The sequence below is a fragment of the Lonchura striata genome, chromosome 9, assembly GCF_046129695.1.
Source record: "Lonchura striata isolate bLonStr1 chromosome 9, bLonStr1.mat, whole genome shotgun sequence".
Classification (NCBI taxonomy): Eukaryota; Metazoa; Chordata; class Aves; order Passeriformes; family Estrildidae; genus Lonchura; species Lonchura striata.
In genome coordinates, this window is record NC_134611.1 from 17951638 (window position 1) to 18095816 (window position 144179).

Below are 144179 nucleotides of genomic sequence, written 5' to 3' on the forward strand. Positions count from 1 at the left end.
TGGCTAATAGCTATAAATAGTGTGTTTTCTTCTGTTTGCATAGCACTCATCTTAGAATATATTTACTAAGTAGATAATTACACTTTTCTAAACAGGAACATTTTCCCACTTGCTATAAAGCTATGTCCAAACATTAATCTATGCTGTCATAAACCATCCATTTCCTAGTGTCAGCCAAAAAAACATTACCAATGAAGAAACAAGGTTCAGCTCAACTTCCATCCCTATATTTTATATTCCCTTAGGATTCTTGCTACAATACTTCTCAGGCCATACATAATTTTTGCTTCAAAAAGCAACACCCATTTCTTTTATAAGCCATCTGCTCAGTGTGTTAGCAAAATCCATGCAACAGCTTCCCAGCAGCTCCAACACCTGCTAACAGGGGATGGTGTTTCAAGCAGATATTGCCAGCCTGTCACAGCTTCTTATCTCCTCTCTCTCTAATCTTCAGAGTACTGTCTGGGATTATCTCTTGGAAATCAAATGCCCAGCAAGATGGCTTGTTACTTTTTTATGTATCAGCAAACATGCACTTCATTGAGTTCATTAGTGCTGTAAACATCTTTTATTAGACAGATCAATGTGAATTTACAAGCTGTAACAGTATGATATTGACATAATGTAGCATTTCATATACAATAACTTTTTATAGTTCTCAACACTCCAAACACACACTCTGGATGAAACTCAGTACTGATGTAAGCAGATACCATAACACTGAGGCTATCCACAGACTACAGGCAATTATCCTCAAGCTTGATGAGTTTCCTTTGGTTCAGGCATGATTTTGAACAGCTTTAAGATAGGAACACTTCTATTTTTAACCACACAAAATATTATTTTGGAGCATCTGTATCTGTTTAGTAATCAAAGCTTGGAGGTTCTTCTTCAAATATCTTCAAGTTTCCATCTGCTGTCTGCCTCTGTGTAAGAAAGGAAGTCCCAGAATTTCAGCAGTTCTGAGAAACATTTGCTTTTGTCGAGCAGCCATGAAGAAAAAATATTATTCTACTGCATAAAGGCTTAGGATAAAATGAGGCATAAGTTGAAGGAAAGTGGAAACATATATTCGTTGGTCAACTAAGTTACTATGTTCATCCAAGAAATAAAACCAGTCTTTGTAAATATTCACAAAGTGGGGCAAGTTCATATAATGTTACTAAATACTTATGCTATTGCTGGCATGCAGGCCCAAGTAGAAAGAGGGGTATGAGCTGCTCCTTCTTTGCAGTTGGACATACTAATGAAATCATTATTTTAAGCAATGTGGTCAAATATGAGAAAAGTGGGCGTGAGACTTCCACCCCAGCAAAGCTGTGCTTTTTCCTATGCATGTCCCTTCACAGTGTAAAAGTTCTCAGTGTCTGTTCAACCCTTACCTTACCAGGTATAAGTGGAAATTCATCCATACAGGTTTGTTGAAATCAGTCTGAAGTGATTGGTCATTACTTTGATGTATTGTAATGTGACAGCTACTGGGTGTTATATTGCTATCACCATAACCATTTTTAAGGTAATTGGTGTCTAAACTTTACAATTTAAAGAAGCTCTACATCTTTTGAAGATGTTTATTCAATTGACAGAAAAGTCTGTGTTTATTTGCATTATTATGGTCTCCTTATGCTTTTTTAATTTAAATTTTGCCTGGGAGGAAAAGAAATCATTTTACATAAGATGCTAGAATTAAAAATACCCTGACATAGGTAACATTTTCTATAGACAGAATAATATCTGTTTGCTCTTGTTTTGTGATATTTAGAGATTGAAAATTTGTCTCTATTGTGTAGCACTCACCAACAGGAGCTATTAACAAAGATTTTAAAATAAACTGTGTTCAGTGAGGACTTCTGGAAGCACACTATGAACTCATCTCACTGAGAGAATGCAAATTTCCATGCACAAAATAACTCATATGTCAAAACCTGTTTTATCCCTCTTTAAGATAATGAGTGGGATGCAAATGTAGAACAAATATCCCAATATTGACCTTCTGTCTTTAAAGCATAGTGCTTCTGTTAAAAATAAGAATTTTACCAGAAATGATCCAGAGCAGATAGTGCCAGATTATGGGTTTGCTACAATCCAAATCCCATCCTACTCCTATGTCAGACTAAAAGTCTGCTGCAATCCAGCGAGTAGAAGAGAAAGAACATGTCACATTTTATAAAAAGTGAAGTGGACTCAGCAGCTCCATGAAAATTTGATAAGATTTTGCCACTTAAAGGTCCAACCACAGTAACAGAGGGTTAAAATTGTCATTCAATATAATTATTCTGCAATTTACCCTGTTTTGACTCAGGTATATTTTCTGATTACTTTGTTCTCATTTTAAAGACTATGTAGGACTTAAGATTGTGTGAATTTGGATTACATAAACAAGAATTCCTTTATATTCCTTTTCCTCTTTCAGCAAAATGAAGGCAAGGATGACTTTCACAAGATTCAACCAAAAGTTCTAAATAACTTAATATTTTTGCGATCCAGGTAGCCTAATAAAGCTACTACTTCAGACTTTTTCATCATTTAATTGCAAACTCAAAGATTTTACATATGAAATTATATAAGTTTTTCATTGCTAAAGTTTAAAAGGAGTATTTTTATATTGAGTACAAGTTATAGGTCTATCATGTTAACACAAACTGAATGGAGATTTTAATCTTAAACATTAGAGATATAAAATGGAATTAAAAGTTAATTACTTGTTCATCTATGACCAAGTTCCCCTGTCTATATATCTCCCATGGACAGCAATTGTTTTATGGACAGCAGGAGGGATATATAGGAATACTATAGTATTTTAAATCTGGAAAAGATGTAGTAATAACTTCATGTTACTATTTTCAACAATAACATACAGCAGTAATAATAATAATAATTTTCTGAAGCAACTTGTATTGAAACACTACCAGGAGAGGACACATTTTAAAACATTAACTGGGGAAAAAAATGGGTTCTGAATTATCAGAGACACTGAACTACCAAATTGTTTTCGTTTTGGGGGTTTTTTTTGGATTTTTTTCCTAATTATTATTTATTCAGAAATCTGTGTAAGGTAGAACCTGCTGTTTCATATCAGTAAGAAAAACTTTGAAATATTTATCAGCTAACAAATATTTGACCCCTCTATTTATCATGTTTAATGGCAAAACATATTGGAAATTGTAAATTTTTCACCATTATTTGATTTTCACTAGTACTTTTAATTGCTTTCTAAAATTAATTTTTTTTAAATGAAAAACAATTCATATTACCAAAAACTCATTCTATCAAAAAAGGTAAGTGGAGTTGTCACTTTTGTATAGTCAAAGTATTCTTTCTTAAATTCTTCTTTCATTACGGATAAATATTTAATCAGTAATTGTTATGACTGATTATGACAATAATAATCTTAAGACAAATTATTTGTCACAACAGAAAGCAATATAGAAAATAAGAAAAAACCTGCTGCCAGAGAACATATTTATTTTTTCCATATTTCACAAATTAAAACAGACTATAAGAGCATGAAGCATTCAAAAAGAAACGTGCAAAACAAGTCTGTGCAAAAATCTATGTCTGCTCATATAGGTAAAGCTACACTGCATCAGTCTGTCCCCAAATGACCTCGTTTTTCCTCAAGGCCCCAGCTTTCTGAAGACCACACATTGTTCCACTGATGTTTACAGGGCTTGTCTAGGCAACCAGATAAAACAGAGATGTAAAGGGGCCTGCCCTGTCTGTTCTCTGGGATCCAATCTCACATCAAGGAAAGGAGCCCTGCCTGTGGGGAAACACAGCCTGGGGCAGGAGAATCCTCCAAATTGTAGCCAATCCTTTCCTACAAATCCTTTCCTTTGCTTGTTGTAGCAAAGAAACAAAAGACTACTACAATTAGACTTTACATAGACATAGTGAGTTAGTTTTGATTCAGACTATGGATTGTAATTTTTTTACTATAATAGCTAATATTAACATAATTTGCATTTCCTTATGATTTCATTGGATTTTTATGTCCAAGCAGTAATAGTGACAATATTATTGAGTGACTATGATTAATTATTTCAATTATGGTAGAAAACAGACCCCATTCAAAATTCGTCCCCCATTGTGATGCAGCTCTACAAACATATATTAAAAGAGTGTGTCTGGACCAGAAGTCCGCAAATTACTCCTCCCAGAGTCATCAGGGAAAAGACAGCAGCACACATGGAGCACACACAGGCAGGGATGAACCTGGACAGTGCATGTATTGCCAAGATTGTAACAAAATCACAGTTTCTCCTAATTAAAGCAACACTTTTTCTCTCCAAATGAGATAGGTTACCATTCCTGTTATCTTTCTTTAAAGACTATATTGCATATTTTCCTGTTGCATGAAGCAAGTTCTACAATTCTTCCATAGTTAATTTGTTCTCCTCTCTCCTGCACATATATGTGCTCTGATTCTCCTGGCTTCCTTTTCTTCTCTCTATCATTTTCAAATATTCTCTTCTGTCCTGCAGCCCAGCCTTTCTCTTCCCTCCTTCCTTGAAATCCCAGCTGCCATGGAAATCCTGCTCTCCCACACCACTGAAACTTTCAGAAGCCTTTTACTTCTAACTGTATAACCCTCAAAGTTGTGGATGAAAAAGCCCTCTATAAATGGTAAGTATTGGTATTGCTTGTGTTATTAATATTTTCATGTTAAAGGATTCATATATAAACCATTTAGTTCCCCCTTCAAGCAGACAATAAATTGAAAAAAATATTCCTTCTTTGTCATCCAGAGGAAGAATGAATTTTAACTGAAGGAGAGCAATTGCAACCAGGATTTAGCATTTTTAAGAAATTATAGGAATCAGTTATTTACCCAAGAATCATTTCTAACATGTCTTTTGTGCCTATTTAATATATTATCCCATGCTAACTTTGAGGAACAAAAATGGCCAATTATTCTCTTGTCTCTTCAATAAATTGATGCAATGTTGTTGCAGAAATGTAAAAGAGGATGAAAGAGAAGTATATCCTTGAGATAGCTTATGAAGAGTAACAGGCACAAAACTAGAAAACACACCCAGGTCCACTGTTGCAGGTAACATCCTGAAGTCACTGATGGCAACATTTATTTTGAGTATGAAGAAATCAAGATTTCATTTGAGACTTCAGAAGAATAGTTTCTCATCAGCAATGGCTTTTATGGCCTTTGCCACTGTTGCTGTGTGCTCAGGGAATCAGAAATCTGGTTTGTCTTTCCAGTAATGATGAGGAAAGGCCCCTGACTGATTTAAACATGCCTTCATTTTTGTTCAACACTATCAGTGAAAATTAATATCTAATGTACCAAATATTTGGAGGAGGCAAGGGATGCCAAACACCACCAAACTATGCAGCTGAATTCCATTGGTTTTGTGAACTTTTACAAAATAACAGTTCTGGTAGTAAATCTGCAGTATAGTGAAGGGAAAGACCAAGTAAATGAAATAGGGTGGCAAACAAAACAAATGGAGGCCAAAAGTGATAGGAAAGAGGGAAAAGCAAAGTGTGAAACTAAAGGCATATAAAGCCTTTGGAGGATAGAAAAGAACATTGTTTGGGGAGGAATGGAAATATAATTTATTTTAGCAGTATAAAAAATTAAAACTAGGAGGGACAAAAAATATCTGATTAAATCACAGAATAACTTTTACTATGATAAAGCAGATGGAAGGAAAGATTTCTGAGGAGAAATATCAAAGGATAAGCTTTGATATCTAGCTACTTCAAGTGATCTACACATATAATGCCATCACCTCTGAGTTAAAATGTTGCACCTGAGCATAAGAAATAAATGCAGATGTTATCCTCAAGACAATCAAATTTCTATGCATCCTCTGTTAGAGACCTTGATTGATTCATTTAACTGAAATTATTTGAAAGGAATTACAGCATTGGAAATAAGAAATGCTTGAGGATAATTTTTATATGTAGACACTTATTGGCTAATATATTAATTGGGGATGCATCTGCTTTTTGCACAAATCTTCTTGTAAATGCGATGGTTAAAATCATAATATTTAATACCAATTTAAAAGCCCTGTCTGTCGCATTCATGTGCAAGAACTGTACTGCACATGGTTGTCATCTTTTTAAATGGATTTAAAAAATAAAAGCTTTACTGGAAGCATTACATTTATTTCAGATATTATTAGAAAATTACCTCTATATTTCAGTTGTGAAACTGAGTTTAGAGAAATCTGGCTTGGACTAAATGCAAATAGAAGTCAAAGTTCTCTGTTTTGTGAGATTAAAACAATGCTTGAAAACACTCCTCTTTCTTGGTGAATCAGCCATACGTCTACTAAATATAGAGAACATCTACTGATATCAAAGTATAGTCTGACAATGGCTTCTCAGGCTCTGGAGTTGAGGGGAAAAAACTTTTACATTGACATTTGCATTACAGCTACTTGAAATAAGCACTTCTTCTTTGTGCTAACAAGAATTAATAAATTCTTCTTGGAATGCACTGTAGATATTTCTCCTTTTAGCTTTGTGAGTCAAAGACAAGCAAAAAGAAATTCAAAAATAGTAAATAAACTTTTAATCTGGTTTTTGGCTGCTTTTTTTTTTTTTCATATGGAAAGTGGCTTTTACTCTTTTTTTCTTGCATGGATATTTTTTAATAAATTCACCCCTATGAATATGATACTATTATTGGTGTTGCTTATTATTTTTTCTAGTGAAAGGCTACTGATCTAATATTCTTTTAACAGTTCAACTTCTTTGCTTCTAAATGTAAGGAAAAAGCACTGCAGACACCTGACTGAAGAACATCTGCTCTAACCCTCCGAGCCTGGAATGACCACTCATTCATGGCACTAGCAATATAAAAAAAAATTAAAAATAAAGACACTGAGAAGAAATTAAAGCATTTAAAGGCTCAAACTCTGGAAGTAGCAGAAACTACTGGAAAAGAAGGCAAGAACACTTCAGTGTACATCTGGAAACAGTAAGTGTTATTTAAAAGCAAGTCTATCAGAAGGAGGTTTTCCTTCTGAAAATAGCAAGTGCTGATGCATTTGGCATATTTAACACTCCTCAGCAATCCAAGAAAAGGAGGATATTCATGAAGCTGGTACAAAAAATGAGGAGTATTACATTCTAAATAAAAATGAAGCATATTAAAGTTATATGCTTTGGTCCTGAATGTTTAAAAGTGTATTTTACTTTATAAGATTGTGATGACAAGGTTCTAAGATTATATTTACTATATAAGATTGGGGCTCTAGAAGTGTACAATAAAGTGTGGCCTTAACCAGCCATAGGGTAAGATCTATTGAAGATTTGTAGATTAAAAAAATTTTTAAAACTCATCCAACTTTAAAAAGCCACTGGTTTTCAACAGAAAGTGGAGCAAATATTACAGAAATAGACTCATGGGAGAAGCAGATTCCAGATGAGGCAATTTAGAATCTGCCAAAAACTAGTACTTGAATAAGTGTTGGACTGGATTGTACTTGTTGGACTGAGCAGTTTGGAACCAAGAGCTGAAAATACCATAAGACAAATATGTCAGAGGCAGAAAAACACACAGAGCTGGAATTCCTGAGCAAGGAAAAATAACACAAAGAAAGCAGATGGAAGACTCTGAACATTAAGCAAAACCTTGTATTTATTTGTCTTCAGGTGCCAGGGGTCTGAACCATAAGAAACTGCATGTTGCTGCCTTGGATGGTTGTTTTCTGTAGAATAAAAACACAGCAAAAGATGACATGTGTAGAAGAAATAATAAACATAAAAACAATTGGGACATACTACATTAGGCCTATATGCACAGCTGCTAGTATTTCTAGGAACTGTGCTGTAACTCTGCAGGTTGTAGAAATGTAAAGGGGTAAAAATACAGGTTTATGAAAGTGATTTTTTTTCTATTTAAAAAATGTACTTCTAGAAATTTAAAAAAAAAAAAACTATCTTAGACTTCCTTATTTTCATCTTTCTTATTTTCATCTTTTTTATTTTAGATGGCACAACTAAAGATATTACAGCAGAAGAGCTGATTATGCATTAAGAACTTTTTTAGCTAGACTTCTTTAACCAATACAGTAATATGTGACAGAGGGACACAATTTACAGGACATACATCTGAGCAGAATACAGTGAAGCCTAGAATTTGATGTGAGACTACCCTCATCATTCCTCACTTACTGGGTGCAGAGTATGTAGGAAAGCTTGCTGAACTCTTTGAACTTTCCCAGCTAGAATTAAAATGTCCTTCAGATTACCTAGCATATTTCACTTCCAAAGTGAGTTAGGCTAAACTGAATTAAGGTCATTTTTAATTCTGAGGATAAATAGATACTGAGGCATTTAATATAGCTTAGTCTACTTTAAATTAACAGTTGTAATTAACTTGAAGATCTCTGTAGTAAAGACCTAAAAAGATAAATTTAAAACACCACTGTTTTTGTTTTTGTTTTTAATCTTCTTTATTCTGTAGAAGGTGATTCAGAGTCTTAATACACAGTAAGAACAAACAGTATATTGATCACCACTCAATTATGGTAAACATGCAAGTAACTAATTAAGCTACCCTGAAAGTTGCTTACTATATAGTTTTTTAAACAGCTATGCATTTTTTAATAACTTTGACTATACAAGTAGTATTTCTATTCAAATCTGTGGGAGTAAACTAGAATCAAATATCAGACAAATATACCATCAACTCTGACTTATGTTTCATTCCTGCTGTAGTTCATGTGCAGCAGTACAAATATGTTGCTACAGTACTACAAATACAAGAAAAAAAAAGTGATTTTTTTCCTTTGCTTTCCTTACTCAATATGTACCAAATCAATTTATACAGAATAATCTGCATAACAATTATAAGCAACTGAAAAAAGTGTTGCTTGGCTGATAGCAAGAGACTACACCCACTGCCAAATGATCATAAGAGATAAAGGCCAAGAACTGTGCAGCTGGACTTGCCCATTTAGGCAGTCTGTAGCTTATCTCTGAAAAAACATGTCTGTTCTACAGGACATTGACCTCAACACAGAACCTGTCACCCCCTGTGATGAATTAATATGTAGCCACTATCCATAAAAAATTTGATCAAATGCTCTCTTGTAGGGGGTAATACTGACAGCCAAAGCATAGAACCTGTTTAGTTAAATTAGGTCTAAAACATCAGGAAAAAACCCCACCTTGCAGCTTTATGGCTTTTGAGAGGCTTGTGGTGAACTGTAGTTAAAAATCAATAAGGGAATATATAAACTCTTTTCTTCTATGTTTACATGGGGGTTTTTTGACCAGTGGCTATTTTAGGAAATATTTGGGGAACATCTAATGCCAAGAAAGAAATGGTGGCAGTGGTGGTGTAAACTTGTGTATTGGCTGCTGGTGTAAACTTCCTTTGGAGCTTTTTGCTTTAAGTCTGCCTAGTCACACTGAAGGGAGCCCAAGTTGCCCTTAGTTAAGACTCCTTCCAAACAAAAATGGCCCTCAAAATTGTAACATCCATGGTGCGCCAAACACTTCCCTGAAGCTCCAGATTCCTTTTGGATTCACAATTGAAGAGCAGCAAAGAACATTTTTCAGGACATCTGGCAGAGCAAGTTCTCAGCCAATTGCTTTAGTTTCATCGTGGATTCAGGGGCTGGCAATCTCAGATATTGTAGAAACATGATGTAAGTCCTTTCACTTCTCTCTGAGGGGGTGGGTCCTCAACTGGAATGAATTTGGCATCAGTGGATTAAGCCTTCCCTGCAGAAGGATGTAGTTTATTGCTGTCTGTATAGCTAGTATAGGGAGCAGGGGAAATTGCTGTACTCCTGCTTTCATCCTTTCCCTTAGCACATCTACATGACATAATTGATATATTCTTGGCAGGTCTGAAATTATGCTGCAGTGATGAATATTCCTGTTTCTGGGTCAGAAGCTGTAAAATTTGGAAAATATCTTCCATATTCACAAAGAAATACATATGCTTCTTGGCACGTTAGCAACCTGCTAGAAAAACATCCCACACTGGCAGAACAGGGGTTAGCTGAGAGCAGGAAATGTGCCAGTAGCCTGGAACAACCCAAAAGGAAACAAGGAGTTAAATGCCAAATATATCACTCTGTTTAGGAGAGAGAAGGAGGCTGCCAGGGGTATTCAAAGATGCAGGAATGTGGGATTTTGGGAAGAGCAGTCTAATTTGGTATTCAAACCCTGCTGTTTACAGGCACTGCTGCAATAGTAAGGCAGGCTGGCCACAGAAAGAGAGCCCCAACTAAGGCAGGTACATGCTCATAAGGCAAGCCTACACCCTCAGGCTAAGGATGATCAGTATGGATGGGCTGAACCATCAATCTGTGTATGCCAACCCCTTGCAATGCAGGCACACCTCAAATTCGAGAGAAGAAAATAAAATGAAGATGTGTAATGATTTAAATTTAGTGACTTGTTTCAAATGTGGATTGAAAACAACTGCTGTGGTTGCTTCAGAAATGCCATTATCTCATCTAGAAATCAGAATGATTATGAAGTGAAAGGATATGTGGCTCCAGGAGTAATTACTATATGAACAGGTGATTTCTACTAAAATCACTTGGGAGTCTTTAATCTAGAAGAAATTTATGGGGTTTTGTCCTGAAATGACCCTCTCATTTTTAGTTCTATGTAGGATAGAATATGTGACTTTCATGAGGGAACTATACATCTGATACAGAGCTTTAGGCTTTATCAGAGTGAAGGATTGGTCTTGCTAGGATATTCCTAACTGATAGTTCCCAACAAATATTTTAAAAAATAGATGAAAACCTGCTGAGAGTCATTGAAACAACATCATCAAATCGATACAGTTCTAAATCTGCTGAGTTGACTTTCTTAGAGTATATTTTTTAAACTCTTGTATAGATCAGCAAAACAAATTTTAATTTTCAGATTGGGCCTTTAGTGAAATATATTAACATACACAAACAGAACATTTTTCATATTTGCATTACTTTATTTTTTAACCAATTGTGTTGAAAGAAAGAAGGCAAACTACTTGTAAATAAGCAGTTGATATGAGGCATTTCAGCACAGAAGGATTTTATATAAAAAAATTAAGGAAACTAAAGATTAGGGCTGGAATAAGAGTTGACAGTCTGAATACTAAGTGATTGTACACAAATAATATCTAAAATCATTGGTATGTTTTGCAATTAATCAATGACTATTAACTTGTTAATGTAGCATAATATGTGTGAGCAGTGAGAATGTGAATACAAACGTCCACGCCTAACTCCTTATTTCTGTTATCTTTGCCTACATGTGTAATGCTAGAACCATGGATATGGTTAATTTAATATTTCACAGCACTGCTGAATTATATTTATTAGGTTTCTGATAAAGAGAGTGTTTGGGTAAAAACATTTAAGCAAATCCATCAGTGCTGCAGGTGCATTAAGAGCATGTGGTTATTTGAGAACCAGTGTCATTGCATTGGGGCACACACACACACACACATATATATATATATATATGGTCTGGACATGTATATGTAGGATTTTGCTGCAGAACATGCAATGACCAGCTGGTCCTTGTCCACCAAGACCCAAAGGGCAGTAATGTCTATTGGACCTTGGTGGATTTCCACATATGCAGCCTTTGCAGCATAATTTGCTAGCAAAGGGATGAGCTGTAACGCCAGGCTTATGCTAAAGATGCTGCAGCAAATCTCATTTGTTAGCGATGCCACTGCTGTCTTCTCAAGGATATCAAAATGCCTGTCAGCACCTGGATGAAAATCAGCTGACTCAGACTCAATCTGGCCAAAATGAAAATTATGATGGCTGGAAAAGGGAAAACATTTAAAACTGGGATAAGATCTTTACCCGAGACATAATTTTCAGGTATTTATTTAAATACTACAGCACCTCAGAGTTCTATTGTTTGTCATTGTTTGAATGGTAGAGATGACAGATAGCAAAAGTACCTTCCCCTCTTCCCATGCTTAAGTTCTCCTGGTGCAGATCTGGTCATTGCAGTCTACACACCATTCCTCAGCAGAGTGAATTACTGTTAACTCGCTGAACCTCTTTTTTAGTGCATAAAGAATGTATATATTCCAGCTTTGGCAAAATGAAACAGCTCTCTTCAATAGTAGCTGCTTCACTGCCCTCAATGTTTTGGGGAAATAACCTCATGATGTTCGAGTTTTGTTTCTGTCTTCAAAACAATAGAGACCTGGCTTCTTCAGAGACAGCTTCTTTAATCATAGAAACATAGGTACTCCCCTGAAGTAAGCAGTATCCCACACATCAGGATAATGCAAGGATAATGCAAGTCCCTTAAAAGAAAAGTTAATTGATCAAACCACAACCTACAAAACATCAAGATAATTCAGGTAGGTGCTCCCAAAACTTTGCAGCCATATAATCCAGGCAATTTGTACAACTGTCAAGGTAGACCACACACTGGCTAGATCTGGCCAGTGTTCCCATACACTGCACTCCACTGCACAGGGTGAGAAAACTGGAAATTTCCTAGAAGTATCTACTTTAGTGTGCATTAGTGTATGTGTATAAAATCCTGAATTGTAATAAGGTAGTTCAGTATTAGGCTGTGACAGCATGTGCTTCACCAGCAAGCAGCCCATGGTGCTGGGAGAGGATTTTGATAACCCCAGTGAAGGATGGTAGCCAGAAAAATTCCTGCAGCCTTGGAGAAAGAATGCTGCTATGGGTATCACATACATTGTCCTGGCAGTATATATGCAGTTTGTGCTCCATAAGATTAGCACTTCAGCTCTCCACTCTCTCCACTTTAAAGCACATAAAATAGAGCCTTTTTTTGATAAGCATTTCCTTCCAGAGCTAAAACACTTGAAGCATTTCACATGATAAATATATAAAGAGAGCTATCATCAACTTGAAAGTCACAATACCGCTTGAAAATGTGTAGCTGTAGCTATTTATGATGGGTGGCAGCAAAAGGGGGGGGAGGAAAAAAAAAATCCTCTTTCCTGGCAGCCCGCTTACTTTCAATGTTTTTTTTTTTTTTTCCCCTAGTCTGGTGAGCCGTGTAAAAACAGTCACTGAACAGGCGGCAAGTGCGAGTTTCCTGCCGCCGGCCGCCGGGGTGCAGGCCCGGGCGCGTGTCCTCGGGGATGCTCAGGGGCGCGGGCGGGCGCAGCCGCAGGGCCGCGGCCGCGCGGCCTCCGGGGTCACCTTGGGCAGAGCGGCCTCGCCCCCGCTCCGGCCGCGGCCCCGCGGGCGGGCGGGCCGGGCCTGCCCTGCGGCGGCGGGGGCGCTCCGGGGCCGCCGCCCGCCAGGCCGGGAATGCGGAGGATGCCGAGACCCCGCGGGCGACGGCCTCGGGCACCCGCCGCCCCGAGCCGCTGCCGGGCGCGGGGCACCGCCCGGGGCTCCCGCAGCCCTTGCCCCGGGCCAGCCCCCGCCCGAGGCGGCGGCAGCGGCCCGGCCGTGGTCGGCTGCGCCCCCGCGGGCGGCGCAGCGGGAGGAGGCGCCGCCCCGGCCGTCATTTCCGCCGAGTGCGGGGCGGGGGAGGGGGCAGAGCGCTCGCCTCCTCCTCCGCGGCGGCCGGAGACACAGAGACCCAGAGCGGGGCCAGGGCAGCTCCGCCGCCGCTGCCGCCGCCGCGCCCGCGGGCCGCGCCGCCCCGCCAGCCGAGCCCGGCCCGGCCCCCGCCCGGCATCCCTCCCGCCCCCCGCCCCGGCCCGGCCATGGGGAACGCAGCCACCGCCAAGAAGGGCAACGAGATCGAGAGCGGTGAGTGAGGGGGACGCTCCGCCGCCGCCTCCGCCCGACTCCGCTCCCGGAGGAGGGCTCGGGGCCGGGCCTGGCGCGCCCGCCCCGCGTCGCCGCCGCCGCAGGCCCCGCGGCCTCGGGCCGAGCCCCCCGCCCCTACAGGCCCGGCCGCGGCCTGCGCGGCGCCGCGGGGACTCGGCCCGACCCCGGCCCCGCCGCGGGGCTCGGCGGCTCTCGAGAGGCAGCGGGACAAACCCGCCCGCCGCCGCCGGGCCGAGGCCGCCGCCGGGCCGCGCGTGCGGCTGTCCCGCAGCAGGTGTCCGTCCCCGGTGGAGGAGGAGCCGGCGGCGGGGCCGCGGTGTCGGCGGGCAGGTGTCGGCGCCTTCGCCAGCCTTCATCCTCGCCCCGGCCCGCTCGCTTTCCCCACCCCCGAACACACCCTGCCGGCGGGGGAGGCCGCCCGCCCGCCGCGCTCTGTCTGCGGCGGGAGGGTTTTCATCCCGCTGCGGGGAATGTAGGTCAGAAACTCCTGTGCTCGCCCGGATCGTGCAGCCCCGGTGACCCCGCGGCCGTGCCTGCGCCCCGCGGCGCGGCCCCGGCCCCGCGGCGTGTTTACATCGCTCGGGAGCGCGCTGGCAGAGCCCTCGGCACGGCACGGCGGTGCTCTCTGAGCCCTGAGTAAAATGGAAGACAAAAGCATTGATCTGAGCTCGTCATGGCAGGGAGCTTTCTGCTGGTGTTTCTGTTCGTTTGTCTGCGTTGTTTTTGTTGTTTTGTTGGCGGCTTTTCCCCCTCTGAGTATTTCAGCACAACTTTAAACAATATAAAGCCGATTCATTTGTTGGGAAGAAAACCCTAGACTTTATTTTTTTGTATGTTGACTTACTTTCTTTCTAGTGAAAAACTTTGGGTATGTTTGTGATGCATAAGAGTAAAGACAAGATGTATTGAGCAGGCAGTTGTGCAAGCTCCGTGTTGTGACAACAATACCCTTTGTTACTGGAAAATCCTAGGGCATTAAAATGGAAATAACTTTAAACGTTGAAGCTGGGGGATTGTGGGCTTGGTTTTGGGTTTTTTTGTTGTTGTGGTGGGGTTTTTTGGAGTTTTTTTGGTTTTTTGTTTGTTTGTTTGTTGGCGGTTTTGGTTTGGGTTTTGTTTTGTTTTTTGTTTTTTTTTTTTATATTTGCTATTGAGGTCTGGGGTAGAACTAGGTAACCCGATTTGCATAGGCCGGGTCCTGCCCACACAGCATTCCTCTGGCTTCCCAGGGATCTGCAGTGGTGCTCCCAACTGTGGGAGCAGGGACCGACCTGCTCCGGTAGGTCTCTGGCTGACCTACCCAGTTCTGATTGTTGGTTTCACCTTTCAGTTCTTATGACTTAGCTCACTATTATTTTAGACTTCACAATCCATATCTGTTATGAGTATTGACCGTTATTGTTTAGTGGTTTTATTTTTTTCATTAATTTTGATGGGAAGTATTTTAGCCTAACTATAAAGATAAACATGAAGAGAGTGGATTGTTTGAAGTACTTCAGATGACAAAACACTGCATTTTGTACTTCATAGTAACTGTACTGCTATTAGTTTGTGCAATTAAATAGCACTACAACACATAGTGTTTGCTTTCATTTTAGTAAATTCTCATATTACAAAATACAGTAATTTTTTTACGTTACAGGAGGAGTTTCCTGCAGAACCTCTCTCTCCCTTTGTTAGTGTTTAAAAATGAAATGCTGCTAGAGTTATCAAGCTCAGATGTTTAATTACTCAGTATATTTAGCAGCAAAATTCTGTAATGTTACAACTCTTGTAAATAGGAGAAAAAATTGGTCATCATTGACATACAGCTGGGAACGACCAGGATTCACCTTCTATGGAAGACTGATAATATATGGATACTAAACAACATTTGGTTTACTGTCAGTGAATGTTGATTGTCATCTGTTCATATGATACATGGCAACCAAAAACTAAAGAAATATAAAATGAGATGTAGCTTTAACATTTCTGAACTATTTATTTGCATTGTTGAACAAGTTTTCTAGTTTTGCATGTTAAGTGTCCTCAGTAGCATGTATTCCACACTACAGGACACTGAAAATGAAGTTGTTTGAAGGGGTAACAGAAGAATATCCAGCTTTGAATCATAAAGGTGATATTGTGCCTTGATTCATGAATGGAACTTATGGAATTGTGTGGATCAAGGGCATGCTAAGGTCCCTGGAAGAACAATGAAGGGTAACACGGCTTCCCCTGATAACTATACTTACTAGTTCATGAAGTGTAATTTGAGACCTCTTGCACTGTCTATGGTCAGCACAGTAAATGCTGTTCACCCAACTATGGCCCTTATATCCTTCTCATTTATTGTAGCTTTCCATTTATAGTGAAATATCTTTAGTACTTGTTGCTTCACTTAGACAATGAAATGGAATAAAACCGTGAGTATGTGAACACCAGTAGAAGATTAGAGGAAATTAGAGGCATTTCTGGGCTGAAGTTGCAGGTGAATGGAATCTCAGTGGTGATGGTTTCTTAAGTTTGGTCACCACAGAGTGAATTGGGCTCGTGTAGCAGGGAGGGGAAGATACATTATGTATGCAGAAGATGGAAAGGAAAACTTCCGTGTAACCTGTTAGGGGTTTATTTCTGTGGCCTTCTGTTCCACATTCTCCTAATGTGCGTTAGGTTTTGACTTGGAGGACCAAAACTAAAAGTTGTCCTTTGGTAACAAGAAGCTTCTGGCTCCATTTTAAACCTTGTTTTAAATTCTTTCATGTTTTTCCACAGCAACCTACAAATTCTGAGGGCCTTTTAAAATAGTAATATAAGTATCTTTCATTTGAAATCTGGAGAGACACAATTACCAATTGCCATAAAATTAACTCTGATTCTTCACCCTAATATTCATTTAATTATTCTCTTTGTTATTTGTTGTTTTTTTCAGCTGTTACAGTAGTTGAGAACTTTTGCAACCTAGAAGTTAAAAAATCAACATGTAGTAAATTTCATTTTTTAAAAAAGGCCACAGGAAGTCCTCCTTAACTTGTTGCAATTAATGTAGGAAAATGTTAGCTTTATTATAATTCATTATCTTGGAATAATTTGTGAAAGTAGCATGAAACATAACTACAACACACCTGAGGTTTAAAAAAGGTCACATAACTTTTTAATTCAGCAAGTGAATCTGTTGCTTTCAAAATCATTAATTTTACACAAAACAGGAATGTTTTAACTTTACTAGAACTGCTTTCTAAACTAGAGTGAATGTGAGCCCTGCAAAACTGTATACTTTGTAGAAAGTTTTGTGTGTGTTTTACTTCAAATAACACACTAATACAGATTTTTAATGTAATTATTATGTATGGCTCTGATTATTTGCCCTATTAGATATGCAAAGAAGTGTCATACATGACAGCAAGAGTTTTGGCTATAAGTTAATAGTAATCCCACTTGTGGTTTTGTGGTTTTTATTGGGATATTGTTTCCCCCATTGTCCATTCCCCTTTCCCCCCATCAGATTCCAGAGTACTTAGGCCTGATGTTGTCTCTTTGTAACCACCAAACTGGATGAGAGACCAGGTGATTAGAATACACTCTTCAGGGTCTGGAAGATTTGTAAACTTTCTCTTCTTCCAATAGATCTTGATGATGTGGGCTTGGCGTCTGAATTTTATTTGCTGGGATTCAGATGGTCTTTGCTGCTTTTTCTGTGGCAGTATGTGGTAGAAAATTGCTCTTAAAATGTATCTTAAAAGGAAAATATACATTATTTTCAAAGCATAATTCTGTACATGTATCTTCTTACCTGGTAGTCAGATCTCTGGTTCTAGTAATTCAGCATGATTTCACCAACTTCGACTTCTGTGGTCTTTAAATAGCTAAGTACAGCATGTGTGATGTGTATTCTGCATGTGAGTTTTGTGTTCATTCACTCCCACTTTTCCTCAAAGTGTTCCCTACAGTATTTCAACATGACAGAGTTCCTATTATACTCAGTTCTTTGCTTTTTAACTCTTATAATTTGTAGAAAGTTTAAGTAGTGCTCCTTTGAAGTGTGCTTGACAGGAAGATGCAGCCTTCTACTTTTTCTTTTTCCAGTAGCTTTTAACTTCCTCTGGGTGAGTTTCTTAAAAACTGAGGATTTATCTTTTTTACATATTTTTCATGTGTATTCACTGCTGGGTCATTCTGTTGCATTTTCTTGCTGAAGACCAAAAGAGACCACAAGTGTATTTCTTGTTAAGACAAGATGAGGCAAGGCTCTATCACTTCTGGCCTGGGTTAGATTAAAATTGGTAAAGTAGAGGTGAAAAGCTCTGTATCCATTTCTATCCCAAGGTAGCTGATTCCCTGTCACTTTTCCAGAGACTCTTGCTTGAGTGTTTTTGATCAGAGTGTAGTTTTATTCAACAGAGAGTGTCTTTTTTCTTTTGCTCATTATGTTTAGTGCTCCAGTTTTGAAATGGGTAGCTTTTGGAGCCTTGTTCTTGGATCAGAACATCAGCTAAAATATGTATTGTATAAAGAGTAATTAAAAATATATATTGGAGTGATGCTGGAATGGCCTGCATGAATAGCATCTCTAAACAATAGATGTGAAGCTTCTTTCTCACTGTGTTGGGGTTGTATCATCTATTAATCCAGTAGATTTCAGCAATAAGAAAATAAGAAATAGTTGCTTACTAAAGGCATATCTGAAAATCCCTCTGCTGTAATCACCAATGCCAGACTACCAGTATGCATCGTGTGAAGAGAGGCACCATCTGAAAATTCTGCTTTAATTAAAAACAAAATGCTTATTCACAGCTTGAACTAGCAAAGAGAGAGGTTATCACTCATTAAATATAGCTACATGGTAGCATAACAAAAGGTCAGAAGGGCCTCCAAGTGATAAATTGATTTGTATTTAGCTGTTGTGGTTAGGCCTTTATTAGAGGCTCAGACTACTTTAGAGACAGAGTATTTTAAATTGCTTGGCATTCCCTCCTTGCTGGGTTTGTTTAGTGTTTGTTCATCTACCCATCCACGTTTGTAGAAGTGACATAATTAAAAGTATTATCTTGAATAATGCTGGGATTTCTCATATTCTTTCAAGTCACTTGGTTCCTTAGCCTAATTGAGGCTATGCTGGGCTGCAAAAATGAAGCCTCTCACTGGTACAGAGAGCAGAATGTGAGGGTGTAGCAGTGCAGGTTATGGTGTTGAAGTGGAGGGCTCTGCTCTGTTCCACGCCAGGCTGGCAGAGAGTCTTCTCCAGAGGGTGAAAGTTCTTCTGGAGCTGGCACATCCCTCCTTTGGACAGAGCTTCTTTGGAAAGGCTTTTGGACAACTGTCAGATTTTGTGTTTTGCCTGCATCCTTTCTAGATATCATAAAGGACTTGTTTGTCCAGATTCTTTTTTTTCCTAAACTACAGCAATTGGTTTAATAAAGAATATTGTTTCTGCTATACAGCAGGTGAGTTCCAGATCAGATCTGATCTGGAATCTGATCTAGACAGGTTTGTTTTGTTTTATTTAATCAGTACTTCTAGCATTTAAGCTTGCAAAGTTTTCAGTGTTAGGAACCTTGAGTCAGTGGGGATTTTTTCTTATAAACTTGTGAAATTTAGGGCTAGAAATTGATAAATAGTCTACCCTGCAGTGCTGCTCTCAAACTTTGTTTCAGGTGCAAGGTGCTATTTCATAAGCATTTCTTTTATTTGCAGTTCTGCTTTTCTGTCCCCTGCTACTTGTTTTCCTGCGTCTGTGCCCTCAAGTGTGCTGGAGTAACTATGAGGCAACAAGGTGAATTGAATTTGAGGTTGATCTAAGTTAAAAATAACTCTACAGAAAAGGGAAAGCAGACGGGACTGTAGTTAACCTGTGTTTGGCTTCCTGATCCAGTTCACAGCAGCCACACAAGCAGTTGGACCAGTGCAGGTGGGGTATGGCACAGAGAGTGGCTAGCAGGCACTAAAGAGGAGCTGCCTGACCTAGTGCTACTGCCAAGAGCAGAGCTGTGGTTTCAGGCTGTTCTGCAAGTATTTTCCTACCATAAGCAATTTCTCTGCTGGGAGGTAGAAGTGCTTCCTGGGAAATGGGAAAGAGAACAAAGTAGCAGTGGAGCTCTGAGGAGGTAATGGAACTGAGTAGTATGTTGTCTTAGAGTTGGAAAACTAGAAGATAAAATCACTTTGTTTCCTTTTTTTGTTTGTTTTTGCTTTTTTTTAACCTTCCCCTTCAATGGTTGGAAAAGGATTTAGGCACATTTCTTTTTGTTATCCTGGTGTTCAGGAGGGCGAGTCATAAGCTAGGACCCCATTTTGTTTGTACAAACCTCATTTCTTCACTGAAACGGTTTCGGAAAATGAGGTAAATACTGACAAGAAATGAAGGTGAGACTGCTAGTTTGTGTAGCAGGAGAATTAGGATGCAGCAGTTTAGAGGGTGTGCTGTGCAAGGAGCAAAAGGGAACTACTGGCCTGCCTGTGGTGTTGGGTGAACAGGAGTCTCTTCTGGGCTCGTTTGAGCCTCTTTGGCACCTCCCTTGCTCTTTCTTCCACATCTCAGCAGAATCACATCCGCTAAGAGTAAGGTTTCACAAAACAGCTGAGCCCATCTGGTGACTTGCTCTGTTGAAAAATCAGGTTTTATTTCTAGATCCTTCATAGGTCATGATTCAAGTGTTTCTCCAATCCATTGTTAAGATATTTTAATAGGCAGGAAACAATGCAGATTTTATCTCTTTGGGTTATTAATAATTATTTTTGCACATCACATCAATCCACTGAGGTGTCAGATGGCAGAAGACAGATTCAAAGGAAGCATTGAAAGCACCATTGGCAATGAAATGCTCAGGTGGCAAGAAAAGAGACTATAGTTTTTAGCATTGAGCTCTTTAAGATCTCACTTTGCAAACTTCTTGAAAAAAATATTACTCCAAACTACCACTTTCTCATCTGCATTTGTTTATACAAGAAACTCAAGACTTCAAGTTTTTGGTGAGAGATGTTAGCACCTAGCAGTTGGACATCTAGAGCTATATGAAGGTAGAGAAAAATAGAGCAAAACATTGCTTGCTTCTATCTCTACACTTGCCATATGGATCTTTAAGATAATAGTATTTTAGAAGAGGAATTTTTTTTTTCTGTTTAAGATTTTAATTTTGTATCTGTTTCATTTTTTTATTTATTTTTTCCAATTTGCTCTTCAGAGGAAGAAATGTAACAAAGTTTTTATTTCTTCCATTAAATTACCTTCTGCTTTTCCCTGCCCAGAAGGAAAAGGTGTTTGCTGGCTTCTGGTAGAATGAGTTCTGGTATGTGTTCCTTGTTATACGTGTAGTAAGGGTTAGGCTAACTTCTTAGCATTATGCTATGTAGTAAAGGTGTGGAAACACCTTGGTGTTTTTGTGTGGGTTTTTAAAGCCACAGTTTTTGTGCCTTCTGAATAAAAAAACAGTTTCTCTATGCTGGGATGTCATCTGTCTGTAGTTTTGAGCAATAGTTTTGGTTTTAGAAATACTTTTCAGTAAATCAAGGAGGCATATAAATATGCTCTGCATGTAAGAGCTAATGGGTGTCCAGATTCTGAGAAAGCAAAAATCTTTTCTATGGCATAGCTGATCTTTACCAGAGAAAGCCTGATGAGCATTTTGAGCCAAATCCTCCCTTTAGGAAGGGCTTAGAGAGGTGCTGTTCTACTTGCACTGACCTTTTTCTTTGGGGAGATACAGTAATTCTGTGGTAGACTAACCATAAAGTAGCAAGGTACCTTACCTTTAAAATGTTGCTAGCTGAGTGACTAGTTAAACTGTTTGGTGCTTTGTAAATGTAATTGTTACTTTGTTATTCTTCTGCCTCTTGTTAACTTGTATCCTTTTGCTAAAATACTATAATCTTTAAACAGACAACATCGGGAACTTTTTGTTTCTTTTGTTTCATTCAGGTTAAGCTGCTTCCAGGAAGTATGGGCTCATTAACATACTGCACTTGCTGCTAGCACTTGTCTGTAAACCCACAGACATCCACAGCTGCCATGTGGCTCAAGAAATTAAAACAAAGGAAAGTGCTTTTTTGGCAAGAAGATAGAAACTTGAAAGATAAAAAAGACTGTTACTTTGCTTGTGCCCAGAATCAGTTTGCTTTTCCCTCTCACAGAATGACATAATTAAGGGTGTATGTACTCTGCTATTTCAGTAGCTGCATTGTTATAGTGATTAAGGTTAGTTTTGATTACTATAACATTAGGTAGTTTGAAATTCTTTGTCTTGTAGCAAGCAGCAGTAACAGCTTTATTGTGTATGTAAATTCTGATTGTTAAGCATATGATAATCTAGCATTACTTTGCACAAGGCGAAATTGTGATTTAACTGCATCAAAGTCTATCATTAATATAAAGTTTTTAATGCAAATTACCTATATTCAAGCATTTTATTAACTGATCCATAGATTATTGTGGAGGATGGAGGTTTTGATCATGGTTTCTCATTGAAAAACAGGGTAGGTGTTGAGAGAGAGAAAAAGAACATTACATAGCTAAAATAATGCCAAGCCCATTTAAATGATCATGGTATATCCCTCTAACAACCACGATGAAAGAAGATATGTTTTCATTAATTTGCTGAGGAGTATTTTATATTGGGCAGTTTTGAAAATTCAGTGCCTCAGTTGTATGTTTGTTTTTTGTGAAGACTTGTGTAGTGAGAAGCACACCCTGCAACTCCCAGAACTGGTCCTCTGCTTTGGAAACTATGGGTTAAGCATTCTAAAGCTGTAGAGTGTGACAGTGCATTGTGTGTTCAAGCTGGATTCTCTCCATTGGCTGAAAACTCTACATTGCAATGGTATGTGTGTAGTAAACTGAACTTCAGAGAGAAATTAGGTGGTAGATCTTTTAGCTTAATATAATGATGTGTATGAATAACAAATTGCAAAGCAAGCAAGTTTTGAAATTTGTTTAATTGTGTACAGCAGTTTCAAGGGATGTGGAATTGCCTGGGAGATTGAGGGTGTGTAGTGCTTTGTAGTGATTCTTGGGGTGTTTCCTGGTTCTTCTGCAAATTAGCAATTTTTTTTCCCTTGAATTTCATGAGGATGAATGATCAGATGCAAAACTGACACTAGAAAAATCAGCCTTTTTTTCACACAGATTGCACTAATATCTAATAAAGCTCAGTTTCTATCTAAATTTGGTCTACTGTTATGACATGCTTTCTTCCAAAAATATTGCTCTTTTGATACTACCTACATCATAATCCAACTGTTCATTTAATATTCAAATGCAGAATTTATTTCATTTGCATATTAACTTAGGTTTTGTTATTGTTCTCCAAGGTAGGACATTCTTGAACTTTAAAGAATGTGTAGAGTTTGGGGTTCTTCAATTTCAATTAACAATTTATGGTTTTAAGCAGTGCTTACTACCATGTATTGATGATGAGCATCAAACACCTTGCATCTCAGGTAAGCACTCAGGAAAAGGTTGGCAAGGATGGAATGATGTCCATGTGAAGAATTACTATGTAATTGCTATGTAAGTGGCATCTCTTATCTAGAATAGCTAGAGGGCATGATCTGTAAAACTATGTGGCATGGGGAGTGAGGAATGTCCTATGCTTGCTTTTTTCTCACTTTTTTTACATAGCTGCTTTGAGTCATTGCTTCTATTGGCTTTTTCCTTAGGAACAGATGATATCAATTTATTCCTAATAAAACATTAGAGCTCTCCTTGAGAATCAGAAACTACAGAAAATGAGGATGGAGAAAAAAAACAGGCAACAGCTGGTAAAAGAAGGAACATGAGTTGAGAAATGTAAAAACACAGGGAGCTCTGAGCAGGATATGGTTTGGGTCTTGTCCACATACTCCCATCCCAGAAAAGGGAGCTGATGAATGCTGGCCAGAGATGCTCTGCCTGAGGAGGTCAAAATGCAACAGGTGTCCAGACATCCTTCTTCCACCTGGTTGCAGGTTGGTCAGAGCAGTAGAGTCTCTGATGAAGAGATCCTGCATCATGTGGAGACCTAGAGATGAAATGTATAGATGTAAAGATGAACCAAGAGCATCTTAAAAAGAAGTTTTGGAGAAGCTGAAGTCGAGGTTGCCATTAATCCCACTTGGGCTATGGCATGAATGCATTCCAGCTTATCCCAGAGGGAGCTAGCTTTCAGGACCCCAGGCAGAGCATTATGGATGTGCTCATATCTTTAATGTATTTTTCTTGACTGAGCTCTGGATTTAGCCCAAAGTACAAGCTGATCCACCTGGCATCGTGCCTCTCCTGATGGTAGGAGATCCCATCCCCTGCTGTCTAGGCAGGGCAAATGGTGAGAAAGTGATGTATGAGGGCATAATGGAATTTTCCAAGATGAGGTGTGAAGATGAACAGGATGCCATGAAGCCTACCAAAATGCTGCATGGGAAAGACATATATCTCACAGGACAAGTCTTCTGCTGGGGTCACTCCTGCCTCAATCTTGTAGTTTAGTTCAGCTCTTGCTACAGAAACAGGGAGGACACTCCTGACTGCCTTCATGCCAGATGCCCAAAGATACATTGTGGGGTTTTGTTCTGCCAGAGGTGCCAGTTATACCTGGCACATTGTATATCTTCAGCCAGTTCTTGTGGGGTTTTTGGAGGCTGTTGATTTTTTAGTTTGGTTTTGGTGAGTTTTATTTGGTTGGGGTTTTGTTTGGTTGGTTAGATTTTTGTGAGGGGTTTTTTTGGGTTTTTTTTGGTTGGTTGTTTTTTTTAATGGAAAGTGTCTCTAAGAAGCTTGGTACTTTCAGGAGCTAAAATGGTATTAGTTATTTACTTCAGAAGAGTTGGAATTTTGGAATTTTTTTGGTAGTGGTGGTTTTTGGGTTTTGTTTTGTGTTTTCTGTTTTCAGGCAGATGCTTGAAACTATGCAGTTTATTAACAAAAGGCATCTGCTAAGTAATTGACAGCAGAAATATAGAACATAATTCGGCCAAATAACTTGTTCTTTTCAAATATAAGACAGTGATGTATGATGATTTGGTTGAATTTTCAAGCCAGTTGTAGCCTCCATTACTTGTCACTGTTACTTTAGAGTGTTTTTTTCAGGACCTATTTTAGAAGCAATTTTATAGTGTCTTCTGGGCAAGAGTCTTCAGAGTAGAACCTGATTTTTGTTGGTATGATTTTTTTTTTTAAAAACCCAAAACATGTTTATACTGTCTCCAGCTTGAGGTTTGAGGCTATAATTATGAACTATTCTTCAACTTGCTGCTTATGCAGTACTTACATGACCAATTTTCCTTGGCACTAAAGCTGACTTGAAAAATGCCTGCCCTTATCACCCCTGCTGCTCTGCTCATAGCTACAATTCACTGCTCCTCCTGTGCTGATACAGCTGTTCAAGGACTGCTCTGTGTCTCACCACAGTGGTTAAGACCCTTGCTCCCACCTGGTGCTGCTGTTTTAACCCTTTATTTCATGAACCAGTCTTAAAACACCATCCCACCTTGTGTTAGGCTGATACAAAGGAGGGATCAAAATGGGGAAATGGTGTTGCAAGTGGCTTTTGCCATTGAAGAAAACAGACACATTTCACTGAAGGGGAGAAGAAAATGCTACTGTTGCATGGTGTCGATATCACCTTTTGGATACGTTAAGGTGAGATGGTTTTTACTTTGAGGGACTGTTCAGTGCCTGCCCTTGATCCAGAGGTGCTGCTGACTGACTTTGTAGTGCTATGCATCACCATGCCATTCTCAAATACTATCTGCAAGAGTTGCCCCAGTTTTTGTTTACAACTGAGACTAAAATAGTATTTGTATCATTTTAGTTCTGTTAAATGTGATTATTCCATGGTTGTCAGCATGACTTATTTTGTCAAAGGTATCAAAAAGATCACCAGCCTTCCTCTTCATATTTAATTGCTCCAGAATGTACTCAAGTATTTGTTAGGACAAATAAAACTGGAAAATGACTAAAACATGCATATTCCTTTTAGATAATAGCATGTGAGTAGGGAGTATCAGGAGGAAGAAGAGATGCAGCAGCACAAGGAGAGATGTGAAGGAATCTAATACCAAAGTTAGCCTAAATGGCATGGTAAAGCTAGAGGTGCAAGCATGGAAAATTTAGTGTGACTGTTGGCAAAAAAAAATGAAGGCATCTCTTGCATTTATCTTTTCTGCAGTTGAACTGAATTCTTGCTTCGTGGTGAAGATACTGATTTTCTGCGGGATGTATTTTTCATTTAAAGTAAAAATAAAGTTCATAGCCTTACTGTCCCTTCTTTCAAAAATAACTTGTGGTAGTTCTGCCTTTCTTTGTGTGAAAATAATTCCAAACAGAAAATAGTAGTTGGCTGGTTTTACACAGTTCTATTCACAACACTATAATTTTCTCCACCAACTAAATTGACTCATTCATTTCCACTAATACATACAAACTTTACTTGTTCTGCTGCCAGTCTAGTTGTTAAGGCGACTAGCCCAAGACACAGTGGCTGAGAAAACAGAGCAGTAGATGTTCAGTATGGAAAGCATGAAAGTGCAGTCCTTTCACATGCAGTCTCTTCAAACCTGGACACAAATTTTTCATCAGGAACTGTCAGCCACTAGAATGATGTCCCCAGGAAAGTGGTGGACTGACCAACAGCAGGACACTGAAGGTTCAGCTGGACAGGGTGCTGGGCCATCTTGTCTAGGGCATGCTTTTGTCAAGAAAGGTTGGATCAGGTGAGCCTTGAGGTCCCTTCCAGCTGGATGTTGTGTGATTCTCTGACGTTACAGAGAAGCTGAGTAGCAGAGCACGTTTGTTGATCTTGAGATTGTTTGATACTTGTGCAGCGCTAGAGAGGGGTTTGTAGAAAGTGACTGGAAGCTGGGAAGGAGACGATAGAAATAAAGCTAGGTGTGAATTTTGATTCCTCTCAAATGGTGTGAATGCAGTTGGATAGTCTCAAGAAGGCAAGAGTTATATGAAAAACACCTTTGATTTCTTGTTGAATGCACATTTAATACTGAAAAGGAGACATTTAGTGAGGGAAATACATTTGGGAAAATGTATGTTTCAGCTGCAAAAGATGGACTATATTCAGTATATGGGTGTAAGCCACAATATTGGCAACTTTCTGAGTCAAAGTAATAGTAAATAGTGAAGAGGGAAGATAAGAGAAAATTAAGAAATGGTATTATTAGTCCCTATTAAGTATTTGATAATGATACAGGTATCAGCTATAGCATTGTAGCATGAGAAGAGTATTTTTCCTTTTCCAAAATACAGAAGTATATTAGTATTGTGTGTTAGAAAAAAAAAAAAAAAAAATTGTTGACATGTCTGTTGATGTTACTCCTCTTTGGGACACTTCTTTCCCTGCTGAAAAGAGCCTGATGGGCTTTTATTATGCTCCAAGGATATAATGAAACACTAGATCTCCCAAGAACTATTCAATGAAAGGTAGCATTAAATTTTTTTTGGTGTTTCATCACATGGCAGAGTGTATTCTCTCTTGAGCGATTAAACTGCAGATGCTGCTGACATCTGTTATTGTTTGGGAGGTTCTCATTTCTTTGTGTAGTTGCAGGAGGGTTATCTGAATCAGAATTACTTTTCCTACTGCAGCAGCATCAACCTTACAGTATTTTATGACACAATATGTAATCACAACAAAACCAGTATTTCATTTTTAGAGATGTACTTATTGGGGTGGTTTTGTGGTGCAAATACAGAGTAATTGTTGCAGATTGGATAATTTTGAACCGAAGTTAAAGGACTGTAATGTGAAGTACCAAAATACTGTGCTTAGACATCATTGCTGTTTAAAAAGTACTTCCAGCTAATTGTTCTGATCAAGTACTTCTTCACTGGTGATAGTATTTAAGAAGGGACAGCAAAATTAGAACAGTTTTGAAAGATGACCTACAAGTAGATGTAAATCTGGTCCTTGAAATTTTTACAATTTAAGAAGGCAAAAATGTTGTCCTAATAGTTATAGATGCTCTATACTGAAGTATGCATACTTAATGTATAGATGGAATTCCTTTAACTGAAGGAAGGAAAGCTCTGAACAAGGGCAAGAAGAAATTTTCCTACCAGCACCACTTAATGATTTTTCACATTGGAGAAAGTGAGGAGAAGAATAACAGTTTTAATACAATGACTATAATTATGCTTTAGGCAAGATCATTGTTTGTAAGCATTTTACTGTATTTTGACAATGATGATGTTGATGAGAGATGCATTGGAATTGAACTTAGGAAAATGGGAAGAAATGGTAATTAATATATCGACAGTTGCATTCATGTGTTAGTAGTTTAAAATTCTGTAATATATATTAACATTTTGTGGACATTGTGTGTGACATACTACAGGAAAGCAGGTATCAGTTCATCTTTTTACTGGTAAAGGCAAAAAAGAGTGGAGATGATGGCCAGCTCTTGTTGCATTCCCATCTCAGTCACCAAGTTTGATGAAGTGGCCAAAATAAGAGGCCTGTTTCAAGAGAAGGTCTTTTTATATATTGTGGTGAGCTTTTTTAAAGCAAATGTATTTGATTAATTTAAATAAAAGGAAATAAAGTATATCTGAAATATTTATTCTCTTAGAATTTTTTTTCCATTTAAATCTCAGAATGTGTGGGTCATACTGCTGTTCCAAGTAGCATTAATTTTGATCTGAAGATAATGGTATGTATTTAAGCCCCCTGAAATAGGCCATAATCATTTGCAGTCTATGGTGATGGTGTGGTAGTAATATTTTGAATTTGGGTGTCTGGTAAAGGGTAAAAGAATTTGGGCATTTATGTTCAAAGTTGATTTTTTAAAAGCTATTAATAGGTAAGGGGTCTGCTTTTCTTTTGTTGTTCTATTGGCACATACTAGCCATTGCCATAGCAATGGTGCAATTAGCATTTTTTTACATTAATGAATGCTTTAACCTCTTAAGAGCATTTTTAAGAAGACTTCCACTTAAAGAAACTGAAAATCATTTTCAAGTGAAATCTTATATTCTGGTCCTGTGTTACACAATGCAAGTATAGCATTTTCATTAATTCAAGCTACATGTTGCAGTTTTACTTATTGATTTATTAACAAAGAGAATCTATCTTAAGAACAAATTAATTTCTGAGGATCAAGACCGTTTGTTTTAATTCAGTGTTTCTATTTTAGTACATGTAGCAACATAAAAGATGTATCTTCTCTAAAGTATTTTCTTCATATTCTTTTCATTGAGTGATTTTAATGACAAACACTGTTAGGATTCTCACTAAAAGAAAATATTTTCTTGCCAACCAGTGTTTATACACCATGCATCTGACTTGTGTTTTGTCTTTTGTTTTCTAAAGTCTGGTATAAAAAGTATTGTGGGCTAGTGAGATTGTCATTGTCATTGTTAATGAACTTTACCCCTCAAATAATGCACCTGTTCAGGTAATATTTTAAAAGGAGAAAGGACATGTTCACTTTGTCAAAACAAGGTACCATGGAGTTTTTTTTTAACCCCTTGAGTATGTTTTAATCTCATATTACAGGATAATTAATAGTGTTGTTTTAAATAGTAGACAGTGATGACTATTGCAGATTACAAACTATGCATTTTAGTATTTTTAGCTACTTAATATTAGTTTAATTCTGCCTTGCTTAGAAGTAAAGGTTACTGAAAATTTATATTCTGAAATAATGTATCAGTATGTTCAGGTTGTTCTCAGTATCTTACTTTGCTTGGTAAGAGTAGAATTATTCAAACACTTCTTATGCTGCCCTTTCCTATCACATTTGTGATATTATGGGCTGGGTAGATTTCTAGTGAAAATGAAGCCTGGAAATGCAACTTTCCTATTCTTAGTAAATAAACTGAAAAGTCCACCAAAACTCAAACCAGCCAAATGGATGTTTTCAAAATAAAAAACCAGGCAGCTGACCAGTGAAATATTTCAGGAAGGAGAATCTGTGTACCTGTATATCATTTGGGAAAGATGAGTGTGTGTTGTTTCTTAGGGGAGTCAAAGACAGCAAGAATACCCCACAGAGTTTGAGCAAACAGTGGAATTTGCCCTGTGAAAAACACAGCAAGCCATTTTTTGACTGAGCATGACTAGAGAAAGCTTGTTATGGACTTCTCATCTTCATTTCTTTGTACAGGTAGAATTTTATACATTCTTTATAAGTACCCAGGGTTGAATCAAAGTAATCTTCAGAGCAGCATTTCACTTATTTCTGTTCAAGTGTTGAGTGAATGATAGAAACAGGTAACCTGCTCAGGTCAAGTAGGTAGCAATGTGCATTTGTGTGAGGAGCATGGGTTTGCTTGATTTTCTTGACTAGCAGAGCTGTAATGATATGTACTGTCCAAAGGTTCTTTTGCTGTATTACCTAGTTCTTTGCCTTTGTTTTATGGTTTAGTGTTTCTATCAACAGGCCAAGATGTGACTTTTCAGGTGATACATAATTTTCCTTTCCTGGGCAGTTAAAGATCAGTATATGCTTTCTCTATAGAAACAGTTTCTCAGAGTTTGTGATCACACACACCACCAGACATAAAGCGTGCCACTTTATTTTGCAAAACTGGTACTTTCTTGCTGTTAAGAAAGTTTGTAATTCTTTTGTAAATTTATAAGCTGTAAAAAAACTGGTGAAACTTTTCCGGTTCTGTCAGGCCTCTATTGTCCATAATAGAGTAATCTTAAAATGAATTTTTATGGCTATATAGCTCTTATAACAATTCAAGGATTCCTTGCTCAGGCAAATTAAAATCAGTCGCATGATGGGGGAGGGAGGAAGGGTTTTATTAAGGAATTGAACTTAATTCCTTCATTTCTATGTATACTTCTTATCAGTCCTATTGAACTTCTTTCAGATGTAATTAACATACACACAGAGCCCCTCTCTGTTTTTTCATTACACCTCTTTCCCAAGCTGTCTTTCCACATAGATCTGTTTCAGACAGATTAGTTTCATGTCTCCATTATGGTTTTGTTCAAATTGGAGTTTTTACAATATTGCATGTACACATTGCTATGAACTATTTTCTGTTGAAGGTCTATGTGAAAGTTTTTTGATTTGTTACTAAAACTTAACCAATGCAGTGGGTAGAGAATAAAATTAAGTCTCATTTTGCTCCCTGCTTGTTTTCTTCCTCTTCTGATAGTTTTTATTTCTTCTTTGTGAAATAGGCACCCAAGTAGCATTTCATCATCCTGGGGATAAAAAAGCAGCAGTACCTGCAGCTGAAAATCATATGGTTTAAGTAACTTGTCACAGAACAAGGATAGTGTCTACTCTTCAAGGATGGTATTTAGTACTTAGCAACTTTTCCTATTGCTGCTAAAGGCTACTTCATCCTTCTTCCAGAGTTCTATAGGCCTTTCCAAAGGAGCTCAATTGATATATTTCCTTCACTGCCTGATCCTGAATGAGTGCCAAGATAGTTCTATGCATTGTTCTGCAGGAAGTACCAGTCTGTGAAAAATAGAATACATGCCTGTATCTGTTGCTACAAAGAATGTGTAAACAAGGGCCATGCAGAGGTTATGAAAAGAATACTAATTCTGATTTTTTTAATGCCTTTGAATGCTAAAATGTGAAATATAGATCATGTCTTTAGAATATAGTTTTCTCTTTGAATTAAGTTTTGTAGACAAGTACTTGTTTATATGGTTTGATTTGTAAATGTCTTCCTGTGAAAAGGCAGTAAATTTTACTAGTCAGTTATTGTATTTATTCATAAATATTCATAATTAGTATGACAATAGGTTGATAGCATTGATTTTATCCAGTATCACTTGAATTCCTGGTTATTATTTTTGGAATATATACTAAAGTGAAGAGATAATACAGTAGCTTTTTCAGTGACATAGTTTGTAGTTTGCATATTTTTATGTTCAAGTCATAGAAATTTGTTAAGCATTTTGAGAAGAAATCAATCTGTATAAATATTATATCAAGTTTAAGAAAGACAACTTGGGATCATAAGAAGAGAATAGGTATTGTGATAAGCCTTTGCTCTCTGGAACTCTTAGGGAGTTCTTTTTCTGAGCTCAGAAGTACTTCTAAAATTCTCATTAGAAGCTCACCCATCAGTGTTTTGTAGGAATAGCAGAAATGTGTCATGCTGTGGTATCATGGTATGAAAATTGTTTGTAGTTACTATTCAGCTCTTATCCGAGGTCAAACTGCTCTATTTTGTTGACCTTCCTACTTAGGCTTGATGCACTGAAAATCTGGGCTGTTAAACTTGGGAGTCATATGATTGTCTAAATCCTCACTTCTTATTCGCGATGTTCCAGAAAAACAAGGCAGAGGCAATGCAATCAGGCTTAACAGTCCTATTGCTTTTAACCATTTCTGAATTTCTGCTAGGGAAAGTATGGGGAAAAAATAGGAAGATTATTTTGGGAAAATAATTAGCTTTTAAAAGTAGTTGGCACTATTAAGCACCTTTCATCTGTAAACTGGCAAATAACTGCAAATATTAATTTAACATTTAACTCTTTAGAAGACCTAGGCTTACAGTAGTACAGTGAAGTGACTTCTTATAATTACCCTAGGTTTGTAGTAACACTTCTAGTAACTTAAAATAATGTGTATCTTCATTTTTTGCCAGTCATACATCTAAATTGGCAGTCTGTTACAGAGAGAAAACTATACCTTATTTTATGGCAATTAGTATATCAATTTACTTCGCATTCTCAAAGTGCTTATTAATTTTAGCTCAAAATAGATCAAATGTACCACATGTGACTGCTGTATCATAATACTACGTTTCTATTTTTAAACCTAAATGGACTCTGGGAAAGTACTTTGCAAACTTTTGGCTGCTGTTGCAGAGCAGGTTTCCCATGTGTTCCTGGGTAAAGTGCCTCCTAATGGGATCCTGGAGTAGCCGTTCATCATTCTGGCCATGTTTCAAGCTTTTATGTTTGTTAATTAAAAAACCCTGAAATAAAGTCATGTGAATTGTGTAAATTCTTCTTCAAAATAAGCAAGCTGGGGAAGCTTCATCTTCTTCATTTCAGTTCTGAAAATGTTCAGATACTGCAAGGGAAAATGAAATTTATGCTGAAAGTCATGAGTTCAGAATCATATTAATAGTATTTTGTTTTGAAATTGTTTTCTCTGTCAACTTAAATTCAACACCAAATAAAAAAATGTTTGTTTCCCTATAAGTGACAGGCTTTTCAAAATTCGTTAATCTCTTACTAAAAATAAGCCTCATACTAAAAATATGGCAACTATTGGAAAGCAGTCTTTACCTTTCTTACTTTGCAGTCATGGAGTCATGGCTCAGAAGTTATGTTTAGGTTAATATTTATTTTGTAATGGCCAATTGGGATCTCTTTATCCCTACTGCACATGGTCCAACTTACATGTTAGATCTCACCTATGGGAAAAGTATGATTTTTTTTTTTATCAAATCATCACAGTCATGAAAGTGGATAAAGAAAGAGTTGCCAAGACAGTAAATAATTTTGGTCATTTCTAGGTTGAAGGCAGCTGTAGAATGCAACAGATGAGTCTTAGGAGAGCAGGTGAAATGTTACTAAACTGTTGATTGCATGGCTCTCTCAGAGCATGCAGTGCTGTTTTACACTGATTGTAGCTGGGCTATTGAGCATAAATGTGTGTAATTGCCACTTGTAGTAATTCAGTCTGAAAGTTACAAAGACAAAAATACCAATGACAAGCAGCACCATAGTTACCAGTATTTAACAACACATCATAAAGGAATATTAATTATTTTTGTAGTCTGAGCTGCATCAAAATTTGGGGTCCAGGGGAGTACCCTTAGGTGATCCATACAATCCATGATAAACTTTGGATGTTTTGATTGCTTAGCCTGTGAGCCAAGGAGCAGAAGTGCTTTTATGAAGTTTTCATGCTGCAGTCTTGGCTCTGGCTGAAGAGATCACACCCCAAGGTCAGATTTTTTTTTTTTTTTTTTTTTTTTTTTTGTTTTGTTTTTTTTTTGTTATTTCATATGAAGACATCAACATGTTACTGATGCTGCAGCCAGTAAGTTTACAGCTTAGACGTCTCAATCAGTATCTGTAGCAACATCAGATGAAAATGAAGGATAGCAAAACAAAATCTAGCAAACATAAGTGTTTGAGGAGTTCATTTTCTTAGCATGCCCAAAGTGTATCTGTAGTTTGGTATTCATTTCCTAAGTCAGTTATAGCCAAGTCCTAAGTTGCTAAAATACTGAAGAATATTAAAGAAGTGTATGTTTCATCTTTTCTTTATGCCCAGTTGGCACTCGGTAACTAAATTAAGCTTCCATTTCAGTTTGAGAACTGAAAAGATTTGAGATAATAAGATTGTGTTAAATCAGTCTTTGGCCTTTCACCTTCTAAAATGAATGTCTAAGAGAGAATTAAGGGTGAAGTTGTATAGAGACATGGAGTATTGTCTTTTAAATTTAAATGGCTGAAGAATTGGGGCAGCAAGGGGTTAGGCTATTTTCTCCTCCATGTACAGTGACAGGCCAGACCTTTTTATCTAGGAAGAATTTCACCTACACTACACTCTAGGAGCTTTGCATTGTACAGCTTTATTTTTTAATAACGTGAGAGAATTAAACTATTCTAATTGTTTGAGACTACTGGTGAAGATGCCTTTTCCTGCTCTTTAACTTACCATCAAGCTCAGGTTTTGTCTTCACTCACCATCATGGTTTCAGATGCAAAGCCCTCACTCTGTCCTTCTTCAGCTCCTTGTTTTCAGTTTTACCTTTGCCTTGTTCCAGCTCCCTAATGCAGTCTTGCATCAGTTCTCAATTATTTGCCTGTTAGCCCTTCCTCTACTTTTTTTTTTTTTTTTTGCCTTTCCTCCCCCCAGTTCTGTTGTGAAATTCTAATTTTTTACTGAGTGTTGGTGACATTATGGTATATTCTAATATTGTTATGTTCCCCATGTTTGTGTCATAGTTATTCCTCAAGTGGACACTTACTGGCAGAGAAAAGAAAATTTTAAAACTGTGTTTTAATGGCTCACTAATTACTTGTAAGCAAAGAAGCAAGTGTAATTTCTTTTATCTTTCATATTTTAACCTGCTTTAACAATAATTAAAGTTGCTGGTGTAAATATGGTTTGAAAATACCTATTTCACTCAATATGTTTTCTCAGGAGGCCTCAATTTGGGGTTTATTTGACTTAGGAGAAAAATATGACTTTATTAAATATGTATTTTTAATGTGTACTTATAATCTTCTTAATTTTTAATATATCAGCCAATTTATGTTGTTTACTGTCAAAAGTGTGATATTAATCCATCTTCTTGTCTGATGCAAAAAAAAAATTAACAACAGTGCTTGAACTTGAGGATGCCAATTTAAGCATGAAAATGTAAAAAGAAGTCGTAATTTCAACAAAAAACAGTCAATTTTATTTGAAATTGTTTCCGTGTGTCTGGCTGAGTTTTCTGTTGAATTTCAGGCTACCAATTATTTTTAGACTACATAAATTAATGAGAACAGATGGAATGTATGATTAGAAATTTTGGCATATTGAGCAGTCAGGCTGAACTGAAAAATACTTGAATGTATAATATGTGGAACAGAATTATATCAAAGAGGTATTTGCAAGACCAGAGGTGCAAACAAATTCTATGGAGAAAGGCAGAGAGAACATCTGAGCTCAGCCTCCACAGCACACTGGCCAGGACATGAGTTAGAGGCCTCTTGTCTTGCCAGTGGCTGTGTCCAGTCCTGTGTGTTCTCCCCTTTAAGGGAGTGAAACAAATAATTACAACGAAAACTGTCCAAGTGGGAGGAGGGAAGAGGGGAAGGTTTTCAAAATACTGTGTAATGTGTAATGATATTTCTATATGATATTCAGAATTAAAATATTTACCTAGAGACATGAATTGCATTTTTTAATAATATTGTGAAGAATTTGTCTTCGTAGAAAAGAAGAGTTAAAGGTTCATGCTGAGTTGGCTGTCCTGCTATTTTTATTCCTATTCTAGGTGACTGCAAGCATTTTGTTATTAAGGTTGTTAGTTATGATTCTGTTTGCAGCTCTTCTGAGAGTATGCTTTTATTATCTATATTCCTTGAACTGGATGCTTTAAGTAGAACAAAATTTGTACCCAGAATATCAGCCTTTCTTTCCTGTTTCTTAGTGTGAGTATATATGTACCAGTTTTTCTTTAGAGCAAGGAAGGAAGATAAACTTGGTGTTTCAACATAAATGGCAATGAGGCTGCAAGTTTTCCAGCAATGCATAAATGCATTGTTAGCCTTGCACAACTTTACAGAAAAATCATGTATCAGCAGTGTTTTCAAAAATTGCAGTAATACTTTGCCTTATTTGGCTGATAAATGAAGCTGGTGTTTTCTTCTGAAAGTGTCAACTTCACAGAGACAAAGGAATGTAAATGTCATATGTTACCTATTAATAATATGTAAGCACTCATTTTCACTTCAGGTAAGTACTAATTTAGGCTTTTATTTCTTGTAGTTTAAGTGATGGGCTTTTTTTTTTTTTTTTATTATTGTATTAGAAAGGTGAGGAGAGGGCTCAGTTACTGCAATTACTAAGTTCATTATTTTGATACTTCACTTAAATGGGATGCCATGTGTTTCCTTCCACCCACCCTCTCTAGAGTGGAGGAAGGTGGATCTTATAGTGGAAATAAGTTTAGAAAAATTGCCCAATGTAGTGCAAATGTTACCTCATTTTGGCAGTTGGCAGCTTTCTTGGGTAGATTTTAACTTGAGAGGAATTGGAAGAAAACCAGAACCTTCCCACATGCCATGTGACTCCCAGAAATAACAATTCTGTATTGAGCTTGTTAGGAAGAGCTATGAGCATCTGAGACTGGCTCCCAGTGAAACATGTTTGTTCTTCCAGGAGGAAGAAATCAAGCCTCTGGCTAGTTACAAAATTTTAAACATTTATTCTCAAAATGGTTCAAGTAAATTAAGATAAAAATTAAGAGATGGCTTCCAGGTCTGCTAAATTAGAGAGGATTTTTATTTCCCAGAAATAAGAAGGTCCTGTACGATGCTATCATGAGATAGACTTCAAAGTCAAAACATTGTTTTTATTTTGGAGTGGTCATGATTAGGATGGCCTATCCTATGATGTGACCACTGCCAGATGAAGGATGACATTCCCAGTTATTAGCAGGAAGGCCTTAGATGGTGAAGCCTGTTTGGCAAAGGATCTGCTCTCCCTGTGTGCAGTCTGCAGTGGAGGTGTGTGCTGAAGCACACGGTGGTACACAAGAATCACAGTATCCTTGTTCAGGAGGGTATGGGGTTGATTGTCACTGCTTTGAGAAGATGCTTTTAGTGGCAATTCACAGTATGTAATACAGTGATTTTCAGAATGCATTTTTAATTACTCTTTGCTCTTATTTCTCTTTAGAGAAAATTAAAGGTAAATACAATTTCAACTAATGGATGTTCTTGTGTCTAATTAAAAAGTAGCTTCAAGGTGATTTACTCTGGTTAACCTGTCAGTTAAAAGTGTATATTACACTTAATTTTAAATTATTTCTTTATTTTATTTCAATAGTGTTACTGTGGAAGAGTTTATTCTTTGTGAAATCTAGTGGAGTGAGCTGTATTACAAGTAACCTGCATAACAAAAACCTTTTTCTTAGGAAAAAAAAATATTTGCTTTTTAAAAAAAATGCAGAACTGCTAAACTTCTCAGAATAAAAATGTTAGGTATTATCAAGCACTCATTTTTCACTAAAAATAAGTAAAAATGTTATGTTCAGCACAGCTTGTAGTTTATTCTCTATAAGCTGGTGAAGGAATCACTAGTTTCTTTTGATATTTAAAAAAAAATCTTTGATCATGCTGCTTTGAAAGCATTTGCTTACAATTGAAAGGTTGAGGATAGAGTATTAAGGAATTACATCTTTGCTGACATTCATATTGCATATAGAGCTGGCATGCCATGAGAATTGCTTGACTTTGTTCAAACAATTGTTCAGAGAATTACAAAGATTGGTGTGTTTTATCCACAAAAAAGAAAAGAAACACTATGGATTTAATCATGTAGTGTTTCTTTCCTGGAAAGTGCTTTCCGCTTTCCTGTGTTTTAAACAAACATAAAACCAAATTAAATATAGTAGTTTAATACAATCAGTAGCCATGTATTTATCTCATTCTTTGTAAATAGAAGAGTGATACTCTTGTAGTAGAAGATCTAGTAGAAGAGTATTTTGACCATTCTACCTGTCCAAGCTTTAGTTGTTTTGGCATTTGTTGTAAAGTAAAACTTGGGAATGCCACAAGGTAATGTGGACTGAGAAACAAAGATCTGTTGCTTACTGGTAATGACATTTCATAAGTAGCTAAAGGCAAATGCTTAATTTTTAGAATTTTTTTTTTAACTTGGTAAGTTATTTCTGTTACTTAAATACTATTTAAGAATATATTCAGACTAATAATAAATAAATTTACCTTATGTGAAATAAATTCAATATAAATTAGAATTTTTAAATTAAAACCCATCACAAATAGGGAAAAAAGTACGATCTGTGAACTTCATTGCTGCTTCACTAAGAAAAATAGCCAGTAATTAGAAGATTAGTGTGTGAATTATTTCCCCTCTAAAAAATCTGAGCTATTCAGTTGTGTTTATGCAACACATTACAGATGAATGATTCAGTACTTCTAACATTTTCTGTTCAGTATTGTAGTTTTTGTACCTCATGCTTTGTTTGGTCTTAAAACCAGCAGATGGCATTTGTTACTCTGTTTAAGTGCAGACTAACCTATATTTTGTAAACATGGTGTAATTAACCTAATATATAGACAAATCTTTTTTTCTGAGCTGTGCTTCTGATGCCTCTGCAGTCATGCAAGTTCCTGGAGTTGAGATTCCACTCACTTAGCACAAGGTGTGTTTGGTGAACTCTGAAATGCCCTCTTACACCTTCTGCAGCCTCTCGTCCTGTGGCCAGCAGCGTCCTCTACTTTTCAGGATTTAATGCCTGTGTTCCACTCTAGCTGCTGTGGGGGACAGTGAGTGCTTCACTTGTTCCTCTGCTTTGTGGGGTTTCTGAGCTGAGCAGGCTGGTGGGAGAGGAGGGACCAGGACCCTCTAGGGCAGCATGCAGACTGGTGAGGCACTGGAATACAGGGGCTGTGTAGCAGTGAGTGCATGTCTGCAGCACTTGGCCAAATGTTTTTTACCTCAGACTGTACTTTATGATAATTTGCACTCTCTACTCCTTCAGTCTATGAAAAAGCACTATCCCTTTTAATATAGTTACTTTGGGTTTGCTTTCTTTCTTATTTGGATATCTTTCTAATTGAACCTAAATGTTATATAATCAGGGAATGCTCCAGTCTTGGAGGAAAACAAAGGTAGGAATTTAAAATACTTAGCTCAAGGTGGAGTCATTTGGGTTATTTTTTTTCCCCTAGGAAGTGTGCTGGTGATTTAAAATGCAGATTGGCTTCCTGAAAGTGTTACTAAAATGTCTCTAGTTACTCTAATATTTAGCATTCTGGTCTTTTAATGTACAGTACAGATCTGATAGTAAAGTGTAGCTGCTAATATAGGAAATAATTTTTGCCTACAAGAGTTCAGTTTAGGTAAACATTTTGCTGCTGTCCTTTCTCTTTCTTCCTCCCATTATCCTGCATCAAAAACTATCTGTAAATATGACTCCAGATCTCTCAGGGTTAATAATAATTTGTTTTGTGTGCCACTCTGGTTCAGGACACATAATGCTTAATGGGTCCTTGGAAGAGGTTTTCAAAACTAAATGTGCCTCATATAGAGCAATTCCTTAGAAGTTCCTTTAGCTAAGTAGCTAAACCAAGGAAGGATAGACCAAACCTGTAGTTTTTGGAAAAAGGAGACCTCCTCTACCCAAAGTTTCCTGTAGCCAAGGTCCTCTCCACAGCAGCTTCGCACCTGCAGGAGCCTTTACGGTTCCTGCGAGAGCCAGGTCTTCAGCATCCTTGTTCTGATGGAGAATGGTCAGAATCAAAGCAGGGAGCTTCTCCTTGAGCCCAGTCAGATACTGAGCAAAATGTCTGCATGGTTCTTCTAATTCAGGAACTTAATCTTCTTATTTTGGATCAATAACCCATTAATGCTTAATATTAATCAACAGTAGTAATTAATTTGATGTAAATTAAGTGGACCAAAACCTTTATTTGCTGTTAGGTTTTTCAGAGAGGCAGAGCAACTGAGTTCATGCTAAATTGCTTCACAATTTAACCTTGGATTTTAATTTTAAAAGTCCATATACTTATATGTTTTTTCTAGACCTCATTGTTTCAAAAGCAAAAACAGCTTACTCCTGGCAGACTACTATTTTGTGTAAATACAACAAAAACTACTTACATAGGTACTTCCTCTTTTGCTGCAAAGTAACAGTACAAAACTTCTGACTGGCTGTCAAGCTATTGTAAATTGTGATAGGAAGTAACTACAGAAGGTTATCTGAGCAGTGTGTGATTTGGAAGGGCATAGATACCAAGCAAATTTCACCAGTACTTTCAGATCTCCTGTACTTACGTGGAAGCAGCTGTTTCAAAGATGGTTCTTGGCTAACCTTGGCTTTACTGTGGTGCAACTGTGTAATTTTTATTCAAAATCTGCCAATGTCGCTCTTGCAGTCCGAGCTGTCCTATTGGCCAGTGTCAGTGAGCACAGAGCCTTGAAGGAAGCTGGGAGACAAGCATGGAGCAAGGTGATGTCTTAGGAGAGAAATCCAGTTGTCTATGGCAAATTGGACAGTTTTGTTGAAGATTTGCCATTTGTACTGGGAGACTTCTTTGTCCCCTTCTTGTCAGTGCTAGATTTGGAACTGTGACTACAAGGTATTTGATTTCAAAAAGACCAGATAATGTGTTGGTAGAAATTAAGAAACTTGATCTGCTGCCATGATATGTGTCCACAACACATACATGAATCACAACAACTTAGATGATGAATTTGTCAAATTATGACAAGAAAACTGATGGGAAGATTTAGAACTTCTAGCTGACATATGAAAAATCAGATGCTGAATTTGATGGTTTTATTTCTTTTTTTACTCCGAGTTCTCATTTATTTTTTTATTCATTTTGTATCATCATGGCTAACAAGCAAATTATGCTGTTTGACGATATGAGCTTAAATTAACGCTTCCCGATGAGAAGGTATTAAATGTGTGCTGCAGTTAAACTGGTGTACAGTAGATGCCAGTAGAGACCTATGGAGTCAAAATAGAAATATGACTGGTGTTTCCATAGCAACAACTTCCTCCTGGCGGTCCTATTTATAGCAGTGCTGCAGTCCCCGCCTCGGTGCAGCTCTCGGAGGGACTCTCTAGGAAGGGTTAACCTTGTCAGAAAAAATGTAGGCATAGAAGCACACTGAAACTGTATGGGTTTGCCTTCTTGTGTTTTATTAAACAATGAGGTTACTGATTGTGTTTAATTTCTTTATGTGTGTTTTGAAAAATCTTTGTTTCAAAATGGAGAGCCATTAAAGCTGTAAGCTGTGAGCAAATACTGCTCCTCCTTCCGTGTGTTTAAGAAGAAATGCAACCCAGTGGAATAGTGCTGGTTGTACAGTGAAAATCAAAACACATCTGCTTTTTCAAGAGCCTTTTTTTGTCTCTCTACCCATAATTCCTTCAGAAATATGCATGCCTGGCAAGACTCAAAATGGATTGTGTTCAATTACATAATTTCAGATGAAAATGTAGGGGGGGTTTAAGTTACAAAGGGCTATCTGTATACTTTGTTTTACATCCTTTTCTTTCAAGGTTCATATAACAACTAGAAAAATACCACACATATTGCCTAAGGCTTATAGCACAGACACTCTAGGTTTTTTTGTATATATAGTGTAAAAAATTGAGAGTCATTCAATGCTTAGAAACTTTTATTTTCAAATTCAAAATTAGACACTTAAATTCTTTTCATTGTATGAAATGTGTTGGCTGCATCTTTCAACTTACAAATACCTTATTGGTCAGTAAGAGACCAGGAAAATTTGGCAAGATCCCCAAGCTCTTAAAAATGGAGGATCCTTCACTAATACTTTGTTTCAAGTAATTACTCATTCTTTTTGTAATAAATAATAAATGCTTAGTTGGATTGTCATCTTTCATTCTTGAAATAACTGATGCATAAGGAGAAAATATGTTTCACCAAGTCATCAATTTTTAAAGCAAATAAATAAACTTTCTTTAACCTCTAGGAAAAAATAAGTTCTTTATTAGACATTTATAAGGTTTAAGTTATTTTTTCCATTGATTACAAAAAAAAAAAAAAAAAGGCAGAAAATGTTGCAGTATGTCTCTTTAATACATAGATAGAGGCCTGTGGAAAAAAAATAATAGAGGCCTGTGAAAAAGAAAAATTCAATTTAAAATGACATGTTTCATGTTTAAAAGAAGATAGAAAATAGTGTTTTTGTTTAGAGAAATAGAACATAAAACCAGAAAAATACCATTTCACGATATGGAATTAAAACCTAAATTTTATTTACCTATAGGTGATCTGAAATTTCGTTTATATTGTAAACCCATTTTTCTAGGTCCTGTCAAGGAATAGATTTAATTGTCTTAAAAACTATTGTTCTTGATTGCAAGATTCTCAGGGTTAATGTTCATTAAACACTAGAGAATGGTGTTATTTGTGCAGTCCTGCTTTGCTTGAATATAGAAAAATGCACACATTATCCTTTAAAAATATTTCAAACTATTTCCAAGTAAAGTTACAACACATGGTAACATGCTGTTACTCAACCATCTGGGTCCTTTGAGGAGAGGGGTGTTCTCTCATTCTTAATCCTTCATTTTTAAGGCTTCACTGGTACAGGAGAGTTTCTTCTTAGAAATTGAGAAATACTGTTTTAGCAGAGATTATTAAAAATAAATTGTCCATGTAGTTACCCGGTAGATCCTTTTTCAGCAAGGAGCTGGAAGATCTGTGGCTGGTTTATAGTGTGGTGTGTTGTAATATGCCACAGGGCATCAGCCCCTGGGAAATCTGCCCAACCAGTAGGCTGGCCATCAGGGAAAGTATAAATGGCTTTGTTGCCTTTATCTGCTTAGAGAATCACTGTGTTAGCCGTTGTCTTTGGCTATCATTATGATGTTGCTTTTTATAAAATTGTAGGATAGCTTTTGCCGAAATACTGTTTATCAAAATACCAGAATTTGCTCATGCAGTATGCAAATTCAGAGTTTAATGTCTCAGTTTTATGCTACTTGTTGAATGTTACTGCTCTGAGTTTTTGAATGTGTTTTAAAATTTTGCCAAAATGTGGAGGTAGGAAGATAGCAAAAATAAATTTTCTAAAGAAAATTAACGTTTCAGTTGACTTTGGCTGCAAAAAACTGGAAGTTTGTTATTTCTTACAGAACAGGAATTTCAAATTCTTTCTTGCATTCTGTTCTTCCTATATAGCATATCATTTACTTGATGTAATAATTAATTGGAAGATCAGTGTGTCAGTAAGATGAAAGACTAGGTAAACAGAAATAGGAAGTTCCACCTTTAAAAATCATGGACTTCATTTGAAGACATTGAAAGTCATGTGAGATGTGGGTCTGTATGGTAGTTTTTTATATTGTCATTAGGCAGTGCCAATCAATGCCAAGAATTCCCTAGATTAGGAAAGTGTATTACTATCTGTGAAAATGTGACCATCACTTTCTTTTCATATTTTATGTGTGCAGAAACTTCTGTAACTGTGTACACTAGCAGTAGTTCATAAAATTCTGGCAAATTCAGGCTTTCTCTTAGGACTTCTTCTAAGAATTTTGGTAACATGTTTTCACTTAAACTGCTTATTTCTGTGATGTCAGAGTATGAGTATTTATGATTCTTACTTTTGACCCCTGCCTCAAGCGTCCAGGTTAGACATTTGGGTGCATTAAGAGCTCTGAATTTTGGTGTGCAGAGTTGCTCTGTAGCAGTTTCCACATCTCTCCATTGTGGTTTTCATGGCTGGCAGACTGTAACTTATGTAATGTGAATTTTGTAAATTATTGTCTTTCAGATCAGGGAAACCAAATGTTTTAGTTGAAGACCTGTGTGAAAGATAAGACAACAGTAGTGTAGTGGCTCAAAACCATGGGAGAGCATAGAGACAAGATAAGCACACCATCACACCAGGTAGCTGTGTTTACTGGAGAAAACAGCCAAGGTTAGAGAGAATATGAGTCTCTCAGTGCCCAAAGACTTGCAGTAAGGTACAGGGGGAGCACATATATACAATTCCAGAGTACAGTTCCGGAGAGGCTCTTAAGCACCAGAAAGATCAGCATGCAGGGAATAAGCATCTTGATGTTGTCTTAAATATTTTTGAAATTGTTGTGTGGGAAGTGCATGGCCTTACTGTATTTTAAACTGTTGGGTTATATATGGCACGTAATATATCCCCTCTGCCAATCTGTGGCCCCTGGTAAGGCAGACAGGTCCTCGTGATCTTCACTACCTCTTGTTTCTGGCAGCAGAGCCTTGAACCAATGGGATGTTGTGGATGTCATAGTTGGTCTTGGAACAGAGCAGGTGAAGGGCTGGAAGGCATGAGGTGGCAGCCAGGGAAGGTTGCAGCAGCTGGCCCTGATGGAAGAGCGGCCTGGGCACCGCTGCCATAGCTGATGCTCACCCAGATTAACAGATGGCTGTGCACAATGTAGGCATTTACAAAGTTGTTCCAAATTTTGACCAGGGGCTGGAGAGAGAAGTTACATTTCTAGAGTATCTGGAGCTTACAAGCACAGGGCATTCCTGGGCTTTGTGTGGAGTCTAGGAATGTAATGGGTTATGCTGGCTGAGGCAAATCACAAGTGTAGCAGTGCCCATGAGGAAGAACGTAGCCAAATTTGTAAAATCTGTCTGTTGGCATTTTTATTGTTTTACCACTGTCATGGGCACTTTGTCAGCATGAGGGTTTTTTCCTGAGGTACAGGGCTGTTATGAAATTGTTATATAATGTCCAAGGGTGGGTATCTGCTGACATTTGAAAACTATGCAGTGAGAAGTATGGTGGTGAAAAATGAGAGATATGTCTTTAACACGTGTTGACTGTAAGACAGGAGACAGATTGTGGAAAACATATTTCAATCTTTCTTAAGAGTAGCCTAAAGTTTTAAGAAACCACATTGTAGATGTGCAGAAATATGTGTTCCCGTTTTCACAAAAACAAATATTTAGTATTACCCATTGTAAGCATGCAAAATCACATCATTTGCAATTATGATGTTAAATGCAGCTTTCAGTTTCTTTTCCTTGTATTTTGTGCCACTAAAAGTTACACTTCCTACACTTACTCCACAGTTGAAAATACTAGAATTTATTGTGAAACAATGAAATCTTATCAGCAAAAAGTTAAATGCATTTGGTTCATTCACAGAGTAAGTAGAACCCAGTTTGAAAAAGTACAATGCAGTTATGTTTAAATGTGCAATACAATTCAACTTCTTCACTGATTTTATCCACAAAGGAGGAAAATAATGTTTTATCTTCCTCCAGTACTAAAATAAGTTTGTTCAGTAGTGTTTGCCAGTAACTTCCTTGCTTAGGAAGTTGATTTGTTGAAAGCATGAGATTACTAATCATTAGATTCCAGTTGGTTATGTTTGCTGTGATGATGTGGTACTCCATCTTAATAACAGGAAAGGAACTGCAGAATAGTTACTTTTGGTTTTTTTCCACGTGAGGTTGTGGTAAATTAAAAAATTACCTATCTACTTTCTAATCTTTACTTCTGAACAGGTTATACTTAAGTGTGAAGTGTAATGCATTAAAAGGCTATGAGAACACATACTAGAGAAATTATTGCTTGTTCGTATTTTAAAAAACAAACCACTTTAATTTACATGAAAAGAAACTTTTCACTGAATAAACCAGTACACCATAGCGCTTTCTTTAACAGGAAGTAGAAGAGAGTCGTGGTTAGCAAACACTGCAGGCAGGAAGCTCGACACATGCATAGCTCTTAGTGGCGCTGGGTTGTCCAGCTCCCTTGAGATGTTTTCTCTTTTGCTTTTGTGAGAGTCACTGGTGTGTGGAGATGGCAGGGCACAAGGAGGTCCCTTGTAGCCAGGGCTCGGGGACGGCCACGGCGCTGCAGAGACTGGAAGGGTTTGCTAACCGCCTCTTCCATAGGCAGTCCAAGAATGGTGCGCATGAGCAGAGAGCGGCTCTGGAAAGTGAGAGCCAGCAGTGCTCTGAGTTCACTGTCCAGTGGGACAAATCAAGTAAGTGTGGGGAGGGGTTTGTTCTTTTATAGGTGTTTGCTCTTCAGTTTGCCTCGTGAATGAAGTGTGAACACTGATCTGTGATACGTTCTGGGCCAATTTTGTAATTCATTACCTAAAGGTATTCATGGGAAGAGCATATTGCATCAGGCAGGGGGAGATGGGGGCTGGTTCATGGACTGGTGGCTGGCAGGAGAATTTATTCTGTGTTCCTTTTTCTTTCAAAGCACGGTTGATTTCTTTTGGCAAGCCCCCACCCCAGTTCTTACTTCTAAATTACTTATTTCATTTTCAAATTAAATCAGTGAGTTCAGCAGAAATAGAAGACTCTAACTAAAAACTAGAATGTTTAAACTTCAAAATAGGCAGACATTGCTGTACAGATTAAAATTCTAATTAAAGGGATTTTCATCATTCTTAGTTTTATTTTAAGGGATATATACATCAGAAATGTTCTATATAGTGGTAAACAATATAAAATTGAGTTTGATTTTAACTATTACATGTTAAATTAGTGTGGGAATGCTGATTAGCTTTAATTTCTTAACTAGTGAACAGTTTACAGTATTATTTGTATGGATTAAAATTTTTCATGGTTGTATTTTGAGTAATAAATTTCAAAAAATCAGAATCTAAATAAATTGACATTTGATTTTCTTTTTAATTTAAAGCTGTGTAGTATTTTGCAAAGCAATTCTTATCTCTGGTTAAATACTCATTTTAAAATGTTACAATATGGTAATTTATGATAATTTCATTCCAAATTTCAGATTCATTGATGGATTTGAGATAGCACAATTATTTCAGTTGAAGACAGGCCATGTTGGAGATTCTTAGCATCACAATATTACCATAAAGAAAATCAGCATTTATACTTCTTATATAATTTAAATTTAAATGAAATTTAAAATATTTTATGAGTAGGGAGTGAATCTGTTCTCAGAGGATAAGCAGTAAACATGGAAACAAAAAGGTGTTAATGCAGTGATCTAAAATAGATTAAATCTAGGTCTCCCAAATGAGGCAGGAAAGAATTGACTCGTTTTGTTGGGAAGATAAATGATGAAAGTGCATAAATTCTGAGCTTTCACTTCTCCATAATATTTTCAGCTTGGTAAAAATAGGCTCATTCTTGTGTTTATGTAGAAGCTCTTTTTTATGTAAATAGCTGTTTGAAAAAAATATCACTGAAGCATTTTTGTTTACATAACATGAAGAAAAAACATGGTAATGACCTACTGACACTCACAAACTGCGACCTGTTTGTGTACAAGTCTCTACTTTCTCCCCCTCTTCATAAGGCAGGCTTCCTAGAGGGACATGTTTGATGAGGAAATGGACTGTCGTGTCTTGATAAACATGGTGAAAATGGCTGTTCTGTGAATGCTATTTTAAGTCGTAATTGAGCAGAGCAGTTGCATGCAGTTTTCTGAGCTGAAGTTGCTGAGCTGGTAACTGAATGGTGGGTGACTGTGTAGCTTTGGTTTTGGGATAAAATTCTGAATCTTTATCCTGAAATTCTACTTTCAATCTCTAGATTATGAAAAACAATAATAATATACATTACTGTAGTACCCATGAACTGAGTCCACATTTAAAGGTTCTCCTTTTGCTACCACTGTAGCCAGACTGATAGAGAAGAAAAGGCGAACAGTGGAAGAAGTATTTCTGTCTACTCCTGACTCCTAATTAGATCTTCAGAAAAATACATCATCTGTGAAAATAGTTTGTAAAACATGAAAGAGAAACAAGATATTTGAGGGGTTTTGTTAATTTCATTTTGGTTGGTTTATTTGTTTGGGGGTCATTTTGTTTTATTGCAGGGGGTTTTTATATCCTAGAGTGCGATGTCATAGAATTGTCTAGAGTCACTGAATTCAGCTTGTAGATTAATTTCACAGAAAGTTTAATGAATAAGCAGTGTTTTAGAAACACGCTGTGTTTGTCTTGGAAGGATATTTGAATATTCTCAACTATTCTGCCAGTATCACTGCAACTTAGAAATGTTAGTGTAAAGTTTTAGGTAAAGCTACTTAGCACACAGCATTAATTACTCTTGGAAGTTCAAGGCAAAACCACTCTTAATTCCTGAAAAAAAGAATTGCAAAGTGACTTCTCAGGGTTTTTGTTGTTTTAGGCTTCAGATAGAACCATTTGAAAAGGAAGTGAATGTATTTATATCTTCTGGTGTAATGAAATGCAGTAATAGCAGGTCTGGTTTTTTTACAAGCAGTTTCTGCAGAAGCTCTTGGTTTGCTGAAGGGGAAGGAGCTGCTGGTTGTTTGGGTGGACTTTGAGTTGTCAGTTGCTGTCATCAGTGTTATGGTTTGAATAAATTACCGTGTGGTCCATTGCCTTAGAGGATTTTCAGTGGTTGAGTTTGAAATGTAACATCTTTGCTTTGTTTTGGTATATAAAGCATACAGTTTCTCCAGTTTGCCTTGGATACTTGGTTGATGCATGAAATTAATGTATTTTGTAATATCCTCAGAGTCCAGTAGGGCAGAGAGGTGAGTGAGGGCAGCACAGGCCTTGAAATCTGTTTTCAAAAGCTGACTGAGCACACACGTGATGGTACAGCCTGAACTGGTGACCAGGTCAGCTCTGCTGCACTGCCCGAGGGTGAAAGGGACATGCTGGGAGCCATCAGAACGATGCATTTCATTCTTTGTTTAGAAGTCTTGACTGTGACCACTTGCAACTATATGGAACCTACCTTTTGATTTTTTGCTTTGTTTTCTTAGTTGCTTGTTGCTCTTTGAAAAATTGACATGTGAAAGGGAAGGAGAACGAGGTTTCTTGGTTTTGAATGTGGAGAGGGTAAGATCAGTGTGTCTTATATTCTTGAACCAATAAAGTGTTTTCCAAATCTGCATAAGAATATCATTAACTTGGAGAGCTGAAATGGTCAGGAGAGTCACCACTAGTGCATCTGCTATCTTCATAGTCTCTAAATTGAAAGTGAATGGGTAATAAACAGTCAAAAGAATATCATTTGGTCTCTGATTCAAAATGATAACAGTATACTTCCAAATCCAGTAGAATGATTTATAGAAATTAGCTGAATAGTTACTTGTATATGTGTGTGTTGAGAGAGAAAAACACATGTTAAATATGAAATAATGTACAGAGCATACTGTATGAATTGCTTAAAGCTTTAGAATAACTACTAGTTGGGTACAAGTCAACAGATAATTCTGGTCTAAGGTTGCCATGGAAACAACCAGTGCTTGATATAATTGAGAACATCTTAAACCCTCCTGGTGTTTGCATGCTTTTTTTCCCCTGCCATTTTGAGTTGCTTTAGACATGAATAGGTAGCATTGGTCAGAGCAGTAGTAGTTAATGAGCAAAACCAAATACCTGTGTCCTGAATATTGATTTTGATATTCCACTGGTATCTTGTGCTTCGTAGTTTTTTGCATCACAAGGAGCTCATAAGGAAGAGCAGCTCTCTGGATTCTGTGTGCTCTCTTTCTGGTTACTGTGTAAGTGTATTTAGAGATTGAAGCACTGATTTGATAGAAATTAACATCTTTCATCAACTGTTGGATTAATATTTGGAGCAATATGTTTCTGAAAACTAGCTCTTCAGCATGAATGGTAAGTCTTTTCTATTCCCTTTTGACACATTTTTTGTTTCATCTTCACAATCAGGGAAAATCTACCAGGTTTCCCTTTCTTGTCTGCAGAGCTGCATCGACTGCTGATTTCTTTGTTTTTGTAATCGACTCACTGTGGGTTTCTGTGTAAAATTATTAGTCTTAAAGATTTGCAGTTTTTTATTAAACAGTTTACTTTGCATGACTGGTATTTAGTGTTTTAAATTTTATTTTAAAGCTTTCTTTTAGAAATATCTGATTTGGTCAATTTTGTAATTGAATATATACATGTCTGTTCATTTAATTTTCTGTGTCACTCAAAATACATTCTTTTCTGTCAATTGATATAAATCAGAGAGGCCTTCTGAAATTATTCTAATCATCACCTGAAAAATCTAAACAGGCTTTTGTTTTTTATCTGAACCAGCTTATTCTGCTATTATTTTTAGTCTTCTAAATGCTGGGATGGCAGAATAGTTGAGGTCATTCATGGAAGTAAGGGAGGGGAGTCTCATTTGAAATGAGATACTGTAATAGATCTGGTAAACTTATCAGGCAGATATATGCTTTCCAAAACCAGTGTGACTAGTTATTATAAGGTACTTTGAATATAATGGAGTTATGAAGTGCTATAATCTTACTTGAAATATTATTGAAAGTTGTTTTTTTCAATATATAGACTGTAAATCTGTTTTCTTAGAAAAATTTATCCTTTGAAAATTTTTTTCAAAAAGCCCAAATATGCTAGTTTCCAAAGTGATGTCTTTTTGTTTCAAACAGATAGTCTGGAGCTTTGGAAAATGACTTAAGACAGAGATTTTTTTTAAAAGAAAGAGCAGTTAATCATGTATATGGGGTGTTTGTGTGCATATGTGTCTGTGTGGTTTTGCTTAATACTACAAATTTAAAGGACCATTTTTACACAGATTTCACTTGTGTACATGGCAGGAAGGAGTTATCTCACTGCCTTATCTAATACCAGCTTATCTATACTTATCTCATACAAATGTGTTGAGGTCATCTTCCCCAGAATGGAAAGTGTGGCTGTCATTTCCTTGGTGTACAAAGTACAAATGTCAAAACCGATGCAGTTATTAAGGCATTGTTTCAGTGCTTTGTACCTACAGGATGGAGATTTGTGGTGCAGCATCATTCATGGCTGTTTAAATAAAGCTAAATGCAGGCTGTCCCTGGAAGTGGTGTCCCAGCCCCTGGTGTGTGCTCCCCACATCCCTGCAGGGATGCTGGCAGGAGGGAGCCCAGCATGGCCCTGGGGTGGCCACAGGCCCAGGGCCGGCTGCGTTTGCCCCGCAGGGACCCGATGGCTCCTGGCACCTGCCCCTGCTCAGCCTCCGGGGGAGCGGGGGAAGCGCAGCCTCTGCATTTCCTCCCTGTCACACAGCCACCTCCTCTGCTCCTGGAGGGGTCTCTCCTGGGGTCAGAAAGTCTCCACTTTTCACCAGCTGGTACCAGGCTGGCATTTCCATCACATTTCCCTCTGTTTCTCTTACAGTTAGGTCATAGCCTCCAAAGGAATTGAGATTTGTAGAAATCAGCTCCATGAATTCTGAGTTTTGGGGTTTGGTTTGGATATTCTCTTATGATTTATGAATCATAAAGGAATAAATTTCACACAAGCTAGGTGAGAAAGAGGTTATAGTTGTTTCTAACCTCAACAATTATGTTGGTTTTTTGTTTGTTTAGTCGTGTGGGTTTTTTGGGGAGTGGTGGTTCTTTTTAGGGTTGGGGATTTTTTCTTTCCCCTGGGGATTTATTCTGCAATTTGCATCCATGGATTTTATTCATCTTGACATGCAGGCTCCCGGTTCCATTAAAACATAGAAATAAATAGCAACAGCTTTTAACAGGTGTTGATTTCCAATCAAAAATACCTATAAATTAGTTTAATTTTGACAAGGAAAAGGTAACTATCTCCCGCTCTATCAAGATTAAGTCTTTGCTGTAAACATTTCCCCATTTAAACCACTTATGCTTTTCAATGCATTTTTGTGGCTGGCTTCACTGCAGCAGTGTTACATTACACCCTGTCAGCAGATAAAATCAGATGCTTTCCTTCTGAAAGATGGCCAAGAAGCAAGTGAAACCTTGATGAAAAAAATAGGTATTTTCTTCAATTGCAAGTACAGGTGGCTAATTTTTTCCCCTTTTATTTCTTCCTTTTTTCCCTCCCCAAAAAAGGTTATATGCTTAGATTTTTTTTCTAGAAAGACTCAAAGGAAAAGCTGTTTTTCTATTTCTTTGAAGTTGGATTTTTGTTTTGAACAGCTTGAACAAATAAACTAATAGCCCCAGCTCCCAGGGGTGAAAGGTATAATCTGCTAAGTCTTCTGTTTCACTAAGAATGGCCTTAATATTCTGAAGTGTCACTAGTTACATGATTGGACTACTACTTTCCAATGCTGCAAATAGAGGTAATTGGTGATACAGACATTTGCACTCAAAAGACAGTTACCAGATGTGTGTGCAGACAGAGCAGTACGTGGAAAGGGCGTGAGCCAGGCTGATGGACTCTGCTGAAATATTATCTAGTTTGTGCACACTAGAGCACAGGCATGTGGAAAGAGTGAAGGGAGGTAGTATAAATATATTTGCTATGTGCACTGAGAACATTTCTAACAGCAAGGGACAATAAGCAGCAACTGATTATTCCCACTGCTCAAAAGATTTTAAAAAATGGAAGGATGCCATGGAATTTCTGAGTGTCAGAACCATATATCTTCCTATGTGAGTCTCATGGGAGTAATGCTTTCTTCTTTTCGAAAATTCCCCACTGTTACCCATTAGCCTTTGACAGCAAACTATGGCAATTTCTTGGGTGTTAACTTGTGTTCTAGTTCTTGTACAGAATATTTGAAAAAGACTAGACACAATCTGCTGTATTTACATAATTCATAAAATACATCCACAAAATGAACTGTCCCTCACAGTGCTTGGTTTGGAGTAGAAGCAAAAAATAATATTAACAAAATTGAGATTTCTTGCAAAGGAAAGGGTATTTGGTATGTTGTAATCTTGAACTCTGACTTACTCTAGTTGCTATTACATTACTTACGTATATTTATATTTTTTTATCAGAAAGACTTGGTTTTTGCCCTTGTTTTTTGTTAGCATCTCAAATTGTTTGTGTATTTGTTGCTGGTTACTCTGAGAGTTTCTGTTAGTCCTGCTGTGGTAGGGCAAAGGTCACAGAAGTTTCCCAGCTTTAATTGGGGAGGTTCTTATAGGTTCTTATAGGTAGTTTTGTAACTTGCACAATGGTTTTTGTGTTTTTCTTTATTCATCTTTAGCTGCTGACAGATACCCCAGCCCATTAAGAATGTGTTTTAATTTCTTCAGCTTCTTTTTTTTCAGGTTTTGCAGTTCAGTTCTCTGCAAGTTTTATGCATGCCTTTATGCCAAATTAAGTGCTGAATTTACCTAGTTTCTCTCTAAAATCTCATTCTTTATCAGAATGGATAATAAAAATTTTTACCTACTTTTTGCTTGCCTTAGTCCTGAGACAAAAACTTGATATTCACCCAGTGTGTTGAATTGTGAAATGTGTTTATTTACATAAGACTTCCTTATTCAGGAAGCCAGTCTCTGCTATTTAAGGGTATAAATGAACTTCTCCTGCTTGGCTGGTTACTGCAGGCAACCCTTTCCTGTAAATATTGAAAGCATGTTCTACGGGAGATATGTCAGTACAACGATGTGTCAGAAGCTCAGATCTTGTGAGGAGATGAAGAACTATTTTGCTGATTTATCCTGACAGCTTGAAGATGTCTCGCTGATCCCAAACTATCTATATGAGAATTTTTGTGGCGTTTTAATAATGCAAGGGCTGGAGCAAGAGAACTTATGGAAAGTGGGTTTAGACACTAGTGCACATAGACCAGGACTGGTGCATCTACTATTATTTTTGTGCCTTGTATTAAATATTTGAAAAAAAGAAAAAGCAACAAAGTCATTTCTCAAGTAACTTTTTAAATGCATCCATACAGTGAACAGCTCCTGCAGTTGTTTAGTTTAGAGTAAAAGGAGAAAGTTAGTTTAGTAAAACTAGTTCTAAAGTTTGCTTTTAAAAGGAAGGGGTATTTGTGCATGAGTGTGTGTGGTACTATTCCCTGCTTGCAGGGAATTCATTAGCCAGTGTGCAAATAAAATCACCTACCTGTAGATTTATGCTTACTGTTGCTAATAATCTAGCCATAAAGCCTGGTCTTAGGGATAGCTGCACAGCAGTATGTTATCCTTTGTAGTCACTGAACTTCCATAAAGAGGAATTATGGGGCAGTGATATGGAGAGGGAGCTGGGTACTGACCAGTTGGCCAGAATCTTAATGGTGCAGCGAGCTTAACTAGAGGGAATCTTCAGCAGGTGCTGAAAACATTTTTCTTGCTAAGTGCTTTTGACTGTAAGAGGAAAATCTGATTAATATTTGTATTAATTACGATAATTCGCTAAAAATCTTTGCTCAAAAATGTGATACATTTACAAAATACTTTATAGTAGTGCCCTAGAAGATGTTGTTCTTGGAACTCATTCTTAAACTGTATTCTTTTTTTTTTCTCCTCACATGGTAACCATGGAAATATATGCACTGCAGGAATAAAAGATGTTTGCATTTTGACAATTGTCACACAATTTTCAGCTTTCTTTGTTGTGTTGTTAATACCTTTTATATTTCACACAAGTGGAAGGTGGTCTTTTGCACTACAGGTCCTGTGGTAATTGTAACATTTTAGATTATTTGCTGGATAAAGTTCAGCCACAGCTATAGAAGATACTGCACAGCTGCAGCTTAATTACTAATTGCTTACAAAGTAACTCAGTGTATGACAGTTGAGTATATTACATGTTAAGATTCTTAACATAGATTTTTTTCTGTATGAACAAAACTTTTAAGTGGGGAGTATTATGTACTGCATTTGAAAGTAATTGTATTTAACACATAATTCATTAATTATGTGCTTTCAATTATTGTATTGAATAATTTAAGATAATGGAATTATTCAATACAATAATTGAAAACAATCACTTAAAATTAGAATTATTTCTCAGAAGCCTTTTCAGCAGTCCAGTGTGGTGTGTTCCTGGTCCAGTCATGCTAGCACAAGCTGATACCCTTTTAGAAAAGGAGCAGTTCTGTCCCCAGTATTTGCCCATTTCCACCCCACTTGTCCCTTCCCTCACCTCAGGAGAAGCATTCATGAGGAGAAGAGGGAGCTGCTTCTCTGCTCATTCCCTGCCTTCTGCCCATTACTTTTTAGTTTGGGCTGGTTCCCTGACCTGGCTTGGCAGTCAGACACGAGAATGCTTTTGCTCTTTCAAGGAAGGTGATTGGAGAAATGCAGGAGTGACTGTGGGAGGACAGGACTGATGTGGGGGGTTTTTCAGCCCATACTGAACACTGAACTGTAGCCTAGCAAGCCAAACTGCTCTTTCTTGGACTTTAAAGCCTCAAATAGCATGGATTGTTGCAAGAGAGGAAGCAGATTTATAAATGTGTCATCTCCTTCAATGAGTGCTTCAAGGGCAGGAAGAAGGTATGAGTGAGACTGCTTTCATTAAGCCAAAGCCTAGGTTTAATATAATCCAGAACTAATTGAATGCTAGTTCTAACTGATCCATTTAGAGAATTGAAACAAAACCTCAACTCTAAGCCATCAGCAAAAGCTTGCTAATAGGTCTTTAATTTGAAAGGGAAACTTGGGTAATAAAGAAGGGTGGCAGCCTTAAGAACTGAAATACCTAAAGGTAGGGTGGAACAGCTTTCAGCCACCAAGAATCTGCAGGAGGCTTTGTCACATCCTAGACCTGGATGCTTAGATGAATTTATTCTGCTTATCAGCATTAAGGAAGTCTTGCTTATTATTATTACTTTATGATTTGAATAATAGATCCTATTATTCTATCCTAAGTTTTGGTTGGCCACTGTGGGGCTTTTGGCATTTATCTTCTGTTGAGAGAGTATTTACTTATTAAAGTATGTGTTTGTAAATTTTGATGAACTTTGGGTCTGGATTCTCTTTTAGATTAAGAAAGCAGAGTTTTATCTCATATGTATATTTTTTTGTGGAAAATGATTCAACTGGGACATGGATGCATGGTGCAACTCGGCTGAGCAGTGCTAGTACAAGACTTGATTGTTTTTGTGACTGAAAAACTACTGTTTTGCATTAAGGATTTGACTTTACTGATTTACATTATACATTTGGGGGGGCAGGGGTTAAACAAAATTTCAGGGATTCATATCCTAAGTGACTCTGTTATTTGGGTTTGGTTCTGTCTCCCCAGAGTGGCCCCTGTTTTATTATATTTTTTGTCACTAGCAGGGCATACCACTCTGAAGCAGTACTTTGATATTTAAGAAAAGATCAAGGGAGAAAGGCTGAGCATTGGATTTGGAAATGAAATTAAATATATTGTCTATAATAAAAATAGAAGGAAGTCAGTCTGACTGTGGCAGTTGTGTGCAGTAGAGTATCTAATGCTCAGAATTCAAGAAAGATCAGTTTTATCTCTGATGGCTGAAAACCTGGCTCCTGTTCTGATGTGTCTTAATCTGTCACATCTCTTGTGCAGACTGTTGCTGTGTAGCCAGCCAAGTCAAGAGGTGAACTGGGTTCTTTACAGAGCTCGTAACTGTTTTAACTTTGCTTTTATAAAAGTCATAAAATACTGTTTAGCTCAAAACATGAAAATCATGGACAGGATTAAAATAAGATTCTTGCCTGTGTTCCAAAATAGGGTTGTAACGGATAAGATCAATTTGTATTTTACAATTGCTACACATTTTAAAATAACTCCTGAAAGTCCTCCTACAAAGATCAGATTCTAGTGCCACCTTCTAGTTTTTAGGCACAACAGCTGTAACTGGTCTTAGTTTACTGCTTATCTTGTTTGTCTCCCTTTTTTCCATGCCTCTCTCTTTTCCACTTCTTCCCCATTCTTTCCAGTATTCCATAGAAAAGTTTACAGTGTACAGTTAGATAATTAGTGATTCCATTTTAATAGCAAGCTTATAGTCAGTGAACAGCAAGCTTAATTCAGTTAATCTACTAATTAGTAGATACATAATTCTTACATGATCATGTATCTACTAAGTACTTTCTGGTTTTGGAGTTCAGCAAATGGGCTCTTTCAGACTGCTCCATGTGTTTGGCTCTGTGTTTCTGGGGAATGTTGGATTTTGGTTTTTTGGTTTGGATTGGATCGATTTGGTTTGGTTTGGATTTTTTTTAACTGAAGGAAGGTTCTTACCCATTCCAGATGGTAAGTGGGTTTGCTCTGCATCACCTATGTTTATCATAATTAGTGTTTAAAGAGAAATATGAAGTAAAAACCTTGATAAATGAGGTATTCAGTTGATGCAGTTCGTTTATCTAGCCTTGGCAGAAGCAAGACAGACTCCTTGCTGGTGAACTCTTCATGAGGAGGCCGGTGGCTGTTCTCACTGCAGTGTTCAAACAAGGTGGACTTGCCCTCAACCAGGAATATATCACCTGGACGTTTTTCACTCACCATTTTCATATTGTGAGGAAAACAGTGTTTTGGTTTTGTTGACAGTCTGTTTCAATGATACCATTTTAATTTGTGCTTTGAAGTGTTTTCCAGCTATTAAATTGTTAACTCGTGCTCGCACTGATTCCTCTGAGTGTATAATAATACTTAACAGTTAGCTGTGTTCATTTTGAAACACTTGCCAGGGCAGAGAAACCTTATTTTGAGCCTTTTTATGTTATTCCTGCTAATCAAAAGAAAAATTTTTTAAAATTTAGACAACAGGCTAATGGTGTAAGAATGGGACTTAGAACCAGAATCAGAAGCTTCTCACTTGCATCTGAAATATGCTTCCATAACCACAGGATTCACTGAGGTATCTATATACATCTTGATAAAGTTTAAGGCTATAAATATACTTTTTATAAAAATGAAATATACATATACATTTACCAGAATCACTTCATACATATTCATTTTTCCATTAAATGATTTAATTAAATAGCCCATTTAACTCCAGACTTCAAATGATTATATTACAGTTTTGGAACAAAATTTGAATTGTATTTTGATAAAGGGCATTCTAAATACCAGACAGAGATTGGCATTTAGCACAGCAGATGGGGGTTTGTAGTGGTGCCCAGTGTTTAGTCTTAATCAGTTTAGTTCTTGCTTTCTTGCCGAGAATCCTAGCCAAATACTTTTTTTTCCCCCCTTACAAAAAAAAAAAAAAAATCCTGGCTTGCTGGCTCTTGTGGGAGATGTGATGGAGAATAACAAATACTGTGCATGTGGGAGGTGGGAGAAAGGCAGAGTAGCTCATGGTAACTCTCAGGACTGCTCCATCTGTGACCCTTTTCCCTTTGCTGTCATTGCAATCCTGCAACCGAGAGGTCCTCACCCTCTTGATTTTTTTCAGGAGCTTGCTTCTAATTCACTTGCCCTTAAACTGTGTTTTAGGTCAAAGTACTCTTTACAGTACTCATATCCTTGGTTGACAATTTTTTTATAAGCATGTTAACTTTTCTTAGAAGAGTTGATCAACAAAACAAGCAAACATATTGTGAACTGTGTGAATATACTAATAGAGACCAATCTCCTCTTGTTTGGGGGTGGGTTCAGGGGTATTTGGGGTTTGCGTGTAGCAGAGTTTTTTCATTTATTTGGGTTTTGTTGGTTTGTTTGCTTGGGGTTTTCTTTAATTGTTCCTATGCTGGCATTACCTAGGAACCTCTGTATCTTGGGTTCCTCTTCCCTTAGAACACAGTTCCAGCTGATTTTGCTGCTTATCCTCAAGTTGCCTTGGTTCCAAGTACAGCTCTCCCCAAGCCCCCTGTGATATGCAAGGGAGTAGCTGAGACCTTGTGTTGTAGTGGTTGCAGCACTGCTTCTGACCAAGGTGAACCGAAGCAGGTGGAAATTGTAAGACTGCTTCAAGCCATTCTTTGTGCTCCTTGGTCATTATTCCATTTCTTCCCACCTTCTTCTGGATCTCGCCAAATTTCCTGCTTTGTGTGTTTGCAGTGCATAGAACCTGCCTCTCCTGTCAACGCTTGCTCATGCTGGTCACAAAGGGTTGGGTTTGTGCTGTGTGTTTGTGCTTGCCTAATCCCTGGACAGCTGGTGGGTGCATCCTGTCTGCTTCCAACTGCTGTCCTTCCTGCCATGTTCAGTTGTTTCTGCTGTGGTCCTTGTTGTGCTGGTGCTGTTACCTCTGCTTTGCTGTCTCCTTCTAGTACCTTCTTTTCTTGAGCAGCCGCTCCTCCTGCTTTGGTTTCAGCTTCTTACGCTCCAACTTCTACTGTACCAGTAAACCCAGTCTGAGCAGTGTGTGTTGCTGGTCTGTGAATATGCTCCTTGTCCCCCTCTCATCTTCACTTTGCTCAGCCACAGACAAGTGATCCTTGCTCTTCAGTGTTTATGGGAACCTGTATATCCACATCCTTAGTTACTTTTTCCTGACAGCCTTACAAAATAAAATCATGCTCATATGGTGTCCATACCTGATCCCTGTGTACATTCCACTTTGCATACAGTAACTTTGGCTGTGCAGTTTAGACTTCTCAGGTTGCTGTTATTGGGTAAAAGGATTGAAATCTGATTGAGTTGCTTTTTGTTGGTTTGTTTTTTTGGTTTTTTTTTTGGAGACTGCTTGCCACTTCTTTGCTATCTACCACATGTCATGCAATTCACACATGCTGTCTTCTGGAACAAAGTGCTAAGTAGTGGGAAGATCACCCGATTACAGGTTTTATTGTGATCCAGCATGCTGTGATGAAGATAGATACACTATTGTTAGCAACAGTTCCGTGGATGTGTGTGTCTTGGAATAGATTAATTATTAAAGATGCCAACTTGATCTCCTGAAGTTTTCTAAGCTGTGCTTATTTCTGTGATGCATCATCTTTTTTTCATACTGAATTTAGCTGCCGTTGGTGATTTTTTTTTCTTTCTTTGCTCAAACATTCTGTGATTTAACATGAGTCATTCTGTCTGTGTGGGAAAGGGCTGGTTTATTACAGGGTCTGTTCTTGAGTGGGGAGGGGAAAGGGTGGAATGTATTTGTGTTTTCTATGTGTTTGTTGTGGAAATGCATAAAACTTTTTTTTCTTCTTCTCTTTCTTTCCTCTCTTCATCATCTCATCTGTGTGGGTGAATGTTCCTGCAAACCCTTGGGGAACCTATAGAGACGTTTGGTATGCTCATTCCTTCATTAGTGCCCAAAGTCACAGATGCTAGTTTAGACTAGAAAAGTTTAGACTAGAAAAGCAAACAAGAGCCACATCATCACAATGTAAGGTGGCTAAAAATGTGCACTTGAGGAAACCTCTAAGTCATCATCTATTACACCTATTTGTTAGCATCATCACAGTAATACCAATGGCCACTGCTACCCAGTTGGTGTAAATTTTGATTGTGCTCTTGAAAATAGAAATTAAATGTGTTCTTCTGTAGCAAGAGCTGCTGTTTTGTGCTTGAGAGATAATTCTCAAAAGTTTAAATTCCAAGTTGTGTTTTGAGAAATGACTAAAGTGCATGCACTTAAATTGTCTAAGTTCTGTTTGAAAGCACCTGCGGAATTGTGTTGAGCTGTAGGAGCCCAGGTGACCTCTGAAAGTGAGAACCAGGCATAATTCAGTGTGCTCTCTCATTAGAAAGAAACTGGTTTTAGTAAAACCGAGCAAAAAACATGAAACTGTTTTTAAAAGACAATGATTTTCAGATAGGTTATTACCCTTTGGTAGCTTTATTTTGAAAATGTATGTTCAATGCTGCTTTCTGTGAAAAGAGGGCCAAATAAAGAAGAACAAGGTAGGGGTTTTGTTGCAGGAGAGCTTGTGGCTTAGTGGTATTCTAGAAATGAGAGATTTTTCTCATGAATCCACAATTTGAATATTTCCAGCTGGATCACATTTAGTTCATAAACAGCATTCTTTATTCCATAAGTAGAACAGAGACAAAAATGACTATAAATGTCATTGTATATTTTTATAAATACTGAATAGTCATACTTCAATGTGAAATAAGTGGAAACTTAGAATATTTATTTATATGAACAGAGATGGCAAGAGGGATATTTAAACATATGTACTATAATAACATGAAAAAGCAATTACTTTGTGCTTTGGTTGTGCTATGTAGTGTTAATGTTTGCTTCTAAGCTACAGCCACTAAAGTTTGAAGGCTCAGCTTTTCTGGTAATCTTAATTATTTTCCTGGGTTTTTTCTTGTCATGAAGATAAAATATTTGTGCTGTTTTGACGTAAATTGATGTTTGGAAAACTGTATCAGTATTCCTCACTTGATCAAGTCATCTCTGTTCTCCTAATGGATCAAGGATCATCAAACATGAATTTAGACATTGCTAGTTTCCGGTTTTTGTGTTGAAAATTATTTCATACCACAGGAAATCCTGTCCTGTCTTCAAATTAAAATAAGTCATTACACTAATAACCTCAATAACTTATAAACAAAGGAAATACTTTTTACACACAGGGTAATATGTTAGCATTTTTTGTTGATTAGCCACTAAAATATGTTAAACTCTCAGTTTTAATACCATTTTACCTGTTTCTTTGGTATAAACTGTGTTTTCATCACTTTTCTTAACCATAAGATTAGAATACTGAATATGTTCCTCCTCTGTGATATTGTTTGTTTCTCTTAAAATTGCTGAGTGGATATCATACTATAAACACTTTTCTAATGTTGAGGTCAGCCAGAACTTTTGACAATTTCTATGAAATTACCATTTTATTTAGTGCTCCATCAGAGCCAGTGGGAGCCATAAATGTCCTTTGAGTGTTTTGTGATAATCAAGTCCCATAGCACACCCAAGAAGGAGGGAAAAAAGAAAAAAAAAATTACAACCAGCCTTCTCCAGGGCTGATGTTGTTTTTACTGCTGCTGGAAATGTACCAGTATATGAAGAGAATTTTTGAAGTTTCTTTGACACCATTAGCATTCACTGAAAAGTACACAGAAGTTCTGATTCATGAAGTGATTTGTTTACAACCTGTTATAAACCTAATTTTTTGACTGTCAGAATGTAAAATACAGTTGCTAAAACACAGAGTGCTAGATATTGACCAGAATAATCTTGGCATATTGCTGTATATTTTTAGCAATTGCTTGTGGCAGAACGTCACAGTACAGAAAAAAAACTGTTATTAATGTTGTATTATGTGAAATGATTCAGAGAACACACAACCAGTATGATATTTTCTTGATTCTGTGACTCTTTCAGAACCACAGCAATGTCTGAAACATCTCCCATTAATGACTGTGCATGAAGTAATCCACATTGATCTGGCTGAGCATTGATATTCAAAAAAAGAGAACAGCTGAGAGATGATCTGAACAAAATATTTTGGTGCACATTTTAAACAGTCATCCAGATTTTTGCCATTGTACATTCCTTCAATTTCAATGGAAAATCAATATTAAAACTGCATATTCTCTGACTGTGGGCATGCCTAATGTGCAGTGTTGTTGTAGCCCTGTGCTTTGTCTTTGCTTGCAGTAATGCTGTCCATTTGGTCCTAAAGCTTGCAAACAGCCTTTAAATAAAGGTGATGAGGGGAAAAAGCAATGAGATTGACATTACACTCAAGCAGCTGAAAGAAAATGCAATGTTTATTTAAAGAGATAAGAAGTCAATATTTGTGGAATGGCTATTTATAAATGTCAGGTTTGGTTTTTTCCCAGCTGAATTAAGACTGTCTACACATCACCTTAAAGCCTGCTTGCCTATAGAGTATTTCAGCTATTAGAGCTGGTAAAGTTTAAGTAATTTGTGTAGAATGATGTAGCTACTCCAGAAAGCTTAGATATCACCTGGAGATAGAGTAGAAGTTCTAGAAGCATTGATGCTTGCTTTTATCCATGGTGAAAATAGCATATTATCAATTGAAGAAAGAAGTTGATAATGAAGTTTATGTATTTTGTTAACAAAGCATCTCCATTACACTCATGATGAATTATATTAATTAAAATGTACTTTGGTTTGTGTTTTCAGTGAAAGAGTTCCTAGCCAAAGCCAAAGAAGACTTCTTAAGAAAATGGGAAAGCCCCCCTCAGGTATCACTCATTTAAGCATTCAGTAATTTTCTGTGTTGAATTTTTTGGATAATGTTATCAGTCTGTCATGAGTAGTGCAGAAAATAGAAATCATTTGAGTGCGATTTGTAAAGGAGTTTCAGGTTTTTTTAATGCCAGCTTTGTCACTTTTCATTTAAGTTTATCAACAAAGATTCTCAGGTCTTCTCCAGATTTGAGCTGATAAAATGCTCCCACTGAGCAGCATTTTCTCTTATGAGAATGATGTTCACAATATGACAAGATCCAAAATCTATTGGCATGGTTTTAGTTGTTTTGGTTTTTTTAATAACCAGAAGCATTGGCACATCTGTAATTTACCATGTTAATAATTTCTGCCATGATAGTAAGTGGAATTAAGAGTATTAAGACTAGTGCATAGGGCTTGGGAGAAGGTTAAGGAGTTTGTTAGAAAGAAATCTTGTAAAATTGGGGATTTTGGGGAAGGTTCATTCTTGTTCTAATGCAATATTTGAAATGCTATGGCAATAAATGTCTAAGAAAATGTACTCAGGGATGTGCTCTTCAGACAACTCTCATGTAGAATTGTCTCTAGAGCTTTGGGGTGTTTGCATGTTCTAACATTCTTGACTGTGAAGCATGAAGGGGTTATTTATCTGCATGTTATATTCATGATCTGTTTATTGCTAGATGTTCCTTACTAAGCATGTATGAACAGCTGTATGGACAAATTACAGAAATGTTGATATAATTCAGTTAAGTCTTCTGTTTTAATGAGTGCAATGTAAAAACTTGTTTCAAAATTTGACAGGTATCAAATTTTAACAGTATAGTTGATTATAGTTATCTTTATTAAATGTAGTATTTCTCAACATTTTTTCATAACTGAATTCATACAGGTAAAATTGTCTTTGGTATTATTGTAAACAATGTGATTATATCCTACATATAGAATACTGCTGGCCTAGATGATTTTGAGCGGCAAAAAACCCTTGGAACAGGATCATTTGGGAGAGTAATGATGGTGAAACATAAATCCACAGAACAGTATTATGCTATGAAGATATTGGACAAACAGAAGGTTGGTATAATTTGTAGTAGGTTTTGTGCTGCAGAAGAGTTTGATGTAGATGAAGATCTAGTAGCTGTGGCTGAACTGAGTTGCACATACTGTGCTTATTTTTATAACACTTGGATACTAGTGATAATTTAAATGCTTTATTTTCTCTTTTAGCCAGTAGGTTCAGTTCTTGGGATTGTGTAGACTTTTTACAATGGCCAGTAACATTAACAGGATAAAGAGGCTCTAAGTAGCCTCTAAGTCCAAGGTATTTATAAAATGTTATTGGGTAAATTATTTGCTTAGGTTTTGCATGGTGGCCTGTATGTTTTTTGGCAAAAGCAAAATGTAGTGCTGTAGTATATATAGTGTATATATATATATATACACTATATATATATATACACTATATATATAGAGAGAGAGATATATATGTATATATACATTATATATATGTATATATAGTGTATATATATATATAGTATATATAGTACTTTTGCAGGATAGTTCAAAAATACCTAGATCAGAAATCAGAAATTCTCAAAATTTTCATTTGTGCACCATAATTGAAATTAAAATTGTCTGCACAAAGAACTTATTTTCCATTCTTGATCCTATGAGGTATTACTTTCTGTATGCTTATTTGTGTAATAGTCCTGTTTCATCTGTAGTAACATTGTAGGTAGAACAGGAGTCTCAGAGCAGCTGTCACATAATGGTCATTTTCTGTGTTGTAAACTTCAGTGCTGTAGTCTGGGCCTGTATTGCTGCTCCAGCCTGATATTTTTTTAGCAATGTCATTTGATAAAATTTCAATTTTAAATTTTACAGTACAGAATCCAGAATTCCAATAAGTATTTTAACAGGATTTATCAATACAGGTGGTTTTTAATAGTTTTGACAAGTTTTTCAAAAGTGCATTATTTAGGTTGGTGGATTCCAAGGTCCTCAATGTTTGTATTTTGTAAGACACTATACATAATTTTCCTGCTGTGTAACAAAGATCATATTAAGACAATATTAATCTGGCAAAGAGAACTTAATAATCAGCAACTAACAAACTGAAAATCAGTGTTGCCTCAGTGTGGACTTGTGCATGTAGGCTTTATTACATTTCTGAGTAATTTTATGTAATGGAACTGTGGCAGTGACATAGTCAGACTGTTTTGCCTGGGTTGCAGTTCCATTACTCTTTACATGTGGTTGCAGTCCTGGACCTTGAGTAAGGGGTCATTTAATGAAGGACTGCTTTATAATGGTCTCACAAACAGAAACTAAAACAAACTTGCCTTTTAGTGTCAAACCTGACAGGATTTTTTTTTACATAGAAGAATAATTTTATTTTTTTTTTGCATCTGAAGCATTGTCCTGTTATAATAGTGTCTAGTTTGTATTTTAAAAAATCCAATTAATTTAAAGCTACATTTCAGTATAGTACAAATAAAGACAGCCCAGACATTTCCACCCATGTGGAAATGTGCCTCAGCATTACCTCAGTCTGGCTGGTGGCATCCTGCAGGCAGAGCATCCCAGTGCTGCACAAAGAGCCCACCACCAAATCTCAGATTCTCAGCTGTTTTTTACTTTGAACCCTTTTTTGTGAATGGCTGAGTTATGATCACTGGAGCAGTTTAGGAAATAACATCTTACTTCAGAATGCTGCCATAAAAATACTCAAAATTGGAAAGTTATCTGGAAAAAGCAAAAAGGTCATATTTTTAACAACTACAGTGGACTTGCAGTAAATTAATCACAGGATTATGACTATGCTTGCATCCAGACATCAGTTTTCTGATCATAAATTAGATGGCTCTGTGTATAATAAGAAGTCTTGATGTGTTCCTTTATGAAATACCTGCTTTTTCAACTTAACTTAGCATAATTATTTATTTATGTATTCTATTAGAAATATGTTAGTAGCTTCCATTAATTTAAAAAAATAGGAGATGGTTTGGTGAGAACACGTTTCCATCTCTTTGTTTATGACGGAAAACATGCAGATGTCCAAAATTGGACAATGGGCAGACTGTCTATAATTTTTCATTTCCATTTTACTTGAAAGAAAAGGAAAGCATCCAGTGTATGTCTTTGTTATCCAATCTCCAATTTCATGCTTGATTCATAGAACATGAAAAATATGAAATAGATGTTGATGCAGCCGGAGTTTTCTGTGGAAGGATGCTGTTCCTTTGTCTGCCTTGAGTTAGGAAAGCTGTAACATGCCACTGCTGGCTACTTTAATTATGTAACTGTTTTTGGAAAGAAAAAATCATGAGCAAGAGCCTGGGCACAAACAAGCTTCAGAGAATCTGCCATTAGCAGACACCATTTGGTATATGGGAGGCTGACACTGGCCATGCCCTGAGCCTGGGCTGAAGTGTGAGCACAGCTGTGTCTGAAGCCCCTTGTGTTAAACAGCAGCTTCAGCCTGGGGTGTTGCTCCATCCCCCTCCAGTGCCTCACTGGGAGGAGATACAGGAACAGGAGGGAAGTCTGGTCTGGCATTGCAGCTGAACACCTCACAGACAACAACCTGGGCTTTCTTGCTTGGATGGACAAGACCATTCCAGCACTTTTTAGGGATGAAGGAGATACTTCCCACAAACTAGTTGATATGAGCAAAACTTTATTTATACCCTAAAGAACTGGAATTCAAAAGAGGCTTAATTTTTTAAAATCATTGTTTCCTTTGTATGATGTTTATTTCAAAACAGTAGTGAGTTTTTATAGCTACTACATTTTGCTTCTAAAAGTTAAATTTAAATACTATTTCAGTAAGGGTTGGAATATCTTGATTATCTCTTATTTATAGCAGTTAGATTTGATTTCCAAACATAAAAACAGACTTACTTTCTGTTTTCCTATGGAGTGAGGAAAAAACCTAACTTTACTTGGAAATCATGCCATTCTGAAAATGGGTTATAGGTAAATTGTGCAATAGGGATTAAATAAAATGGATATAAATGCAATGTTGGGGTCTAACACAGGAAAACTGATTATTAATTGTTGAGAAAGAATAATTATCAGAAACCTGCCACTTGCTGCCTTGTTAGCAGCCTAACATTTTAATGGATTATAAGAAGTAACTTGTTTATAAAAATGGAGATTTTGAATTTGTATTCTCCTTAGTTTTGTCACTAATGTGTGAGCTGTATAAGTCCGTTTACTTCTGTTCATAGGTAACAAAATTCATAATTAACTGTGTCCTACAGTTTCCTACCTTTCATAGCAAAGGGTCCAAAGATCAATGGATTTTATTGAAGTGCTGAGGAAGTATGACCATAATAAACATAAGCAATTAATAGAAAATGCAGGGAGGTTTTCCTTACTGACTCTTACACTCAGCGAGTAGGAAGAAACACTGTAGAGTTGTCTGCCAACCATATTACACAAGTGTTACTCTTTAAAATGTTATTAGACTTTTTAATTCTTTCTTGGTTCTGTTATTGTACTAGGAATCTGTAACGTTTTTAATTTTCTGTAAAGTTACAAATTTGCTTTCAACTAATTGTTTAACACTGAAAAGTTTATCAAGAGCTATAAAATATCACATTTAAGCTGAAGATTGTTTTTTCTCTCCTAGGTCGTCAAACTGAAGCAGATAGAACACACACTGAATGAGAAGAGGATATTACAAGCAGTGAACTTTCCTTTCCTTGTTAAACTGGAGTATTCTTTTAAGGTAATAATTACTTGCAAAGTAGTTGTTGGGTTTCAGGGAAGTGTATGCTTACACTTTCGATATTAACATATATAACTTCTACTGTACAATAGTTCAAGTATTTTTGTTTTCAAAGATGCTTCATTTGGCACTGTTGCCAGGGCTTGAGTAGGAGTGGAGTGCACTCGTGTACACTTCATATACCCCGGTTCATCAGGTAATGTTTGAAAGGATATCTCCAAATAAATAAAAGTTAAATTAAGTTAACCTCCTCAGAGTTTTCTCTTCTCTTGGAGGGCAATTGGATTGTACAGCAAGGGAGCTTTAAGGCATCATTTTACCTTTGAGAGATACCAAAGCATGTCTTCTGTACCACTATATAGAATGGTAAATTTGTAATTGTTCTGCAGGTCATTTTGCTTGAGATTTATACCTGAGCAGGTCTTAATGACAGTTTTAACCATGAAGGACAGAACTTTGAGCTTAGCTTCTAATTTCACGGCAGTATGTACTAGTTAGTCTGTAAAGAAATTGAGAAGCTTTCTAGTTTATGGAGTGATATGTGCCTACTTGTTTTCTTTTTTTTCTTCTTTTATTTTGAAATTTTTAAATGAGCAGATATGTTTTACCTTAATCTTTAGAGGTTTGAGGTTTGGGGCAGGGGCTTTGGAGAAAATACCTCAGGATGAAGGGCTCAAGGTCTTGCCTTGCAGTAGGCATCTTACCCTCTTTTCCATCAGGTCTCTTTCACACCAGTCTGCATCTGGACCTCACTGATTATCTTTATCAGATTCACTTTTAAATATGTTTCTTGAGATATGTTTCTTTTGCAGTTTTTCAGGAATTTCTGCCTATGTTGCATTATATTTGTCAATGTCATTGGATGGCTACAATTTTTCATTTTCATTCATTAATTAATGAACTCCTACGAGCTCACTCCACATAGGAGTTGTAGAGACTATAGCATGCCTAATGTGTATTTGTCTGTGTTTACTTGTCTCCTTAATTTCCTTAGGACAATTCTAATTTATACATGGTAATGGAGTATGTTCCTGGTGGAGAAATGTTTTCACATCTAAGAAGAATCGGAAGGTTCAGGTAAGAGTATTAATGAGACCATTCCTTTAAAAAGGCTTAACAGGCATTTGTGATTTGTGCATGATAAATCTTGGAATTCCTATGCATATTGTCACTGAAATTCATGGTAGTTTCTAAAAGTAAAATTTGAAGTCAAAGCTCTGCACTGTGGGATGTGTAGATTTGTATGTGTATTTTAGCTACAATAATTTAGGGAATGTATGTATCAATTCTGAAAATGTTTGGTTTTGCTTTTTCTTGTTGCACAGTAAAAGAACTAGTTAAAAGATACTTACTTTGTCTATCCCTGACAGTTAGGTGGTTGTTTTGGTACCTTAGCATAGGATTGGGGTACTTAATATTCTTTTCATTCTTCACAGTGAACCACATGCACGGTTTTATGCAGCTCAGATAGTGCTAACATTTGAGTACCTCCATTCATTAGACCTCATCTACAGAGATCTAAAGCCTGAAAATCTTTTAATTGATCAGCAAGGATACATCCAGGTATGATATTCTTCATATATTTAGGGAGTGAAGTTTTGTATTGCAGTGTAGATTTAGGTAATTTGAGAAAATGTGTTTAGAATAAATGGTCTATTAGCATGTTTGTGTGGAGAATTCAAATGCTCTACTGTCTAGCAATGGTTAAAACCCTTGAGTTGTACTTCCTCTGACTAAAATTAAGTATGCACAGTAAAGCTGTCTGCAGTTGAGCCAGTTGTCAGGATTTCCCTTGGGGTCTGTGGTGAGAAGTAGGTGATTACATGGCTCTGTTCATCTGACCTATTTTATACGTCTGCCCTAGAACAAGATGAAAGATGCCCTAAAATGTCTGTTTCTGTGTGCTGTTTCAGTAGTTTAGGAAAACCAGCCTAGATATTAGCCCTGACACAATAATACTTAATGTCCATCAGATGAATCCCGCCCTTGGAGAGTCCTAGCACAGCTGGGGCAGGAGCTGAGTTGAGGTCAGCCCTGCAGTGCTCAAATGACAGCTTTGGTTTTACAACAGCCTCTCATGGCACCTTCTCATCTTCCTCTTTGTCTCTTATGTTTTTAGCTAAATAGCAAATGGGAAGGCAGAGTGCAGCAAGCAGCACTCTGCAATGCTGTGCTATCCGTAAACTTAAAAGGAAGTTCTTCCCTCATTGTGTCACCTTTTGCCACAGCAGAATCTAAACAAGAAAATACATAATAAAAATGTTTTAGAGAAGTGTAAAGGATTTATATCTTATGTTATTTATAACTGTAAAATAACTTTGCATGGAGCCTAAGATAACACTGTAGGGAGAAGATCAATACAAGTCCCTTTAACATAGTTGGGGAGCACCGTTAATGTACAGCTGGTTTACTCCATTTGCTGTGACTGCTTTACTCCAGCACTGGCAGCTCTCTCTGTGCAGCAGCATGTTTTTGTAATGGTGGCAGAGGGAGGTTTGTGTTGATCTGTTGATGCTGCAGCTCCAACTTCATTTTTGTTTTGTATTTTAAAACCATTACTGTTTGCCCCGTGTCTGCAGCGTATTCTTCTTACACAGACTGATGTGCATTCCCAAGCACAGAAATTATTCTTTGCTGACTGAAGCAGGTATCTCCAGTCAGCATGTCACCCATTCCATTCAGTTCCAGCTGCTGATGCTGTTGTTTCTACCAAAAATGAAGAAAAGCTGCATTGATAGTTCAGCTTCTTTAGTTGTGACATTAATGTAAAGCAACATCAGCACTGGCTATTGTACAATTAGCAGCAATTCTCGTTTGGTACAGTATGGTTTCGCAAGGAATGGGTTGAAATTGAAACAAAGAAGGAAGAAACAAAAGAAACAAGCATAGACTTGGTAGCTTGAAACTGATCCCAGAATTCCACATGTAATTACCTGGTTTCTATATGTATTCTACTGTATGGTCCAGAAAAAAACACAGTATGATATTGCATACAGAGTTCTGAAAACTTACTGTAGAAAACATGACAAATGAAATGAGGAATTTATAATGTCCCAGTACTTGCCATTTGTGAATACAGTTATTGCTACATTTCCCCCCCCAGGCCCTCAAATAAACAAACTTGATTCTGGTGATGCTTTCAGAGATATTCAGAATCAGAAGTTACTGGAAGACCTCTTCTATGTTGTCTTATTCCCACACTAATTTTACATATGACCTTTATAAACTTATGCAATAAAATTCTGGACTGGGGGATATAGTGCCCTTTTTGTGATTCATTTATTTGTTAAGTAGAGGAAAAGATAAGTATCCTGTTTATATTCTTCAAATTTTCAGCATTACAAACAGTCTGATGTTAAAATATAAGAAAAAATAATAATGTAATTGCAGTACATGTGGAAGATTAGTAAGCCATAGTTTCCACTGATTTTTAAGATTATAAATAGAAGCTGGTGTCAGGGTAATAATACATATTTTGTGTTCCTTTTTAATTTTATCATGAGACCTATTTATCTGAATTAGAAGTACTAGGAAGACTGACTAATAAAGGTACATCTGACTATATGATACTACATGATTTGAGAAATAAATTTTCCCTTGTAAAAAACGGCTTTCCAAAATATTTCAAAAGTACTTAATTTTAAATTTCTTTGTAGCAATGCACTTACAATCAATTTATTTCTTCTGATGACAGGTCACGGACTTTGGCTTTGCAAAAAGAGTAAAAGGCAGAACTTGGACGTTATGTGGGACTCCAGAATACCTGGCACCTGAAATAATTCTCAGCAAGGTACTTTGTTTTATTACTCAGCCATGTATTTGATATAGTTAAATCGTCTCACTCAGTTTTCAAGCTCTGAGGGATAAACAGTTGCTGATACTTCCAAAAATTAAATCTTGTCTAGTCAATTGACAAATTGACAAGGGATACAAAATGCAGTCATTACATTGTAAATATTTGTTAAGTATACCAAAGCTTATGCCAGGTAAGGAATTGTCACATAACTGTGCCAGACTTAATACATATGCTTGCCACGTAACTTGTGAGGGGTAAAGAGATTTAAAGAGCCTGAAATGAAGTTATTTAGCTAACATGCTTATCAGAAGAACAGATCAGAGTGATTACATTCTGAAGTGTTAACACACTAGAACAAGAACCCTAGAGGTAACAAGAGCTGTGTATGGGATGAATCAGTAGTCATTACATAATTAGGTGCAGGGTTTCAGGTTTAAGGCAGTTGAAGCTGTCATCAAATCAAACATGACAATCCACTAGATTTACATGTAAAGCACATGCAATCTAAGCTGACCGTAGATCTGTTTGTCTATTACTTGCATTAAGTGTTCCAGCATGAAAAGGTATTATTCATCCTATAGCTGTTTAACTGTAGCACCGAATGTTTTGCAAATGGAAAATACATAACTGTTTACTCTATAAAACAATCATAGTGCATAATGTTAAAGTACACCTTTAACATGTGCTTTAATTAAATACCCTTTGGAGATTGTCAGAAGTGAACAAAATATACTTCTGTTTGAGGGAAAAATGTTTGTTGTTTGCATGGCTTTTTTCCCCTGTGCAGCAGAAGAAATTGCAATGCATCTACTACAATGTTTTCAAAATAGATTTTCCTGAAAGACTGAGTCTGAGCCCTGAGCTTTGTAAAAAATATCAGAGAACTTATATGAAATGGATGTGTTCAGTTGTTTCTTTGTCTTTAGTAACATTCAATAGGACCTACTAATGGTTTAAGGTTCAGGCTTTTAAGATCAGATCATAAATGATTCTAACAACTAATTAACTAAACTTTTATGCTCTTGTAGCTGATTAACTACATATGAAATGGAATGTTCCAGAATGCAGATAATCAAGTGAAATGGTGACAGTGTTCAATAGAGGAAATATTGTTTTGTATGTTGTAATAAAGAAATTTCCTTCAGTTAGGAAGAATTATCAGTCTATAACAAAATTGTTTTGATTTTAAATAAGTTGTGCCCATTTACACAGGAGTGTATAGAAATCACTGACACTTATCACAGGAATGTGTACAGAATGCTTTATTTCCATCACTCTTTCACTGTCATTCACGTATTAGGTTTTAAGCGTATTGCTTTTGGAATCTGTGAATGCCAGTTTGGTTGGAGTCAGGTTGTCAGTTCTGCATTAAATGAACAATAATGTATTTGCTTTCTACATATTCCATAAATATATAGATTTGTACTGAAAATCCTAGCCTGTGTTAGAAGCTGTACTAATAGTGGCATGTTTCATTTCATTCAGGGTTACAACAAGGCAGTGGATTGGTGGGCACTAGGAGTGTTAATCTATGAAATGGCAGCTGGATATCCCCCATTCTTTGCAGATCAGCCCATTCAAATTTACGAGAAGATTGTGTCTGGCAAGGTGGGTTAAGGCTCTGGGTGTTTTCACAAATGCAGTTCTTTTTATAGAACCTGGTTTTTGGTGGAGGAAATGCAGAATTCACAGGCCACTAGACAGTGAGAAATTTGAAAAGGACCTAGGAGAAGTTTGTAATGTACATTTCATAAGTACAGACATTGTTCCTTGAAAACCAAAGTTATAAAAATCTGTTCCCTGCCTTCAAATTTAAAATGCAAGTTACTAAATTTACAGACATTGTGGTATTATATCCTTTTATGCTTGGATTAAAGTGATCCAATGACTATTAACGACTACTTAGCTGTGTGCTTAATTTGCCTAGCTATTTTCTATAATTGTTTTTGCAATTTTTGAGAAGCCCTAAAGAGTTTCCATCATTCCTAGGTCTCTTTACTTCCATGGTCTTATAGGTACACATGTCTAGTGTTGTTTGGCTTACATTGTTATATAAAATTTCTGAAAAGTATTTCCAATGTTCCCCTTTTATTTTTCATTGATATCTCTTAGTGTGCTAGATAACTGCAAAATACAGTCATTCTATTATTTCCCTGCCAGCCAGTGTTGATTCTTTGTGCTCACTTGATTTGTTACTGTTGTCTCTTCCTTGCCCCTACATAGGCTCATGCTCATTGTAAAGAAATCTTTTTCTTCTAAAATATTTTTCATCTAAAAAAAAATATTGGGCCTTTTTTGTAGTTTTATCTAATTGGCTTGACATCTGTAAAAGGTCATCTACCTTTCTTACTGAGTCCATAGATGGACTACAGCAGAAGCAGCACTGGAGATCAACTCTGGAAACTGCAATTCAGTTCTCAGCTGGCAATTGAGTTAATATTTCCATACTTCTCAGTGGTCTAGATATTATAGTCATTAAACCTGTGAATTTCTTGTAATCTACAGTAGAACAGTATTGGTAGGCATACTGAAGCAGGGTCCTTGATAACTGGACTTCTTGATTTTTTGAAATGCTTTTATGTTAATTAATTCCATGTTCTCTATTTAAATCATAACTGATCAGCTCAATATTGGGAGTGTCAAAGACTGAGACTATGAGAATGACAAAGGCAGCTTTCTGCCTGTTCTTTTCCCCTTCCTTCTCTCTGCCAACTCAAATGGTGTCAGTAGATCATTTGTTAGAAAAACCCTTTGTAATTACATCCCACGACTCATCTTCAAATATCCTTTAGCCAGGTTTGAATGAATTGCCAGTCACTAGTGTGCTGTCTTCAAATAGTGCTGTTATGTAAGGCTTCTGATGCTGCTGCATTTAGTTATGAGAAACAGATTGCAGTACAGCATAAAGTTCCAGATTGACTTTTCATATATGATTGCTAAATGTACAGTTATTTCAGATCATATCTTTGTATACATATGCTGTATATATATGCTATATACTGTGTCTCCTCTGTGTGTGTATATATAATATAATCTAACAATTTATACCTAGAAAATAGCTGAGAATGTCTTGAGATGATGTGTTGTTAAAACACCAAATTAAACTTAGATTTTAGATCACTGTTACATTAAATTAGTATCTTGCCCCCTAGAAACTTCCAGTTCAAGAAATCGTAGATGGGTAATGCTACTGATAAAGGCTTTGTGAAACAGAAATATATGTGCAACAGTAATCTCTCTTTTCATGCATTCCTGCTTGATTTGATTTTAGAAGAAAGAAAGAAAATTGCCATGCTGTTTTCCCTTTGTGTCAAGTTGTTTCCCTTCACAGGGGAAAGAATCAAATTTGTATCATATTTGTTAATTTTAGGTGAGGTTCCCATCACACTTCAGTTCAGACCTAAAGGATCTTCTAAGAAATTTACTCCAGGTAGATTTGACCAAACGATATGGAAATCTCAAGAATGGTGTAAATGACATAAAGAATCACAAGTGGTTTGCAACTACAGATTGGATTGCCATTTATCAGAGAAAGGTAAGACTCTTCCTGATCAAAACTATTACAGGTCTTTAAGGGATTTAAAAATTCTGATTGTTGTGTTTAATTTTTATTTCCTAGATCTGTGACTTTAAATTGAGAAAGGGTGAAAGTAGTTTAATCTTTTAAGTTTCCAAAGGATATGCAAAGATTGAATTATGTTTGTTTCTTGTGGATATTTTAGCCTGGACCTCTGTGTACATTCACATTCTCATTAACACACATGCTGTGCATTAGTCTGTTTCTGGATTATCTCAGGACAAGGCATCTCCTGCCTCTCTCACTTTTTGTTTAACCCCTGCTATAGTGGCATCTATAAATACTCCTCCACAGCAGAAATGAATTTGTTTTCCTTTCCAGCCAGCTCTTAGCACTCAGACTGTGCTTCAGTGTGGAGAATCTCATGCCAAAGCTTGAGCTTTTCTTTTTTTCTCCTAAAGCAACCTGCTCCCTCTGTAAAAAAAGCTAGAGATAAGTGATAATATTTAAAGAAATTGGTTTGAATTTGAAATGCTAACAGTCTTGACTATAGAGGCATGAACTTGCTGCTGTAACAGCAGTATTTTAAGGGCCAAACCTAAATACTAACAATAGTTTATAAAAAGAAACTGGTTGTTTGGCTACACAAACTGACAGTACATTTGTTGAATTATTCACTAATGTATTAATTACTAGAAGACAGGGTACAATTAATGCATCCTGTATTCCTTGCATTAAGTATAGATATTTTTAAGAAAATATTCCTCATTGTGGAATTCCAATTATCTGTTCTTCACTTTCTTAATGCCTCTTTGCAAGGCAGATTTATATGCACCAAGATTTGTTTCCCAGTATGCTGTTTGGGAACACCCAGACCCCATAATATTAACAGTGTTTCAATACTGTGCTAAATACTCTTAGCATTGCTAGTGTACTATAGAGAATTACTTTCACATAAATAAAATATATTTTTAAATGTTAAGAAGTAGTAGAGTCAGAATAGCTATTACTAGATTTAAAGGGTTGTGAAAACTGATACCGAGTAAGTTTGAAGCTTCTAATTATAAAGAATAAATACTGAAACAGCAGTGTGGATTGTAATAGCATTCAAGTAGTCACAGAAATACAGCAATAAAACTTAGACTTATACTAGTTTTTCACAGTGGCTGTTGCCACAGCATGTATTCTTCTGAATAAACATAGTGTTCCTTGGCAGCAAATGTCATGTGAATGGGTTGGGGTTTTTTGGTGGTTTTTTTTGGGGTTTGTTTTGTTTGTTTGTTTGTTTGCGGGGGGTGGGGGGTGGGTTGGTTTGGTTGGTTTTTTGGTTTTGTTTTTTTTTTCTAATGGCTACAGTCATAAGTAAATCAGTCAATTACTTAATATTTTGGACAGAGAGTCACAAAATATGCTGATTTGGAAGGGATCCACAAGGATCATCCAGTCTAACTCCTGGCCCTGCACGGGACCCCAGGAGTCACACCTCATGCCAGACAGCATTGTCCAAACGCTTCTTGTGCTTCTCAGGCTGATGCTGTGACCGCTGCCCTGGGGAGCTGCTCAGTGCCCAGCCACCCTCTGGGTGAAGGCTTCTCCTGATACCCAGCCTAAACCTGCCTGACTCAGCTTCAGGCCGTGCCCTGGCTCCTGTCACTGTCCCTGAGCAGAGATCAACCCTGCCGCTCCTCCTCCCCTCACGAGGAAGTTGTGACTGCAGTGAGCTCTGCCCTCAGCCTCCTCCAGCCTGAACACACCCGGTGCCCTCAGCTGCCCTCACAGCTTCCCCTCAAGGCCCTTCACCATCTTCATGGCCCTCCTCTGGACACTCTTACAGTTCAATGTCTTTCTTACACTGTGGCACCCAAAGCTGCCCCCAGCACTCGAGGTGAGGCTGCCCCAGTGCAGAGCAGAGCAGGACAATCCCTTCCCTTGCCTGGCTGGGGATGCTGGGCCTGATGTCCCCAGGACAGGGTTGCCCCTGCTGGCTGCCAGGGCACTGCTGGCTCAACTCGCCATCAACCAGGACCCCCAGGTTCCTTTCCACAGCTGCTCTCCAGCCTCTTGTGTCCCAGTCTGTCTATACATCCAGGGTAGCCTCATCCCAGGTGTATTATCTGGTACTTCCCAATGTTGAACTTCATACACTTGCTGATTGTCCAGTCTTCTAATTTGTCAGAGTCTCTGCAGAGCCTCCCTGCCCTCCACAGAGTCAACAGCTCCTACCAGTTTTCTATGGTCTATGAACTTACTTAGTATCCCTTCCACTTCTGCATACAAATCATTTATGAAGATGTTCAAGAGCACAGGGCCAAGTATTGAGCCCTACAGAGCCCAGCTAGTGACAGCTCACCAGTCTTATGTCATCCCATTCACTGTAACCTTCTGTGCCCCACCTGTGAGCCGGTTGCTCATCCATTGCAGGATATACAATCAAGTCTTCCTTTCTTTATATGTTTTCATATGTATTAATACACTGCCTGATAAGATGGTTGTGCTTAGGTCCAAACAGGTATTTCCACTAAAAGCCATTGTTATCTCCTGCAATCTTCCTTTCTTTATATGTTTTCATATGTATTAACACACTGCCTGATAAGATGATTGTACTTAGGTCCAAACAGGTATTTCCACTAAAAACCAGTGTTATCTCCTGCAATCTCTTTTTAGCAATTTCCATCAGGAAGATAATAGGAAAAGGTCTGACATGTCTCATTTGAAAGTGTTCTAAAGTTCAAGCAGTAAATGAGGTATTTTCTGTGCTCTGAGTTTTCTTGTAAGAAAGTAACTGAAAATCAATTTAAGAAGACACAGAGACAGAATTTAGATACTGATAATGTGTGTCTTTGTAGGCCAGGTATGTACACAGACTGTGTTCACTCAGTCTAAATCGCTGAATCGTATTTTAAGACTAAGAGGGTTTACACATGACAATTGCACGCACAAATGCACAAGTTACTGTTATTCTTGGCAGCGTATAATGGCATTGCCCACAGTTTGGAGTTTAATTTTGTTACTCTGTGCTGTACCTGTTTAATTTACTGACCTACACATGCAACACACCCCGATTATCTGCAGTCTACCTGGGGGCACAGTGTGGTGTGATCCTCTGCCGCAGCTGGAGCTGTGCCTGCCCTGTTTTGTTGTCTCCCCACCATTCTGCCTACTCCTTAAGATGTTTGGGAGACAGATAATTGTCTGATTACTTTGTGCTTCCAGGTTTGAATTTGCATAACCTGCATAATTTTGTTGTAATTTTGCTTACCCTACAGTACAGTCTTTGAGTGACTCCTTCAAGTCATTGCTTGTGTCTCATTGTGGCCTAGTTTTTAGAAGGCTTTCACTTCTCACTTAGGTCCTAGGAGGAACTTCATAAAAGATGCAGAACAAATTCTTTTCCACTTGTATTAGGTTAGTTTTTATTTGGAAATAGATAATTGTTATTAAGTAGGATGGAGAGGCATTCAAAACTTGCCAAAGATTTCTGTGTAGCGGTGGTGGCAATCAGTGTCCTCCATGTCCTGTGCTAATGAGCTGGAAGGAGCAGGATCGCCTCTGCAAGGAGAGGACTAATCTTTGTTTTGAAGAGGAAGTAATTTTTTAATGAGGTCTGTCAGCAAGAGATTAGTCTTTTTCAATTTAGATTCACACATCTAGGCCTGTACCTTCTTAGATTGGTTTTATGTGCCACAATTTAAATCTGTAATACCTGATCTCTTGGCAGGATCTGAGAATTAATGAGTATTGCTGTGCTCTTTATTACAATGTAAAATCTATTGGTATTTGGCCAGTAACATTTCATGTGCCTTTTTGTGTTTCTTACCAATACAGGTAGAAGCTCCATTCATACCAAAGTGCAGAGGTCCTGGAGATACCAGCAACTTTGATGACTATGAAGAAGAAGATATTCGTGCTTCTCTAACAGAAAAATGTGCAAAAGAATTTGCTGATTTTTAGTAGGAGTAAGAGGACAAGATGACATCAGGGCTCACATTGGGATCTTTGCACTCTGTTAACAGATGAGGTGGAGCTGAGACCATCATATGTCAAAACAGTTACCTAGTTACTTCATTCCACAAAGCTGACTGAGGTCTTTATTGCCATCTTCCATGTGTGCAGTTTGCACCAACCCTTCTAACTAGGCACAATTAAGCAAGCACTGTTTGTGCAGTAACACAGAATAATAGACCACTTTCCTACTTAACTTTGGTTTCTGTCGTTCTTTGTTTCTGTGTATTGTTCATTTTCCCCCTTTGAAATGAAGTAGTTTTTTACCCAAGAATGCTCCATTTTATTTTGAATAATGTATTATTTGTGTGAGTGAAATGGAAGGTGTTGCGGCTAGTGTGATTTAGACTGAAGTGAAAGATAAATGTTGCTTCTAGTCTGTGCCAGCCAATAATTCATGTCTGTCTTGTGTCTGATGCTACAATTTATAATAATTTTTTAGTAGCTCAGACTAAACCTAGCCAACATTTTTAGCATTTTTGAAGGTAGTATTTATCGCCATATAAATGTCTGCTAAATTAACTTAAAAACATTTCTTCCTGGAGGCTGACCAAAATTCAGTAGAATCAATTGGATGGCTTAAGTAGGGGACAGTAGCTAGACCCCGTGCCTTGGTTTTCTACATCCCTGCAGTTTTCCTCACTGCCTCCTTCCTTTGTATTTCCCACCTAGGCAGTAGGCAAGTTGCCATAACCAGACTGTACCATGGAGAGCTTACAGTCTCACGAGAGGGAGTAATTCCATCTGGTCTGGACTTTGGACCATATTAAACCAAGTCAACGTACCAGCATTTCAGTTGGCAGGTGTGAAATTCCTTGTTTAAGATCAAGAACCCTAAACTCTTAATGAAGTTTTGGTCAGTACTGTAGAGAATTCATTTTGATTCACATTTTCTTCTTCATTTTTTTCTTATTTTTTTAAAGTAGCCAATGTTTTGGCTCCCAAAGTATTCCTTGCTTCAAGCCTTTTTTTGTTTAAAAAAGGCATCCATTAGAGTAAAAACCATCATGCCACAGAAAGCAAAATGCGCTCTGCCATTAGCTATGAAAAACAAATGGTTTAGCAACTGCAAAATAATGTTCTAGATGCATCGCTGGATGAACACGGTTATTTTTTGTTAGCTGTTAAGAATAAGAGGTTATTGCCAAGTTTTTATTCTGGTATACTATATTAGTAAACTGAGGATGGAGTACTGCTACAATCATTTTCTTTTTAATTACAGCACTTCATTCATGAAGAAAAGAGATAAAGTTTAAAAACTGCAACAGCTGAGTTTATTTTAGTTGCGTTGTGTCTTCATTTCTAACCTACTTTCTTTCAATCAATCAGAATGTATGGTCACACAGATACAAGTATTTGGGTTTAATTATGTTTTGTATACTCTCACCAACTGACTTAAAAGGTATTGCTACCATGTGCTAGCTTTGGGCACTTTTACACATTTATTTCAATGTTAATAATCAGCGGCTCAGCACTTTTTTTGGGGTTGCTTTTAAACTTATTCATAGTAGTTTCATTTGAACACTTGGTTCTGGCTGTCTCAGTGACCTGTCTTAAAACAGCACATCTAAAAGTTTAAACTAGACTCATGTTTTATGATAAATTTACATGCATACAAGGATGATTTGTTTTTTTTAAAAATGAGCTATATTGATACATAGCCATTGGATTTGTTTGAATGCCAGTGCAAATAAACAGCTGGCGTTCCTTCCTTTTAATCTGTACGATGCTCCTAAAAGAAAGGCCTTTGTAGACATTTTACAAAAGAGTATGAAGCATACCACCCAATGTTCTGTCTGTTTAGGTTGTTGAGCATTTTTGCACAACGTCATTAGGAGGCTGACACCGAATACAGTCTTTGTCCACCCATATTTACATACATGCAAGAAAAGTATAAGATACTTTGCTGTAGCAAATTTTATGTAACAAAGATATATCGTCACATTAATAAATTTAAAGAAATCCTTTGTATGAAAATGTTAAAATCTTTTGTATTTCATTTAGACCAAGGACATGCTGCTGTATGCTAGCTGTATGCGATAAATTCTACAGTAACTTTGTTGTCGTTTATGAACTTTAAAAGATTTTAATAAATGTTGAAGATCACAATTTGATTCTGTTATGATTTTAATTTTTAATCATTACATTTATAGTTCTAGAAAGGTTCAAAGATTTTTCTGTTCTGTAAAATACTGTAATCATTCATCTTGCGTGTACAATAAGACAAAAATCTAGGAAATTGGTTCTGACATGTGTGTCTGATATCCAGATTAAATTCTACACGGGCATAAGTCATCATAATGCCATGATATTATGCTATTTTTTAATTTTATGAAAATCCTGTTAGAAAGTAAAACACTTTTCCAATATGGCATAATAGACTTCAGTATGGAAATGAGATTCTATTTTGGAAAAGGAGGGGAAGTGTGCAATTTCCAAGGCATTAGTGAGTACATTTGACAATGTGACTATTATACAACCCTCTCATTTAAACACAGTCATGAAATATAACTACGGAATATTATGTTACCTGTATTTAATTTGAAAAATCCTTTTCACAATATGGAAAAATTGTATATCTATGACAGTAGAAGCTTGTTAATTTTACACATTTGAGGAATTAAGTGTTGAACTATATGGTATATTTTAATTGTACTCTAGTTGTATGTAACTTTCATTTCCAACATAAAGGATTGTATCTCATTAAGTAAATTGCTTTTTTTATTATCTTGTCAGTTGCATTAAAACCCTTATTTTTAAATCCTTTAAAGTATTTTACTAATTTTTGCAAATAATTAGATGTTTTTAAGTGCTGCAATAGTGTGCAATAGTAAACATTTATATACAGAAGTGCAAATTAAATTATGTACAACACTTGTGCTGCTTCTTTGTGAATCAGAATGTCGTATGATGACAGTTGTTGCACCTCCCCACATGTGAGCAGGGTTTGAGAGAAAGAGGAAAAGGTTGTGAAACCTACTACACATATGAGTTGGGCCACAGTAAGCTTTACACTAACTAGGGTGTCTGGAGAAGGTAGTGTGGAGAACATTAAAGGCACTATGAGAAGTCTTGGACTTCTTAGACAATCAAAAGCAAGCAAGGTGATCATCAGCTTCAGTATTGTTCGTCTTCATTTTATTTTCATTCAGACTCGATGCTTTTTATTAAAGATAATTGCCTGTTTTTAGACTGTCTACAGATCCCGCTGTACAAACTTTGTGCTGTGTCTCATTGTGCTGTGAAACAACTGATAGAAGTAAAGACTGTTCATGGTCTTGGCATTGTCTGTCTTGAGGCTTTTTCTGCAAGTGCTGTTTGGAGAGGCTGTGGTGCCTGCTCTGTAATGCAGCTCCTCCTCTTCCCACTGTCTGAGCCGAGCTGTGGCCTCTGTGTTTCTGCTGCTTACGCTTGCGACTGCGGTCTTGTGTCTTGGTTTCCTGGTACAACTGCTACATTACATTTTAAAGACCTTTTTACTTTTTCTAAAGCTGAGTTACAAACCTGCAAAAATACAGTCTTCCTGCTTTTACTACAGCTCCTAAACAAGCACAGCATGCTGAGCCACAGATTTGAAGGTGTCATTCGAATCTGTTCTGATTTGCTGCATAAGGAAGACTTATCCCAGATCAGAATTGAAGATCCATTCCATAAGAAACTGGTAAAAACCCAATTCCATTCTCTAGCTGAGGTGCATATAGCTCATCTGGATCTGTTCAATGATATTTAAAAAACAGAGAGAGTTTGACCACCACAGTTTTACAAGTGTGGGTCTTGCATACATTTTAAAAATGTTTTTCATTGAAAGGTATTTTCATGAGGTATTGACTGATTTAACTTCTTTAACAAAAAGGTAAAATATGAGCACCTAACTTCAAGCTGGGCAGTAAAAGGGTTAGAACTCCACAAGGATGTTTAAATGCCTTATAGATAGTAAGTGTTTGACATCTTATATAGGGATTATGTGATGTGTTGGATTTTTTCAGAAGTGTAAGATGGGTACCTATAGACAAGACAGGATCTCAAAGATATCTTCCCTTTCTAACTTCTGAATTTGATGGTGAATAAAAGTATGAATTAAATCTGAGATCTAGTCACATTTTTACCTCTTTTTTATTGTTTGGATTTGGGGAAGGGTATCGTATGATAAAAAGGGATGCCTGAAGGAAACTTGCATATATGGAAAATGTATTTTATTTTTATAATTGACTAGTACAAAAAGTGTAGTCCCTAAGAGGGATAAAAACAGCTTGAGGTTTCTATAACATCATTAGGATCAGTTCCCAACAGTGTTTCAAAGCCAGTAAAAATTCCTTTAGAATCCTCACAGCTTCATTGTGCTGTTCCCCCCCTTGGAGGGTCAAGTAGCAATGTCTTTGCAAAAACACATTCCTAAGAAATGTGTATGTATGGCTCTTTGCTTTGAAGCTTTAAAGAAACATAGCTGTGGTGTTCATTGACATGAGCTGCTGTCAGTGAAGCACAAATGGAAGACCCAGTGACAAACTTGCACATTTCTTACTGCTGCTAAGCTTACAGGTCTAGATTGTTATGGAACACTGGCAATCTAATGTCTGATGGCAAGGCTGCAGCACAAAAACTCTTCAGGATGAAAGGTTGTTGGAGTTTGAGGAGAGAGATCAGTGATCTGTTCCATCTGTATGCAACCACAGTAACAGGTGTTTTCCTTTGCTGGAAGGTTGTTACCAGAGACTTCTTCCTTTACCTTTGCTTCCAAGGTGCTGTGGAAGATTAGAGACACAGCTGTAGCTATGTTGACACAAATGGAGCAAGGTCTCAGCCTGGCAAGCAGTGTGGTACCTTCTGAGTGTGTTTAGTACATTCCAGGAGAAATTCCTGCTGACTAGGGCAACAAAGAGAAAATTGGAATGCTGGAAAGGCTTGGTTAACTGAAATTTTTCCCCCACCAAGGTAATTTGATTCAGTTGAAGGAAAAAAAAAAAAACAAACATCCAAGACCTCACTTAGATTTAGTGGTGTATTAATGCTTTGGTCTACACAGCAATATCACAAGAATACCAGAATATTGTTCTTTACTTTGTATCTACATTGCTACTTTGAATGTGTATGTAGTTACCTAAATAACAGTTCAACAAAATGAATGCTTGATTGGGATGTCCTTTCACTTTCTCCTGTCTTTGCCATCCTTCTACTTGATGTTTGCATGAACTGGGGATCTGAGTGTCAGGACTCTGTTAATGATAGGTAATACCTTGGTTAAGAAAACATGATTCACCTATCTCACAGGCATGTTAATTCAGGTTAAGCAACCAATATGTAATCATTTTATAAATGCCCAGTGTTTATAAAGTATCTGTTTTCAACTGCCCATCTAAACAAAGGCCCTGTGTGTCCTCAGTTAATACATTCTTTATTTCCCTTTTTCTCTGGCCATATGCACTGGGAAGTGTGCATCTGGCAGGCTTGCTTACCAGTGGGAAAAACTAAGAGAGGGACTGAGCAAGCAGCCTTAGTAAAAACATCTCATTGTAGCAGAAAGAGGATCACAGTGATGGAACATGTGATGTAACGTGCACGTGGTGATACAGAGTGCAAGCACATGAATTCATCTCCACAGTGGTTCTGCTTCCACAGAAGTGTCTGCTCTGTGTTTAGGACATAAACAGGGCCTTGGCTGCAGGAGGACATCCACTCCAGAGGGCCACCTCCCAAGGCCACAGCAGCCACAGCTCATGGGATTCTGGAAAGGAATTTCAGAGCAGGACTGAGTTTGCTGCAAGGGATGTTTTCTGCCAAGAGAAGTATTGGAGGGAATGCTGGGAGGAAAATAACTCCCCAAAGTCTCATAAACTTTTTTGGTCTTTTTTAAAGCCACTCAAGGGAACTTGAAATATCAGGACAAATGCTTTTTAACTTTGGATTTGTACAACACAAACCTCTGCTTTAGGGCATACCTAATATTATGTCTGAAGTTATTAAACTCCTCTTAATTCTGCTACTATATATTGACTAACAGAACTCAACACTAACTTTTCTTGAAGTTTTTTTTATGTTTGAGGTTACTGCAAAATCCTGTCAACTAAAATCATGAAAGTAGATGATCTTTATGGTCCCTTCCAACTCAAAGTATTCTATGATTGCATCTTCAGGAGCTTTCCATAACCAGCTGCTCTAGTTACATTTATTTGCCAGTAGATGTCACATTTACATGGTATGGAATGCTATGTAAGAAATGTCAGCTGCAGAGCAGAGTAAGAACAGGAGACTTGGAAAATATTTAAGAGCAGTAGGTAATGAAAAATTTATATCGTACCAGTCACATAATATGTCGGGGAATAATACATGCAATACCAACCATGAGTTTTTGGTCTTTGTGCATTAGTAGATTTTGCCTTTAAATCCTTTTTGAGTTAATAGTTGCAATATTTTTTACTGGTTTTCATATCAGCATGAGCAAAAAAGGAGGTTTTGACACTAATTTGAATGAAAGCATTTTTTCATAATCTTTATTATTGCATGGACTATATAAAAAATTCACTAAAAATCCCTGATTGATAGTTCCTATTTTCATTTGAAGCTAGAACCAGAGGGGAGTGTCTGTACTAATAGCCCATAATCACATTTCTATTTTATGTGCAATTTAAAGTTCAGAAATACACTGCTTTTAACCAAAGATGGTCACCAATAAAAATTGAAAAATGTTCCTATGCTGATTTGTTAAGTAAATAGTATTTATAGTAGAGAGGATATAAAATTTTGAGTTGGATGGTAATCAAATTTAGATATATCTCTACTAATTAAGTTTACAGGCAAAATAACAACTGTTCATATTTTTCTGAATTATGTGATCACCAGAGCAGTTGGAGAACAAGTTACAACAAATGTGCTCTTGAGAGCACCCATGATCAGAGTCTCATCAACCAATTTAAAAGCTGAGTAAGTTTTTAAATTATCAGTTTAACTGTTATAATCTTAATGAAAAACTGTTGAATGTCATGTCTGCTCATGTTCAGATGCACCTGGGTTCAGTTTATACCAAAGGAGAGAGCAGAGGGGAAAACAGGTTGATCCAATGTGTGACTGGAGCATTTGCTCCCCTGTAAAAGCACTTCCTTTCTTGCAGTCTATTTTGGCAACCACTGTCCTACCAAAGCAATGTGTGCATGCTTTGAGCTTGCAAATTGATGCACAAATCATAGGGATGTCATTTCTTCTGCTCTGCTCACAGTTCAGAGCAGAAAGAGCACCTGTAAGTCCCCCCAACAGAACCAGTAAGTGAGAGCTGCAGAAAATGCTCTTCCCTGCATCTGGGGTGCTTTCAAAGAGCTGAGGAGCAGCATCCTCCAAGGCTGAGCAAAGAATGAAATGCCAGACTCTGGTCTTCCATGCCTGGCATCACTTCTGGCAGTTACACCAAAATAACAACATGGAGAGAAGATGCCAGTATTTACTGAGACATGGTCCCTTTACAAATATTAAAAATCTGGATATTTCTGACAGGTTCTTCACTCCCAGGAGAAGAACTTCCCAGCAAAGTGGGAAAAAAACCTAGCACTAATTTTTCTATATACTCTTTGAAATATAGTTGAGATTTCTGCTTGTGTTTTGTTGACACATTTCTGTCTGTAGCTGTTTTTCTGAGTGCATCACCATGTTGTCCTTCTTCATTTGCCTCACTTCCTACAACCAAGTGCTACATTTTAGATTTCTGAGAGAGGTAGTAGCCATTTCACTGAGATGTCTGAGCCATGTTTATATAAAATGTTTTTATCAGGCTGTATTCCTGTTAACAGTGTTAGTATTTCATAGGAATACTTTTTATAAGCTTCTTGCTACATTATTACAAGCTGGGCAAGTGGCAGATATTACTGTTTGTATTGGGACAATGAGCTGTGTTTTATACAGTGATTTTTTAATATGAAGTATAAGCTTTAAAATGACAAAGGTTTAAGTCTAGATAGAAGGTTTATTAAATATGAGCAACTAGCACAATAAGGAGTTGCACAAAAAAATAAGTAGGGCAGGAAATTCTCAGTGAAGTGGATATAATTCAGGTACAGGAAGATTTATTTAAGCAATTCAGTCTTGGAAAAAAGAGGAAGCAAAAGCACAGAGGTATCACTGGCCTTGCCTTGCAGTCAGCTGCTGGTATGAAGAGGGTGCTACTCTAGTCATCTTACTGGAGATTCATGTGATTATGAGAAAAAGGTCAGGTAATGCATATTGTATCAAAAGTACCTCAGGATACTAAAGCAAAGGTTTCAGGCCCTCCCCAGCAGAACAAAAGCCAGGTGTTTGCCCCGCTGTGTGGTCAGTGAGTCTGAGCAGTGCTGCTCCCCTCAGCCTGGCAGCCAGAGCTTTCACAAAAGGTTGTGCACATCTACCAACCTATTCTTTACCTTGTAGGAGAGAACCCAGGGAACTGTATGGAAGGTAAATTCAGGCCAGTGGCTGCTGTGCTGTGATTTGGTGTTTAACACACATGGTTTAACACACTGCCTTGAAAATGAATGCCAGGCTGTACCAAGGCACTCTGCTACATTCTGGCCATGCGTTTTCTGCCTCCCTTCCCTCCTCACTTGCTTAGCACCACTGCAATCTTTAGGCTTTTGTCTAGGCTTTATCAGAACTTCAGAGCAATTTCACAATACCCAGCCATGCAGAACACCCTGGCAGGTCAGAAGGGGACTGTGAAGAAGACACAGCATGATTTTTGGAGGACCTTCCTGGCCAAGAGGGAACTGAAGAGAGGCGTTTCATTGCAGGACTCCATGGGCTGGGAACTGTCTCTCATTCCTCTGTGGAGTGCTGAAGTAGGGAAGGGACAGCAGGACAACAGGTATTAAGCTGTTGATACTGTGGAGAAAGATAAGCGGCAAAATTCCATTCAAGCAAACTAAAAATACTATGGATAGGGGTGGAAAAGCCCTTAAGAGAGGAAAGACAGTTTTCTGAGAGTGCAGTGCTGATAAGGTGCAACTGGACCAGAAACGGGGATTTTTCCTCTTTCTGGGTAGACAGGAGCTGCCAGGAGCTATGGAAAAGACCCTTGGGATGTCTCAAATCATCAGTACCATATAGGTGTGATAAAAGTGTAGTGTGGAGTAAGGGACCATTCAGAACAGACTGGAAAGGGAGAAGGTACTGCCAAGACCCTAGTGCAGCCCAGGGTGCAGCTCCAGGGTCCTCTCCTGGAAGGTGAATTTACAGAAGGGAGAAAGGGGAACAAGATCAGAAAATACAGACCACAAAAGGGCTGTGGTCATTCAGATGTTTGAGTCTATATGAGAATGTAAATACCAGAGAAACAGAGAAGTCAAATATTACACTAAACAATATTAAACTAAAAGTTATTACTACAGGAACAAACAGGTATAAACTATTTATATATGTTTTTAAATTGTAGATTAAAATGTCTTAGTCCTCAGCAAAGAGGAGCTGGACAGAGCCTTTCTGCCAGGCAGAGTGGGCTGAGATTCCTCGTGGGCCCCAGCCAGCGCTGGGTGCGAATGGGCTTGTGCAGGGCTTGGCTGGGATGCCAGGAGATCAAACAATGGCCTGCACGGTCCTGTTTCGGGCTTGTTTTGCAAGGAGGGACATGGTGCAAAAGGGATTTTTAGACTGTTAGGAATTGACTGGACATTAATTCAGTCTGCTGGGCAACCTGTGTCTTACACCCATGTCCCTTCTACACTCATGACAAAAGTTACTTAGAAACAGCCGGTGCCCCCATTGGATTCCCATGCTGCCAAGTGCTGGGTTTTACAAGGAATTGATGATTTTTTTTGGCTGCCGGCCATATCTGGATGAAATCTCCTTGTTTACTTTCTTCCTCACAATGAGCAACAGAAACACAAACGATCGCGGCCAGCCCCGAAATGTGTCCCTGAAGCGCCAGAGAAGGAGCAGCAAACAGCGCCCGGGGCGGGCCGGCGGGACTACAACTCCCAGCAGCCCCCGCGGCGCGCTGAGGGCGCTGGGCTTTCCCCGGCCCGGGGGCTCGGGGCCTTCGGTCCTTGTGGGAAGGAACGCGCGTTTTACACAGGGCTAGGCCCCTTCTACTCTGCACAATGCCACCTTATGGAGGGCCTTCCCTCAGTGGGACACCGCACAGGGCCTGTGTTACCTTCTCACTCAGCTTCCCCAATGCCTGTGTTTAACCGTGGTTTCTTTACTCGGGGCACTGGAATAAGGAGGGCTCAAAGGGCTTTATTTAGCCCTGAGGAGCTGAAATTCAGTACACTCTGCACAGCTAGCAGGGTGCTACGCTCTCCTCTGCCCCATGTGCTGTGCATTTTGCCTAATACTCTTTAACTGCCAGGGACGAAACAAAAGGACAGGTTTGCAGGAGGAAACTGGCATTTTTCAATACCCAGAAAACAGGTTCCCCTGGTGTCTGACACCTGTGCTGACCTTTGCGTGTTTCCTCTCTTGTGACAGCAGAAGTTAAGACACACACAGACAGACACTGGATCTACCAACCCTGGTCTCATTTAGTTCCCTCCATGGCTTGGAAACTTTTTTTTTTTTTTTTTTGGCCACAAGTGGGATGCAAATAGTTAAACAAAAGGCTAATTCACTTTTCTGCTTTATCTGCCTCCAGATGTAATTTCATTATAATTAAATTACCTTACCCCAGTAAATGAAAATAAAAGCCACAGATCATATTCTACACTGAATTTTTCCATAATCCGTTTCCTTAAAATTCCTCTTTGCTGTTCAAGGTCCTCTAGAAGGAATGCATGCATGGTGTGAGCCTCACTTTGAATACTCAAAGGATTAACTGAAGAACATGATGAAAGGGAGAGCATGAGTAAAATAGCTCGTTTATATTTGTATCCTCAAATGTCAGTTCATTACCAAAGTTAGAAACCAGCTGATGCAGAAAACTCATTATGGCTTCATTTAGAATGTTTATTTCTTTAGCGACAGAAAAGAATTGCCTTGCTTGGCTCACTTGTCCAACACAAATAGGCCATGTTTTACAGTACACTTTGGGATGGGAAGAAAAGAGGGTTTTGTTTAGGGCACAGTACACTTAATTTTTTATTTATTTTGTTTTCTGCATTTATTTAAATCCCAAAGCAGTGAGGACTGTTACTCCTCTCTGTTCTCAATGCTTCTGTCAGTATTTGAGTGCCATTACTTGCAAAGCTCCTGCAAACTCTGGTTATTTATCTAACAACACATAAGTAAGACAAAATGGAGTGGTTTGGGAAGTCGTGTCCACAGTCCTTTGCCCGAAAGTCCACTTTGCTGGTAATGTTAGTGCTTGTGACTGTGTCCAGCTAGCAGGTAGGTGACCTGCATCTCCATGCAGCCAGAGCACAGTAAACTTTATCTGGGAGTAAGATGGATGCAAGTGCCCGGGACAGCCCCAGGCACCAACTCTAGTGGCAAAGCAGGCTCTGTCTTTGCCAGCTGGGCACTCGTGCCAGAGCTCTGCAGAAATCAGGACAGAGTCATCAGTAGGTTCTGTGCAAATCCCCAGGTAATTTGTAATGTCCCACTTGCCTTGCAGCAAAAAGCAGGAGCATCATTTGAGTGGCTTGACTCAGAAGGAAATTTTTCAAGTAAAACATCCCACAAATTTGAAGTAACCCAGCCTGATAAGAATAATCAAAAAGTCACAGCATCTGAGTATATTTGAGATTTATAGCTGAGATTTCTGCTTATGTTTTGTCGACACATTTCTGGCTGTAACTTTTTCTGAGTGCATCAGCATGTTGTGCTTTTTCATTGGCCTCATGTCAGTGTCTGGGTTGCAGCTCTTTGTAGTTTTGCAGCTACAAAGCCCGTGTGTGGGGAAACAGGGTGTGTTGATAGTTCTTGCTTGATTTCCCTTGCACTGACACTGCATCTAGGTAATGCCTATACACCATTAGAAAACAGCAGTTACAAAAATACTGAAAATATTAAAAAAAAAAAACGTAAAAAGAAGTCTTGTTGCCAGAACAACTTGACAACTTTTGTATTAAATTCTGTGGGTGAGATTTAATTGCCAGTGGGACACTTGGTAATTTGTAAGCTCTTTGAGTTGATTCCTTCTTTCCTTGTGAAATAAAGTCTGGAGCTTAGACGAGTAAGACCTGCAGGCTCAGTGCCTCCCCAGTGCCGGCGGGGGCACAGTGGCGGTGACTCGGTTCCGCTGCCCTGGGTCACTCCTCTTTTCCATCACCCCGAGCCTGAAGTTGCAAGAGTTCTACAGAAAGCCAGGTGTCATTCTAGAAAGGAATTTTTGTAACTTTATCAATTTGCCAACATCTGGCGACTCCTACTTCCTACCTTGTATAAAATTTCCTCGGCTTGGTACTGGATCCTTCAACAACTAAGGATTTCTTTCCGTCACCTGTTACCCCGCTTGTTAGGAGGAGCAGAAATGTCCACAAGGAGGCCCCAAGAACCTCAAGTCACGAACCGAGCTCCGAGCGCTGCTCTCCGGCCCCGGCCCGGCGCTGCCCGCGGCTCCGCAGCAGGTAAGCGCCGCGGGGCGAGCCGCGAGCCGCTCGGCGGAGGGAGGAGGGGGAGCCGTGCCCCGCTCCGCGCCCGCCCCGCTGCCGTCCGCAGCGCCGGGGCCGCGGTGCCCTCCCGCGGGGCCCGCGGGCCCGCGTTGCGGCGCCTTTAACGCGGCGGCCATGACGCGGGCGGGCCGCGTGTGCGGGCGCGTCACGGGGCCGGGCGGGGCCGCTCCGGTGCCACTCGGAGCCGCCGCGGAGCGCCCGCTGCCGCCGGGGGGCGGGGGCCGCGGGCTCCGCCGCTCCGCAGCAGCCGGTAGCCATGCGCCGGCTTAGTTGCTCGTAGGTAGGTTTTTCTGCCTTGCTTCCCTCGCCCCCAGTCAGAACTGACAATGTGGTGCAGTGCGAGCGGGCTCGGGCTGCCCGTGAGATGCTGAACGCGTGTCACAGCCCCGGCGCCGCCGCGGGAAGCGGAGCCCCGGGAGCCCCCGCTGCCCGGGCCCGCGGGCTCCGCGGGAGGTGCCCGCCCGAGCCCGGGGCTCCGGGCCGTGCGCGGCCGCGGCGCGGGGCGTTCCGCAGGTAGGCTGGTGCGGGTGTCGTCTGCAGTCACCTCAGGTGAACCGAGAAGTGATTGCAGGGAATGCGTGGAGTTGTTTGGTCAGGAAGAAGCATCTTTTCGATCAGTTTGTTACTATGTTCTTGGTGCTCTACACGTTTCTGCGTGTATAATAAAAGATCTTTTTTTTTTTTTTTCTTTTTTCCCCACAGCAATATTAATTGCTATTCTCTATTTTTGCAAAGTTTTAGCTGAAGAGCATGATTTCCCTATTCTGTATCCCAGAGCTTTGAGACATTTCACTGGCATCCATTAATGCTACAGCAAGAACATCCCGTGTCTCCTTGGTCTGTTCTCTGGTGCTCTCTGAAATAGAAATGGCTTACTTGAGAACAGAACGGAAAGGCTTGGGTTATTTCTGCATGTTCTGTGGAGCGATGGAAAAAGGCTGTGTGGTGCGAGTACTCCAGTGTGCTGCAAGGAAGGAAATGAACTGGATTTTCTCCTGTGTCCTTCATGTGTTCCTTCCCTTTTTGGAGTTCAGTGTAGCATACCTGTAGAAGAAGCTGCTCTAGTGAAGGAAGGGAGGTCTTATAGACAACATACTGATTTAGGCCTCAGGAGTTTGGGGCGCAATTAGTAACTCTCCTTACCAGCTTTATTTGCACAATGAGCTTAAGTGAAATGTTAATCTGTATCCAAATCCACATTTGTAAAACAAGGCTATGGATTTCCAGACCTTTCCAAAGATCTCCCATTTGTTTGGATCTTCTGTATCACAGGATGACTGAAGGCCTATCAAGCTCTCTTGATACACAGCTATATATTGCGCGTCAGTCTCCATGTATATGAATACAATTTTAACACTTGTGAAAAGGATTAAATGTAGTATTACTTTCCTTGATTTTCAGGCAAGAATTATTTTTTGTGTTTGAAGCACAGATCAACTTTATTTTCTAATTCATTAGCTACTATCAGCTTTGCCAGGCTTCCAAGGAAACCAGTCTTTAATAGCACTGTTGCTCTCAAGTGTAACATGCATGTGTCCCTGTAGAATGCTTGTTACATTACACTGCACTGGTCATACTACCAGTTATTAAACACAGCTCTTTTTTTCCTCCCTATTGATCAGTTGCTGAAGTAAAACTTCTATCCTCTCCATGCTAACTGTTGACATGGAAAACAAGGAAAATGGCTCTCTGGATGTCAAAAAGTAAGTGTTTCTTTTATGTAAACAGCACATGGATTTTGAATGTAGTTTTCTTTTGAACTATAGTGGCCATCTCCATCTTTGCTCATTTCAAACCCTCCCTGTTCTTAATGACTTCTGTTATATTTCAGCTTTGAAATAGAAGAGTCCAGGGCACTGAGCTGATTAAAAGTGATATGTGGTAGGACTGTATAGCAATGAAGAGATGTAGAAGACAGTAAGTTAGGTAAACGTTTTATTCTTTTCCTCTCAACCAGAAGCTAAAGCAATATTGTGCCGCTGCTCACCTGTCTGTTAGTGGCTTCTGCAGCAGCAGTGCCTAATGAGAGAAGTGTCCTGTGTGGAAGTTACCTCTCTGTGCCCTTCTCTGCTGACCCTGTCTAGGGCTGAATAGTAGCAGCATATCACTTAGGTATCAGTTCCCTTCTGAAACAGATACTTTAAGCTGTTTATTGGAGAAGCCTGAAGTTGCTGGGGTTTTATTTCAAGACCTAGAGTAGGAGTAAGGCAGAGACATGGTGTGTGCTGCTCTACACCTTTCTTTTGTGTGGTAAACTACAGGCTAAGGCATAGGAAGTTTTTTGTAAGCATTTATTTAAGGTCAGAAATTCTTTAATTAAGACTAGCAATTCTGAATGACATTATGGTCTGAGAAGTGAAATTCTGTGTGGAAAAATCTGGTCTTGCTGCTTTAGGATTACAGAAGCCATGGTGAGAGAGATGTACACATAGGTATATATATATAAGGAAAAAAAAGACCATAAGGAAAGGTACTAGAGTAAGCTCTTAGTTCTGTCAAGCTGCAAGACTTTGTGCAGCTGCACATCATCTATTCTCAATCAGATCTCTCGTACATAAGCTGTCCAAGAGAATGTGACAATGCATAGGGTACCAGGCACTAGAGTAAGGTAAATAATGATGGTCACTTCAGGCTACTGATAAAACACCTGATTATGAAAAGCATCAAAGGATCTGATGGCAGCCATTAAAATCAGCATCCTCCCCTTCACTTTAAACACTGGCTACACCACACCAACATTAAGAGCATTTTCCTATTCAGTGACTATGAATAATTATTTTGTGTCCCTCAGAAACCACCTTCCCTTTGGCAGTCTGGTTTCTACAATGAGCATTTTGGGGTGGGAGGAGAAAGGAGACAATCAAAGCAGGGACAGTTTACATTTAATCATTTTCCCCAAAGCTTGGGTGATAAAGACTCAAGTACTGTTTGCTAAGGTGGCTTTTTAGAGGGGATTGAAATTGTATTTAAACTGTGGAGTTATAGTTTCTAGATGAATGTATATTGTATGTATGTGCGTGTATCTACAAAGGAAGTATTTGACACTTTCTTGAAGTGCTTATAAATAGGTTGGATAAAATCTGTTTGTTCTCAGCTATATCCTTTCAGACCTTGCTGCTTCTGCCACATGATGGCAATAAAGGCACAGGGACAGTGGTTAAAAACAGACAACTCTAATTCTTATTCAGTGTCAGTGCATCTAGTTTCAAAGCCTAAAATGCCAGTCCTCCTAAGATTTTAAAGCATCCAGGATGTGAGGCATAAGCCAGTGTATAGGTAAGCCATGGATGCTATATATTCCCTTGTCTTGACTAAAGCAATGTCAGCAGCAGTGTGAGGAGGAGACTAACAAAGTCTACAGGCAAAATGAGCATCTGTGTGGGTAGATGGGTTAAAATCCAGCCAGCCTCCAGCAGTTTGCCACATGCCTTCAAGTCTTCTGCAGCTGTAGCTGTGGAAATTGGCTCCACTTGAGGTCCAGCATGATGCTATTCCTTAAGGCAGGAGCTTGCAATTAATTCCTGTGATTAATAAATGACTGAGGTAGAGCCCCTGAAGTCATTGCAGTTGAGCCCTGGATGGGGCTGGACCTGGACCAAGCTGTAGTTCCCTAGTGATAAAAGATGAGTTACAAGAAAAACTAAAGCACCTGGGCTGAGATTAAAAATTGTGGAAGGGGGGTTTGGGGCCATATTTAATTTGAAATTAAATGTTTGGAGAATTAAGCAAATTACAATTAGGTGATATTTTTACAGACCAAACCTTTTATTTGCTGTTTAAGAAGGGTTAAATTCAGGTGTTTGGTTTGGTTTTTTTTTATTTTTTTACTGAGTGGTTGGCATTTTGTTTATTTTTTAGTAAAAAATGAGTAATTGAAAGTGATAGTCTGTGTCTTAAGGAAAATGCAAAGATTTAAATATAATTATTCCTCAAATATTGCTTTTATAAATACGTGCAGATTTTGTGTGGCAGTTTTCACATTTTACTTCTTAAGCCTCAGAATGTGCACAACACCAAAAATCTTATTTGAAAGGCATTCTTTGATTAAAAAAAATACACAGGAAAAAGTGCAGCTTTGATATGGCCAGATAGTCTCATTTTCAATTTTGCTGAGTGTTGCTCTCTGTGTAATCACAATCAGTAAAGCAATTCATAAAGTGAGTCATCATGTGATGAGCAAAAGTAAGAAACTGTTTCTCATTGCTCAGAGATCTGTGATAAATGAAAGAAATTGCTTTTAGAAAGCCCAGTGTAACACAGGCTGCAGGTAATCCCTGTGGCCAGATTTTGTTGCCATATTGACAGACACATTTCAAGAGTTTGGGGACATGCAAAAATCATTGTTTTCATGAGTCCTCCTTCACAAGACTCAGATAGTTGTAGAAATAAGAATGTTGTAGAAACAACAATGGGAGGTAGTCGATATTGTATAGATTGCATTTGGCTGCTTTGTAATATGGTCTGCCCTTGATTCACCCAGTTATTTTGCTGAAAAACATACAAGTCCAGGCAAGGCAGAGATGCTGACAGTTGGAAACCACAAAATTGAAGGACAGAACAAAAGTATTGTTAGGAGAGTATAATCTGTGTCTCTTTTCCAGCTGGTGCTGTTGGAATCAAAGTCTTGCCTCTAAGCTTCAGACCAGAAAATGGACAGGATTCTGACACCTGCCCTAATCTCTACATTTTCAATATTACTTCATTAGCATTATAGTTAAGCAAGTATAACAACGGAAAATATTTGGCATGAACTTCAGAACTTCTGGTTGGGGAGACATGTAAAAGATGCTCTTTGATATCTTGCTCTTCATCCTCATAAATTGCAGTAGAAAAGGCAGGGAAGCTCACTATGTATCTTTTTTTACCAAAAATTTTCAGATACACTAAGGTTATCTTTGTGATAGGGTGATTACAGTTTGAGGAAAATAAATGCAGGATAAGGATAGTAATATGAAAGTTTTGTTGTTTTTGCTATTGTGGAAAACAATTGCCTGAGGTTAATCATAGAAAGAATTAATTCTGATTGTGTTTAACAGATGTTTTCTCAGATGCACAGCTATTTAAAAAGTCCATAGATTGGTCCAAAGATGAGTCTGACAACAGTTTTGGGAAATTTTCTATATTGAGAATTAGTGCAATAATTTGGTACCTCTTTTTTGTTTTGATTGGGAAGATCTGTTTGTTTGTAATTGATTTGTTGTTGTTTAGCAAGGTAAAGATGGCTACTAGTAATTTCTACTCATGTTACAAGGACAGTGTCATTTAATGTAATTCTTTAAGTACTTGGTAGCTGAAAACAAGCTGCTGGCTTGAAAGGCAGGAGTTTGGTGTCCCAGCTGTGGCAGTTCTCATTCTCCAACAGCAAAGACAGCACACTTGTAGGAAGATCCTAACTCATTACCTTTGGCTGATGTGAAGATTCATATACTTCCTTCTTTTCTGAAGGGAGATGGGTCTCAGTTTTCCCCATCATCAGGTCTTTGGAATGTGAAAGGACAGGAGACACTGTTCTGTATTGGAGTAGGGGAGATGTATCAAAGAACACTTTTCCTGGAGAAACAAGGAAGGAGGGGGACATACATGAGGCATGCACAAAGCAGCAGCAGATGTTCTGCACACTTTTAGTGATTATTTCTGCATTTCCACTTTGCAGTTCACTAGAGAATGGAAGACCTCTGGATCCTGCTGACTGGGCTGTTACTGATGTTGTGAATTATTTCAGAACAGCTGGATTTGAAGAACAAGCCAATGCTTTTCAGGAACAGGTAAATCCTACCTTTTGACTGCCACCAGTTTCTCACATTGCACATTTTTGCTGTGGGCCTGGTTATATACTGTAAAATAAGAGAGAAACTCCCACATTAATGGCAGGATTTGAGTTTGTTATTGGGTGACAATGCATGGGACTGTGATCTCTGAGTAATAGTACTGTTATGCAAGCTGTGGATAATGAGTTGGAGTTTGTTTAAGATAGGATTCAGAAAGGTGAGAAATGTAAATAAATTTTCTGTCTTGAACTCAGTCTCCCTATACAACCCAGTCAGTTCCACTGTCTTGTTATTTAAATTGTGAATGCTGTTTAAAATGTAAATGTCCTTCTTTCTTAGTGTATTGTGTAATTGCACTCATGAATACTTATAAAACTTGGGGCCTCTAAGCAACAACATGAGTGTGAAGACATAGGGTGAAAAAGGGGCTGCTGTGTTGCATTGAACTTGGCAATACAAGTGAATATGGAAAGGACAAGTTGGCACTAATTTGGCAGAGGAGCAGTGTGTTTGTAGGACTCAGTCTGAGAAATAGGTTGGGTCTTTGTTTCTAGGCCTTGTAAGTGCTGATACGAATGGAAGGCTTCTCTTGGTGGAGGAGATCAGCAAAGAGCTCAGCAGTCGGGTGGCCACTGTAACTCACCTGCCAGCAGCTGGGGCTGTGTGTTAGTGGGGCAGAATTGGGAAGGCAGCTTACTTGGCCTAAGCCCACCTGTTCCATAGAGAAGTAATTTACATCAGATTGGCAGCTCAGCGCCTCCCCAGATAAGTCTGTAGGCTGGTGTGTGACTACCAGGAAATTAGTCACCCACAGCTGTAATTAGTTATCAAAATAGATGGCTCGGCCTTCCAAAGTACTGAGCTGGTGCAAGTTAATGGCAGCTTTGCAGGGAGACTGTACATTGCACGTGAAATAACATGGTTGGTCAGGTCAGTGTTGCTGACCCTTCAGCACCAGGTCTGTGAAATCCGATCTGATTGTAACTGATGCATATAACAAAGTATCTCATTTTAGTTCTTTGTTCTTGAGGGTGAAAAGCCTCGTGGTGGGGGATTCTCTCTTGCAGAGAGGTTCTTTCTGCAGCTGCTGCTCCTTTTCCAGAATTTGAAGACGAGTGAACAGGCTAAAAAGAAAAATGTTTGAGTGTGTCCATTCCAATACCAGCATCCATGTCACAACAGCCCTGGAAATGTGGCTTAAAAAATTACATAGGCAAAATAATTGTGGTCTCTGGGTGTCTTTTCCTTATACTGAGAGATACCTCTGACTTCCATCAAATATCTTGACCTCTTTGCCTCACAGCTGGCTTGTCAATAATATTGAAGTAATTACTCCTGATTTTGCAGCAGAAAGGTGAGGCTAATTTCTGAGTTTTAGCAAATCAGTTTGCAACAGCCTTATAGGCTTTATTAGTATTCTGCAATGAGGATAAGTGATTTCAGTAGGGTAACTGAGGACTCTGCTGGGACAGCCATGTGCAAAAATGTGGCTGTGATTCCACTGCCAACTTCACCTTATGCTTAAACCTTGGAGAGAGAGGCTGACAGCTGCCATCAGGATGTGGCGAGGAGCTGAGGGATGGATAATCACAGCAAAAGTCACTTCCTTCCCTGTCCTTTCCATTAGCAGCATGAGGAGCAGCAAGTGCTTGGTTCTACAAGCCGGGTTTGCCAGCCTATTCCCTGTCTGCACCAAGAATAGCCCCATAAACAATCCTGTCCCTAACTTCTTATCCAGTGGTGCTGTTCAATTTCTTCTACACTGTTGGCTACTACTAACTTTAATTCTGTTCTTACAGTGTTTTTTCAGGATCTCCCAGGTATGGCAGTGCAGGCAGGTTCATTTTGAACCCTTAGCCATCCTCTGTAGAGCACCAGGCATGCAGCTGCAGTTCTGGCCATCTCTAATTTCCTCCATCATTTGCAGTTGCCTGGGCCCCAGAAACCTAGTTTCATTTGATCTACTGCCCTGAATATGTACTGGAAGAAGAATGAGATTGTAAGCAGTATTCAGTTTCGCCTACAACACTGGGAAACTGTTTTCCACTGAACTGCTTTAGTAGGGGTAGCACAATGGTTTCCTTACAAAATATCCTTAGCCCAGAATGTAATCATGGCATCTATTTTTACACTGAGCTTTTACACAGCAATAACTGAGACCACATTTTCTTTTGATGAATCTGAATACGCCTGGACTCACCTAAAACAAGGGACTCAAAAAGCCTTTAAGACCTGAATTTTTTTTTACAATACTTTAGGGATCATTTAGAAGACATTTTAAGGGCTGCAGAATGTTTTATTAAAACTCTATTGTGAGTGCTGGTAAGAAGTGATGATTATCTGTTATTCATTCTTGGAATTCCGCTGATGTCAGCAAATCAAAAGAGCTCACTGATGAAAACAGATTCAACGGAAGGATATTGCCCAATAACAAAAATCCATAATATCAACAAGCAAATCAGACAAGCCAAGAAGTTGGGGACACAAGATACCTGAAGAGGGAGGAGTAGCAGTTGCAGGACAAGGGTGTGAGCACCTTCAGAGAAATACAGCCTGCCAATTTGTGGCTGAGCTGTCTGTAGGAGCCCTGGAAGCACAGGGGACTGTGGCTCACTCCAAGACTGAAGATGTTTACAAAACCCCAAGATGTGCTCATGCTCTGACCTTTGTTATGCCCCATGTGGCTTTTTGACCATTATGTTGTGATAGATAGATATGCCCAGGTGACCCCAGTGCTGGTTTGCTGGCCTCACTGCAATGCCTTACCAGAAAGGAAACAAGGGTTTGACATCAGCTGGTATCCACTGCTGCTTTCTGGCAGAGCCATGGTAGGGAGGAGCACGTGAGTGTGCCGGCTGCTGTGCTCTCGTGTTGGCTTACTGTAAAACTTCACACTTCTCAGTCACGTAGAGCAGAAGGGGTGGTGGGAGGACTTGAAGCTTAACCAGTCCCCTGGTTATTTGCTGAAGACAGTCTGATACTGGTGTTGAGGTCATCCTGGCACAGTGGGGAATTACTGTTAACTTGAGTTGCGCAGAGAAGTCTCTCTGCAGTTAACATTTAAAAGACATACTGAGAGATAGCATTGAAATTACATCCTGAAAAAAAATCCAGAAAATAGAGAAGTAGCAGAAAAAAGATCAGAGAAGTCACCAGAGCATACAAAATCTTACCTGGTGCAAAAAAAGTGTGTGGCAATTTTGCAGAAGCAGGTTAATGTGGAAAACTTGAAGGAAGTGAAAGCAGTAAAGCTTAAAATTCATACAAAGACACAAAACACTTTGAACTCAGAATATGTAAACACTCATTCCTACACAGATGTGTTTAAAGAATCAGTTTTCTATTCAGTGGAAGTCTTAGTAGTTACCAGCATTTCTTGAAAAGGCAGGCAGTTTTGTGGAAGAAGAAAGGAAAGGAATAGATGCTTTTTTCCTATTCTTGGAGTTTCTCCTATTCCAGGTACTGGATTTACTCCATTTGGATCCTACCAAGCTGGAGGCTGTTCTTCCTCCATAGCATCGTTGAACAGCAGCAGAAAAGGCAACTTCAGATCGGTCATAGCAATGAGCAAAACACTCACTGGTGTCAAAATTCCCACAGAAAGAATTGTGACGAATGGAAAAGAGAGGATAGAAACTGGTTTAACCATTAACATTCTCAACAGTAATTGGAAAGAGGCACCTGCTGTAATTGGGTAAAAAGTTATTGGAAACTTTTTTTTCTTTTAGAATTACTGTTACTTTGTGCTCCCCTGAGGGATTAGTAGTTGTATACATCTTGGAGATATTTTTTTAAAATGCCACTTTCAGCTGATCTTTGACTACATTGTGGTTTGTCCGTGTATTTTGTATTTATAAATCAAATTTTAAGAGAGATCAGTCTTGACAAATTCCTGCTGAGCTCTAATAGAAGTCTTCTTTTCCTGTTGCATTATAATCAAGGATGGGATCTCTGATATTTCCAAGATAATAGAAGGGAGTGGAGAGATATGGATTCTTTCTCTTCCATTTTGACTTTAAAAATTATTTAGAGGGAGTTTTCAAGAATATGTCAAGGTTTTGAGATGGAAAAAAAATCCAAAGCCTACAGGATTTCTAACCTAAACAGGTCAAAAAGTCAAGGTCTAAGAGAAAAAAAAAAATCCCACCATATCTGTGATTTACAAGAGGTATTTTAAGCAGGAAAGTGTAGGGGTTGTTAAGACCTAAGCTGGCAAGTTGCTTCTTTTCTCATCTTCCCTTGAAAGTAGAGGAAGAGAAGTTCTCTCAGTGTGTCAAGCTTCAGTTAAGGCCCTTCCAAACTTTCTATTGCAAGAGTTTTTTCCTTTTTTTTTTCCCCCACAGGATGCATGGCCTTTTAAAGAAGGCACCTGAAGTTATTAGCAGATATTCACTAGTTTAAACTTGCATATTGCTGTCAATAGTAATTCTTCTGAAACGCACTTCATAAGCTGCATTCTTAGGAGTATCCTTCCCTAAATGGCTGATAATTAGGCATTCTTCACTTGTACCTATTAATTAGAGAAAGGTTTACAAGGAGGGAATTTTGAAATTAGGCTCATTTGGATTTTGTGCTTGACTAAATAGTATTTATGCCTTAGTCAGCACAGGTGAGCACTTGAAAAGCAAGCAGAATTTAGCAGCTGTGAACATGGTTTTGGGAAAATCAAGGCTACTATTTTCCTCACTGATTCTCTATAGTAGTATTCCATTTGTTGCATGACTGTTCTCCTCTGTTAGATTTGTATATTTGTCTTCATCAACTCTTTAATTCTTCTTATAGGAAATTGATGGCAAATCATTACTGTTGATGACAAGAAATGATGTACTGACTGGACTTTCATTAAAACTGGGGCCTGCGCTGAAAATCTATGAATATCACGTAAAACCTCTACAGACACAACATCTAAAGAACAACTCTTTATAGCTAATGGTCTAATTGGGGTCATGCTGTGCCTCAAAGGAAAAATAAGCAATTTGGTTTCATGTGATGGAACTTTGTAAAGAGAGACTATATCTATTAAGAGTTTAAACCAAATTAGAATATATATCCTATTGGATAGAGCTGGCAATATACTATATGCTGAGTCTGAACTGAGAGAGGTGGTGTGTATTTTTTACATAGTACATAATGATTTTCTCTTTTAGGAAGTGTCAATGAGCATGTTGAGATAGCTACATCACTGTATCCAGAACAAAAGGGAGGTATGTCATTCTCATTTTTGAGCCAGATATGTTCTTGATTTCATTAATTAAGATACCAAAAAATTAAACAAAAACAACCCCAAAGTTTACATGCATCTTTAGAGAGAGGAACCAATTAAAGTAGGTTTTGGTTTACACTAAAGACCTACTAAAATTATTACTACTTATAATTTCAGGATGGGACTGACACTTGCCAAGTCACCCTTTTTTGCAGAGGGTCCTATTTTGACCTTATTAAGGTTTACTCGTGGTATGCTGCAATGTTTAAAGCTGTACATAGAACTAACATAACTCCTTCGGTAGCAGAAGGTGTTGCTGACAGGTGAAACTGAGTTGTGTATTTTTTTGCTGTCCTTTAAATTTTCAGCTATTCACCTGTTTTTAATAGTAGTCCTATGTAAAATATATTTGGTTTTTAAGGGTTGTGTTGCTTTGCAAACAAAAAAGCTTAATTTTATTCCTTTTTTAATTTATGATTGTTTTCTAACATTATGCAGAAATTTGTAAAAAGTAAAATTCTGCACATTTTTAATATTGTCTGTCTTTGGTGTTGTAATGATTGAATTTTTTTTAATGCTTTACTTAACACTTTGAATACTTGTTTTAAGAACTGAAAGAAGCTGTCTTGTCACCATACATCTCTGTTAAAAGAGAGTCATGTTCAATCTGTTTGTACTGGTTCCCTATTTGATAGGTTGCTTGTATATCCCAATAAAACATTGCTTATGTTTGGATTCAGTTTACTTTACAGATCTTTTACTTTGTTGTGGTATACTGAAGCTCCTTTCCTCCATTTTCCTATTAAAAAGGTACTAGAATCTATTTAATATTCTATGTACTTGTGATTACTTTTAACATCACCTACCATGATATTTGAAGATTTAATTGTTTTTGCTCTTTCTTCTCTGGTGTTACATACTGCTGAAGGAGGAGGCCTGGCCCAGGTCAGCAGTAACATCCGCGCTTCCCTTAGCGCTGTGCGGAGCTGTCAGCGGAGCGCAGCTGCTGCGCTGGCCCTGCTACACGGGCTGGGTCCCTTTACCCCAGAACGTCCAGCACACAGCCACGGATGGTGCTGAACCCTGGCTGGGGATGGTGTGGGAGGAAATGGTGAGGGGGTGTAGCTGGGAAGGGAAAGGGTGCTGCTTTCTGCCAAGTGGGGCCACAATTCAGGGAGAGGAAGGAGAAACTCCTGCAGACTCCTGCCTGGGGAGTGGCCCTGTCTTCCTTCACTTGGACTTGGCCAAGTGTGAGGTGGCTGTTCATGCTTGTGTTTACTGGTGTTAAAGGGAAAAATGGGAGAGAAGGGACAAAGCCATGCTAATAGCTGTGCCATAGGTGAAGCTCATGGTATGTGCTATATTATATAAATATATACAGCAGCATGTTTTCTTGAATTCTTCCTAACCTTTACATGGTACAGTTTATATATTTGGAATTTGAGACAATAGGACAGAGATGTATTCATCATTTCTTTGTCTGGTCCCTTGTATGGAGCTTACTTTAGGTATTGGTCTGTTAGCAGGTTTGTAAATCATGGTCTGAATTCTGTTTATGATTTTGTTTATAGTTTGGTCATGTCCAGAGATACCTGCTGGGAGTAGGGCTCTGCTGGACTGGATTCAAAGAGAGATCATCAACCCTGCCTTGGGGAAGTTTGAGCTGTAGTCTGTATCTGGCTAATTTTGGACTGCAGTTTAAAAATTATACATTAAACACCTAAATATTTTAATAGAGAATTAGGTGTGTTTATGAAAAGGATCATGAAAGGAGTCTGGACATGCTAACCAGCACTGTATGTATAGAATTATTTTGGATGAGAATACACAGTGCTGTGTTACTGAAGGATTAATGGAATATTCTTTTTCTCTCCATTTGCATGTTTGGTATGGGATTTACATTTTGTGGTCCTATGGGAGGCAAAATTTGAAGTAAAATATACTTATTCCAAGAGGGAGTAAAAATCTCCACTGTGCAGACATGAGAGTTCATTTGATGACTATTGAACAAAGTTCTTTCTTTTAATATGGTTAATGAGCAAATTAATTGCATTCAGAAACATCCAAATTTTATTTCTCCTTTGCTCAGCACCACTGAGTCATACAAGTACAGGCCTAACAGAAATCTTATTGCAAGTGCAAAAGGAAATTTGGAAAATATTGGTCAAAACTGTGACAATTCTTTTACTGTCTCTGATTTTTATTGTAGTTTCCTACTGTTCTCTGAACTTTCTAATGCTGCTGTTCTCTTTGTGCAGTTGACTGTTCTGGTTTTGTCTCTTGCATTCTCTTTGCTGTTTCTGGGAGAACAAAAAAATATTTCTAAGAGACTGAAGGGTTTAAAAGAGGAAGTCAAAGCCAGATTATTTTTAGCTACCATTCCTCTTGCAGAAAACACAGCTGCTGTTGAGATGAGGAAGCAACTGATAGGCATTACTGGATACCATGTCAGTACTGCAGCTCTGAGTTGCAGAGCTATGCAGAAATCCAATTTAAATCATGCCCTTATATGTGCCTGCAGCTGGGAGAGTCCCTCTTCCTTAAAAGCCCGGCCTGTGCCCTGGGTGATGGTTGAGCTGCCAGCATCTGACTGCTCAGCTGATCCAGGGGGTGAGTGTGATGAAGGTCTTGGCTTTCACACTGAATCACAATTCAGAGAGTGCCCTTCTCCTGGAGACAGCTTTAAGGAATAAAGCAGCACTGAGCTCCCCTGCCCTGCTGTCAGTCAGCACAAGAACAGTCATGGTGCAGCCAAGGTCTTCCCTGTCTTTCCTCTCTCCTAATGTCAGAAGTGCATATCTATCAAAATCTTCCATACACTGTTACAATTATTTCAAAGCATTACAGTATGTCTGTTCTGGTATGATGGGTATCAAATATATAGGAATTGTTCATCAGCTCTGGTCACTCTCAAGCTGTGTATGCACAACTTGGCATGTTCTCTGACAATCCTCTTTCCACCGTCACACTTAAGTTACAGTGACAGTTGTTTTAAAATCAGAAGGTCTTATTTTCTGTGAGTCTGACAGACACTGCAAATTAATTTCTTATGTTTTAATGGTAAAGTTGTACAACATTTAAAGGCTGAGTCTGAGTAGGAAAAATATTACCAGAAAAATATTACCTTACTTTGTCTTCATTCTGATTTTTAACTTCGAAGTCAAAACAGCAGTTCCTTCTCTTCTAGGAATGTCTTTTGGCCCAAAAGTCATGTGGGAAATGAAATGGTTGTAAATGTACATGTTGGAGGCTGTAACAATCACTGGCTCATAAGCAGCAGGGTGAGTGGAGCACTGCAGAGGGTCTGTGCTACTCTCTCCTTCACCTTGGGCAATTTACACAGGCAATGGAGTGGCTTCTTCATCAAACAAGAGGACTTGGAGATTCTTGGATCAATCTCTTGGATTGACATCTTGGAGATGTCATCCAAGAGATCTCACCTATGTGCCATTCCATCACTGTGTTGCTCAGTTTGGTCAGCACTTTCCCCAGGGGAAGTGCTGAAAACAGTGGCTGTCATTAGCCCACTGGCAGGGGCAACCCCCATTGGAAGAATGGGCAGACTAATTTAATAAGTAACTTTCATTCCTATTGGGAAAGTATGTGTTCTTTTTAATAATGTAACAGGCTCATTAAATTACTTTTTGCTTAGCCCCTATAATTAGGGAGTTGATTTAGTGATGTTCATTTGGATCTTCAGTGTGTGTCCAATTCCCAGAATAACATTGGTCGGTAGTCGCTATAAATTTGGGAAATGCAACCTCAGGCACCTGGAGAGCCCAAGGGGAGCACCTTGAAGACTGTAAGTGGTTTTTGGTCTCCATGTGAGAGTGCATTGCTGCTGGTGAGTACTGGAGACCACTGTTGTATTTATATGCTGCACTCGTGAGCATCCTTGCTGAAGGAGCAGTCAGCAGTCACAACTGCTCTGTTATCAGCTGATCTGCTGATAAGGCAGCAGCAAATGTCTTGGCATTGGCAGACTCGCATTCATCTCAGGATGTTCTCTTCCCTTTTTTGGATGATTGCTATAATCCTGCTGCCCCTCTATAGAGTACACACTTTGGTACTTACTATATTGAGGATGCCTCTGATTTTAGCAGTTAAATTTTATCAGAGAAGGGGGAGAAAGCTCATCATTTGCACTGATCTTTCACATTCAAGAGTTACATTGCTTTGTCTTGTCTTAGTGGATGGTGGAAGGAGGAAGGAAGTCAAAGTAACGAACTTGTGGCTGTGTTTGTTCACAAGCTGGTGGCCAAACTGTGGGGAGAGAAATGTGGAAATGGGTGTGTGCCTGGGTGTAGCAACCCTGAGTCACAAGGACACTCTTCAAATTCCCTCCTCCCTTCTGCATAAATAACACACACCAGTATGTGTGTCTAGAGGATTTGAAAACATTGCAGGAGTATGAGGTCATTAAAGCTTGAACTCTTGTCTTTTTCAGTCAGATGTAATATAGAAATTCATTCCTAGTGCCACACTTGAGAAGTGGCAGAAGCCCTCCACTATACTCAGGCACTCTGGTGTCTGTTGTATTCCCCTCTGAGTCAAAGGTTTCTTTACCCCTCATTTATCTAATTGTGAGTCCCTCCAGTGTTGTTTGGGTTGCTTTTTTTTTTGTTTTAGCAACAACTAACCCCAGATCATTTTTTTCTGATGTGACTGCCATAGATTAGTCATACATCAGCTGATCTAGTAAGTGTAATTTGTACATGTATTTTATACACACACGTGTATGTGTGCATGCATGCACTCAGGTACCTGTGTGTGTCTTCCTCAGGCTGCTATGAATGGTGAAGCTCTCAGAAAATATTTTATATTATAGCTGACATGTGAGTTGACCTTTTGATCCAGTAACTGGAAACATTTCATATGTTCCCTTTCTAGATACAGCTGTGTACTTTCCAGGAGGGATATGGTTGGCTGCTGTACAAATAAAAATAGCGGAATTCTAAATTCAGAAGAATTTATTTTTAGATTTTTAGCCAGAAACAGTTTTTTGGTCACTTTAAGTAGCTCAGCTTAATTTAGAGTCAGGATTATGTACTCTTGATAAAAGCAAGGTTAAAATAAGAAATGAAATAGACAACTTTAAGGAAGAAAAATAAAGTAGCTGTAATAGTTAATAAAAACTGGCATGTTTAAATGTATATTGGAAAGCATGTAGCAATATATATTGAATAATACAGTCAGGGAAGACAAATGACTTGTCCTGACCCTGACAGTGGCATCTGCTTTCTGTTTTAGATACTGGCTGATGAATGTAGCTAGTACATTTTATCTGTGTGACATTGGTTGTGCATGGAGCATGATGTGCAGCTGAGGTAGGCTGTGTTGGACTTTCCTGGGCAGTTATCAGAATTGAACAGAAACAGGATGGGAAGGAATCAAAGACTAAAAAGATAATATGTTTGTGCACTTGAAATACACTGTTTCTTGGTAGGAGATTTCATCCCCTATGAACTACTGAGATGTAGCACAGGTTCATGTTATCAGCAAGAAGTTATATTTTAAACAGCAATTCTATAACCTGCTAGCTGCTGCTCATTTTCATCAAGTGTGATGGTGTCAGCAAAGCATTGCAGCTGCTTCTGAGTAAAACACAGTAAGCAACTTGAATAACTCCTTAGGACAGGAACTAAAAAAAACATCTGTCTCGATGAAATTAATGCAAGTCCATCATGGAGACTGGATCTAATGAAGCCAATGGGAATTTGGTCAGATTTTAGGCCCAAGTGAGTCTGGCTATCTTACATTTTCAAGAATGATTTATGCTGCTGTTACCTTAATCTTGTTGCCATATGGGACACTGGGGCTGCTTCCGATTGCCTGAGTGCTTTCTTTAGAAGCAATCTGCCCACGTGAGTGACTCAGGTTTGCAATGCTGCATGGAGCTGCACCAGAAGCTCCAAAGAGAGGGAATGTCTGCCTGTCTGTGGGGGTTTATACAAACCCCACTGAACTAGTGTACGTGTGTGCTTGTTATCACAGGAAAGGCTCAGTAAACAAGTGCTCACTGCTCATTCTGTCCTCTTTCTGCCATGGAGGTTAGTCCACTGCCTTGCAGGGCCACAAATGAAGCACAAACAGTAATTAAAGAAACCTTGTGCCTAATGCAATAAATTTCTTATAAGGTAGAAAGGAAGTTGGTTGTGCAGACCTGATTTGTTTCATAAAGAGATAAATGCTGAAATGTTCAGTAAGATTCTTTTTCATCTATTGGTAGAATCACTTTTTGAGGTGAAATTGGATGAATTAAAATAGTTCTTTTATTTACAATGTTCATATTTATATATAAGTAGTAAATAGTCAAGAGCTAGTTTGTTTTTTGATGTTGCTCTTTATTTGCCTTTAAAAGATACATTAATAAATTAAAAGCACCTAGAAGTGACAGAAGTAGCAAGACTTAAGCCCACAAGTACAATACAACACAATCTAAGAAGGTAAGCAAGAATGTCCCCAGGAAAAGCTGGAAGTGTTGTAAATAAAGCTTTTAGAATTGGCTGGTGACCAGAGGCCATCATAGCTGGGACAGCCTCACTCCATGGTGTCATTTTTCCTGTTGCTCAGGGGATAGCTCAGGCTGTTTGAGTGTTCTTCTCTTGCATCTGTTGTGCCCTGCTCATCAAGGCGAGTTTCTATTTGCAAAGCACATCAAAATGTCACACAAAGCAGGACATTTCCCCCATTTTTGGTGCCTATGAATTTAATAATTGTACCCAGAGCAGTGCTGCATGTCTGCCAAATTCAGGAGGCACAAAGGCAACTTAACTGCAGCGTTTAGAGGTTACTTTGGGCACTTGCCATTTGATTTGTACTCTGTCATATGTAGTCTGTGAAAATGACACTCAGAGTAAACGAGAGAAAGGGTTAGAAGCTGTTGGAAGCTGAGCAGGGTTCCTGTTGCACATGTGGTAGCCACAGTTAGTGAGATGAGAATCATTAACTGTATTGTTTCAGCTCCATGTTCAAAGCTATCACCTGGGGTGACTAAAGAAAAATATGCATTATCTGTCTGTCTAGTCTCCCTACCCCTCCCAAATGTAATAGGACTACGTAGGTTGACTCCTGCCTGCCCAGAAGTCATGATAAAGTTATTAGACTAAGGAAAACTGTTTAATTAAGCCGACAGATAGCCCAAACCCTCAAATCACTTCAGTGATTAATGTAAAAGTACTATAGTAACTATAGTCTGATGAGTAGCAGCAGCAGTCATGCAGTCAGAATACATGCAGAGAAAGTAGTCAACAGGTATAACTATTCACACCACAAAGGAGATACGAGAGATGTTTGGTGTTTTTTCTCCTTTCTGTTTCTCATTTTCTGCTTAAAGAAATCTTGTTTCTGTCTGATTCCCTGTTCAGTCACTGGGTCAGAACCTCAGCTCTGTAGATCAGTGTGGCATCAAAGGGTCATGACAGGTTATGTCAATGTAATCAGAGGTCTAATGTCTGTATATTCATCTTACTGAAGAAATATAAATAAAGAAAATATAGAGATTTCTTGATTTTACATGTCAAAAACATATTACAGACATCAAATTAAGAGTTTCATTGAAAGGTCTGGGAATAGCTACTTTGAAAAGTAATTTAATCTAATGTTTCCAGCTGGGATTTTCCAAAGAGCTTAGGGCAATTCAGTCTGTAAATAGCACTGAAATTCAGGGATAGACTTTGGTTTCTGATTTCCTGAGGGTCCTTCATAAATCCCATGTTCAGGAGTTCTAGAGGGAAAAGTAGTCAGCAATGGAAGAGGCCAATAAGGAGTAAACATTGATAGGAAAGCCATGCTATTAAGTTTATCGGGAAGGTTGAGTAGAGCCAAGAGGTTTAGTTTCCCTGGGCAGCTGCCAGTCCAAACTGACATTTCCTCTCATCTCTCAGCATGTGGCCTTGTGCTTCAAAAAACTTCTTCCGGCCAAGTGTGCAAGTACAGGAGCCATAAGGAGCTTCCACTGGAACCAAAACCTGAGGGAGAGAAGCACAAACACAAAGGTTATGTTTGAGACAGGGAGATGCCAGCAGAAACTCTGGCTATTCACCTCCTTAATAAAATCATGCCCAGACCCTTTCTCTCTCTTATGAACATCAGTGGTAGATGCTGACATTATCACAAGTACAAGTGGATCTATAATGTCTACCTGGAGGAGGGAGAGGATAGATGAGCACAGTAGCAGAATCACAAGACTTGGGAGGGAGACTAGAGCATAAACAGACTATAGACTATTAATGTCAATGGAATAGCCCAATTTTTCTCTTTCTTGTGATTGTAACATAACAGATTTTCAGCTGGACCTAGCTGGCAGCTTGAGCAGCTGTGGAGGGAGGAGCATCCATGCATCCTACCCCCTACCTCTTGCCCTCTGCTTGATCCCAGGCTTGTACCTCATTCACTGTTGGACCAATCTGGGATGCCACAGTGCATTCTGCTTGGGTAAAATACACAGGTTGAAATTATAATTGAGAGTCAAATTCAGTGGAGAAAACAGGAAGAATTTTTCAGAGACAGTCTCTGCTACAGATCCTTTTGATGTCCAGAATATTCCACTTGACCTTTAGCTTTTATCAATAACACAAGAAGGCAATTATTTATCCTCCTTTTGTAATCAGTTTAAGCATTTTTTAGAGGTAATGTGGAGTTTTTACTGGGACTGGGAGAAAGTTTGGTTGCTTTAACTCTGTTTTATGTAGAACTACTCCTGTGCTTTGAGGCTGAGTATTTCTAAAGAGGGCAGTCAAGTTGTATTTGAAGCATTTACTTACTTCTTTGTCATTGGTCAAGCCTAGATTCTTCATGTCTACAACATTAAAAAAGGTGTTGTTCAAGACGACTTCTATGACCTGTACCTGAAACCATGAAAATGGATGAGACAATGAATTAGGGCACCTTTTCAGTCAACAGCCTGGCAGGCTTTTCACTCTGTGTAAAAAAGAGCAATGCTACGCCCCCAGTGCAGCTGATCAAATGCAATCTAGTGAACATGTGTACACCTTTCACTTTTATTCAAGTGCTGCCAAGAACTCTGTGATGTTCTCCCCCATTGTGTTCCCAGCTGGGGCACTTCCAGTCTTAGCACTGCCAGAGGAATTAACAGTCTCATGTTGGTCTTCTCAGTGGTGCAATTAAAATTCACTATTGTTGAAGTAAAACATCATTAGGAGGAAAGAAGATACCTGTGACACTCTGGAAAGGACAAGCATCTGGATACAGTTGATAGTTTTCTGGTAAGAGGGTGAATATTCCCCACAGTCAGGTGGTCCAGCAAAGGCTTCAAGGATACATTCACGGATTTTCTTCCTAGAGGTAACACAGGTTTTTACAAAACCTTGCATCAGCTGTCTCTGCTTAGATCTGTAATGCTCTGCTGTGGGGTGGTTTTTGTTTACATTTTGCATCTTTTCCCACCCCTGCCAGATATATAATTCACCAATAGGTTTTGTTAAAACTATATAACAGATTAGTTATTTAATTCTCATAAAGTGTTCTGTACAGAACACTGAACTGTTTGTTTGAATCCTGTCCAATGATGTACCCTTGGAGAGAGAAGTACCCCTAAGACAAGCCTCTCACCCCTCATAACAAGAGCTTAGTGCTGCCACTGAGACCTGTGAGTGGCTGGTGCACAGCAGCTGTGGATCTGGCCCTTAGACCTTCTGTATTTGTATAGAGGGACTTGGTGAGTATAGATTGGGAAATTAGTATTACTTGATATAGCATATACCATATGCAGTCAAAGTCAAAATCCTTGCATTCGCCGTATGACCATTTGCAGAAGAGCTCTCCACATAGAATCCTGTCATGCCTTTCAGGCAGTGTGGTGTGTTCATTCTTATAGAAGCCTTCAAATCCAGACTGTGTTGTCTTCATAAGTTTCAGGTCCTTAATTCCAGCAAAGACAATCAGAGGACCTGTGATAGAAAATTACAAGAAAATATGAGCTTCTTTTCACACAAAGAAAGGGTTTGGATTGTTGCACACTTGCATTGACAGCTCTAGAGCCAGAAAGCAGACAATAACTTTCTGCACACTGATATTGGCAGAAAGGTAAGAAACGAGACAGAAACTACTGAAGTCAGGCTCAGTCTAGAAAATGGAGAATCCCATCAAGTGATCTGCAGTTAAGAAAATCTGAGGATAGACTTTTTTATCTCGCTTGGAACTGGGACGTGTTGGGTTGGCTTATGCAGATGTCAGTTTAGGAATGGCTCTAAATTAAAATTAAATAGGCTACCGGTGCTGGGATGCACAGCAAGAGGTGTGGGGCCTTTTCCAAGAACACAGAGAAATGTAAAAGTTCTCTGTATAAAGACAGAGCCTCAGTCAGTAATTTGCTTTAGATACCCATCCTGTTGGGAGTTTTGCATCTCTGAGAATGAGAGCCAGGAGCCAATGCAAATCCCTGCAGTTCAGCTAATGAGCAGGAACTGGCACTGATACAGATGCCACCCACAGGTTCAAACTGACAGTGGCTTTGCTCTCAGCCACTATTTATAAAATGAGCTGTCGAGGATCACTGCTGCATGGGTGGATCATTGTCTTCTAAACACCAAGCAGTTGTGACCTGATTTTTTTCTGCTGACACCCTTTGAACAGCGGCTATTTCAATTTCAAGCAGTCATTTAGAGCACACCAAGATGGTAACTGAAAATTTCACTGACCAGAGCTGTCAAAAAAGTTTATTCAGAAAAGAGAAACCTCATGGCATGCAGACTTATTCAGGGCCTGTGCAGATAGTCAGGGGCTGAAGCCCAAGCTGCTGGTTTTGTGCTGCTCTTGGTGCTCACACTAGCTAGTTCAAAATTCGTCCTTGAATATGTCAAGTGCATAGTAATCCTGCCTGGAATATGGAAGACTGACAAATTTTGTCTTTAAATGATGTCTTTGAAGGAATTTATACTGAAAATAATTCTACTGTGGTAAGCATTTCTATATTGCATGGTTATTTAGAGGTTTGAGTATTTTAAAACTGCTCTATGAGTGGATATTATTGACACTGCATATTATGTATTTCTTTTCTTATTTACATTCATTATTGTTTTTGAAGTAGTTTAAGGAGGTACATATATCATTTTGCCTATGACCCCCTATTATTTACTAAAGCTGTAAAAAAATCTAAGGAGACTGACCTTGGACAGGATATTCTGGAGTTTGTACTGATCTTGAATAATTCATTACTTGGGCATAAGACTGTGACACAGGTTTTAATGTAGTGCAGGTACTCTCAGTGAACCTGGAGATATATTTATCTTATATTCAAATACTTAGCCTTATTTGAAAGAGCTCCTTGCAACAAGATTGACTGAAAAGTGGGCTGACTGTGCAGCAATCAACCTGAAACTCTCTCCAAAGGAGACAGCACCCAGGGAGAGTTTCCAAGGTGAACAGCTCATGCTGTGCTTTCAGCAGGCTTCGTGGTCGTGCTGTCTTCAGTTGACAAATTTTAATTCTGTTAAGTTACTTAGAATGTTTTGAGTTTCCAAAAAATTCTGAGCCTTTTATCAGCTGATACAATGGCAAAACATAATTCTATTAAATCTCACTAGGGTTTTTTCCTTCATTATAAGAAAATTGTTAAACAATAGGATTAACTGAGAGATTAACTCCCGTGTCTGGCTGATAGGTGCATAGGAGGATGCTAAATATAGAGAACATTCTCTTAGAAGAAAAATAAAAGTGATTTGAAAATCTTCACTTTGGTTATTGTTCACCTAGGCAGGGAATTCTAAACAACTAAAGGGCTACATGAAGGGATGTCTAAGAAGGAAAGTGGTTTCTACAGTAAGCCATAAAAGCTTTCTGTTTGTGTAGAATCTGAAGTTGCAGAATTGCTTGTTAAATTTTCATGATGATGAAAAATTTAATACAATCTACATTAAGAGCAGCAGCTTTTCAAAAAAGTACAGTCTTTTTGTTTGTTTCTTTTTTTTTTTTTTAATTCAGGTGTCTTTTTTAATGTTTTCCAGAAAATACAGTCAATATTATTGAGGCTGCCAAAAGTACAGCAGTAGTTAACAATACTAGAAACATTAAAAAAGATGAGACCAAGAGACACTGGAGACTTGTACAGGCTTTCTGTGTTCTTTCAGCAGGAACACAGGAACAGTGCTTAGATGCACCTTTCAAAACTTGTGTCCTGTCTGCAAGTGAAACTGGTCTTGCCACTGGTTCTGGATAGGATGGGAAATAGTTCTAAGTTACATTAATGTAGTATAGATAGGTACTGAATTAATGCCTAATCCCTCTAAAGCCATTATGTGAAATGATACAGTGGCCTCAGCTCACTTCCCAGTAATCTGGGAGGTGCATTAAACAGAACACCATCACAGTGAGACTGAACTTGGGCTTTTGTTGTGAGCTATAGCAAGTAGAGATAATTTTTACTCTTACTTGGGAATGCCAATTCATGGACAGACAGCTGAACTTGAAAGCCTGTCTTTTAAGTATCACAAAACTCTTGGTATAGCCAAATACTGCTTTGTTTATGTGTGGTGTGCAAAAACACTAAGTACACTCTGAAGCATTTTCATGTGAAAAATGGTTCACATACAGACCATTTGCTCACCATGTTCAAGCTAGTCTGGCTTGCAGCAATGAAACTATTTCCTTAGAAATAAAATCAGGGCACGTTGACAGGAGTTTGCAAATTACTGCAAACAAGGCAATTAGCCTGCAGCAGTGTGGTATCAGGTAAGGATCATAGGAGACTGCAGGTTGTAGTATAAGGTATAAAGTATAAGGGAGAAAAGCCTGTTCTTAGAAGACTGTTAAATCCTCTGGCAATATGTAACAGTTCTGCTGGATGTGCTGTTGTAACTCTTCCATGTTTGGGCTATACATACAAATGTGAGCTACGTCAGTTCTTCAGCTGTGTCTCAGAGATCAAGAACTTCAAAATTACTAAAAATATTCTTTGGTTTAGACCTCTGGAGCAGTTTGGCTGTGCCCTAAGCCCTGTAACACCCATAGCTATCTCTAAAGCCATCTTCATCTCTCATTGGCAGAAATATTTACAGAGAAGTAGGGGACGCTGCCAATTCTTTTCTCACCATTCCGGCACTGCTCAGCTTCACAAAAGCGGATCCCATCAGGAACACATATGAATGAGTGGATGTGGGGAACGCCATCCTGCAATTTAGAGCAGACATGTAAGTAAAAGTAAGTAAAATATTATTATGTTAATTTGAAAACAGGAGCTAAGAGAGTGAGGAATGACTACAGCATAAACAAATTGAATGTATAAGTATTTTAGATACCTCATGCAGACGTTGCCATGGTACTTCTTGAATGTAGGTTTTGACGTACGCCACTTGGCAAAATGTTGTCATGAAGTGGTTGCAGATATCTATAGCAAATTGTTCTAAACTTGAGATCTAAGGCAGCAAACAGTATTATTAGAAAGAAGCAATTACTTCATGTACAAAAGTAGATTTTTCTGGTTGTTGTAAGTATTTGGGAAGAATCAGGGTGGTTAAAAACACATTTCTGTTATATCTAGCTTGGCTCTCTGTGCCCAGTCATTTGACCAGCTTGCAGCATATGCTGCAAATAGCAGCTACAGTTGTGTTGAAAATCTTCCATTCTGTGGTACAGTGAGCTGCAGTCCTTGGACTGACAGAAACTGCTGCAGGAGTCTTATGCTTTGCGGATATAATGCTGAAATAATAATTTACACAATTATTCTGATTGATATGGTGATATTCTAATTAAGTTTTACAGGATAAAGATGGGATTTTATTATGGAGAAATTTAGTTCTACAGATTGTCATTACGATACATTCAATTGATGGCAGTAAAAGCACAGAAGAATTAAGAGGAGTCTCACACTTTGAGACCTTCTGTTTAAAAATGCTATATAGGAATAATGTGGGATTATGGGCTATTAAATTTAAAAAAAAAAGATGGCTTTTATATGATAAATGCACAAAAAAAAGTGGTAACTCTTGAGAAAAAAAGGCTTTGGAAAACAAAGAAAGAGTTCACAGGACAAGCAGTGGAGGAGGAAAACTAAAATCACTGAAAATTACTTTGGTACTGATCTGATATGCAAATTGAATATAAAAAGTTAGTATAAGCGATGCTTCCAAATGAAGTTGTAAGAAACAGCAAGGCTAGTTAAAAAAAAAATACCCCATTTTTTTTGGCCAACACAAGGACAATATTCTTTATGGTGTCTGTAGGTATCACAAGAGAATTTTTTCCTTCCAGGTACTCCTGAGGAGAAGTCAGCCGGAGATGTGTACACACTTCCACTTCTTTAACAAAATGCTTCTTTCCCTCTTTATGGAGGCGAAGGAACTTAATTGAATTCTTGCCATATTCACAGTTGAGGACTTCAAGGTCATTGATCTGCAAAGAAAACATGTACCAGTAGTAAAGAAATGCAGCGGAAGCCTGAGTTATGCTGTCATGCAACAATGTCAGTGAAACATAAACAGGACTAATGGTCTTTATTTTTGTAGTTACCTGTGATAATGAGAATATTTTCATTACATATTTCAGAGTCCTGATAGGAAGAAAAAATGCTCTAGGAGACTATTATTGTATTCGTAGCAGCTGTGATAAAATTTTAAAATTTTCTGGGGGACAGATTATAGAACAAGAGTCACAGTGAACTAGTCTCTCATTTGTCATCTGCAAGTTAGTCCTGACTACATAGACCTTCACTGAGTCTCTTCTCAGGGATCATTGGTTTTGTTTTCATTAAGCCCTATTATTAAGTTTTATCCTGCTTCTGTCAAATACACCCCATTTACACATCTCTTAGTGTTGGAGAGGCTGTACTAGCAAGGTGACAAAATTCTGCAAAGGTTGTGAGGATTTCTGTTGTGCTAAAATAGCCAGAGCTCATTGCACTAGACTTTCCACGAGGCTGAAATATCTCATACTCTGTATCAACAACTTTCAATGAAAATCAGACCCTTTTCATGTAGGCATAATGAGAATAGAGAAAGAGCATTTTCTACACCAAAATATAAATTGAAGCTTTTTATGTGTGAGTTGCTAAAAGATTATCAGATGTGAAATCGCTTCATTCAGACATGTTTGTTCCTAAGAGAAATGTTAATGCACTTTAAAGTAGTTGAACAAAGCTTTAGCTAATTGTAAGTAAATTCTTTTGGTTCGGAGGTCAGAGCGTTTCTCTGGCTCGGTCCCTGCGGGCCCAGTCCCCAGGGGTGAGTGGAGGTGCCCAGCGCCGGAGCCGCATCGGGCTCTGCCCGGGAGCTCTTTCTGCCGGCGCGGGGCAAGGGCTGGGCGGAGAAGTGAGCGGGAAATGATGTTTTGCTTGTCTGAACACCACGGGTTTTTTCAGCTAGTTGTAAAAAAATTGTACGGCAGTCATGGAGAGCTGAAAAGAAAACAAAAAGGGTTTCGGTATCTGCAAGTTGGAGGTTTTTTTAAGCAGAATACAATGAGTAGTCTAAATAGCCAAAGTATTTTTTTCTGTTTTTTGTTAAAAACATAACTTGCCAAATGTCATTTTGTTGCCCAAAGAAATGGCGAGCAGTTTCCGGCGGCTCGCAGGAGCCCTCGCCCCTGTCCATGGCCGTCCCCGCTGTGGAAGCGGCGTTCCCCGGCCGGCCGCGCCGTCCCGGGCGTGCTCCCTGCTCCGTGGGCAGGAGCTGACAGGACTCGCTGAACTTCTCCTTTTACAGCCACTCGCGGCTCGCCCTGCGCACCGGGAAACCAAAATGCCTGCGGGATCCGCGTGGTGCTACCCTGCTCTGCTCTTACTTCTCTCCCCTGTGCCCCTGTGGGCCGCTGAGCTTTCCTGCAGGAATGAACACGGGGAGGCGGTGGATTGGTGAGTAAATGCCGTGCAAGGGAGCAAGGCTGGGAGAGTAAATAAATACATTGAGATTAAACCGCGGGAAGTGGGTGGCTCACCGAGAAGCCATGCGAAGGCAACCGCTGGTTCGGCGCTGTTGGCGTGAGAGTCGTGGCAGAATGCTGCCTTTGAAAAGCCTAGGATAAGTTACCGAAATCTGGTTTCATTTCCCTGAATCAACCACCGTGCTGCATCATGACTAACTGCGGAACAATCAGTCACGGTTTTACACGGCGTTCACGTCTCATGATCAAAGGGAGCGGGAGCTGTGTTGGGTGCCAAGGCTGCGCGGGGCCACGGCCGGGCCGGGCTCGGGCGCTCGGCTCGGCCGGCCCGGGACGCACCGGGCGGGGAGGGACCCGCGGTTCCCGCTGGGTCTGAGCGGCCCCGCGGGGCCCGGCCCCTCCCCGGGGGCCGCCCCGGGCTGGCGGCAGCAGCGCGGCCGAGCCCCTGTGCCCTGTCCCTGGAGCAGAAGTCGCTCCGTGCCCGGAGCTGCCGCCACGGTACCGCCCGTGCCATCCCGCTGCCAGCAGCGAGCCCAGCTTCGGGTATTACATGATTAATTGGATTAATGAGCTTTCAGCATTAAAAGATGTAAAGTACGATTGCATAATATCCAGCCCAGATTTTAAAAGTGAAATGAGGGCTCTTTAAAAAGTGCTTCCTGAAGATAAGTATCAACCAATTTAAAAAGAAAAATGTTTTTCTTGTGAGCAATAATTAGTTTGGATACAAGTGCTAAAGAAGTAGGCCCATCCCTTTACTTGCACGCAGAGCTAATTGCAGGGAAGGCAGGTGCTCCTCACACCACAGGCAGGAGCACAAAGCTGGCTTTGCTCTCTGTTGGCATAGCATCAAATATATGAGCCTCTAATCCATTCCCATTACTTGTCACCTTTGCCAAGCCCTTTTGGATAATGTCATTTTTTCAGGAATCAGACTCTTAGTTGGTGTAGCTACCTAGGAACTTAAAGGCATGCGATATTTTATTTCTCCCTTACCTAGATTTATCCCTTGCAGAATGTAGTTTTTCATGACAAACAAATTAACACAAAAACACAAACAAACAAAACCCACAGACACATATATATATATATATATGAAACTGTCGATTTTTTAGAGGAATACAATTTTCGTATTAATGTTTTCTCAGAAATTCTTTGAAGGCTGGGGCTAGGAGTAATTCACCTGTGCCTCTGTGTCAATGCCAGTGACATGGGGCCTTTTCCAGGAGGGAACTTCAGGGTCTGCACAGGCAAATCCATGTTCCTTTTCACAAATTTAGCAGGTAGGACAGGAGAATTACCTTTTCAATATGCCCTAATCAAAAGAAGAGAAGCTTGCCTTTCTGCTGGGGTCATTCTGGTTTACTGAGAAGTCAGCCTTTGGATTCTGGATTTGGTTGCTATAAGCTGACAGGAGAAGCAGAACTGAAACTGCTGAGATGAGCCTCCTCTTAAACAAAAGATGTCAATGTCCTTTTAAGCAAACAACACTGCGTTATTTTCAATTAGCAGCAGGTTTATGTGCGTTCCTGCTATGCACTGGTTTCATCCTGCAGTATTCCATGACTGCTCAGTATTCACACACCCTTTCATCTGCCACTCAACCAGAGGGATCACTTGCTTTATCTGCCCTGATCCCATCTGTGCTCCCCAGCTGGGCTGGCAGCTCCTCCCCGCACGCAGTACCTGGGCGGGCAGAAATCTCTCCTGTGTTTTCATTTCACTTGGGATCTCGTCCCACGGTCCTCACTGCACCTCCCACAGGGGCCACCCAAGCAATAGCCGCAGGATCGGCTGTCTGAGGAGGGCGGAGTCTTTCCTTTATTCATCTAAACTCACCGTAGTCTGTGGGAAGCCTTCCCTGCAAATAAAAGCCAGAACTATGCTTTCTGAGAAATGCTGCTGAGTCAAGGACTGAAGCCACCATGCACATTGTTTGTTTGGGCTTTTTTTGAGGGTGTGGGGAGGAAGGGAAGAAGTAAAGATGCGATTCTTGCTTATAGTGTTCAGTCACAAGCAAACAATGTGACAATGCTAATCCGGTTTAAGCGGATTTGCTCTTTCTTGGTTCCCTGGAAAATAACTTTTACTCTGCTCCCACAAATGCCTGAGTTCTTGAGAAATTTCCTGTGCACAAATAGCACCAAAGATTTTATACAACTTTAATTGGTAATACACTCAGCTGGCTTTCTGGAAAGTGCCAAAACATGTATCTACTGGGAAGTGGCAGGCAATTTCCTATAGCTCAGTGACTAGCATTTTGTAAACATATCTGCTAAGGTGGGTTTGTCAGATGCAAGGCTGTAAACACTTCCAGAACAAAAATCTTTTAGTAGGCTTCAAAGTGGTTTGGAAAAGCTTCATGTACTAATTCCTGGATCAGTACTGTAACTACTGCTATTCCTCTCCTTTCCAAATCTCAATTTCAAATCTTTATTTCAAATGAGGGGATTGTTATGACTCCTGGTGCATGTATAGGCACAGACCACTCTCCCCAGCCGAGTTATATAAATCACTTTCTTCTCTGTGATCTGTCATCAGAAATTATTTCTCTTGAGATACTTTGAGGAGATGATTCAGTCAGTGGCAATGCAGGTGAATTACCAGGACTGCCACTGGTGTGTGTTTTTCTTTTGCTTGTACGTGTACATTTCCTGTGGATTAAATATTCCTCTCTAGCAAAATATTTTCCTGCCACTTCTTACCTGTGTTTGGAGATGTCTTTTGTGACCAACTTGAGCCTGTAAGTCAACTGAACAAGGTTTACTCCTCCTGATATACTTGAGAGGTTAAGCACAGGCTGCATTTCTGTTAAATAGTGTAGATTGAAAATAATGCCACTCAATCCTTACAGTTGACATAAATAGCAAATTAATCAATTACGGCCCTCAGAGAAAGTGGGTGAGTTAATTCCATTGCGGTTAATCCCATGGACTTGCACACTGGGAAAACTTGTTTACTTTATCAGGAACCTTAGTATGAACTGAGCCATTTACTGACAGTATTGAGTACTTCACAATTTTGAAGAGATTTGTATTCCTGGCTAATGCTTTGAAAATTTCCAGTCCGCAACAATTCATCAGTGCAAGTCTGTTATGGAAAGTATGACTGGATCTACATTTTATCACTTTGCTTTATACTTATTTTGTGATTATGATACATATAAACATAATATAATGCATTTTAAATTTCAATACCTAATTTTATCTATTTAATATAAAACCATATTTATATAATATAGAAAGTGTTTGACCTGGGGGAATGTTAGACTGGGTTTGGGACCTGAGGTTCTTTACCAGAACTAGGAGCAACAGGGATTTCATGGACTCAACCAAGGCTACCTCAAATTCTTCAGGGGTACCGACAGCAGTGTGGCCACAGCAACAGGAGTTTGGTGCTGAATCAGCCTCCCTTGCTTGCTAAGAAGCAGAACAAATTTGTTTGCAGCAGGGACTGTGCTGCCAGACTGCAGTTGGTTCCTGGGCTGGGTCATTGCTTTGTGGCTGAGATGTCCACACTGCTCCCCCTCCAGCCCAGGCATCCCTAGATTCACCCTTCTTTTTCTTAGGGAAGGAGATATGCATTTACACATCCAAACAGGGTGGTGATAAAAAAAAAACAATTGCTCTTCACTCTTGCAGGTTTGCTCTTTACAAGCTGCCAAAACATGCCAAAGGACAGATTCCCATGCTGGGACTGGAGTACCTGTACATGGATGCCCTGGCTCCACAGTGGCAGCTTGGTAAATACCTAATCAACATGACACAGGGTGCTCTGGGCCAAACACTGCAGCAGCTGTATGAGACATATGAATCCAAGGCAAGTGACATTTTGCTTTTGTTCGTGTGGTTACTTGATCCTATATGCAGATGACATGCAAGCAGCCAAAATAAGCATATAAGGCCAGGCCTGACCGATGGATCTGCTAAAACACATAGGGGGGGAGCACCTTGACAGTTGGGCAGATTATTTGCAGTTTTGGCTACAATTAGGGATAATTCTCAAACTTCTAATTTCTAGTCAAGCTTTTCATATAGTTAGAGTATTGTCCATCAAAACAAGGGTGTTCATACATTCTCACTTTGGCTTCTTTTCTGCAATTTATGTTGAGCAACATCTGAAGTTGTGAATTCAAACCAAGGTCAGTGGTAATTGTTACAGACACTTGTCCTAAGCCCTCGTATGTGCATGTGTTCATACTCTGACTCAAATAAAATCTGGGTTTTCATTGTCCCCCTGAAATCACTGTGACTGCTCCAGCAGTGATATGCTGCTTCTTTTGTGTTCCCACCCTCAGGCACTCCACTTATATTTGTATGAAGTGATTGTAAAATATCACAAGATTTCCCTGTGATTATTTTTTCCCATATATATAGTATTGTTGGGAGTCTGGTTGTGTCTTTGCATTTCTCCTGTGGATTTGTGGTAGGGTGTGATTAATTTGTGCATAGAAGAGACTCCCAAAAGTCACTCAAATGTTGGCAGTCCAGAAAACTGTCCAATCCCAGGTCCTAGTGCAGCTGTAATAAACTGTTTACAAGCTCATAGTACATTAGGAGAAGAGGCATGTCCCAACTCCTTTGAAGTTCTCTACTCAGGGGAAAAAAGGTGTGGCCATATGCAAATATTTTGCAAAAAAAGCTTTAATTGCTTGCCCTTAATAACAACAGTTGTCATTTTTACTCAGCAAATATTTTTACCCCATCTGATTGCTAAATCAGAGAGAGGCCCAAAAAAACAGAGAGTGGAACTTCTTTGCAAGTTCCCACTAAACCCATGTAAACTGGCTTAGCAAGCATATTCAATGTTCAACCCTTGGGAAAGGGCTACAGCAGTGATTGAGAGAGCTTCCACTTCATCTCAGCTGAGGCCCTAATGCTGAGTCTTCAGGTTTATTTTGCTGTAATGTCTGTGGAGACTGTCAGCTGAACTGGAGGCAGGACGTTCACACAGAGGAATTCTGAATTCTTTCTTCTGTTCCCGGCAGATTTTTGCTTAAATGCCTTCCTCTTACTGAATGTCGTGTTTCAGAAATGTGTGTTTCCCTGCAGAGGTACACCACTGCATATGCCATGTACAATGATGAGATCCCTGAATCAGACTCCAAAGGGTCGAAACATGGACACACCAAAGGTACAGGGAGAGTCCCAAACTACTATTTTCTCCTTTCTAAAGTTGCAGATAGCATCTACTTCTTGTCTGTTTGTCTACCTGCATATCTAAAATTCCTGCCTAAAGGAAAACTGAAGAGTGATTTGCATGGTGTGTGGTTTTTGTATAGTTGCCTATGCTACAGCTTCTGTTTTGGTTTTGCTATGCCTGTGCTGTGTGAAGGCTCTTGGGGCTTATGGACTCTCTGTTTCAAGAGTTGAAGCTAATACAAATCCTTTTAGCACTGCCCTGTGCCTGATGGCAAAACAGTACAAGATGTGAGGGGAAACATTCCCTCAACAGAAACCCCTTCAAACTTTCTGGGGCAAGAAACTGCTGCCAAGATCATGGAAGCGCTGTAGGATGTAGTTACTGAAAATCGAGACTTTAAATGAGTGTAAACTTCAGTGGAGTTTAAATGTTCCCCTGAGGAAGCAGATGGGGTTTGCCCAGCCTAATGTGGAAATGAGCACATTTTGCAGGGCTGTATTTTCAGGCTGCAGCAATGGGCACAGCTCAGGAGCCATGATCCACCCTGGAGGTGAGAAGCATGGTCTGTTTCTCTGCTGCTTCCCCATGGGGGACAGTTTGGTCTGAGAAAGAAGACACGGTGTTGACAGAATCTGTTTCCCCTCACCCAGTGACTGTTTGAAGTGAAGAAAGATGAGAGATGGAGAGAGGGTCACAACCACTAAATTGTTGGAATTCTTGAGGACAAAATTTGAACAGAGGAAGGGGGTGTGAAAGGATTTTTTTTTCAAATAAAACATGATGACAGTTTAAGTTATGCAGGAAAGAATTGATGCAATTTTAATATAAAATTGATGTCTCCTATGGTCTGTTAATCTACTCTAGAACAGCTTACTCTAGACATTAACACACTGAAATATGGTGTCTGCAGCAGCAAAACCAAAGTAGGGCACACCTCTATCATCTCAGGGTTTTTTTCCTCCTTTATTAATTTGCAGTAACTTTTACTTTGACAGGATTTCTGCTCTTGGATAAATCACAAGGCTTCTGGGTGATTCACAGTGTGCCCCTGTTCCCTCCCATCCCTGAGGATGGTTATGGATATCCATCTACTGGGGAGTCCTTCGGACAGACAGCCATCTGTATAACCTTCAAATATGATCAGTTCACAGAAATAGGTACGAAAAGCTTCTCTCTTTGAAAGCCTTTGTCCCACCACACCCCTCTGATTGCTTTCCTTGAGGTTTCACCTCAAAAATTCCTTGTTCTTGACCTTTCTTTTTGACATTGGGAAACCAAGTGGGGCCTGGAAAGATTGTTCTTGGCTTCAGTTGTGTTTATCCAATAATTTCCTGTGTGAATGTGGGAAATTCACTCTTCCACTCTGTTTTCATCTCCCTGTGGGAACTATTAGGATAATAATAGTCACAAGTGCATATCAAGAGTAAGCTCAGTCCATGCAAACAAAATGCTTTGGAAATACAAAGTAGGATGATTAATCACCTCAGCAACAGTCATCTGCAGTTCTAAAAATGTAAGGCAGCCACTGCTTGAGCTGGAGTAGTAGCCTTGACTCATCAGAAATATGAAGTTTGGAATAAATATCACCTAGAATTTTCCCAGGTATTTCTTTGCCACAAAAATTGCCAATACTAAATATATAAAAAAACCCAAAACCCAAAAAAATTCAGCTTCAAGATTCAGAGCTATCTGGCAGTGATAACTGGTACTGGAATCCTAAAAAGAAACTATTGAAAGATATCACAAGAAGTCATATTGGCATGTTCCTCAACTCTTTTCACACTGTTTTTTCACTCTTCTCTCACTTACAAACCTCAAATCAAATTAATCAACGACACACGTGCAAATACCAGGCTGGCCACACCTCAGAGCTATCTAACCCAGGTTCCTGTTTGTGGAAACACATCTATGCATGTGTTTAGCAGAAGAGGACAAAAAATGAGATGCGTATGCTAATGCTTTTTCTGTCTCATCCTTGCAGCATCTGCTAATTTGTGGTTCAGGGATTTCCTGAGCCAGAAAGACTGGAATGTTTCTGATGGACTGGTCTTCCATTAACTCACCTAATGAGCCCCTTTGTTCCCTAGCTGTTTATGCTATCCATGGCAAGGACTTCTACAGTTGAGCTGTGCACTGTTCAGAAAAGGAGATTTCTTCTGCAAATTCAAGCCAGATGCTGAAAGTCAAGTTCTGTTCTCCCTAAAACCAAACTAGATCGTTTGGCACCTCCTCTGTTTGCATTTGGCTTGGCAGCTGTAACTGACTGGAGACTGCAAACTCAGACAGGTTTGGATTTACATGTGATGTCTGAGTGCTCCATGGCTGCAGAGAGGCTTGATCATGAGCATGGGTGGAAGTGGCAGTGGACCAAAACCACCAGTTAACAGTTCTGCTAGAAATAATGAGGTGTAAGTGGAAAGCCTGAGCGTACTGTCGCAGCCAGACTTTGTGCTGCAGGGCCAGTCAGAATACAAAGCAATACAAATTCTTGGTTGCTAAAATAAGACACTTTGACACTTAGCTCATCCAGGAGATAGGCTGTGAAGATTAAGAAGGATTTAGGTTTTCTGTCCAAGACAGAACTTTGCTTTCTTGATTGCTTTTCTTTAACCCATTTTATTTCTGCATGTGTTCATATCTGTGGGTTTTTCTCAGACCAACAGATGTTGATTTATAATCCGGGAATCTACAGCTGTTCCATCCCTGACATCTTCCAAGCTGATCTCCCAAATCTCCAGAAACTCTGTGCAAAGTCCAGGCTACCTTCAGTCCCCTTGTACCACCTCTCCAAGCTCCAGTCAGCTCATGGGGAAACCTTTCTCCAGTTTGCAAAGTCACACTTGTTCATAGATGGTAAGAGAACCTTTTGCTCTCCATATAACACATTCTCAATTCATTCTTAAAATATGAATTAATAAATTATTTTAAAATTAGTGTTCTCTCTGAAGGGGAAAAAAGAAGTTCAGCTTCAGAAATAAAAGTAACAGAAGGCAAGGCGTGCTGTCCCATCCTAATGTTTTCTCAGCCCCACAAAGCAAAAAGATGTCTGGTCCATCCTAAGGTATTCAACAATTAGATTTTCAGGAAAATTATGTTCCTTTATTCAACAGTAACAGCAAAGAAGAAATAGGGGGGTGAATCATCTGAGGTTTTTTTGTTTTGGAGAGGACTTGCAATTTTTTTGCCTTTCCCTTTTTTCCTGCTGTTTGTTTGTAACAGGTTTTCTAGAAGGAGAAAAAGTAGAAATGAACTTCTGGAAAAGTCAAAATAAGGGGAGGGGACAAAATTCCCTCTGGCTGACTTCATGCATGATAACGAAACTAGCACAGTTTAGATCATGCTTTTCAGTCTGTTGTTAAATGAAGGAACATGAAACACTGATTGCCCACACCCTGTGTTATTCCACAGATATCTATGTGGCCTGGATGGCTCAGGAACTGAAGACTGATTTGTTGGCTGAATCCTGGCAGCGTTCTGGTGAAAAACTTTACTCAAATTGCTCTCTTGATTACCACGTCTACAACATAAACATAATAGGGACGCCATTGAACTCCACCTTTCATTCCATTAATGATCATTCCAAATGGGCTGTTTCAAGGAAATACAAAGATCAGTGGACATGCATTGGAGACTTGAACCGTGCTGCTGAGCAAGCTTGGAGAAGTGGTGGCTTCATCTGTACCCAGAATGAACAGATCTACAAAGCCTTCAGGCATTTGATAATCCAGTATGAAAGCTGCACTTCTGCTCCCAGAGAGCTGTAACAAACCATTCCTCCCAACCAGCACAGCCCTCGTTACATGGGAAGTGTAGGAAATATCTCCCTTGAACTGTATTTTCACTCTGAAAAGCAGCCCTGTGAGTTTCCAGATGTGCCAGGCCATCCCCTTGCTAGCTGTAGGAGCAGGTGCTGTGCAGGTGAAGGGCGGCTGTTTCCCTGTGCTGTGCAGCCCTCAGGGGGGGTGTGCTGGGCCCTGCTCCACTCCCTGGCTCCTGTCACCATCCGGGATGGGATGGGATGGGATGGGATGGGATGGGATGGGATGGGATGGGATGGATGCTGCTGCACGGGGCTGCACCAAAGCACATCTCTGTGAACACCCTGCACGGACATCCCTGTGCACCTTGGGAGTGGAGCTGAACTTGGGATGGGAGGGACAAGAGAAACCTCTCTCATGAGCTGGGCTGTCAGCACTGGGCAGGTAGCAAGGGATAAGTACCCCCAAATAGTTCAAAATTGCCCTGGATTTCTGGCACTGTGGAGATAAATCACTGTTTCTGCTCAGCTTGGGCTGAATCTATAAAAGAGCTGAGAAAATTAGATCCAGACAGGGAGATGAGTAGATCTGAGGACAGGAAGACCTCATTTTTACATGATGAATTTTTAGAGAATTAATGAACTTTAAATAATCTTTAAATTATCTGTAATCAATAGCTTGGGAATATTTCTAGTGCTTTTATTAATATACAACAATTTTATAAACAAATAAACGTCTGAAATACGAATAAAAAAAACAAGGAGTAACAATGGTCTGTACATTCTACCTCTTCCATCTATTTGTGGTTGGTTACAATGTTTTATAGCTGCCAATGAAAAATTGAGACAATGAGGAAAAGATATAAAAGAGAAGAATGTATTTGAAGAAAGATATTATTTAACCTACATTTTCTCATTACAATAAATGTGGCTGAAATTTTTAATATGTCCAGTCTCAGACTTAGGACTTGAAGTTTGCATGGTCTTGCTGTAAAGACAAAGCTGATTTGCAAAACCCCAATACACTCGTGTTCAAATTTCAGAAGTGTACTTGTGTTTAATATGTTCCTATTTATATGTTTCTATCTTTATTTTTCCTGAATTGCTAATATAAACTCCAGTCTGAAGATCTGGCTGTCCCACTGATATTTCTGCTTTGCTATGTTTGTGGTCCCCACCACTGATCCTCCACAGAAGTAGGTATAAAGAAATGCCCCACAACCACAAGAGGTTGCCAAAGATTTCTTTTCCTTTTCACCCTGAACAATCAGCTAAACAATGAAGTGTAAAAAGTGTCAAACTATATAATTTCAGAAAATACTTGTGTGTATTTCTTGAAGAGATAGAAATAATCTGTGTGGCCTGCATAATGAAGGGAATTGTACAGGAATAAGTTTCATAATTAACCAGTCTGGGTTGAAGGTAGCTCGTAGCTTGAGTCTCATGGCTCAGTGAGAATAGTTTTGTTACTTAGGTATCCTGCAAGAATTTTTTTATTTTATTTTCCCTCCATATGACCCAATAACATTCGATAAATAATTTGTTTGATAATGTTCTTTCTCTGATGCCTGTCAGATTGTTTTGCATATTTACTTCTTGTTTTGCTAGCTGTGGTCAAGCAGCACCTTTTGTGGCAGTGAAAATTGCCAGTGACACAGAGCACTGAGCCATGGCATGGTAGGGCATTGCTCAGATAAGCCAAGACCAAATTAATTTCTCTTGCCTATCTTTTCAGGGCAGACACTGACCTAACCTGCCTGTCTGAGCTCCTGTATCTTGCCCACGGCTTTGTGTAAGCACAACTTCAGTGTATAGGACTGGCAAGAAATCCTCTGCTGGAGACAGTGCTGGCAAGCTCACCATGTGTGTCAGAGAGCACCTGGATCAGTGTAACAACCTGTATTTCTTGTAGTATTTTCAAATACTCCGTCACAGGGTTCTGTCTCTGTCCCACTGGTTGTCACAGCAGTGTTGCCAACCTTCTGCTCCCCAGGCCAGGAGTCACCACTGCATCACTTGAAATACGTGCTGATTGCTGTACTTAATTACTTGGTCGATTAATAGCTGTCATAATGTTTTACAAGACTACTTAAACATTCCTCTTTCATTATAACCAAGACTGGTTGCCTCCATTTTAGCTGTAACTGAGGAGGCATAAAGAGCAGTGGGAAGATGCAGAGAAACAGCTGTACCATACAGAACTATAAGCACCTCAGCAGCCTGGCTGTGCACACTCATTTCAGTGGTGTAGCAATAAAAAGGCTGCAGATCTGGTTCTCTCATTTTTTTGACTGTAAACAGTTTTAATTAAGTTTTGCTTTTGTTGTGTAACTTCTGTATTTGCCTATCATTGTATTTTCATGTTATGAAACATGGGCAGACTGTTTCCCCAAAGAGGCTAATAATCAACAAAATAAACAGGATAGATTTTAAAGGGTTTGTAATTCTAAAAGCTTTAGGGCTTTCTTCGAAAATGCAAGACCATAAGCCACTTACCCTCATGTGCCCTCGCAGCATGCCCTATGTGAAATGTTTACTTTTAGCCTATTTTATAGGTATATTAATAAGGTTTTTAAATTTAAAATATGCTGTTCTATTTTAAGATGCCAAACACTCAAGAAATATCTGTCTGTCGCAGTGATTCTGTGCTGCCTCTTCTGCCCACTGTGACCCTTTTGACTGGACAGACTGATTCCTGCAAAAGGGGATGTGTGGTGTGGCCTCACTGCAGTTTCAGGGGAACCTGCTCAGTAAAACTGACCCTGCAGAAGGGCCCAAACACTGGACCCTGGCTTGGAGAGGGAAGAAAGCTGCTGCCTTGTGTGGAAACCTGGAGTCTCTTCTCAGCATGCTGGTTTGGCTATTCTGACCCTTGGGCTCTATTCTAGTTAGATGAAACAAGAACATCTATTATAAATGAAAATTGTTTGCCGAGGGAGTAGGAGAGGCCAAAAGCAAACATTATTAATCCACTAAACATTACTGTAGTGCAGCCAAGTTTGTAACAAACACAGCAGTAGGGGTGGTTGTTTGGTATAAATTGCCCTGCAATCATTTCCACAAGCCGAGGCTCGGTCCCAGCACGCCTGACACGCTGGCGGGGCGCAGGAAATGCAGACACAGCCTCTCCAAATCCAAACCCCCACACCAGGGCATCTCCTGCCCTTCCCACAGCCAGAGCAAGGGCAGGACTCTGCCTCCCTGACGCTGCTCAAAAAACCTGGCTGGTTCTTCTGTAAACACCTGTATCCCTGAGGATGCTTCCCTAATGCTGGTAATTGTGTGTCAGTGATTTGCTGTGTTAGAATAGTGCAGTTTCACACTGCTGTACTGTAAACTGCAGTTTTACAATTGATGCAAGAGGTGAAAGGATTAAACATTGGAGAAAAACTAAAACTAAAAAAAAAACCAAAACGTGAAGGCTTTAAAATTTAAACTGTGTGAAGTTTAATTCCAGCTGAGCAATTACAATACTGGAAAACAGGCAGAGGTATGGCAGCCTGAGCCCACTTCACAGGGCAGCCTTTGTGGTGGAATTGCTCTGGTGTCTCCACAGCAACTGAAGCTCTCATGATGGGAGTGATGAGCAATGTATTGGAGGATTTCTCAAGGACTCTGGGGCTCCATGCCAGCTGCCTGCCAGCAAGTCAGAGGAAGCTTTGGGAGCAATTTCTCAGAGCTGGGAACCTTCTTCAAGGCATGCTAATGTAGCCTGGTGCTTTGTCTTGTCACAAGGGTCTGCAGGCATATTTCTGACTAATGAAATGCTCAATAACATCACTGTGAGAATTTTTTTTAATGTAACAAAGTATCCTTGGCGTTATTAGCATAGCCACATAATTACCCATAGAGAAACTTACACCCATATGTTAACGCCCATAAATTATTGTGCAGATTTCTTTTATACCTTTATTTTCAGCTCCTGGGAAGGATACATCACTGGGTACTTAATATAGTCATTGCTTCAGAACATGTAAGCTGCCCATGCCTGCAGTAAAATGTTCAGGAGGCAGAGCGGTGCTGGCAGCGTCACCTGAAAGCTCAGTAAGCCAAAGCCTAACTGTGCTCAGGGTGTGATGCAAGAACATGATGCACCTCTTTAATTTCACAAGAGGTTTCTTAAAAAGACAGGAATTAAAAAATGAGAATGGAGGTTAACAAATTTGTGTTAGGCTGAGAAAAAATTGTGTTAGTGTGAGGAAAAACCCTTTGTAGCAGGGAAAAAATTCTTCATAGTGAAAGGCAGAGAGCCTGATCTGAAATTCCAAGCTAGGATAGCAATATTGGTGTATTCTAGATATCCTGATACTCTTAGTTGTTAGCAATATTTGTCACATATCTGACACTTTTTTATTTATACTGAATATACCAGATTATAGATCTAATCTTCTGAATTTTCTTATAATCCTCACAAATTTGGCATGAATGCTGTAAAAGAAGTTGTGTTTGAACCAAGAAATCAGTTGTAGCACTTTTAGATTTTGGATTCAGACAGCATAATAATTTTTTTTAATGCAGACCCATTGTATGAGTCTGCATTAAAAAAATTGTATTATGATCTTTAAATTATTTATCCCTGTATTGAGAGTATGCTATTCTATGCAAATATTACATGTTCATTTTACTAAAACTGTTAACTACGAAACATTGAGTTGAAAAATATATCTTGATTTTTATAAAGAGCTGTGTTACACTTTTACTCGTTATTTTGGTAAGTCCTTTTGATTTTATTTTTTCCATTTGCGTTTGCTTGACATTTCTACACAAGGTATCTGCTGACTATTCTGGTTCTCTGTAAGAGGGATAAAAGTAAGGAACATTCTTCCCCTCCTTTGATCACTTTGCAGCCTGGGAACTGCAAACTGATGTTCAAATATTCAAAGCTTACAGGAGCAGAGCGTAGTATTTACTGTTGCATGCTGGAGTGCTGGCAATTGCTACAAGTGGTTCAATGTAGTACAGTAGTTTCCAGCATTGCCTCATTTATTAATCATAGAAATGTTGCATGCAAATTAGCCAGAGAGTTATGCATCATAATACAGTAATCCAAAAATCTGTCTTCACATGTATTAATGCCCGCAAATGTATCACATTATAGCACTGCATGGTTTCTCCATTACATTCCAAAACCTGCGAAAAGCTCACTAAAAGCTGTGTCACCAAGTGTTTTCTTTTTGTTGCTTACTTATGACTTTCTAAAGAGTGAGAGTATTTAGCTCTAGGGCACTTTTATGTCTGCCATTTTCCAGAGTTCTTTTTTGGGGTAATGTTCTGTCAGCCAAATATCAATATTTCTCTTGCTATAACACAGTTTTAAAATGTTATTTGTTCACTAGTAGGAACGTGGTAAGCACCACTGTTCTCCACTTCATCACAATTTCAGAAACTCTTCCATGCTTTGAAAGCTGCTCCCTTTCACATCCTGACCTTGTCAATCATAGGCACTATGCAAGGAAACCTCATCCTGTAATCTCTTGCTTTCTAACTACTCCAAATATTTTTTTTTTCAGGAAGGTCAAGGTGAGAATGAAGGAACTGAAAATTTTGCACAGAACATTTTGCAAAGAAAGAAACTCTTCACAGTAGATAGGGACAATTTGTGCAGTTGTATTCCCAGCTGCTCACCAACCTGCCAAAAGACGGGAAGAAACAGAGAAATGGCAGCAAAAATAGTTTGCAGGACAAAGGAAGAAGAGAGAACAAGACAACTGAATGCAAGCAAGAAAGGGGAAGCAAGGGAAGAGCAGAAGGAACATTATAATGGTCAAGAAGGGAGTCAGAGGCCTTGTGTGTTGTGACAGAGAAACTTTTGGAGTTAGCTGTGCAAAAATCCAGTTAACAGGATGTTTCATTTGCTATGATAGTTATCTAATATTTAACCATTTTACAGATACATTCTCCATAGGATACACCACAGAGATAAAAGCAAAAGGCATAAATTGAAGTGACTTAAGCAAGTGGTAAAAAACCACAGCGCAAACCAACATCTGAGAAAGGCATTACCTCTCTGTTTCCAAACCTACAAGAGCTGGGATAAGGTAAACTCAAATGCATTAAACAGGTAAAAGTAGGAGGGAGAAATTCATAAGCTAGGCTAACCAGTTTGAACCATATTTGAACAACATGCTAAACCATTTTTTTTAAAGGAAGCTATTACTAAGGTTTAAAGCTAATGTACAAATACAGTCAAAACAAGAGATGCAAAACATTCACAAGAGTAACTGCAGATCATTTCATTATAGCTGGTGACACTAATATGAGCTGCATTCATTCTTGTAGCGTTGAGAGTACCACAGGCAAAAAGAAGTAAATACAAATACAAAAGAAAGTAAAAAGAACATACATAGGGATTAGCAAACTGATGCCTTTAACACTTTGCTCCTGGGATCATCATTATTATGGGTATTTTGTACAACATATGGTCTTTATTGTCAGGTTAAAAATCAAGCTTTGTTTAGAAACCTCCCCAGTTTTATGGTTTTTTCAGTGTTGTCTCTAATCCTACTTTGCTCTCCTGCACTAAACAAACCATCACTGGTCTGCTATAGTAGTTTCTCACTGCACTGAGTCAAAATCCGCAATCATTCCTGGGTATTACTTACTGTCACTTGGCTCATGGTGGCTGTTTTGTCACCTCCTGGTCTCGGATCCAACAGAGGAATAATGGCAGCATAGAAGCTGAAGGTCTATAAAAAGTGTCATCTTAATATCAGAGGAGGAGCTAGGCATAAGGGGTTGGCTTCACAAATGTAAATATTTCATAATTTATTTAGCAACGTGGCTTTGCTTTTTCCCCCAGGCAAAAACTTTAATAAAGGAATACGTCTACTGCAACAGCAGAAACAACAGCAAAAACAGACAAGGACACATCCTAACTCCATTAATATCAGCAGGAATTTGCCTTCATCTTCAGTGGGAACAGAACTTCAAAGACACAGGAATCACCCATACAACCTGAAGGATAAAATCAGAACCTTCCATAGTCTCTGACACAAACTGTGTTTGAGGGTGGTAGGGTAGTCCCAACATGATGAAAATGTCCCAGCAGGATCTGCATGGCCCTGGCCTGACTGTGACCTTGTCCCTGGCAGGTGTAGGACAGACCTCAGAGAGGCCTCATGCCTTGACAGAAGAACCTCTCTGAGGTGCCTGAGCTGGGCACAGGTGAAGCTCCTGTCTCTCTTTGTTCATGGCTGTACTTTCAGTGCCAAAATCAGGAAGAAGTGATATCCCCACCTTTATAGGTACATTTTTTTTTACATGTCAGTAGCTTAAGATATTCTTTCAAAGCTTATCTCTGGCAAAATGAAAGCTCTGTCTCCTCAGTCCTGATTTGTTTGTTAGAACTGAGGAAGATGAGTGGTGTGGATATAAAGAATAGTTGTTTCTCTAGGAAGATTTAAGATCTCCCTTGAAGACTAAGAACATATTTTAGGTGAATACAGCCTGCTAAATGCTGGGAATATGGGAAAACCAGGATGAAGGAACTCCTTCCTGGGTATCTCTGCAGGTCTCTTTTTGGTACTCACACCATACAGCAAACATTCAAAGAACAGAGGTACTAACAGCAGAGTTAATTTTCCTGTCCTTCCTTTGGATGGTTCCTTGTGCTTCTTCCATTCCTGGGAATACATAATGTGACATAGAATCAAGTCGCTGGATGAAAATATGTATAACGCACAACCTGGGGAGATTGCTACACTCTTGGTGAGTTTATTTACTCCTCATAGTCCTGTTTTACCTCTGTGAGAAAAAGTCCCCCTCTGTCCTTCATTATTTACTGGTCACCAAAATAAGTCTGACAACATAGACTCTTTCAAATAAATCAGATTCCAAAGAACAGTGGGAAAACGTTCCATGGGAGTGTGTACCCTAACTAAGGCCTCTCCATTGATTTCTAATTATATTTCATGTGTTTGGTATGGTGTCTGCACCTCCAGACAATTGCAGCTATATCAGGAAGCAAGGCAAGCACTTTCAGAAAAGCCCCTTTAAAAGAGGTGTGCTTAACACACATTTGAATGTCTGTGTTCTATACAGCAATGATTTTCGGTTGCTGGGTGTAAAGAGTTCTGTGGACAGCCTTTAATAAAGACACAAATATGACTACAAAATACAAGTTCATGCATATTTTCCATACATTAATGTTCTTAAGGAATCCAAAGCCTTTCCTGGAAAACGATAAAAATATTTAAAAACCTGTGCTTTTTACAGGTCAGACCCATATTGTATGTCAAAATATACAGCTGGTTTTTTTTTTGAAAGAGCGAGCACTGCTCAGGACCCTGCAGGTACAGAGAACTTGGGATTTCAATACTTGTTTGTAATGAAATGTGTTATGTCTTTAATGCTAAATTCCTCTGGTTTTCAGTGCCTTTGTTGTTAACTACCAGCACGTATATAACCAGTCTAAAAAATGAGGAGTAGAGCATGTGGTTTGGCTGCTTTGAAAATCATATAATAATGTTAATGCAGTCTGTGGGTTTAGCTTGGTCCAACTGAAATGACTGTCAGCTAGACAGATAGTACAGGAAAGGTGAAACACTGTATTTCAGATAAGAAACTAATCTGTGTTTCATGGTCCCCATCTTCTCTGGGAATATGAACCCAGCGCTTTGTGGGGTTGAGTGACTCTCCTAAACACAACACTGTTGAGCACAACTGGTCTGATGGGCTTAGTTAGACCAGTGTGGTAAAGGCAAAGTGAAACTGAGCAGCTTTGTGGCCCTTACCACTTTTACCATAAACAAGGTGTCTTTCCTAAGCAAGGGAAGTTTCAAGGGCTCACAGCATTTGAAGTAAGTTCAGTTTAATTTAAATGTAGTACTGCATAAAGTATTACAATAAGGTGAACAGAGTAAAAATTAGAAGAGCCAAACTCTAAACAAATTTATGAGTGCACTGTACAAATTAATACATATTTGTGCAAAGTACCCAGGAGAAGGGAAATATGTTTCCTCTAAAAGGATGTAGGTGTGGCTACTGCAGTGTACCAAGGAGATTAAAAAAATCCTGTTTTCATGTTGTGTTTGAAGTATTAATTAGAGTCTGGCGTCAAGTTTGAATGATAACTATTACTTTCTTCATACAGATTTTCTAAGCTTGAGAGACCAGTTTTCAAAAGCTCTCTACCAAAGCTATTATCTTACCAGCATTACTTCATCAGAAGAATCTGTGAAAGGTTCATCAGAAACACTGAGGGTGAGCCTGGTTTTTTCAGTATCTTCTCAGGAATTGCCTTCAAAAATGAAAGTTAGCTTTTTCTGACAGTAATCTTTCATAATTACAGATGAAAATTATGCAGTTGGCAAATTCTCAACAGCCTTGGAAATTGAACGTAATACATTCAAAGGCACAAGCCTTTAAAGTATTTCACACATAGACAGCCAATATTCTCAATTAGAATACATACTTTTGTTCTTAAAGAAAACCACCCATGCTATTTCTTTCACTGCTAATACAGGTTTGTATTTGTTAGTGCTTTGATTTTCCTGATTTGGATACTCCCAAAAGGAGTACTTCAGATTCCTACAGCTCCCTGGCCCAGATAGGTTAATACTGGAAAGGGTTCCAGTAAGTCTTGTACATGGATTAATGAACACACTATATATAAAAAGAAATTTATACCTGCAGAGCTCTGGTATTGTGAAATAACAGCATTCAAAAGTGCTTAGCTCCCTGAAGTATGATGGCTCTCCTATCTGATCTAGGATATGCAGGAGTGGTACAGATAAGATGTATGCTTATGGGTGGAGGGATAAAGAGTGTTTTATATTAACAGACTGAAACAGTTAATTTCCTTCCTTCTGTAGGTGCCCTTCCAGTTCACTGCAGCCATTCTGCTGCTAAACAATTTTTCTGAGTTTGATCTATTACTAGTCACAAGATTATCCCAGCTTCATGCTAAGCCTTTACCTAGGCTTAGTTATAAGGGTTTTCTCAAAACCTGGTGAAATGCTTTTCACCCTCAGTACACGGCTTGGTTTCTGCACACAGTGTTCTGCTAGTGGATATGTAATGGACATATACAATGTCTTTTCCAAATCACAGCAGCTGGAAGCCTGGTTGAGACTACACTGGAACATCCAGTAGCATTGACATTTTAGGTAGTGGCTGTTAAAAGTTACTGGAAGAGCAAGAATTACTTAAAGGCCAGAGGGTTCAGGAAGTTAGCAGGAGCTAAACTAGCATCAAAACATGGCACAACAAAAGAGTGAAGAGGGTTATCTTCTGCAGCTTGCTTTTTGAAATGAGAAAAATGGAAAAAAATTATGAATGCAAACAGGAAGGGAATTGCACTTTTCAAAGAGTTTTGAACTGCAGAGTTGTGGAGTGCCTGCTTCGTCCCAAGGCAGAATAATAACTAGAAACTCACCAGTAGGTGAGGGCATTGCACTGACATCTCACTTGAAATAGCAGAGGCATCCCTTTTAATTTCTGCCAACAGTCTTGAAAGAATAAAAGATCTTGAGCCCAAAGGAAAGGAAATCTTGTGTCCCCTAAAGGATGGACTACTTCCTGATGAGAAGGTGCTGAGAACATGCTGCTCTCCATGCAAAGCTGAAGGAGTGCCCAGAGAAACAGCAGCATGCTCAACGGGTGTGGTTAATCCTTGTCAGGGTAGCAGGTTGTTCCCGGAACCACTGAGCATAATATGACTGAAAGAACAAGTGAGAACAAAACTTTTTTTTTAAATATTAGCCTTAGCCTGGATAAAAACTTGGAAAATTATATATTTAGTTGTAAAAAAAAAAAAATCTGGAATGACGTGCTAAATATCCTCAACAAAGATGTAAAAGAGCCTACAATCATCTGAGCAGTATATTCTACTTAAGATTTTAAAAATGTACAACAAAATTTGGTCTTGATAAATAACTGGTGTGCAGGATCTAGAGCAGTTTTGTTGGGATCTCCAGCAATGCCATCACTCCATCTGTAAATGATTTTGAGGTTGGGATCATATCAACAGTATCAACCCTGCAGGCTGCGTAACAAGCAAATGATGCAACACTTAAGGAAGAAGGTGGAGGTGCTGGCAGAATGACAAAGTCCCACCACATACAGTAAGAACCAACTGAGATTACGTGAGGCTGCAGTCAAACATGAACCATTAAAAATACTGTTTATTAGAAACACAGACCCAACTAAACTGAATTTACATTAACTATCTAATAACAGATTAGAGAGCCTGATATGACCTGTGTGATCTTCTAGTCTGACTTCTGGCTTAATGGAGAGCAGATTTTCCTGAACTCATCCTGTCCAAACTAGATTGTATCATCTTAAGGGGGGCACATATATCTTGATATAAATATCAAGAGAAAATTTACCATAATTCTTGGTAACCCTCTCAATGGTTAATTATGGGTAACTATAAATTAAGATTGCAGGTCGTGGATCTTTGTCTGCCTGAGCTAAGGCATGGATTTTTAAATGAATATTTACACCATAGAATGGTACATAAAGGGCCCCATTAGCTTTCTCTTTGATAAGCTAAATAGGTGGAACTCCTTGAACCCCACATTAGAAGGAGAGTATCCTTTAATCATGTCTTATCTCTATTCTATGAAGTCCTTCTAATTTTTCATCACCCTTTTGAATTTAGGACACAGATCCTGAACAACATTCCACCTTTCCTTGCATCCATGCAGATAAAGATGAAGTATAAATCTCTTTATCCTTTCTTAGTATTTACTTGCCTGGGCAATCAAGAGTTACTTTCCATATTCTGGTCACCATGGCAGAGAAGTAGCATTTGCGATGTGATAAAACCTTTTCGGTGACTTTGTTTCCCATCAGAGGACTTCCTAGGAGATTTGCTGGGCCTTTGTTCTTTCTGGAATATATTTATTCTTTATTTGTATAAGGCAAAAATGCTTTCACAGTGATTTTGTAGAAGAATAAGGTTCAAAGGTATGTATCAGAGGTTAGCACAAAATATTTGTGAAGAAGGAGACTGCGGACAGGACAGATCTCCTGAATCCTATACTGTCACTACAGTACTGCACATTTCCACGTGAGGCTGAATGACAGAGGCCACGGCCAGATGCATTGTCAGCTGATGGATACAATCCTGGAATCAGATTGAATGCTGCCATTTCTTTCAAGATGTATCTAAAAGTCACCTGATGAAGTAAAAAAATGGGGTTTGAACCACTGAGCCTAACTCTCTCCTGCCAAAGGTAACCATGCCATGCCTTCTCTTTTGTAAATAATTCCATGCAAGCTTAGGAAATAAAGTATTTTTCCAAATGGGAGGAAAATGTGATCAATTTGGAAATACAGACAAATGAAATATTATTTTAGTTCATTCCTTCTTGTCAATTTGTATGTAACTTTTACTGAAATCTGCTTTTAATTCTGTCCTGTCTCCCACTGCAGAGAACAGAGACTGTCTCCAGCATCAGTCTGTGTTGGGTAAAGCATCAAACTTGCTGAACCATGCAGACCAAGCAGAAGAGATCCTGTGATAAAAGGTCCAATGACCAAATTTCATTATGAGTTTAATTTCTTTGTTCAGTCAAACCCTGTACACCAGTCAGGATTGGCTCTGACAAGCTTCCACTGTAAAATTATACAAAAGAGGCTGAAATCTAGGCCACAGCTAGAAATAATTCTTAGGAAGCTCTCTGGATTTCCTGGAGGGTAAGGTGTGGCTCTGTGTGTGGGAGGGAAACGCCAGTGTTTTTCTGTTACCAATAATTATGTGCAGCTTGAGTTTCAGTAATCAGAGTTACATATGCATGCTGGAAAAAAAGAGCATGGGATTATACGTTCCAAGATAAATATCTTACATTGCTTTTATCTTTGTTATTTTGTGATTAGCACTTTTAAATGTCCAAAGGCATGCTCATATTTTATCAACACATAAGAAAAAAATACAGTTACTAAGAATTTATGATGTAAAAGAGAAAGTAATCTTGTAAATCTTCATATTAGCCCACCAGTCTGTCTAACATTTTGGAACTACTTCTTGCACTAGCATTTGTTTTTATTAGCTTCAATAATTTTGCTTTTGATGTTTTTTATGATCACTGCCAAATACAGAATATGCTTTCCAGAAAGTTATCCTGAGGTGAATGCACAACGTTGAAATATCAGTCTTAAAAGATTTGATAAACCAATAAAGAAAGAAGATCTTATCAGGGGAAAGGGGCTTGGTAGCTAAATAAAAGAAATACTGCAATTCTAATGGCTATTCATCAAAATATAGCAATACAAACAGGAAAAAAACCCAACTTTAATGTAGCTAAAATGTAGCCTGTAAAATTATTTTAAAAGTCCATTCATTGCAGTGTCTAAGCCCCTACCATATGAATATTATGGAAGATATTCTACAATTCTTATAAAACATTTCAAAGGGTGTATTTTACTTAATTTTGTGGTTTCATGGCATCATAGGTTTTCAGGCCAGAAGAAAGCACAAGTCTCCAGCCTGACTTTTTGAATAGTACAGGTGATAATTAGATTGAGGCATGTGTCCTTCGGGAAAAAATCCACCACCTTAGTTTAAAGACTTCATGTAAAAAAGAATACTTCACAGTCCTATCTATCAGTTTGTTTCCCAGGGTTTAGTTAATCCAAGGTGTTTTCTGTTTGTTATGATTTTGTTCTTTTATCAAAACATATCTCTTGACTCAGTTTTCAAATGTTGCATCTTCTAAAATATTTTCCTGTTAAACTGAAGATTTGTATGATTATTCTCTTTATTTATGTAATTTCAAGTGAGTTAGTTCTTCCCTGATTCATTGATGGGCCAAAAAGATGAAGTTTTCTAAGTCTCTTCTGTAAAAAGGGTTTCTAGATCCCAAAGAAACCACATAATTCTGCTTAACCAGTTTCTCACTTTTTGTCTCGGGATCAGGCCAAGACCTACTGTTCCACCAACAAAATCCCTATTGCTACAATGCTCCCCACATTTATTCACAAGGATAGCATTTCTGTGTGCCCCTAACTGCATTTATAGATCACTCCTTTTCATGATGCAGCCTTCCCTCAGGTAACTAAATTACATTTTTCTTTCCTAGCAATATTAGCCTGCACTCCACTACACTAAAATGCACACTGTTCAAGTTAGCTCACCTTACTAACGATTCTGGGAGCATTGTGGACTAATTTCTTATCATGTATCACTTTAGAACTTCTGTTTCTTACACAAGATTATCTTAAATTTGTAAAATAACTAGTATCTCTCACTAGCTATGCATAAATACTTCTCAATAATGCCAAGTAAAAAATGATCCTGACTATTTTTCTCAATGTAAAAAGTAAAGTATATACTAAAAGCCAAATGTAATATAGCCAGACACTGAAATGTGTTAAAACAGAGGAAAGTTTAAGCAATATTTTGCTTGTTCTTGATAAAATGTGTGTTGATACCATGGAGTTAAGAGCAGTCCTCAAGGGGAAGGGATGTTGCAATAATTTTGAACAAGGAGAAAATTCTTCTCTATCTGTGGGAAAACTGCATGTAGAAAAATAAGTAAAATTATTGGTTATAGCAAGTTCTATTTATTTCAGCAAAATTATACTGGACAAATATGCCTTAATATAAAATAACAGGAATTTAGTAAATAAAATGAAAACACAAGGTAGCATTCTGAAAAACAGCTGCCTAGAAATAAGTCATACTCTAATCTTGGATAAACTCCTTCTTTTTCCATACATGAAGGAGTGTTTTATTAAGGCAGCCCAAGCTATGTGTAATTGCACTAGCAACAAGATATAAGCATCACTTTCTGCAAAGAGAGCCACACCTCCCAAGAAACACAAGTTTTTCTGCATACCCACAAGGTTGATGAAATGTTGCCATTGACTATCTTCCCTTTTACAGGATAATTCTTTAGAAAGGGGTAGGGATCTCCAGAAGCAGCACAATGAATTCAGCAAAATACCAGCCTGGAAACAGTAGATGCTTCTTCAGTACTTTGCCATGGGTAACCATTGGATAGACTTTTTAAAAAGTCTAAATGTGTCAAGATACAACTTTATTGTCCATAGAATTTCTATTTGTGGAAGTATTCCAGTTTTCTACACTAGATACTTGAAACTCTAGCAACCAGCTTTATATATTTTTTTCAGCTTATATACAATTAATGCATTATCTAATATTTATAATCTACTAACCAGAAGTGCTGACACACTTGTAGTAAATCAAACACCCAGTACTTGCCAGGCCAATCTGTCCAGATTAAGATAATGGCCAGCTATGCCATCTTGATAAATCCTGTGGAAAGAAATTATTACAATGTTGGTTATAACCATATGTTTACTCTATACATAAAGTCATTTTTTAAAACTCAAATTAGTTGAAAACTGGACACCCATATGCCGCAGACTATGGAATTTCCATAATTTTTAAATAATTAATTTTGCAAGGTTTTTTACAAGAATTCCTTATAAAATGCCTTCTTTTTAAAATCCTCTCCTTTGCTTAATTCTTCCTTAGATTATGTAAATCTTGCTCAGTCAGGCTTTCAAAAGCTTTGCTTCTTTTTCTTTCTCACATGCACATAACCACACGCACACTCTGAGCCGTTTGACACAGACCACTTGAACACATCACCACTCCTTGTGCAGTGTTTCAGCAAGAAGGTTGCACTATGAGCTGCTGCAGCTTCACAAAGAGCAGGAGAGGAGAGCCAGGGAGCTCTGTCCCCAGCATGAGCCTGGAGCAAATACTGCTGGAACACATTTCCTAGCACTTGAGGGACACAAAGGTGACTGAGAACAGATGGTGCAATGTGGCTTCACCAAGGGCTTAACTTTGATGTGAAGACTGGCTCAACAGAGGAGGAAGAGCAGTGCCTGCTGTTTACCTTGACTATAGGGAGGCCTTTGGCATAGACTCCCACAGTGTCCCTGCAGTCAAATGGGTGAAACAGGGAGTGCAAAAATGTGTGAGGTGGATGGATGATCAGCTGGGCTGTGCAGTGAAACGGGTGTTGATCAGCAGTGCTAACCCCACATAAAAAGGAGGCTGGTTACTAATCCTGTTCCTCAGGGACCCATACACGGACTAAAACTCTTAATGTCCTTTTTAATGGCATTCTCAGCATGGTCAGATGTGATACTTTTTGTGGGCAGGGGAGTCAATACTCAGGAAGATAAAGCTGCTATTCAGAGGGGTCTTTGTTCTTTTTTACCATTGTTTGCTTTCTTAAACCTAGGGCTTTTTACACAAAAGTGTGAAGATGGTAAAGAAACTTTAAAAAGCAAGAGTACTACAGAATGAAAACTAAAAAAAATTCATTTGGTCTCCTTATTGACCCATAGTACACACAACTTTTTTAAACACTCAGTCTGCATTCCTCATTTGTTGGGTAATGTACCTGGAATCTGGCATCTAGAATGATCCTGAGCATACAGACATTAATTGTGAATCTAATTGAATATAGTTGTAGTTTCAATGCGTGGTGCTAAATATTTGTAAAATAACCTTTAGGTGTCTTACACTGGGCATTCTAAGCATGTTTTATAAATTTTATTTTGACAGACTAGTTTCATTTTCCCATCTGTATAAGGTATATTTTCCCATGTGTATAATGGACATCACGCCTTCTTTCCAATAAGCATCTTAATGTCTGTACACAGCTCAGGTACTGTAAAGAAAAGCAACCCAGAAAAGCATAAAAAAATAATTTTTTTTTGGTGTTGTGCTATGGGATGAGGACAGGTCATTGAGAGCATTAGTAAGAGCTAGTGTTCATCCTGAAATATTAAATAATGCCCAACTTTATTGTGCATGATACCCATTTTATCCATTAGAGAGATTGCCCTGGGTGACTGAAAACACTGAAATTAAAAGAGTGTAGACAAGATTCACTAAGGAATGTAAGCCTGTAAGTCTCAAACAGATGATCCTGAAAAACTTCCCACACACTTCCTGCATAGTCACCTGGTAATTTAATGAAATGCACCCTTGGAGAAACAGCTCTAGGTATGCCTGAGTCTGGGAACTATGTGGAAAGAGCTAAGCAGTTCAGCATTTATTTTGTGCTTACACCTAGCTGGGTAAACAAGAGACTATTCTACAGTGGAGGGCCCAGAAGGCTTGGTACAATAATACATACCAAGCACCACTGGCTTAGGCTCTCCACAAAACACAATTGCAGGCTTTCTCTCAGCAAATGATGGTATGAATGTCCATCTTTCATAGGACAGCATATTGTGGTGGGCCCATGCCAAACTCTTTCCTCAGCTGAAGAGAATTGGCTCAAAGACAGATTCTCCTGCCACAGGATCATCTCCCACCACTCTGACTATTCCACCCTGGTGAGGCCACATTGTCCATTTTTCACTGTGCAAAAAGCCCAGCATCAGGCCAGGAGTGAGAAGGAACCAGACTCTTCAGCCCAGAGATGAAAGCATACACAGAGAAACTAAAGCTGGTACAATCCATCCTCTATAACTTGTTTTT

General features: G+C 38.7%; 4 protein-coding genes across 9 annotated transcripts; 3 read left to right on the forward strand and 1 right to left on the reverse strand.

Moving 5' to 3' along the window:
* Window positions 1-6902: 6902 nt before the first annotated feature.
* Window positions 6903-81427, forward strand: PRKACB (protein kinase cAMP-activated catalytic subunit beta). Of its 4 annotated transcripts, none has more exons than XM_021527114.3 (10): window positions 6903-6949; window positions 62456-62517; window positions 63449-63577; window positions 67140-67238; window positions 68233-68315; window positions 68675-68801; window positions 70933-71028; window positions 72520-72642; window positions 74405-74569; window positions 78377-81427. In XM_021527114.3, coding segments are annotated over exons 1-10 (1011 nt in total). In that variant the 5' UTR covers window positions 6903-6948; the 3' UTR covers window positions 78503-81427. The 4 variants fall into 4 exon arrangements, with proteins under 4 accessions (XP_021382789.1, XP_021382764.1, XP_021382799.1 ...); XM_021527089.2 differs by lacking the exon at window positions 6903-6949 and adding an exon at window positions 13603-13700; XM_021527124.3 differs by lacking the exon at window positions 6903-6949 and adding an exon at window positions 45627-45828.
* A 9805-nt stretch (window positions 81428-91232) lies between these two features.
* On the forward strand, window positions 91233-102762 carry SAMD13 (sterile alpha motif domain containing 13). Its single transcript, XM_021526993.3, has 4 exons — window positions 91233-91336; window positions 92679-92759; window positions 96710-96821; window positions 101607-102762. The coding sequence occupies exons 2-4, from the start codon at window positions 92707-92709 to the stop codon at window positions 101748-101750; spliced, it is 309 nt and encodes a 102-aa protein (XP_021382668.1). The 5' UTR covers window positions 91233-91336; window positions 92679-92706; the 3' UTR covers window positions 101751-102762.
* Window positions 102763-109712: 6950 nt separating this feature from the next.
* Window positions 109713-116391, reverse strand: LOC110468816 (uricase). Its single transcript, XM_021526981.3, has 7 exons — window positions 116158-116391; window positions 115284-115400; window positions 115077-115155; window positions 111752-111938; window positions 111204-111327; window positions 110793-110876; window positions 109713-109997 (listed from the first exon to the last, which is right to left on the reverse strand). Exons 1-7 carry the CDS (start codon window positions 116389-116391, stop codon window positions 109860-109862), a joined length of 963 nt encoding a protein of 320 aa, XP_021382656.2. The 3' UTR covers window positions 109713-109859.
* On the forward strand, window positions 115070-129042 carry DNASE2B (deoxyribonuclease 2 beta). 3 transcript variants are annotated; one of them, XM_021526963.2, is made up of 7 exons: window positions 115070-115185; window positions 117684-117832; window positions 121503-121680; window positions 122913-122994; window positions 123999-124160; window positions 125659-125856; window positions 126412-129042. In XM_021526963.2, exons 2-7 carry the CDS (start codon window positions 117720-117722, stop codon window positions 126765-126767), a joined length of 1089 nt encoding a protein of 362 aa, XP_021382638.1. In that variant the 5' UTR covers window positions 115070-115185; window positions 117684-117719; the 3' UTR covers window positions 126768-129042. The 3 variants fall into 3 exon arrangements, with proteins under 3 accessions (XP_021382638.1, XP_021382645.1, XP_021382630.1); XM_021526970.2 differs by having other exon boundaries at window positions 115090-115175; XM_021526955.2 differs by lacking the exon at window positions 115070-115185 and adding an exon at window positions 116354-116446.
* Window positions 129043-144179: the final 15137 nt, after the last annotated feature.

Coding starts and splice junctions, on each gene's coding strand:
- PRKACB (XM_021527124.3), top strand. CDS start 45,642: ATGGCAGGGCACAAGGAGGTCCCTTGTAGCCAGGGCTCGGGGACGGCC. Junction 67,239..68,232: donor AACTGGAGTATTCTTTTAAG/GTAATAATTACT, acceptor TAATTTCCTTAG/GACAATTCTAATTTATACAT. Junction 74,570..78,376: donor TTGCCATTTATCAGAGAAAG/GTAAGACTCTTC, acceptor TTACCAATACAG/GTAGAAGCTCCATTCATACC.
- SAMD13 (XM_021526993.3), top strand. CDS start 92,707: ATGCTAACTGTTGACATGGAAAACAAGGAAAATGGCTCTCTGGATGTC. Junction 92,760..96,709: donor GGCTCTCTGGATGTCAAAAA/GTAAGTGTTTCT, acceptor TCCACTTTGCAG/TTCACTAGAGAATGGAAGAC. Junction 96,822..101,606: donor CCAATGCTTTTCAGGAACAG/GTAAATCCTACC, acceptor TTCTTCTTATAG/GAAATTGATGGCAAATCATT.
- LOC110468816 (XM_021526981.3), bottom strand. CDS start 116,391: ATGTTTTCTTTGCAGATCAATGACCTTGAAGTCCTCAACTGTGAATAT. Junction 111,939..115,076: donor AGCTGAGCAGTGCCGGAATG/GTGAGAAAAGAA, acceptor TTTCTATCACAG/GTCCTCTGATTGTCTTTGCT. Junction 110,877..111,203: donor TCCTTTCCAGAGTGTCACAG/GTATCTTCTTTC, acceptor TCATGGTTTCAG/GTACAGGTCATAGAAGTCGT.
- DNASE2B (XM_021526955.2), top strand. Junction 117,833..121,502: donor CACGGGGAGGCGGTGGATTG/GTGAGTAAATGC, acceptor TCACTCTTGCAG/GTTTGCTCTTTACAAGCTGC. Junction 121,681..122,912: donor ATGAGACATATGAATCCAAG/GCAAGTGACATT, acceptor GTTTCCCTGCAG/AGGTACACCACTGCATATGC.